General features: G+C 37.8%; 9 protein-coding genes across 20 annotated transcripts; 2 read left to right on the forward strand and 7 right to left on the reverse strand.

Moving 5' to 3' along the window:
• Positions 1 to 7,425: 7,425 nt before the first annotated feature.
• Positions 7,426 to 18,555, reverse strand: dhodh (dihydroorotate dehydrogenase). Its single transcript, XM_041985739.1, has 9 exons — positions 18,369 to 18,555; positions 16,359 to 16,571; positions 16,064 to 16,263; positions 14,657 to 14,739; positions 14,044 to 14,231; positions 12,158 to 12,271; positions 9,061 to 9,214; positions 8,799 to 8,958; positions 7,426 to 7,894 (listed from the first exon to the last, which is right to left on the reverse strand). The coding sequence occupies exons 1-9, from the start codon at positions 18,384 to 18,386 to the stop codon at positions 7,825 to 7,827; spliced, it is 1,200 nt and encodes a 399-aa protein (XP_041841673.1). The 5' UTR covers positions 18,387 to 18,555; the 3' UTR covers positions 7,426 to 7,824.
• Positions 14,383 to 33,388, forward strand: pkd1l3 (polycystic kidney disease 1-like 3). 2 transcript variants are annotated; one of them, XM_041985727.1, is made up of 24 exons: positions 14,391 to 14,441; positions 18,808 to 19,239; positions 19,813 to 19,908; positions 20,078 to 20,103; positions 20,192 to 20,225; positions 20,343 to 20,404; positions 20,520 to 20,582; positions 20,691 to 20,843; positions 20,935 to 21,047; positions 21,146 to 21,269; positions 21,349 to 21,471; positions 22,397 to 22,616; positions 22,720 to 22,901; positions 23,016 to 23,246; positions 23,487 to 23,588; positions 26,832 to 27,010; positions 27,506 to 27,652; positions 27,747 to 27,949; positions 29,010 to 29,197; positions 29,306 to 29,438; positions 29,963 to 30,158; positions 30,282 to 30,501; positions 30,676 to 30,760; positions 32,292 to 33,388. In XM_041985727.1, the coding sequence occupies exons 2-24, from the start codon at positions 18,912 to 18,914 to the stop codon at positions 32,336 to 32,338; spliced, it is 3,255 nt and encodes a 1,084-aa protein (XP_041841661.1). In that variant the 5' UTR covers positions 14,391 to 14,441; positions 18,808 to 18,911; the 3' UTR covers positions 32,339 to 33,388. The 2 variants fall into 2 exon arrangements, with proteins under 2 accessions (XP_041841653.1, XP_041841661.1); XM_041985719.1 differs by having other exon boundaries at positions 14,383 to 14,441; positions 29,963 to 30,501.
• A 2,329-nt stretch (positions 33,389 to 35,717) lies between these two features.
• Positions 35,718 to 41,893, reverse strand: ist1 (IST1 factor associated with ESCRT-III). Of its 3 annotated transcripts, none has more exons than XM_041983373.1 (10): positions 41,780 to 41,893; positions 41,133 to 41,240; positions 40,816 to 40,996; positions 40,635 to 40,722; positions 40,434 to 40,517; positions 40,217 to 40,327; positions 39,920 to 40,120; positions 39,563 to 39,664; positions 37,987 to 38,032; positions 35,718 to 37,701 (listed from the first exon to the last, which is right to left on the reverse strand). In XM_041983373.1, exons 2-10 carry the CDS (start codon positions 41,218 to 41,220, stop codon positions 37,535 to 37,537), a joined length of 1,068 nt encoding a protein of 355 aa, XP_041839307.1. In that variant the 5' UTR covers positions 41,221 to 41,240; positions 41,780 to 41,893; the 3' UTR covers positions 35,718 to 37,534. The 3 variants fall into 3 exon arrangements, with proteins under 3 accessions (XP_041839307.1, XP_041839314.1, XP_041839300.1); XM_041983380.1 differs by having other exon boundaries at positions 37,987 to 37,993; positions 41,133 to 41,233; positions 41,780 to 41,883; XM_041983366.1 differs by having other exon boundaries at positions 41,133 to 41,233; positions 41,780 to 41,883.
• A 947-nt stretch (positions 41,894 to 42,840) lies between these two features.
• mphosph10 (M-phase phosphoprotein 10 (U3 small nucleolar ribonucleoprotein)) lies at positions 42,841 to 49,497 on the reverse strand. Of its 2 annotated transcripts, none has more exons than XM_041983337.1 (11): positions 49,346 to 49,497; positions 47,604 to 48,264; positions 47,346 to 47,512; positions 47,073 to 47,238; positions 45,642 to 45,783; positions 45,416 to 45,483; positions 45,181 to 45,318; positions 44,994 to 45,104; positions 44,769 to 44,876; positions 44,458 to 44,688; positions 42,841 to 43,123 (listed from the first exon to the last, which is right to left on the reverse strand). In XM_041983337.1, exons 1-11 carry the CDS (start codon positions 49,429 to 49,431, stop codon positions 42,974 to 42,976), a joined length of 2,028 nt encoding a protein of 675 aa, XP_041839271.1. In that variant the 5' UTR covers positions 49,432 to 49,497; the 3' UTR covers positions 42,841 to 42,973. The 2 variants fall into 2 exon arrangements, with proteins under 2 accessions (XP_041839271.1, XP_041839263.1); XM_041983329.1 differs by having other exon boundaries at positions 47,331 to 47,512; positions 49,346 to 49,496.
• mcee (methylmalonyl CoA epimerase) lies at positions 49,447 to 52,131 on the forward strand. Its single transcript, XM_041983482.1, has 3 exons — positions 49,447 to 49,551; positions 50,235 to 50,575; positions 51,797 to 52,131. The coding sequence occupies exons 1-3, from the start codon at positions 49,524 to 49,526 to the stop codon at positions 51,947 to 51,949; spliced, it is 522 nt and encodes a 173-aa protein (XP_041839416.1). The 5' UTR covers positions 49,447 to 49,523; the 3' UTR covers positions 51,950 to 52,131.
• A 2,621-nt stretch (positions 52,132 to 54,752) lies between these two features.
• On the reverse strand, positions 54,753 to 57,556 carry LOC121638599 (ferritin, heavy subunit). The gene is made up of 5 exons (XM_041983471.1): positions 57,267 to 57,556; positions 56,641 to 56,746; positions 55,893 to 56,039; positions 55,491 to 55,616; positions 54,753 to 55,196 (listed from the first exon to the last, which is right to left on the reverse strand). Exons 2-5 carry the CDS (start codon positions 56,740 to 56,742, stop codon positions 55,038 to 55,040), a joined length of 534 nt encoding a protein of 177 aa, XP_041839405.1. The 5' UTR covers positions 56,743 to 56,746; positions 57,267 to 57,556; the 3' UTR covers positions 54,753 to 55,037.
• Positions 57,557 to 59,258: 1,702 nt separating this feature from the next.
• Positions 59,259 to 61,717, reverse strand: LOC121638615 (60S acidic ribosomal protein P2-like). Its single transcript, XM_041983490.1, has 5 exons — positions 61,637 to 61,717; positions 60,492 to 60,615; positions 60,325 to 60,373; positions 59,712 to 59,807; positions 59,259 to 59,378 (listed from the first exon to the last, which is right to left on the reverse strand). Exons 2-5 carry the CDS (start codon positions 60,612 to 60,614, stop codon positions 59,299 to 59,301), a joined length of 348 nt encoding a protein of 115 aa, XP_041839424.1. The 5' UTR covers position 60,615; positions 61,637 to 61,717; the 3' UTR covers positions 59,259 to 59,298.
• A 3,581-nt stretch (positions 61,718 to 65,298) lies between these two features.
• On the reverse strand, positions 65,299 to 73,230 carry lin7c (lin-7 homolog C (C. elegans)). The gene is made up of 5 exons (XM_041983459.1): positions 73,029 to 73,230; positions 71,460 to 71,578; positions 71,291 to 71,362; positions 70,845 to 71,054; positions 65,299 to 69,789 (listed from the first exon to the last, which is right to left on the reverse strand). Exons 1-5 carry the CDS (start codon positions 73,063 to 73,065, stop codon positions 69,622 to 69,624), a joined length of 606 nt encoding a protein of 201 aa, XP_041839393.1. The 5' UTR covers positions 73,066 to 73,230; the 3' UTR covers positions 65,299 to 69,621.
• A 2,707-nt stretch (positions 73,231 to 75,937) lies between these two features.
• Positions 75,938 to 90,797, reverse strand: bdnf (brain-derived neurotrophic factor). 8 transcript variants are annotated; one of them, XM_041983419.1, is made up of 3 exons: positions 90,553 to 90,797; positions 88,974 to 89,092; positions 75,938 to 77,368 (listed from the first exon to the last, which is right to left on the reverse strand). In XM_041983419.1, the coding sequence occupies exon 3, from the start codon at positions 77,345 to 77,347 to the stop codon at positions 76,538 to 76,540; it is 810 nt and encodes a 269-aa protein (XP_041839353.1). In that variant the 5' UTR covers positions 77,348 to 77,368; positions 88,974 to 89,092; positions 90,553 to 90,797; the 3' UTR covers positions 75,938 to 76,537. The 8 variants fall into 8 exon arrangements, with proteins under 8 accessions (XP_041839353.1, XP_041839345.1, XP_041839362.1 ...); XM_041983411.1 differs by lacking the exon at positions 90,553 to 90,797 and adding an exon at positions 89,832 to 90,199; XM_041983428.1 differs by lacking the exon at positions 90,553 to 90,797 and adding an exon at positions 89,610 to 89,676.
• Positions 90,798 to 104,282: the final 13,485 nt, after the last annotated feature.

The raw sequence follows: 104,282 nt of genomic DNA on the forward strand, positions 1-104,282 counted from the left end.
GAATAGAATCATGCAATGATAATTCCTCAAACAATTATTTGAAACAAAATATAAAAAGTTGGTGGGTACACAGCAACATAAAAACATGTCATCTGTCTTGGTCTGATGATAGTAAATGGTCTGTATTTATATAGCGCATTTTCTGTACCTGGAATTATACCCAAAACGCTTTACATTACACATCACATTCACCCATTCACACACACATTCACACACTGATGGCGGAAGCTGCCATGCAAGGTGCTAACCACGACCCATCAGGAGCAATTTACGGTTTGGTGTCTTGCTCAGGGACACCTCGACATGAGCTCGACAGGCCAAGAATCGTACCAGCAACCCTCAGGCTACAAGACGACCGCTCTACCCACTGAGACACGCTGACCCATGAAGATGTCAAAATGTGAACAGTATGATGATGATGGAAATGTTTAAATACAAGATGCCATTAAGCCAGAGCATTTAGTGATTCATTCATGGTTTAGACACTTCTTTTGCTTTATTGTATTGTACGTTTCTTTTTCTGTTTTATTTTCTGATTAATCATCTTGTTAGAGAACAACATGTTATTAAATAAATACCTTTACACTGAAAAATGGTTCTTGTGTTTAGAGGAAGTCAAATAAAATTGACATATTTTACAAATAAACCATTTCCAAAATTTTGTTCTCTTTCTTTAGATTTTTGTTTTTTTTACACCTTTTTCTGGAAATAGAGTATCCTCTGTGTGGTATTTATTAACAAGTACAATCAGATCGTAAATTGCAACACAGTGAATACTAACAAAATATGTGTACTGAAAAATGAATACACAAAATGTCTTTTTTCTCTTCTCAATAGAGTTACATCTTTTAGTCAATGTTTGTGCATTGTTTATCAATGCAAAAACATGTAACTTTTTAAAAGATAAACATATGTGGTTTGAAACAAAACTGATAAAATCATTTAAAAATGTATTTTGTTCATTTTTTTCATTAATAGTATTGATTTACTTACCTATTCTTTGCTTCTTGGCTTATTTAATTGAAATAGGGTCATTCTTAGACATATCTTTGTGAAATATTGCTCAGATTCTGGTTTAAATTTAAACATTAAGTTTTTTTTTTCTTTTTACTGATATGTTATGGCTGTCATAACTGAAGTACTAACCCAACCCTAATTAATTAAAGTGAAAACTTGCCTCAAGATGCTTATTTTTTTAACTGAGAGAAAAGTGTAACAAACTGATGAAAATGATTTATTTTATTATTATTATTATTATTATTATTATTATTATTATTATTATTATTATTATTATTATTATTATTATTATTATGCCTCTCTTTAGCTTAGTTCTGTAGGTGTGCAGGCCCACCCATCAGCAATAATAGATTCGGGCAGGGTGGTGTGCTGTTTATGACTCTGCGTGCCTCCATCACACCTGTGACTTCCTGTAGCCAGAGGCATCGGCAGCTTTCAGACCAGCCAACTGCAGATGGACACGAGTCTGCACACGTCAGTCACACTGCACTGGATACACGTGGCTCTTGGCCAAGTTCAGGCCTGGACCTTTACCCTCACATGCTTTTATCTTCTTGCAGAAACACAGAAAATTTCCTGGTTTATGCATCCAAAAACTTTTAAACTCATGCAATTTTATCCCTCAAGTCTGATGCTCTCAATTGCAAAACCACAAAAAGAGGAAGAACAAACAAACAAAAAACTTTTGTCAGTGCTTTAAATTTTGCTTCCACGTGCAATCATGTATAACAGATTACGAGGGTGTGGTGGCACCGATGTCTACTGTGCACTGATTTGGTATCGTCAGTGTGTTGATATTAATCAATAAATAAATCCAATTATCTTTGATCCAATCACAGAGTCATCTGATCTCTGTCAAAAACTGAAGAAGAATTATGTTCAAATTTGTGTTTTTCTTTATTGAACTTGAATTACGTTTTTATTTGGCAGAGAAAATAGAACAAGAATCAACAAATGACTTTTGCATCTGTATAAAAAAGTAAATAAGACAAAAGAGTTTGGTAAAAGCGCCTAATTTATTTTTAATTCACATTTTAGCTAACATTTCAGACACTAATCAAGTAGAAAATCTTTTGGAAAATCCTTGAAAAATTGAACACAAAGAAATAATAAAATTGTGTTCTAAAGTACAGAATATTTTATCTCTGTATAGAAAAGCTGATTTAAACATCATTTCTTAAAAAATGGCTATTGAAAAGTTAAGCTGTCTGTCACTCAAACTCACACACTTTCCTTCCTGTCAAGTATACATGATTGATAATAAATGAGTGGACATACAGTTACATCTAAATGTTTTGGGCACTTGTGGCCAAATTTCAGTCACTTTGAGTATTAAAGTGGTAAAAAATTACCCTTTTTGTTTTTTGTTTTGTTAAGATTTTTTTTAGGAAAAATTCAAAAATTCATTCATTTTTGGCTTTTTGAGTTTCAAAATACTAACAACTAGAAGACCTTTGCCAAACCATTGTATTATTCTTATTCTTATTAGGACGATGTTTGTAGGCATTAGTTGTTGTAGACAAAGATAGAGCGTCTCCACCTTAAAGACATAGAGCATCTTTTAGGTGGAGCGTTTTACTCTCCAGAGAGCAAGGCAAAAGAAATGATCATACCTGTAGATACAATGTCTACAACTTTTGAACATGCAGTTGAAAGTGTGAAGGATGTCATTTATTCAAATATATCTTAAGGGCAATTTGCCATATAAATTAATCTTTAACTTTTGTTAACTTTAGGCATTTAACAATTAAAATTAATAACAACAAAAAAGATTAAAAATTTTATTAAGACAATTAAAACTGTTTCTCTTAAATAGATGCATTTTCAAACTGAATAAATTATAGTCGTGAAAAACTTAAATATTAACTCTTGCGATTTAAGAGCTTATAAGGTTTGTTTCTCCTGAAAAACAGGCAACATCCAAACAGGAACATTTTTAATGTTATTTAAATTCCTAATGTAGCTCTTCTTCCAGTTTAATTTTATCATGTTTACTTCTGGCTAAAGAGAGCTTAACATTAACATTCAGACCTTATGCCACATTTATGCCTCTTTGGTTGACCTGAGCTGACAGGCTCACAGCTGCCATTCCTCCTCCTTCAGGCAAATAAACACCTCAGACTGCACCTGCAGCTCTGAGTTACATAATCCTGTCTGCTCAACATCCGCTTTACTGTCCATTTTATATGTTTTTTCTTCTATTTTAATTTACTTTAATGTGATTTATTTAGGGCCTTAAAGTCAGACACCTCAACAGTGTAAATCTAATCTAAAGTGTTATGTGCGATGTTAAAATCAGTCTCAAAATATTTACATTTTTAATTAAATTAATGGAAAATAGTCTAATTAGAAGTTTGATGATATGGTTTCATCTTCATCCTGTAGCTTGCACGGAGACATCTCTGTGTGTGTTTTACTTCTCAGTATGCAATATAACTACAGACATCTCGTTTAAAGTGGTGCAAATTATACATGAATAGCAGAAATTAGAAGGGTAGAGATTTATTCAGGACCATTTCTAAACTAAATTTATTGGTTCCCAAATGTACAAACCAAAACAAAACTGTATTATATATATATATATATATATATATCTTCCATGAGGGTTGGTATGAATATAATTTGTGTCACTTTTGAAGGTTAGAAAAACAATTGCAGACTTCTTCTTCTTTATAAAATTAAATTGGGCAGAAAGAAAAAAATATTTTGATTTGATGAACTCTACTTGGAGTCCAGTGGTCAAGACGTTTAGGATAAAATTTAAGATAATAAACATACTACCAATGTGAAGGAGTGTTTTCAGCAGAGTTGAAGGTGGATACTACAGTCAGGCGTGCAGCAGAGATGGACTCGCAGCTCTTTTGTATTGTCACAGATCTGTGCATTTTTAATAATGCAAAAGTGTAGAGTTGCATCCAGGTCATTTCATGACATGCAAGTCTGTTTTCATAGAAAGAATTCTAAATATTTCATTTCAAAGAACAGAGATAAGTTTGTAAGTGTTTAATAAATGTCTGGGGAAGAAGTTAAGTGCGAGCTTCAGAATGGGACTCTGAAGATATTTAAAGTGTTGATATCTTTCTTTGTGTTTGAGTTTGTCTAATCTTGACTTTGTCTTGAGATTTACTCTACTGGGTATTTGTTGTTTTAGATGTTTCCATTTTTCTTGATTCTTGATGATGATTCTGCCATTGATATGAATGAAATCTGAGCTTTTCCAATAATCTTTCTGTTCATAAATTCTAGGCTTTCATAGGCCTTTTTGCTTCTTTTCATTTTACTGATTGACAAAACTGACAAATAAATAAGATTTGCAGATATTTTCAGTTATCAAAACATTGTGATTTCAGACATTGAAGTCTAAATTGGTAAATTATTCCTTTTCAGAAAACAAAAAACATTTTGGTACATAATTTCTTCAAAAATTCTAATTTGGTTTTATCATTAATGTAAACAGTAAACAGCAGAAGCCAAAGCAGAATAATAAAGTCTATTTAAAGCAAACCTGTACAGATTATTGCTCTCATTCTTCTGTAAGATTTTCAACATGTATGTTGTCTTAACACTCATCTATTAGTACATTTATCTATGCTGTGTTCCACTTTATAAGTTTAAGTTGCACTACTGTGCTGAACATAAAGCACAATGTTTGAATTTACTATTAACGCTCATCTGACACGATGCAGCAGACCTTTTAGATTTAAAACCAAGCAAACCTCTTAGGAACAAAGTGCAGCTGAATTGCAACTGCTGCTTCCAAGCTAAGATAGAAATTATTTGAGGAAAGCGTAAATCTAAGTGGCCATCAGTTCAGAAGGTTTAGCTTGTCTTGGAGCCTTTCCTCCCCCGTGACATCACATATGGGATACGAGTCAGTCTGGACTTAGCCTCAGGAAACAGAGAAGGAAGCAGTTGGCAGCTCACAGCTGATCCGCACAGAAATGCCGCCTTCACTGGCAGGGACTAATGACCATTGTCTATCCTTGGCATTTTTGATGAGCTAGAAAGGCATTTCAGTGTGTGAGTGAGTGACAAAAAGCCAAGAATATCTCTATAAGCAGTCATTCACTCCAGTGGGAAGCCATGATACCATCCAGCTATGACTGGAAGGACTTTCTGTGCTGTGCTAAGAACACAGCAAAGTCATCTCAGTTTGTTCAAATATAGAAATCTCTTAAATTATCAGTGTGTACTGCTACAGATTCACAATAATCCCAGACTAAACTGTATTAGGACTGTGGGAAAATTGTCCTTGTAAATAAATAAATAGCTGTGTTCCCCAAATGTAACCTTGTTTTCTTTATTATTATTAATGCTTAGGAGTTTAAGTACATTTAATTTCTGTGTAAATGATTTCAAGTGCATACATCTGTTATGACTGTAGAGATCTTCTGTCCAGTAAAAAGAATAAGCTCTGTGACAAAGTTTAATGGTGTATTTATTTGTTTTATTTATTGTAAAGTTTTGAGAGAATGATAAACAGATGACTTAATATTTTATTCACAAATCTGTCAACACATCTCAGGGACCACATATGGTTTGTGCAAGGAAACTGAAAAAAGCTTGAAAAGAATTGACATTTAATGTGTTCAAAACATATAATAAAAAATAAATAAAAGCAATAGTAGATGATTTCTGTTCTGACTTTTCAGAGCACCTACAGTCTCCATGTCACAAAGAACCAAACTTAATTTCCTGTGTGGGGTTTTGCTGTGATGAACTGATGAAATGTGAAGCTAGCACAAGCTAGAAAAGATTAGCATTAGCCATTTATTGAATAGTGGATTCCAACTAGGGGCCAAGACCCACAAGAGGATCCCCCCCAAATAGCACAGGGGGTTCCCCAAGACTTTGACCGTTGTGTTTAAAAATTAAGATCATGTTCACACAGAGACACGTGTGTCAAACCCACGAGAGCCACAGTTCATTGGGCATGCTGTCAGGCCAACCTATCCCGTTTGACAGTAACTTCTGCATTTCTAATTTTTCTGAAAACAAAACAAACAAAAAGTGAATATGTTGTGATTCTTAAACCTCCATTTGCCTTCAACCTTGTATAATTTTGCTTCCTCTTCATGAGAACCACTTTGTGGTTCAGTCACTTACGGCTGAATTGTCCTAAACTTAGAGGTGCTTAGCAGATTGTAAATGGTAAATGGTCCGTATTTATATAGATACCCAAAGCGCTTTACATCATATATCACATTCACCCATTCACACACACATTCACACACTGATGGCGGAAGCTGCCATGCAAGGCTCTCAACCATGACCCATCAGGAGCAATCAGGGGTTCAGTGTCTTGCCCAAGAACACCTCGACATGAACTCGACTTGGCCGAGGATCGAACCGGCAACCCTCAGGTTACAAGACGACCGCTGTACCTTGCTGAGCCGCGCCTCCCCTGGGGTGTAGGTCAAAATGCTCATAATGCCCCCTACAGGGTAAAACCAGGTTTTGTTTTCGTGATTTAGAGCTGTACTTGGTGATTTTCTACTTCACAGAAAATTTTAAAAACCTCACAGCCCCTTCCTCCAGATGCAAACAGGAGGGTCCTCGCCGTTCAGGAATAAAAACCACACCCACCAACGCACATGAATGCATGTAAATTTATATGGTGAAGATTTGTTAGTTTCAGACTATTCTTTCACAGAGTTTCTGATGAAATAGTCCTACAGTGGGACGTTGTGCTTTGAGGGTTTAAAAGTAGCACCGGGCTTTATTCTTTACCTGCTGATCAGGTGACAGACAGCTGACGTAGCAGCTGAAATGTGGCAGTGGGCGTTGTTATGCAAGAAGTAGGAGGTGTAGTTACACTTTAAAGGGATGAGGCTTTTTTGAGTAACCAGTCATTCCTTATCACATGGTTGATGTTCTTGAATATGCAAATGACCCCTGACTTTCTCTTTGTCCACTGAAGTACTAAACCTGTCAGCAAAACAAACAAAAAAAAAATCATGTTCCTACAATGCCAAATGTACGCTAGGAACCTGAGGCTGCTCACACTGACGCAAGGTAACAAGCTGTAATTTTAACTTGAATGCAGTCGTAAAGAAGAGAATGAACACAAGGTCAGTGAGGAACACAATGGCAGATAGTTTTGAAGAGCGCCTCTCGTACCTTGTTTGCAACTACAGGCATCTTTGTTTTTTCCTCTTCTTTGCACAGAGACAAACACTCTTGCTTTAACAGCTGGCAACAGACCTGTAAACTGTTGTTTACAGAAATGCCCCAAAAATACAATGTGAGTGGCCGACAGGTGCCCAGTGTAACATGAATGACTTCTCCTATTGGTGTTTTTTCCCTGGTATTTATATGTGTAAACATCTTAAATGTACCTATTAATTTCTAAAAGTTTTTACAAATAATTTATATTCTTAGTGAGCCATAAACGAGACAATATCAATATCTGAGTTCATGTTTTAGCTGTATTTGACAATTAATTTAAGCATTTTAAACACATCATCTTGTCGGATTAAGATCACAAAAAAACAAAATAAAAAACAAAAAAATAGAAGGGTTGTATACATTTGTAAAAATGTGTAAAGGCACAGTGGCGTAAGTGAGCACTGGAGAAACATTAACCATTGTTATACTATAAAAAAAATAAAAAGCTGAAATCAAGTTGCAGCTTCAGCTTCTTAACACTGTAGTTGAAGTAAAGAGTTATCCACTTAATTTTCCGTGATTTATTGACCCTAACTGCCATACATCCACCATCCTGGTAATTAGGATGAACAAATGGGCAACAAAATAGTCAGAATTAATCAATTACAGCTTAGAAAACGACACCCCCGAGTGCCTGTGTTAACACTTCCCATCAGATTCCCTGTGATCTGCTCCAACGGCCTCAGATACACAGCTGAAACCTTGATCTCTGTACAGACACATACACAAGTAAATTATCAACACATGTTTAATGGTTTAATAAATATGCAGTTGGAAATGATTTGTAGGTTTTTGAAAACAGTATAATGTAAGATTATCTCTATGTTTGTACTGAAAACTAAAAGTGAGAAACATGTGTCCATAATAGCTGCCATTATTAAATATAGTATTTACAGTAACAGTTTAGTCTAATTCACCCTAACACTAAGTTTTTATGGATAATGGCTTGGCTAGCATTTTTCTCATCCATCTTTCTTCTTATTAAAAGACAAACTATTTGTGTTTTCAGTTCTTGGAGAAGTGGTTTGGTTGGCAGATATCAGCAATTAACCAAGGAATGAAATTTAATTTCCTGTAAAATAACAACCAACTTTCTTAAGTTTAGCTTAAGTTTACAGGAGCCAAAAGAGCTAAACGTGCTCCAAGTTACAAAAATATGCAAGCGGAAGCGTGCTGCAAATTCAGAATCCATCTTAATCAACTTGACAAAATAATACAACTAGCACGCAGAACAACACAAACTCTTGTGTTAACACAAAAAATAAAACAGACCAGAGTTAAAAATTAACCGAAAATATGTATTTTAGCTCTCAGATGTAAGTCGCTTTGGATAAAAGCATCTGCCAAATGACTGTAAAATTGCTTATTTTCCCTTCTAAACTCAACAAATATAGTAAACAAACATGTCCCATCTCCGTTACTTTGTCTCCCCAACACCTTTCTGTTTTTTTAATTAGCACAAAATGCGTTTAAGTTGCAAGGCAATGAGTTCAGTTAGCATTTTACTGTCATTTTATGTAAAACCAGACCTTTCCTTTATTTTCAAAGGTGACCAGTACCTAAAGACCTACATGCTATTTTCTTGTTAGAACATAGTAATCACTCATACTTACTTAAGAAGTTGTTCCAGTTCTCGTTTTATTTTGGTGACTACAGGTGGACCCTGATAGGTTAAAGCAGTGTAGAGTTGAACCAGTGATGCACCAGCACGGATCTTATCCATCGCATCTTGCCCACTGGCCACACCTCCAATTCCAACAATTGGCACTTTACCTTCAATGAAACAAGCATATAGCATGTTACTTTCATATGCCCTGTCCTGGCTCCTTAGAGAAAAAGAAATGGACAGAAATATGTTATATAAATAAAAAATACCTCTTGTGAGATTGTACATTTCTCTGACAGTGCTAGTGGAGAGGTCTTTGAGAGGCTGGCCACTTAGCCCACCAGCCTCAGACTTTTGTGGGTCCTGGAGTGTCTCAGGCCTGGACACAGTTGTGTTGGACACCATTAAACCATCCACTCCCAGCTGCAAACACACAGTGCACAGAGAAGGAAGGACGGAAAGTAAGCGGCGTGTGTCACTGCATCAACTGCTGCTTGTGTGAGACTGAGAAAAGGCCACCTGACGATCCCAGTCCTCTAAAGTGAAGTGCACTGTGACAAACAAGAAGATGGAGTGTTATTCAAATATTTGCTTCCTTAACGTCTCTTCCATTAAAGTGCGTCTACCCCGTTCGACATGAGCTAAGGTTACCTCCTTATCTTAACTAAAAGAGGAGAAGGCAAATTTTTAAATTATGTTTAGTTTTATTCATAGAACATTTTTCATTGAAAAGTGTTTTGGTACTGATAATTGGTCAGTTATAAATAATGGAAAATGGGCTATCGTTTTATATTTGGCTGCAAAACTCCAACTCACAATTTACAAAGGATTTATTTTTTATTTTACCTGCGACTGCTACACAAAAGTCAGATGGAATTTAACCATTAAACTCAAGCTACTTTTTGTTTACTCAGGAGCTGCTTTCATTTTATGTGTGGAAGCCAATGACAACTTTGAATGAAGATCTGAGGCTTACAGAACATTTTAAACCTCTATGAAAACACTCTTCTTAAAAACCTTAATTAATGTTACCAAAAAGATTGCACTTTTAATCATATCTGCTTTGTTTACCTTTAAAAAATTTTCATTTAGCATATTTTATTTAACTTCCCCTCTCTGATATTTTTTTTTTTTTGCCTACGCTGGTGACATGTTTAAATATTCTTTTGGCTTTTGAAGACACCCTATAACTTGGATTTGAAAGAAGATGTAAAAAGATCAATCTTGTTATTACGGATACTAGAGTTGATTTTTAGAGTTGCATTTGTTATTCATTATTTCAAATGTAGAGCTGACAGACTTCTAATTTGGCCTTTGCCTTCACCAATATCTTCTAAATAAAATCTTCTTAACTTAATGCTAAAACCTTCTGTCAGATTCACACAAGTCTTCTTAGACCACAAAATTGTTAGTATCTTTCCTCTCGGATTGGTGAACACCAATCTCCTTGTAAGTTTAAAAGACATGCCAGCAGGCCCTACTTTGCATATGTAAATGCTCAAAGACGGCTGTAAATGGTCGTGAGACTTATAAACCGAGACAGAGACAAGGAAAAATAAACAGAATGCCAAAAGAATGAATAAATGTAAATTATAATAAAGATGTGCACTGAAACTTGTCTGTCCTCATTTTTAAAGTAATATACACTTGGTTATAAATAACCATACTATAAGATTTAAATCATATAAAGTAAAAAAAACAGACAAATAATTACTCCCAAACTTGGACAGCGAGCCTGCGACACACACACACATATACATATATATATATATATATATATATATATATATATATATATATATATATATATACAGTGAGGAAAATAAGTATTTGAACACCCTGCTATTTTGCAAGTACTCCCACTTAGAAATCATGGAGGGGTCTGAAATTTTCATCGTAGGTGCATGTCCACTGTGAGAGACATAATCTAAAAAAAAATTCCTGAAATCAAAATGTATGATTTTTTTAAACAATTTATTTGTATGATACAGCTGTAAATAAGTATTTGAACACCTGAGAAAATCAATGTTAATATTTGGTACAGTAGCCTTTGTTTGCAATTACAGAGGTCAAACGTTTCCTGTAGTTTTTCACCAGGTTTGCACACACTGCAGGAGGGATTTTGGCCCACTCCTCCACACAGATCTTCTAGATCAGTCAGGAGTCAGTCAGAGTTTAAGCTCCCTCCAAAGATTTTCTATTGGGTTTAGGTCTGGAGACTGACTAGGCCATTTCAGAACCTTGATATGCTTCTTACGGAGCCACTCCATGGTTATCTTGGCTGTGTGCTTCGGGTCATTGTCATGTTGGAAGACCCAGCCACAACCCATCTTCAGTGCTCTAACTGAGGGAAGGAGGTTGTTCCCCAAAATCTCGCAATACATGGCCCCGGTCATCCTCTCCTCAATACAGTGAAGTCGCCCTGTCCCATGTGCAAAAAAACACCCCCAAAGCATGATGCTACCACCCCCGTGCTTTCACAGTAAGGGTGGAGTTCTTGGGATGGTACTCATCATTCTTCTTCATCCAAACACGGTGAGTGGAATTAAGACCAAAAAGTTCTATTTTGGTCTCATCCGACCACATAACTTTCTCCCATGACTCCTCTGGATCATCCAAATGGTCACTGGCAAACTGAAGACGGGCCTTGACATGTGCTGGTTTAAGCAGGGGAACCTTCCGTGCCATGCATGATTTGAAACCATGACATCTTAGTGTTTTACCAACAGTAACCTTGGAAACGGTGGTCCCAGGTCTTTTCAGGTCATTGACCAGCTCCTCCCGTGTAGTTCTGGGTTGATTCCTCACCTTTCTTAGGATCATTGAGACCCCACGAGGTGAGATCTTGCATGGAGCTCCAGTCCGAGGGAGATTGACAGTCATGTTTAGCTTCTTCCATTTTCTAATGATTGCTCCAACAGTGGATCTTTTTTCACCAAGCTGCTTGGCAATTGCCCCGTAGCCCTTTCCAGCCTTGTGGAGGTCTACAATTTTGTCTCTGGTGTCTTTGAACTGCTCTTTGGTCTTGGCCATGTTAGTAGTTGGAGTCTTACTGATTGTATGGGGTGGACAGGTGTTAAGGTTGACTTTTTAAAAGGGGGACTAACAGGTCTTTGAGGGTCAGAATCCTAGCTGATAGGTGTTCAAATACTTATTTGCAGTTGTATCATACAAATAAATTGTGGACATGCACCTACAATGAAAATTTCAGACCCCTCCATGATTTCTAAGTGGGAGTACTTGCGAAATAGCAGGGTGTTCAAATACGTATTTTCCTCACTGTATGTATGTATGTATATATATATATATATATATATATATATATATATATAAAATGGACATTATATAAAAGTTGAATTCCAAAACCTCAGTGATGACATCTGCAACATCTTGTTTGTCCTGGGCACTGAGGTCAGGCGCAATCTTTACCAGAACTGGAGGTTTGTGTTCTTCCTTCAGGGCATCCCGCTCCTTCAACACCTGAGCAGATTGTATGAGTATTAGGTGAGGAGGCAGGGAGAGTTCAGCTCAACAGAAAGGGAGTGCACCGTGCAAAAAAAAATCTAAGGCATTGAGAACATGAGAGATCAAAACGTCAGCTTCTGAATTGATTCAACAACAAAAATACATACACAGCTACAGAGTCTATGTGGGGGGTAAACAACTAATAAATTAGCTAACAAATATTTAGTGTTAACTGACCCTCACTTGGATAAATGTCCAAGAGTGTCCAAGAGTCAGTAAATGTAATGTATTTCTATTTGTTCTGCATCATCTCTATTTTCTAAATAAGTGGTTCCCAAAAGGGTATCCCCTAAAGAGAACATGGTGTCCCCGAGGCTTTGACTATTCAGAGCCACTCTGAGTTAAATTACGAGTAGAGGTGTATTCATTTTAGTTTTTTAATCATCACTTATGGTGAGAAGCTAGCTAATGAAAGCATAAAGCATGTCATGGTTTCAACACTGGGGTCGGCAGGGGGCAGGGAATCCACAGCTTTTTGGTAGATGCATGAAGGGGGTCATCAGGGAAAACAGCTTGGGTACCACTGTCCTAGATCATAATGCAGAATTCATAGAGCACAATGTCACCAGCCATCTACATGTTGACACATAACGGTCATAAAACCACCAAAATGTGATGGCTGAAGTAAAACAGACAATATTGTTGAAGAAACTCTAAAACTGATGATGTGGCTACAAACAAATTTTTCTTTTTAGCATTTAAATGTAAATCTTTGTGCTGCAAAGATGAAAGTTGTACAAAGCAGGATCACTCGAAGTAAACAACTGTTGATTAAAAAAATATCCTTTTTTTTTTTTTAAAGTTTCTCTTGACTTTTTGTTTTACAGTAATACAACTAAAGTGATCATCTGATCAGTTCATTATTTCATAAAATCTATGTTTTTGTTTTCTTTTAAAAGAAAAGGTCTAATTTGTACCCCTCTTTTCCTGGTCAGTGCCCCTGCCTAGCCCCCATCTACACCTTTCTAGACACACCCCTGCATAGCTAAAGTATAAATCCTTTCTACCACATGTCAGCTACTTTGCTAGAGAAGGGTCCTGCTCTGATTTATATTCAGAACTTTCACCACATTCACGGCCCCTAAATAATCAGCCCTGTGTTAACAACATTAGATTTAGAGAAGACATCCCCTTGCTTCTTTTTGCCGTGTCACTCTCACTAGGTACCTGAACCTGATCTATTTTCATGGATGTGCACATAGCTATCTTTACAGCTATTTCAATAGCAAACTTTAAGTAACATGAAAGAAATGCAAATAATATCTAATTGAAACAGGCTGCTGTAATCAACATTTTTCATTCTTCAGCTTCACTTGATACAGACGTGGGTCTGATTGTCATGAGGCTGCTAAATTTTGCTTACTTTTGCTAGTTTTCTCCTTCTCAGCTGAACGATAAACAAACACAACAAGAAAGACAGTACTAGCGACAGAAAAGTCGACCAGTTGATCACAAATAGCCAGTTTCATAATTCATGGAACAGCAGGACAGAGAAATTAAATATTTGGGTATTTTAAGAACAGTTGTGAGGAATATCTTAAAGGACTGCTTAATTTAGAATTAATATGTGTAATATGTATATTTGTACATAGTATACACCTAACTTCTAATTTAAAAGACAGTATAAATATTAGTAAAAGGCATTAGCAAAGTATGATGCAGAATTTTCATTGTGTTCACTTTTTTATCAAACACCGAGTAAAATCATGACATTCAGACAGTTCTACCGAGCATAAGAGCTGGCGGAGTTCAGCCTTCCCCTGTAGATCTCGGAGACCAGGAGTGTTTGGACTGCTGACGTTGACTACTAGGTAGTCAGCCAGCGGGCCCAGCGCTCTCACCCCCTCCATGTAATCTGCCCCAGCATCCTGAGAAAGCTTGTTCTTCCCCAGGTTGATGCCCAGGGGAAGGCCAGCTATAAACACAGACACACACACATAGATATAAACACACAAACACACACACAAATGATAGGGTTCAGGTAAACACAAACACAGGTTGCATCATCAGACCCATGACTGAACTGGGGCAGAGGGCGGTGATGTGCTAAATGAGCTGTAAGCAATAGAACGTGAGACAAGGACAGGTCAGGATTATTTAAACAACACAGTAAAATAAAAGGAAAGTAGAAAATGTTTTCTATCTGATTAAGTTCACTGCGTGGCTTTCCACATAAACTAACTGCTCAAGAGAGGAAAACAAACATTTGTATCAGAAATCTTCGAACAATGAAAAGATGTTCTAATATTAACCTGTTTTCCTAAGTTTATTTTTTCTTTTTAACCTAATGCAGTCTGCACATTTACGCTAAATTATAAAACACAGGGAAAACCAACTTACCTTTACTGTGCTTTTGCTGTGTTTTTTCTCTGGCCTTCAGCCTCTCCTGTACTTCTGCCAAACCACAGCTGTTAAAACCGTACCTGTACAAACCACACACACAAAGTACAAACTGTTAAAATATCAAGCCATCACTAAAAATAATTCTATGTGCTTCTGAAACACAACACTGACAAATTATCTTTAAAACAAATAAAGTTTACTATTTGATGATTTCTTTTGAGAGACACCCTGCTGCAGAGATAGCAACACAAACACGCAATCAGCTCGTAAGACATACTGTAGATAAGAAACAGACATAGCTATGTCACATAACCAATTATCATACTGGTTGAAGACTTTATTTAAAATTGGGTACAGAGGCTATCAGATGTATTCCTCTTAAAGCAACTTTCACACGTGTCCATCTTTACATACAACAAATAAACTAAAAATAAGATTTCATGTTTTTTTTTTTTTATGCTGACTTTCATAGTTAATTCTTACAGATGAATTAAAATAAAAAGTAAAAGATATTTTAGAAAAGCAACAGCTAACTGGTAAATTCACTATCAACAGACACCAAGATAAATAAGTGGGGAGTGATCTGCACTAGCGGCCTGTCCAGGATGCACCCTTGTTGCACAAAAACTAGAGACACTGGTCTAAACAGATCTGGAAAGTATGGTAAAATAAGTAATTCTTCAAAATATTCCCATATCTTAATGTCTGTATTTATATTAATTCCTTGCTGTTATTTTAATTCTTTGTTTGTTTTACTTTTAATGTAGCGTCCTTGAGTGACCTGAATGGTGCTTCTAAATAAAAATGATTATTATTATTATTATTATTATTAAATGCATTAGTGAATGCATAAGCCTGATGTAGTAAGCAGATTTTTGGTTCTGTTATGATTTTAGAAGAATTTCCATCCCTCCCTTCCATAAAGAGGGATTAGTTACTACAAATCAATATAATTCTGACAATCTTTAGCCTATGCTGAAATCATTCTATCATGATAGGTACAAAATAATGTTAAACATATGCTGTTGCCTTATATATTCCACTAAGCAATGACCCAATGTAAATACCAACTATTATGGGTGTAACTTTGTTCAACACATTGTAGCATTTTTACATAAAAAATATTTCAATAAATGTGATTATTTATCCCCAAAGAGCATCCAAAGAGCATTAAACAGAAAAAAGTATCTAGTTCAATTTGTATTCTTACTCATCTATTAAACAACTCAGTATCCGATTTTATATCATGTTATATTAATTGTACAAATGTTTACAATTCATAGCCAAATATTTCCATCCATGAGGTTGTCCTAAAGGCTGTCTTTGTGATTTTTGTGTAGGAAATAAACCAGAGAACATAAGTGTTTTCTTTTCAATTTGGGTGCACAAACCTTCCTAACATACCTGTTAATAACTGCATGATCTGCAGTGAGTCGAAACACACGTGGTTTAGGGTTCCCCACCTGAGGCTTTGGAGTGATTGTCCCCACCTCAACAAAGCCAAAACCCACTTTGTATAAGCCATCTACTGCCTCTCCATGCTTGTCAAATCCTGCTGCAATCCCAATGGGGTTTTTGAACTTTAATCCAAGTACATTCACTTCCTGTGGCGACATATCAGCAGAACAAGTATTACATTTTTTTACTGTTACTTGAAAGTGTCAAGTCCACTAAGGAGACAGTGCTGTGACATGCTTACCAATGACGCAGGGTCCTGGTAGCGGTTAAGAGGAACCAGACCCAGTCCTATCATCTTCACTGCCAACACATGTGCAGTTTCTGGCCCCACAATCCTCTGCAGCAGAGGCATCAGCTGGTTGGTATAGAAATGCTCATCTCCAACAGCAGTGAGGTAGGAGGCAAACAAAAGGCTACCTGAGGTGATGACCTTCACTGCCTCTTTAAGTTGCTTCTGTTGATGAAAAGCAGATATTTATTACTCTAAATACTGCTAATATTAATAAAGTAAATATTTACTATGTTTGCAGTGGCTGAATTCCCATATTGATTCCCTTTGTGCTTTCTGGCCAATGAAAAGTCAAAATATCTGTTGTGGAAAAGTTCATAAGAAGCATCTGCTGGACTCTACAGTGATGTGTAAACGGATAAATTGAAACCTGTGCTAACTGACCTGACTGTTTTCAGACTTTGTCTTTGCTACTTTGGCTATGTTTTCCACTGAATATTTGGCATTACATGAATTTTTAAAGCATATTATTGTTTTTTTTAACACGCAAATTTTACAATGTCTACATAAAAAAAAACAGACATAAGTAGGGCATATGTTTAACTAATAGTCATATTTCAGATAGTTGTAAATACCTGTACAATATAAAGCTGTTATTCATAATGGAGTACTTTGTCGTTAAGAATAGGGCATAAGTGAACCTCTGCTGACAGAAGACTCACAAAAAAGCTGAAAAAATACATCCGATCACAATAAATGGCAACTTTATCCCCGTGATACATTCCTGAGTTGGAAGGAATGTAATGAAAATAACAACAATCCCCCACCTACATGCTTCAATGCTCCACATTTAGTTTGGCTATGTCACATTAAAGCATCAGCTCTGGGAAGCAGAAACATGCTCTGATCAGCTCAAACATTCAGGCCAAGGCCTCTTAAAAGATGCTGAGTTTTACTGCTGCCCTCTTGTTGCTTTGGAAACTATAGCTGCATAAGATTAGTGGCAAGCAAGAGGATATTTTCTGATTTATAGATCCTGCATGTCTGGAGGATGCTTTTTACAGCATACATGTTTCCCACAAATCTCTACACTGAGAATACACGCATGTGGAAACCCTGCGGCTTGAAAGTTACATCAGGTAAACAGTCTTTCAATGCAGCCCAGCATATATTAACACTGTTAGTAGAATGCCTCTTAAACCTCAGTGATTGGATCTAAGAACGTTTTTGATGCGTGGTCTGTGTGTTTCCATCGGTATGTAGCACTTGTAGGTGCTTGTGACATAAACAAGAAGCATGTTAGCACCACCAGGTCAGAACAGGGACTCTGATTAACAGTAGACATTTTTGCAAGTCATTTTGGAGATAACACAGTAGCTATGGTAGATTTCCAGGCAGATTGCTCTCCAGTTTAATGTGCAAAACATCTCAGCAAAGCAAAATTACATACTAATTTAAAAAGAGTGGTGTTAATAGTGTACCATTTATGTACTCCTCCAGGGCATATAAGTTCTTTCTTGTTACAACAGATGATGTAATTAAGCACTAAAGTAGATAAGACAGATAAAAGGCATTGTTTTTTTTAGATTTTATATGGAGACTGCCAAAAGAGGCCGGTTAAAGAATAAATTAGAGCGTAAAATCGGTTTGCTGGCTTATGCAGAATGTAAACAGTTTACAAACTACGTTTTGTTGCCATTTCGGGGGAGACTTACATCACTGACAGTAGCAGCTAATGACTTAGCATATTGCTAAGCATGTTAACCCTTTTCATGTACTTTCCTAAGAATAAAACCCTGTTTTCAAAGCCCGGTAAGGTCTGGTTTATACACATTCATTGCCTTCACGTGTGTGTGACTGTAAAAAATATGCAAAATACACCGGCAGTAAAATAAGCTGCGTGCTTCCTGGTGTAACATAACTTTCGTGCATAGCAACCGAGCAAACAAACAGAAGCACGAGTTTAATGTTAAAGCCCCTCGGTCGGTAAAACACACATTGTATTATAATGTTCGAAATTACCTTCAATTGTCCCGCCATGGACGCAGTCTGTCATTGCATGAAAGGACATTGAATGCATTTCCTACACGTTACACAAACTCACGTGCGACCAGCTTCCTCCATGTCTTCTCGCGATATTTCCGTCGTGACTCTTCATTGTGGAAGAATAGATGGTGGAAGGAATGCTTTTGGTGTCTCAGCCTCCTTAATGAGCTTTTTAGTTGGAAGAAGTAATTAAGAAAAAAATAACTAAAATAAATAAAAACAAACTACTTTAAATGTTGAGTGCAGTTTAAAAAAATGGTATTGGCCAATGTATATAGAAGGGAAGCCTGAAATTTAGTAACATCAAGTGAGTTCTTCACTTTGCATCTTGTTTGATTGGCTGCAGTGATTTTCCTAAATTATTTAGAACATATGCAGAGTTAGTTAGTTTTTTTTTTTTTTTTCCTCAAGGAAGCTCTCTAATTTCCATGTGACGGACTGAAGAGACCTTGCTCAGTTGTCGTTCCAGTCACGGTTCCAGCAACATTATGAGCTTTAGCTCTGCACATTATATTAACAATGAATATGCTACTGCAAAACCCATTCTTTTTGTGGATTTCAGTTGGATGTCTATTTCTACCTGAGAAGTCTGAGGCCTGTCCAAACAATGGCCTGCCAGCACAGTGTGATTTTGTTTCAGGAAATGTCTGTTTGGAGCTTGCTGGGGAATCAAAAACCTGGTCTGAAGCCAGGAGCAGCTGTGGCAAGAAGGGAGGGAAGCTCCTGAAGATGCCGAACAGTTCGATCAAGATCTTCCTGAGTGGCATCACCAAAGAGGGAAACACCAGCAATTTGACTTGGTGGATGGGAGAAAGAATCCAAGTTGATCACCGGCAGCCCACTTTAAGTAAGTTAAATATAAAATTCACTTTTGTTTTCCTTGCTATAGTTTATTTTGTCTATTTCTTCCCTTGTTGTGGGATTGTCATGTAAAGTGGTGAAAAAAGAAAACTAAATTGTTTGATTTAATTAATCATCAAACAAACTTTATGTGAAAGTTATAGCATTATTTGGAAATATGACGCAGAAAAAATACTATTCCAAGAAGACTAGGAAATTGTCTCATAAGCCTCAAGGAGGTTGCTGTTTTTCTTTCTCGTGCACAGGGGTTGGGTTTCATTTGAATTTTGGGCATGTAGAATCTAGATTTAAATATTTTTGAATACTTTCTGTTGAGGGAAATAGATGTTTTCCTTAACCCATTTTCATTTAATGAAATTTATTAAGTAAAATAGCACAGATTGGAGTAGGCTCAAAAAGAATAAAGAGTTTAGATGTGGTATTCTCTTGTGTTAGATTATTATCATTTTGATGACTGGTTCAAAAGGCAAGTAACAGGGTGTAACATGACCACTGTCCAAAGTATAAGCATCCTAATGCCACATATGTGTTTGTGCACACACATTTTCTTTAATAACAGATTTTTCAAGGACCCTTTGCACATACATGAAGCTGAATCCTGTTCAGTACCTAACATCTGACTGCAGCAAGAAACGAGGATTTCTCTGCATCCACAGTATGTGAAGTTTCCCAATCACTGCTTTAACTCTGTATAATTTTTTTTTTATCTTCCTTTATGTACTCCTTTTCCATTTTTTTACAAATAGGTTTGTTATATTTATAGTATTAACTGTTACTTTCTCTTGAACATGTTGTTAGTTAAAAGTGTTATTTTTGTTTTATAGCATTGCTCTCACCATCAAGCACAAAGGTAAGAGATACACCTCACATATTACTTTTAAGAAGCTAAGACTGAATTTTCACATGTTCATGTTCATCATGTTCATGTTTCACTACAGACAACAACCATGTCCAATAATCCATCCAAATCTCGTAAGTTAGACTGAAACATTACACAGTATAATTAAATTGCTTCTTTTAGTATTTATCAGTGTATCAGGCTGAAAACTGGGTTTTTGTGTCTGACTTTCTCTTCATCTGTAACTCCAGGATTCAAAAGGTCTGTAGATGACATGTTATTAGTAGTTGGAAACATTAACAAACTTCTCGGGGTGAGGGAAGCCTCTTTAATTTCACTCAAGCTTTCAGAGATTCAGAAGTTATGTACAGAAAAAGGCCAGTTGCCAGTTATAAGTCAATGTTTCTATGTGCTGTTTTCTGCTGTAGGTTGCAACCACAGCATTGCTGGACATGGAAAAGACTGCAGGCGAGCCGACAAATGAACACAGAGTGGGTTTCTTTATTTTACTACAACATTGTAATTGCACCACTGAAGTCATTTTAAAACATTGCCGTTTCAAACTTTATGAAATTTATATCTTTTGTCTCTTCTTACAGGACAATTTTGTTCAATCTTTGCTGACTGGCACAAAACTACTGACCAGAAGTTCTGTTAACCTTAACATAGTCAACACCATCTTAAATTTAAGTACTGGCATTATGATTTTCTCAATGAAAAAATGTGATATTGATACCAATCCAAACCCTAACGTAAGTTCACTGGCTTTACTATCAAACACGTAAGTGCTATATTCCTGCAATGGTTCTGCACACTCACATAATGCTGCTTTTTCCTCCACAGAATTTCTTTGAAAACGTCTTTCAGATTATTCAGACAATTTCTCTGCTAACTAGTCCACCACTCAATCAGGACACTGTAACCAGGTATTCAACGGGTGTCGTCTATCAGAGCACGTAGGTATTTTTTTTGTTTGTGTATTTATTTTCTCAGAATAACACTCAATTTTACTTTTTTAAACTGTTACATATAAAATTTATTTCTGTCCCGACAGCCGCAAACCTGCTGACCTCGGTAACATGGTGATTGGTTCAGAGAGTAATGGGGGGTTCATTAAGCTCCCTCCATATTCAGCACTAAATCCATTCCTTGCAAAGTACGACACCATCGTTGCACAGGTTTGTTAGTTATCCGTATGCATATTTGTGTCTGTTCTGTGACCTGTAACCATTTTAACAGAACTTGTTTTGTTCTTAGATGGCCACATTCACAAGTAACCCTCACCCTTCGTATGACAACATATCAGGAACTGTTTGCAACGTTTTACTCAGCGATGGAACGTCGGACATTATGCTGAAAAACCTGTCCACCATGATAGAGGTGCAGCTGGTGTAAATGTTAAATATTGGGTGTCTTTTAAACTATAGTACTGTGCATAGGTGGCACATTTGTAGTCAAGGGCAGAGTTAATTTTTTTTATTATTATTTTACAAAGATAATACAATGTTTCACTGCCTTCTAGGTTTAAAAGTATTTAAAAGCTCCTCTTAAGTAGAAGCTGTAGTAGGTTCAGTAGTACAGCAATGAACAAACTCTGTTAGGCGTGGAAATCTCTCTTAAAATGCAACCCTTGGTGAAAGAATGTGGAATCATTGCTTTAAAAGAAAATAACAAAAAGTAAAGATATAGCAAAGGACAATTTATTTAATATTTCTTTTTAAAACAGAGTAAATACAATTGTATTTAACGGCATTTTTTTTTATCAAGCCAGTTTAAAACTTGTGGAATTGGTCAATCATTGCAGGCAACATATAAAGCAAAACAGACAACAGTGAAAGAATAAACATCACATGTTGCATGTCATTAGATCTTTTTTTTTTTTTTTCTTTTTTTTTTTCCGCCTACCTGGCTGAATACCCAGATGAGATACTCAGTTTGACTCACCAGTCCAATTTATCTAACCACCGACTGATCCCATGTCTGCAACAGAACTTTATTAGTCAGTACTTCTTGTACTTGCTTTCACATGTTTAATTATGATGATACAAGTTACAAACCATGTTTCTAGCTTAACTCCAATAATGTATGCCAAGCATACAACACAGTAAAAACCCTAGTTTAAGTGTGTTTAAATAACAAATGCATTTGGTTAATTAATTATATATATTCTTTATTGACACTATCAGCCCATATTATTGCTTTCTTTCACATTTTAATTTTAAATATTGTTGTTGAACTAACATAGAAGGAAACTTCCAGTGCTTTTGGTTCATTTCATGACACCTGCTGTCCCTGGTCTCCTCAGATCTTTCTGCATCGTCCAAATAGTTCAGCGCTGATGAACTCTACTTTTGTGTTGGAGGAAGGCCATAAATCCCTGACTACATTTAATGTATCAGACCCGCAGATGACCATCATCTTTGATGTGGAGCCCAGTGTCAATGTGTCACTGAATCTTACCTTGTCTTATGGTTCACCCTCCAACTCTACATACTTCAGCAACACGACCATCTTGAACTCTACAAGTAACTGTCACCATACTGTTTAACTTGAGCTCTGATTATTGCTGTCTCCCTTTGCCGTTCAGTTTAAAGTATAGATTCATATTTTAGCTATTTTTTGCTTTAGGGGGCTATCGCTGGATGATAACCCCAGATATGCTCCAGCAGACTCCTGGGGTCTGGTATGTTGATGCCAGATTCTTGAACTCCATGCAAGGCAGAGGCGTACAAATGACAATCTCTTCTTTTGTGAGTAAGTGCCTGTACTGGCACACTGAGAATAATACTTGGAGCACTGATGGCTGCAGGGTGAGTATATTTGAGCTAATAACTTGGTTGTACTACTTCGTATTTGCATTCCATTAATATTTCTGTGGTAGTGGTAGGAAGTTACCACACAGTGATGTACTGTATTTATCCCAGGTGGGAGAAAAAAGCACTCCAGAGCTTACACAGTGTCTGTGTAACCACCTAACTCTCTTTGGGAGCTCCTTCTTCGTGATGCCAAACTATGTTGACGTATCTCGCACAGCAGAGCTGTTTTCCACCGTGACTCAGAACTATGTGGTGCTGTCCCTGCTTTGCGCTTTCTTTGGCCTCTACCTGATTACGCTTATGTGGGCCTGCTATGCTGATCGCAGGGCCAGCTCTAAGGTCAGAGAGGTCTCATATAACAAGTCTTTGTGGATGTGTTTTACCATATTGTGTTTTTAAAAATTTGCTGCGAATTAAAACATGTTGTAATGCTTCAACACCCCATGCACTGTTAGGAATTCACAGAGGTGCTTAAAGAAAGTTAGTTTAAAAAAAAAACAAAAAAAAAAACACCCTGCTTAATATTACTTTAAGAAGCAATTTCTTGAAACACATTTCCGTTTTATGCTTAATTAACAGAGGAAAATTACTCTGCTGATGGACAACCACCCTGCAGCTCAGTACAACTACCTGATCGGTGTCCAAACTGGCCATCGTAAGAAGGCTGGGACTTCTGCTAAAGTAAGAGTTTCCACTCACTAACACAAATATGTGTGATTTATTTTTAGTTGTGTTGGTGAAACATATTAAAGAATAAGTCTTTACAGAATCCACCACTGACCACTCTTAAATTTCCATTTCCAAAAAGTGTTAGACAACATCGTGGGAAATATAGATAAAAAGATATTGCAAAGATTTGCAAATCATTTTAATTCTGTATTTCATCAAAATAGTCATCAATTCAGTCATCTGTTCATACCCTTAGAGACAACTTTAATACTTTAAAGTACTACCCCCAAAAGCAGCATGATCAAAATACACCTTGCTTTGGTCAAGGTTAGAAAAGGGTCAGGGTTTGGGCTAAAATATATTCGTTTTTACAATGCGAACACAGCTGTGGATACCATTTCTACCCCTCACATGCATTTGTTTAAACAACATATACAACAAGACAACAACAAAATGAGGAAACACTTTAGAAATACTTTACATACAAAATCTAAGAAACTTCTGTTTTGTTGTTGTTTTTAAGGGAAACTGATACCAGCAGTTTAACAGTTCTGAGCTTGTTCTCTCATTTTTTTATTTGAGATGCACCAAATGTTTTAAATGGCTGACAGGTGTAGACTGCAGCCAGTTCAGCCGCTGGACTCGTACTGCCAACCTGTACAGTTGTAGTAAGTGCCAAATGTGCTGTGGCACAGGGCTTTCCTTAAAAAAATTATGCTGCCCAGGAGCCTGTTTATGTTGTTTGTTATTATTCTGTCTCCCCATTGTTTCACAGATACGCTGAGAGATGACATTTGTGAGAAACTGGCATCAATTTGAAAAATTAGCACATTTCAAAACTAATAACAGAAAACAATTGTGTCTCTCAAAAAGGTGTTTTTGGTCTGTTTTCATATAAGTTTTTGAATTTTTTTGTAGCTGTTACTTTCAGATTTTAATTGCAAGGTTTTGCAAGCCTCTCAAATAGTTAATTTATTTCAGTTCAAATTTCATATATTCATATATTTCATATATGTGAAGAATTTGCTCTAAAAGAATGGACTTGAGGTTGTTTTAGCATCTCAAAAGCAAAAGACCTCATTACGAACAGAGTATTGTCACACTTTTGGCTTAGTTTTAGTTAAACAGAAAGAAAAACCATATCTCTGTTTGAGACAGTAATAATTATATACACTGCTCAAAAAAATAAAGGGAACACTTAAACAACACAATGCAACTCCAAGTCAATCACACTTCTATGAAATCAAACTGTCCACTTAGGAAGTAACACTGACTGACAATCAATTTCAAATGCTGTTCTGCAAATGGAATAGACAACAGGTGGAAATTATAGGCAATTAGCAAGACACACCCAATGAAGGAGTGGTTATGTAGGTGGTGACCACAGACCACTTCTCAGTTTCTATGCTTTCTGGCTGATGTTTTGGTCTCTTTTGAATGCTGGCAGCGCTTTTACTCTAGTGCAGGGGTAGCCAACGTTGGTCCTTGAGGGCACCAATCCGGCAGGTTTTCCAGATTTCCGTGCCCCAACACACCTGACTTAAACTAACGAGTCATTGTGGAGATCCTTATAGGCTGTTGGATCCATTTAATTTGAGTCAGGTGTGCTGGAGCAGGGAAATCTGGAAAACCTGCCGGATTGGTGCCCTCGAGGACCAACGTTGGCTACCCCTGCTCTAGTGGTAGCATGAGACGGAGTCTACAGCCCACACAAGTGGCTCAGGTCATGCAGCTCATCCAGGATGGCACATCAGTGCGAGCTGTGGCAAGAAGGTTTGCTGTGTCTGTCAGCGTAGTGTCCAGAGCATGGAGGCGCTACCAAGAGACAGGCCAGTACATCAGGAGATGTGGAGGAGGGCAACAACCCAGCAGCAGGACCACTACCTCTGCCTTTGTGCAAGGAGGAACAGGTGTAGCACTGCCAGAGCCCTGCAAAATTACCTCCACCAGGCCACAAATGTGCATGCGTCTGCTCAAACGGTCAGAAACAGACTCCATGAGGGTGGTATGAGGGCCTGACATCCTCAGGTGGGGGTTGTGCTTACAGCCCAATGCCATGCAGGACGTTTGGCATTTGCCAGAGAACACCAAGATTGGCAACTTCGCCACTGGTGCCCTGTGCTCTTCACAGATGAAAGCAGGTTCACACTGAGCACATGTTACAGACGTGACAGAGTCTGGAGACGCCATGGAGAATGTTCTGCTGCCTACAACATCCTCCAGCATGACCGGTTTGGCAGTGGGTCAGTAATGGTGTGGGGTGGAATTTCTTTGGGGGGCCGCACAGCCCTCCATGTGCTCGCCAGAAGTAGCCTGGCTGCCATTAGGTACCGAGATGAGATCCTCAGACCCCTTGTAAGACCATGCTGGTGCAGTTGACCCTGGGTTCCTCCTAATGCAAAACAATGCTAAACCTCATGTGGCTGGATTGTGTCAGCAGTTCCTGCAAGACGAAGGCACTGATACTATGGACTGGCCCGCCTGTTCCCCAGACCTGAATCCAATTGAGCACATCTGAGACATCATGTCTCGCTCCATCCACCAACGCCACGTTGCACCACAGACTGTCCAGATGTTGGCAGATGCTTTAGTCCAGGTCTGGGAGGAGATCCCTCAGAAGACCGTCCGCCACCTCTTCAGGAGCATGCCCAGGCATTGTAAGGAGGTCATACAGGCACGTGGAGGCCACACACACTACTCAGCCTCATTTTGACTTGTTTTAAGGACATTACTTCAAAGTTGGATCAGCCTGTAGTGTGTTTTTCCACTTTAATTTTGAGTGTGACTCCCAATCCAGACCTCCAATGGTTAATACATTTGATTTCCATTGATAATTTTTGTGTGATTTTGTTGTCAGCACATTCAACTATGTAAAGAACAAAGTGTTTAATAAGAATATTTCATTCATTCTTTCAGATCTAGGATGTGTTATTTTGGTATTCCCTTTATTTTTTGAGCAGTATATATATATATATGAGGCATCTGACTAATATTCCATACTACCATCATGTACTTTACGGATCATTTTTTATCTTATTCAGCTATTCAAATTCCAGGGACATAGACAGCAAATTAGACATTGCTACAAGACCTACACGCATCAACTTGAAACAAATAAATATTTTTAAATCCCACCCCCATTTAAACACATCACAAGGTGGATACAGTCACTAACTGCATTTATATATTTTCTATAGCACCATGTGGGTCAGTGATGCCACTGCTGGTTTATCTGTGACCTGTGCTCTGCTGCAGGTCTCAATGAAGTTGATTGGATCAGAAGGAGAGAGTTGCACACACGAACTCACAGACCCTGACAAGAAAGTGTTTGAAAGAGGATCCACCGATATGTTCGTTCTGGCTGCACCTTTCCCACTGGGAGAAGTGCGAAACATCCGTCTGCAGCATGACTGTTCTGGAGGCCATCCGTCATGGTACTGAATGCCTTAAATTCATTTTAAACTACATCAAGCACCTCCCATAAAATAGGAAATATTTCCCCATCATATATATAGAAAGACAAATTCCTGCAACTGTTAATGGCAGCTATTTAAAGTGGGCATACTCATAGTCTTGGGCTATTTGTTAAAGTTAATTTACATACTGTTTTCATGTGATTTTTACACTCAAAATGTGACTAGTTGGTAGGGGTTAGATTTGGCATGTGAAGAGGGTCGTTTGACTCGTGAACAAGTCATTTAATGCGAGTTCTTACCACATGTAACTTTCTTTATAACCATGATCATTCTGTGCACGGACTTAAATAGAAATTGCTGTAGATCTAAGCTCAACTATGATAAAGAATTAGGACTTTAATCATAAAAAACACTTCCAATAAGATACTTCCACTAATACAGCATTTAAAGTTAAGGGAAATAAATCTAAGTGGGGCCATCTCTGTTTGTTTTATAAATTTCTTTTATAAAAAGGTATATTAGCAAGGTGACCATACAAGACCTTCAAACTCGACACGTGTGGCACTTCTTCTGTAACTGCTGGCTGAGTGATGACCGAGGAGACGGTATGACCAAAAAAACCTTCAATGCTGCCAAGAGCAATGAGATCACCTGCTTCAGGTTAGATTTTGGTCACACAGATCATACAAACCATCACTTCTCTGTGCAAAAACATGTTCAGTAATTAGTGTCACTACTTCTGTTTTCCTACCAGGAATATTTTTCAAAGTAGAACATCAACTGGTTTTAGAGATGAACACATCTGGGTGTCCATTGTGGACCCTCCCTCTCGTAGCCCCTTCACACGTGCACAGAGGGTCTCCTGCTGCATGAGCCTGCTACTCTGCACCATGGCCATCAACATTGCTTTCTGGAACATCCCTGTGGATGCGAACTCACCAGTGATCTTCTCATTAGGTGACTGCAGACTCTTTATTTAAATAGTTCAATGACCTGGTGATGATGGAGCTAAGACTGAGTCAAAGAAACTGCTCTTCACATCAGTTTTTACGGCACTGGAGGTGTTTTAAACTAACTAGTTATCATTTTACTACTCTGCTTAGAGATAGGCTTTCTAAGACATGCGGTCACTTGTAAGTAGGTATAATGTTAATCTCAATACACTGTGAAAGGGATACACACACACACACACACACACACACACACACACACACACACACACACACACATATATATATATATATATATATATATATATATATTGCCTCCTGCTGGTTACAACGGCATGCAGTTCGTTTTCAGTGGTCCTCTTATTGCTGATTTTACAAACAATCCATGAAATATAAATATGACTAGCAGAAATAGCAAACTGTTCCTCTTCCCAAATTTCACCAATCCTATTTTCAGAGGAACTCATGCGTTATTAAGAGAAGTCAAGCTTCCTGTTGAACTCACAGTGCCTTCAGGGTGAAAAGCTGACATGTTGCACCATTTCTGTACCATCTGTAGTCTTTATTATGACACTATTCTGCCGTAATAATGAAGTAAGTCTTAAGGACTGATATTGAAATATGATAAGCATGTGATTTATACCAAATTTAATATGACTGGAACAATTAAGTAATTGAGATTCAATGGATCTGTCATCTTTTATATCCATAAGCATGAACATGATATTCTATCACTATATCTCATTTTGAGGACGTCATCTCATTGTATAAGTGGCTTCAGCAAAAACTTTAATTATAGGCTTCACTAATTAACTTGAAACTTAACTACATGTAATTCATTTTGGATCATAGAAAGATTTTATTCGTGGAAATAAAATCTAGATATTTTATATTAATAACCAGGGATTAGTTTTTAGGGATTTAATTAATGCTCATTGGTAGACTTTAATAAGTGGCAGGTGTTAGACTAAAATTTCAGGAGTGGTTTGACCTTCCTGGTCCTGGAGCTATTTTTTAAAGTTGCTTTACATTAACTGCACGGTGTCCTTGCTCCTCCATGTGTGCAGGATCGATGCAAATCAGTTGGCAGGAGTTCATGGTGGGAGTGCAGAGTGGTCTCCTTATGTTCCCAATCAACATCCTCATCATCACCATCTTCCGAAGCATCAAACCTCGCATGAGTTCCTCAAAATCTAAAGGAGACACTGAGATGAACTTGAGATCCCCTGCATTTACGATTCCAGCGCTTCTCAGGGTATGTTTTTTTTTTTTTGGCTTTGACTTTGGCTTACTTTTTCTGACAGCAGCTGATCAAATACTCTGTATCTTTAACTTTTTGTTTGCTATTCCTTCTTTCATGTAGAATACAGAGGAGATCATTTCTCTCTTGAAAGGGAGTCCGAGAAACAAGATGTCAGATTCACAGAAGCTGCAGTCCACAGATGACCTCTTGCCTGCCTTGGACAGTGTGCATGGCTTGATACAGAATATGCAAGGTTGTTCATTTAATTAGTTTAACAAAAATGACTAAACATAAAGTATAAAACACACACAAAGAAGTCAACAACATTATTAAATAAGATGAACAACCACAACAACTTTTTTAAATTTTGTGCATTTAGTTCAAACAGGTTAAAATGATTAATAAGGTTCTAAAAATAAGTATAAAATGCACTTTTTATGTTAATCTTTAAACATAAAAATAAAGCATTTTCACAGGACAACATGTGATGGTTTGTAATTGACAATTAGTTAAAAACAAAGCAGTGCTGATGTTAAGTTTATTAAAGAAAACAGCAACACTGTGGCTAATTGATCATGCTGAAATCCAAGTGAAAATGGAATATATTGTCACCAGACTTTTCCTTTAAAGACAATGTTTCCTGTTATAGGACACTACCGAAACCTTTCACCTGCTGCATTGTTCTGCATCATGTAGCAAAGAAACTTTACACCTTAGAATGAGCGTCCTCACAGAGAAATATAACTAAATTCTGGCATGTATATCGTTGCATCACAGGTGAGACTGAAAGCGACAACCACTTGGTGTTCTGCAGCAAATTCCTCCTGGCTGGTCTTTGTCACATCCTGGTGTGCCTGAAGAAACTAGACGGAAGCAGCTTCTCAGATCCACAATCCTACCAGCAGGTTCTCAGCCTCACAGACCTGATGGTTCGCAAGGCTGAGATGGTGTTCAGCAGCCACCTGGCCAACTGGTTGTCCAACTCACACACACACACACGCATATATCTGTTTAAAGCAAAGCTAATGTTTTACTCCAGTTCTATCACCTTGAGTGTTTTTGCATTTCTTCTTGGTCTCCCTCTTTTTTTGTGCAGCCCACCTCCTGTGAGGAAGCAGAAGAAGAAGTCGGCAGGTTGTCAGCTGCCCTGGTGGTATGTGTTCCTGGGTTGGTTCCTGTTACTTTCCATCAGTGGAATATCCACTTACTTCACCCTGCTGTATGGTTTTGCGTATGGCAAAGAGAAGTCCATCAAGTGGGTCATGTCTTTGGGCCTCTCCCTCTTCGAGAGCATCTTCATACTACAGCCTCTCAAGGTGGATACAGACAGGAAAATCAGTCTTATTCAATGGCAGTTTTCTTTTCAGCATATCTCAGTGATTGCAGATATTTTACTTTCTATAGTATAAATCAGTTGGTTTAAAAGATTTCTATCTTTCTGGTATACAATATTTATGTGAGATTTTACTGCAGCTTGTTTTTGTACACAGGTGATCGGTGTCGCTGTGTTTTTTGCTATTCTGCTGAAACCTGTAGCTGTGGAGGACACCGAGGAAGTGGAGCAAGTGCTGTTAGGTAAGAAGAACATCATGCAGGCCATGTCTAACCAGCATGTGTCAGGTTTTACAGGTGTCTGGCTGTCAGTAACAGATACTGAGCTCAGGAAAAAAAGATACTGTCAGTAAAAATTGTTCCTGTGCATTGCAGGCACCTGCAGTTTTATTTAATGTTGGTGTTCATCTGCTACCAGTGAGATTTTTTTGCAATATAAAGCTATAAATAACTTTTGTGACTATATTTTTTGTTGTTCTTCATAAGCCTAACAGATGGTTTTAAAAAGCAAAAATTTTGATGTTAATGATAGTGGTTGGATGCTTACTACATTACAGCTTTTGTTTTAAAACAAAGGTCCGTTAAGCCCAGTGTACAGCAGATGCACAGCACCAAGTGGCAGGCAGACATTAGTGGAGCATTTAGTACCATAAGGAGCCAGATTGGTGGAGACCCAAGACTGAGCTCAAACAACAAGAAAACCAAACTACAAATGAATGTCACTCTGAAATGACTTGTATGAAAAAGTGTTTGCAAGCAAACTTTCCACATCAACACAGTGACGTGGGCAAAAACTTTTTTTTTTTTTTTTAGAAAAAGCATCACTGTAAGTCTAATTTCTACGGAAGCGTGGAGCTGTCGCCCAAATAAAAAAAAAATCGGACCTTATCACATGATAAGGTCCGATTTTTTTTTTATTTGGGTGACAGCTCCACGCTTCCGTAAATTTCTCTCTGTTTTAATGCATTACTTTAATTTGTTAATATCAGTATGGGTATTTGAGATTATTTGCAATCGAGGCAAAACCCTGTGTAGAAACTAAAATTACTTGTTGGCCCCTGATGGTTCAACCAACAACTTACCTCAGTCTACATATTGAAGTGCACTTGGGAAAAATATTGAATCCTATATTGTGCGTCCTTACATTATCTCAGTGGTCCCCAAACTTTTTCTGCAGGGGCCCCTTTTCATCGACAACAATACTGTCAAGCCAAACCCCCTCCCCCCCGAGTTGGGAACTGCACCATTAGCTGATCATCTCTAGTAAAGAAGATGGCGAATAAAATATTAATTTAAAAAAAGGAGTACAGTGATTCGTGACTGAGAAGCATGTAGGACAGTGGAGTAAAAAAGGTGGGCCATAGGCCCCTTTGCAACCCCCCCTTCCAGCATTCTTGCTTTAAACTTCACAGAGAAAGTTGTCATAAAATATGCAATATTTTACATAACAAGAACTTAAATAGAAATCTAAGGATGAAAGAGTTGACTTTCAACCAACTTAAGATAGACTCAAATTTTAATTTCACACATTCATGTTTTATAAAGCAGCCAGAGGTTGCCTTGACATTTTATTTCAGGTTGACTGCTGAGAGCTCTTATGTAATCCCCCTTATCACACAGCACAAATTTTGTTGACTGCTACAGTTGAGCAACCCTTTTAGTTTCTATTCATCCAGGTGACTTCTCTTCATCTAAAGTGTATCATTAAACATGCTCCTTTAAGTTTGAGTAAACCAAAGTGTTGTTTTACTGAAGTGTCTTCTCCATTTTATAGCACAAGAAGACAAGTGCAGACGGTACACTGGCAGAGCTACACTGTGAGGATGCAACATTTAGCAGGATATGCTGTCTTCACCTCAGCATCCTCTTGCTTCTTTCACTCTCATTTGCACTTACTAGAAAATTTACTTTACAGATATCAAATTACATTAAACCTTCTGGTATTTCCATATGAACTGAATCTCTAGATGTCTCTGTAATAGTGAGTCAGAATAAATGGGTAATTAATTAACTCCTATTGTATGTAAATGTGTCAATGAATATATACATATATAGCTGCTAGCTTTGAACAGTTTTTATTTATTTGTTGACATGTTGCTTATATAATGTTAACTTGCAAAATCAACCAAATCCATTTACAGATGCTGTTGAAACTTTTAGATTAGGTTGCTAAATTTATTGAAAATTTTAGATTGGAGTAGTTTTGAGAAGTAATAGTTACTGTTAATCCAGTTTTATTGAGAAATACTACATTAACTTAACTGTTTCTTAACTGTTCTAATCTGGGTTTAGTTGTTGCGTTATCATTGTGAATGGCATTTAATGGCTCCTCAATCAAACAATAAAAACACAGGATTCTTCATGTTTCTGCATGAAAAATGGTTGAATCTCTCAATTTCTGTCATATGTGCAGAACTGTTTGCCACTTTAAACATGTTATGGTCAGGATCCAAACAGCCCAGCTGCTGCCAGCTTACATCACAGTGAGCAACACACAACCACTGACTGTCAATGAAGACACACTTAGAAGGACAACTGGGAAGGTTCACTTATGTAATTCCACATATAGGGTCTAATGGTTAATTGATTTTGTTTTAACCTGCCTCACTGTAATACATGCTGAGAGGGCATCTTCTGCTTTTTCATCATTCATGGCTGCTGCTGTGAGATTCAGTCTGTCCTCCTTCTGAATGATTTATGCAAAAGATCCAGCCACATTCATGTTTCTGCTTTGGGTTTGGGGATACATGTAATCCCATTGACATTTAACAGTGCTTTATTAGATATTTTGGCCGAAATTGTAATCATAAATGACTTATTTATTTACTAGGAGTGTGTGAATTGGAATAAAATTATCTCTGTTGAATTCTTGATGTTTTTAAATCATTTACAAAATTCAGAAGAAGTTGAAAAAAGTATTTCAATGTGACTATGAATGTTTTTGAGGCACATCATGACTTATTTTAACAAAAAAAAAAGAAGATTCCACATAATTGAAATTAATAAATACATTTATTTTACTTGCAGCCTCTTAACTCAAAGTAACTGCACTAACATGGTTGACACGCTGGTTCGGACAAAAATAAACAAATAAATAAATAAAATCACTTTTTAATAACTTCTAATCACTCCTAAGAAAAGAAGCTCTTCATTTACCTTCTGATGTGGTTTAAGCTTCACCAGTACAAATTATCCAGTTTCAAGACACAGAAAAGCACCTGCAGTATCACTTATTCATTCATTACTGTTGTCATGACAGCAAGTGTTCATTTCCTTAACAAATAATGTCCTCTCTGAGGAATAATCTGAAGTGCCTGAGAGACATTTGGTTTCTCCTAATTTGGCTTTTACTATCAGCTCATATTGACTCCGCCAGGTTCATTTTCTGCACAGCAACAGATTAGACCCACATTTCTACCACAATAATTGACTAATTCACCCTCCACACAATAAGATTGGGGAATTACTTTTTTCTTATACCACAGCTGACAACAACAGCTATTTTTCAAAAGGCTGAATTGTTTCTAGGCCTTGCTTAAAGAAAAAAAAACATATAAAGATGCTAGCCATAAACTTTATTCTGTAACAGAATTAATAGTTACAAATCCAAATACTTTATATTAGCGTATTTGATTGTGCCTTGCTGTTTTTTCAAAGAGGACTTCTCCATTTTAATATAAAACAATAATTATTTTATGCCTCAATTCTACAGTGAAAACAGAAAAATGGATCTTTTAGTTGATGCTTGCAACTGAAGACCCTCCATGTCTTTAATATACCTTACATTACACCCTGACAACTCTGATTAACTCAAAAAGCTCAAAAGGCTTTTATTGACCACTCATCAATTTATACATGATTTGATTGGAAAGCCTTTATTGGTCTGCATATTCACAGGCAGCAAAAGTTTTATTAAAATAAAACTGTAAGTAAAAGATAAAACGGTAACTAAGTATTTTTAATTTTTTTGTCTTTTTTTTTTATTAACATTTTAAATAAACACAACAACAATGAACATGAAGACCTTTTGGAGAGTATTTAACATCAGGGTAATCAAATTAAAAATGTGCTTTAGGAGACTGACAGAAACTTCCAATAGCGAAAAGAGCAAGAGAAAAAAACAGTGAAAAACATAATGATGACAGAGTTATGCAGTCCACTTATGTCAATTTTCAACAAGCATTCTCAAGTTAAAAGACATTCTTTCCATCGCAAAGACACTGTGCACAACATTAATCCAATAATCTACACTCAGTATTTCCTAGTTATGGACTTCTTACAGGACACCAGTATTATTCTTAACAAGTATTTAGCTTTGTTTCTTCATTCAAGTTCCACCAGATCAACTAGATAGAAAAGATTGATGCTTAAAGCAATTTTAGATAAAGAAACCGCCTCTAGGATTTGGTGTATTTTTAACCAAACTGGGAGGGTAAGCATCAGGGTAACCCCAGAATATATGGAAGTGATTAGCCTCTTTGCTTCCACAGCATCTCCAACAGCCCGTCTGATTTGTATACATTCTCTCTTGATATGGAGACGAAGCAAGGGATGGTGTTTTTCCACGCAAATTCCCTCCAAAGTGGAGAATTTGTTGTTTATTGCTGTTGTTTGAGGATTTTTGTCCATTTCGCCTACGTAATTGTGACATTACCCTCTGATTCCCATCTTCATTTGACATCAAGTGTAATGTTTTTTTTAAGTGATTGAAGATTCAGATTCATTTTTTTTTTTTTTTCTTCTTTTCCCAAGTCTCTTATTTACAGGTATCTAAAGTGGTCAAATTTCCATTTAAATAATGGATAGCCTACCTCTTAGTTTTTAAATTCCAAACATCATTTCAAAATATTTTCTCCAGCCTCAAATTTCCAGATTAGTTACCTGATTTTCTTTTATTTTTTTTTTTAGCTGTAAAAATATCTTGAGCATGATATTTTTTTAAAAATGTGTACCATCTGCTTCATGTTTAAAAAAAGAAAAAAAGGAACACTGTTAACAACATTGTTAATTCAATTTCATTTGATTATTTTCATCACCATAAATGTTCGGCCTGGATAATAGAAAACGTAGGTCCCATGTTGCCTATACAAAATGTCAGCGTTTGCGTAGATCACCACCGCCCCCTGCTGGTTTATAGTATACATTACAGTACTTTCAAAATTCCAGAAGTTTGGTACAAATAGTGCAGAGACATTAAATGTTCCAGTTCCAAACAGTCTTTTATTAGATTATTTTATCATATATTGTGTAAAACGTTTTTTTTTTTTCAACAAGACACAACTTTGTGTCTGAAGATACAGAGTGACAGAACAGTCCAACATAGAAAAGATAATAAGCAAATCACAACTCTGTAGTGTTATTTCTCTCTTTGTATCCTCTAACACAAGTTAAATCTAGTCATTGTAGAAACCTCTCCTCATGCCTCCAGAAACTGCTGAATCATTGTACCCAAGGCTGCCATCCATTTGCCATGCAAGCAGAGCTGGGTGTGGTTAGGTTACAGCAACGCAAGAAAACAAAAACCTCTCGCTCCCTGTTTCCTCAGGAAACAAACATCTACTCTTACTGACAGAACAGACTTTTCTTTGCATTCAATGCACAAATTATTTAAAAAATTTTTTTTTTTTTATGGAAAAGACTGAAACAGGTAACATGACTCCAGTCTTGATGAAGAACAAATGCTTAATCCCATCAGACTGTCAAGGCCTCAGATGAGAGATGATAGATAAGGCAAATGCAGTGGTGCACATACAGTAGAAGACTCATGGGCATGATCACAGAGGACAATGTAAAACTATCACCTCTGGGGTCAAAAAGTTACATCTAATAACAACAAGTTGATGTTTGGTTACTTATGTCTAAAAGAGATATTAAGTGTAAATTAAGTATTTTATTTTAAAAAGTGCTGTTGTTTTGGTAAAACTGACATTCAAAGAAGCAAAAAAAAATTATCTTTATTCTTATACGGAGTGTGTATATAAAACAGATTGGTCAAATACTGGACAACCACATAGTGTCTGCAACACTCTTTTTGCTGTACAGTTAACTTGTGTAAATAAATCAATCTATATTGCCATGAATGTGTTATTTCACAGATTTCCAAACACTTGTTTGTCTCTCTTTACATCTGTCTCACCATCTGTTAACAAATGAACAATTTTGATGTGCGTCACCATAACCTCTTCCTGGAGGATTCACACGTACATGTTTTCTATTGTAACACTTCAACTCTGTTTACTAAACTCTACAAAGCAGAGGTGAGTAAACCTTGATGTTTAAAAGTTTAGCGAGTTAAGAGTGTTTCTTAAAATGTCCATTCCACAGTGAGAAAACTGCATGACTGCAAAACACAAAGGAAATATGGCTTCTGCTTGTGCCGATACCTTAATGAAAAACAGAGTTGCATGTCGGAGCGTGTGGAAGAACATGGTGACTGAAGTGTGAATGCCCATTCCCTGCTGAAAGCGGGGCAGCCTGCCAGGCTGGTTTGACTGGTCTGAGATAGGATTGGGTGACACAGCGGCAACGATGACAGTGACATCAGCACATGCAAAGTAGGATAAAGGCATGTCCAGTAAATAAGTCAAAACCCAAACCCGAGGAAAAATAAGGTTAAAATCTAAATTTAATTATACAGTTTATCACACACAGATGGGAACTGTTAAAAGCCAGTGTGACTTTAAATGAAAAGGAGTGAACAAGGCTCAGCGAGAACTTGATTGTATACAATTTGACATTTAGAAAGAAAACCATATGACACTCATTGCAAATTAAATTATATTCTTGCTAACAGAGTGAGTGTCCACACCCTCAGTAAGTTGGTCTTATATGAGGTAAGAATATATATATGTTTAATATCTATGTAAAATGACTTCACTACTGAAATCTGATTCAAAGACTTAAATATTTCCCATTTCTCTTTCTAAACTGTGTATGTGACGACACAAGCCTCTCTGTGTGTGTGTGTGTGTGTGTGTGTTTGTGTGTGTGAGTGAGATTCGGCCGAGCATAAAACAATTAGGTCTTCTTCTTCAGCTCCTCAAACCGCCGTGTCAAATCATCAAAGTCGATGTCATCGGAGGTGGTGGTGTTGCCACCGAAGGAGGACGTGGGGAGCGTGTCGGGAACTGAGGGAAGCTCTGGTAGAGCGTTGCTGTCAAACGGGGGAGACGAAGGACCAGGACCTGAAGAGAAACACAAAATTCATGCAGCAGTATATTTAGCAGTCAAAAGAACAGCTGAAAATGATCATCTGTGAGCCTCCAGCTGGCAGAGAGGGTTTTATCTGCCATGAGCAAATTTAAAAGGTACATAATGGAGAACTACCACAGAAAAAAAATGCTGTTATGTGAAAGAAAATGGATAATATTTCATCAATATTCAATAGACGCATCCTGTTGACTGTTACTTTTCAGCTGGATTTGTTTATGATAAAACAAACTTATGAGCCAACATGTCCTTTTACTCACCTACAACCTGGGAAGGAACAAAGGGTTTGTCAGAAAGGTCATCGATCTGAAACACAGAGGAAATGTGTTAAGGATCATGTCATCTTCATCCTGAGATATAATGAGATTTTGTTAGTATTGACAAAGAATGGACAATTGCGTTTAACAATGCAAATATAAAAACAGAAAAGATTCAGGTGCAGGGGGTTATTTCGGAGAAACCATCACCGTTAGACTGAGGCTTATTTTAGCAGGAAGACGTAGACCTCTGTTCAGAGGAGACGACCCTCATCTCTTTACTGTGGTCATGCTCAAGTTTAAGTACTTGACAATACCAACAGGGTATGGTTTGGAAATACTGGCACAATGACACAATTTTCATCAGTTTAGTTGTGTGTCTCACGTTAAATCAAATGGATGCTAACTGAAATGCAGACTTTGAGCTTAAATTCAAGGAGTTGGATAAAAAGAAACATTAGTAGAAACACTGAAAATAATGGCTTCCCTCTTATGATGAGTTGCCAGGCCTTTTCTGCAGCACTCTTCAAAAGTGGTTGATGGACTGAGATCAGGTGGCTGATTTGGCAACTGTAAAATGAATTACATCTTTACACTTAAAGTTGGCTGGGCTGCTTTTACATCATGTTTTGCTGAACAGTCAAGCACCAACCAGTCAGTTGTGCTGCATTTAGTTCAATGCAAGCAGACAGTTAAGTCCACTAAACAATCAACTAAACTACTTCTGTCTTTGGCGACATAATCAAAGAACACTACTGGATGTGATGTATTCCAATACCATCACAGTAGCATCATACATTTTACAGATTATTTTGTAAGCATCACAAGATGAGCTTTTTCTGAACTTTCTTTACTTTGGGTTCATTACTAGTACAGGTCATGTGATCTTTCCAAAGGCGGCAGCTCTAAGATTGATCTGGCTTTTTTCATTAGTCCTATCTGGTTTCTATTCTTTAGGCTTATGAATGGTTTTCATACGGCATAATGTCCTATCTTTATGGAAAACTTGGTTAAATATACAATTACTCATGTAGAGTTGTTCAGTTAGATGTTGCTGCTGCAGAAACAGCCAACTGCAGCCTAAGGACTGGATGTCTGCACTTGCACTGAGAGCTTTTTTATACAGCACATTACTGCATCTGCTTCAAAAATCTAATGCCACTCAGCTGGAATCACCACCACATCTTTAACCTTCTGCACTGATGAAGAAACGAAAAGAGTGAGTTTTTTGTGTAAGGGCTGTATATTCTAAAAACTTTGGATGTAAATACTCTCAAACTATGGCTGAGAGTCTGCATTTCAACACCCCTATTACACTCATAACTGTTATCAACAATTATTACAACAACAACAACTAAAAATAACAAAATTGTGCCAAAGTCCAATTAAATATGACCTAACTGTACATCCATGTGGATGAAGCAGGTCCACGCTGAGAAAATGTATAAGTGTGGAAGGCAGGCAAAACTACAAGCAAGCCGAATAAACTGTCCTTCCCTGAGCGGTGCCCTGCCTTGTCCGTCTGTCCATCTGTGGGAACAGGAGTGGGGGCATGGATGTGAAGGGCTCAGTCACTTACAGTCTCGTATGTGGGGGGAGAAGTGGGAAGCTGAGGAGGCTGCCCTCCTCCCATGGGGTGCTGGAAGCTGTTGTAGGTTCCGACTGGATTGTTAAAAGGTTCCTAGAGAAAAATAAAAGTCAGGTTTGATTCTAAGGAAAGTTGTTGAAAACTAAATTCTCATCCATTCTGTCACTCCATACAGCATTAGATTTTAGAAAGTAGTCATTTTCAGACTAAAAATAATGCTTATGTGCTATAACACATATGAGCAGAAGTCTGAATAGCTGATATAAAAATCTACAAATATACATAAAACTATCTCCATGTCTATCAGTATAAAAATAATCCCTGGATATAGAGTTGAAAATTACTCACTGCTCCTTTAGGAGGTGGATAGTTGAAAGCTGCCGGCATAGGCATGTGCATGGGCATGGGCATAGGCATGGGCATGGGCATGGGCATGGGCATGGCTGCAGCAGGAGCAGTGAAACCTCCACCACCTCCTCCCCCTCCTCCAGACTTCCTGTCAGTGTCCACATCAATCAAGTCTGCCTCCTCTCCAGTACACACCTCAGGCTGTCCAGAGACAAAAATGGGGGGTGAGTAAGTAAATAAACAGAACACATAACTTTGTTCTTGATATTGCACGACAAAGAAACCTTTAAAACATACCCGGACCATGGCGTCAGGTTCATACGGCACATTATAGTTCTTGGCGATCTCTATCAGGTAGCGCTCTACCAGAATCTTGGGAGGGGCCTCCACATTCAGTTTGTGCATCAGCTATAAATATATCAGATATTTGAATAGATGACATTATGAGTTACTAAGGGAAGGGTTCATGCAATATTAAACTACCTGTGGGCAGTGACTGGAAATAATGGCCTACCCTGTCGTTAACTGTGCCAATCTGGTTTGTCCTGCATAGCTTGCCGTACTCCTTGCTATATTTTGCACATAGCTGTTCAGATACCTGAAAGAAACAGAAGAGATATGAATGTCAAGATCATTCTGATAGGAATAAATGATCTGAACTTGTTTAATATTGTTGACAGAGCTCCTAGCGCTGTTATATTCAGACAGAACTTACAATTTTTAGTTCAGACACCTCTGACTGGAGACGAGGTGCTGCCCAGATAAGAGTAGAAACTGCCTCTTGCAAGCCTGGATCTAGTTCCCTAAGAGATAAGGGAATATGGACAAGGAACAAAAATAAACTCTAAAACTCTCATACTGATGTACTCTGTGTGCCAGTTTGTTTCTGTACTCACTTCATGGACTGTATGAGGCCAAAGCGAGCCAACAGCAGATCACAGTAAAGCTCCAGGATTTCCATGGCTTCTACCAGATAGTCCTCTCTGATAATGTGCTCCACGCGGATACGGGCTCGTTCATCTTTACCCGATGACAGGTAATCAGCAATCTCTTTCCTTGCTTTTTGGGCAAGCTCGGCTTTATATTAAGTTTGCAGACCAGAAATGAAAAAAGGCATCTTTTAAATTACTGTCGCCCATTAAAAGTCAAAACAAACAACTGCTTTGGCAATACAATCCATGAAAGGTTTGACAGGATAAGAAGCAGGACTCACATTTCTTTTTCTCAAGGAGTTTGAGTCGGTTTATAACCAGCCGCAGATTGACTCTTAGCCTCTCAGCTTTAAATCCTCCTCCCAGCATGATTGCAAACTATCTGTGAGCTGAGAGTATGAAAAGAGGTAACTTCACACGGAAACATAAACCAACTCATAGAAACCATTTACCCTCATCCCCACCCCCGATCCAGTGAGTCACTTCATCATGTGAGCATGACCAAGCCATCGCAAAAATATTTACTTCACAGATTTGACTCCAAATAAACAAAACACAAAAAGGACATTAAACGTTACATTAGCTAACTTCCTGAAATTATAAACCTTTACTGGCAACTGAAAACAGTTAGCTTTAGCTTGACACCAGCTAATAGGCCGGTAATGCTACTTGAAACGTGCATTTGTTATTTGCTTACATTCTATTCACCAACTTCACCATAATGCCACCGTTATAAGCATTTAAGAACACTGATTACCAAACTCAACGGTTAGCTAGCTTCGCTTTGTAAGCACTCTTTTGCTCTGTAATGGTTAGCCTCCTAGCTGTAGTTCAACGCTAGCAAAACAAAAACTAATCGATCCAAGACACTCAAATTCTTTTAAGAGCTGTGTCGTTTTAAATCGATCGGCGGCAGAAAAAAACGTACCTGTAAATATTAGTCAAGCCTAAGCACCAACTTATTTGTGTTTCTGTCCGTTCCGTCGCCCGGTTCACTTCCGTGATTATCTGCAGTGACGACATGGGGATTTTACCACAGGGGCGTGGCCTTAGTATCAAAGAGGAATGTAGCAGGTGTGACTCCAAAGCTTAAAGTAGTACTTCTCATGAATTATAAGTAGGTGAGACTTATTTTAAAAAAATATCTAATTAACTAGAATCCTTGTAATTAGTTAATCTCAATGAATCGTCTTTTATTTGCATAACAATATTTGCACCAAAAAGCTAAATTTTTAAAATAGATTTTAGTGGACGACTCTTCAAATAACAGACAGACATTAATATTGAAAACTCAAGCTGTAGTAATGTCTAGAAAAACGCATTTAAATTTTAAACAGTAGAAAAAAAGAGAAAAAAGTTGCTAAGTTGTTAACCGTGCTCTGACATGTACACAAGGGCATTTGATTTACAAGGAACTTGTGCAGACTGACAAATGTTTCAAGTTTTTTTTAAAACCTGTTAAATATTTTGTAATTAATCAACATGTTAAGGTCCCACCCCTAATTATATGTAGTACTTTTAACATTTGCGGCCTACAACTACCTAAAACTACTGCCAGTGCTCTTACATAGTTAAATATGTAAATAAACAGCTTATAAACCATCTTAAAAAGATATTAGTAGCTGCAGTAAAATAAAGATTTTGTTGTAGTCAGAAACACCACTGGAAGCACTACATTAATTTCTGACAGTTATGCAACATGCTAACAGTATCCATCAAGTTTATTTGACTTACGTTAAAGCCAAATTTACTCCATCATTCATTTCAGCCATTTAACTAAAAGAAAAGGCACACATGTGTTTGAGATTGTTTTTGAATGACTCATTTGTTTTCTTATGTCAATCTTGCTTACAAATGGACGCTTGATTTTTGTGTTGGGGTGGGGGGGCTTAATATCAGCATTAACCTATGCACTGCATATTATCCACACAAAAGAAAGAGCATTTGTATTTTCATGTAATTTTCACACAAACACTGACACATGTGTACTTGATTCATTTTAATGAAAATCTTTACACAGACTTTCAGGTTTAATATATGGCATACGATTAAAAAAAACAAAATGAACAAAAAAAAAAAAAAAACATCTGTACATTAACAAACAAACTAATTATCACAGTCATTACAACTTGAGTTTGCTGACAGAAATTTCTTTGTGTTTCTTTTTCTTTGAAGACTGGTCCTTCGCACTTTTGATTTGACTTTTCACCTGATCCTGCAGCTGAGAGAAGAAGGCTTGAGAGGACCGTAGAGCTTTGTCCTTTCCCTCATCCTAAAAACAAGGAACACAGTTAGACAAATCGCTACAGGAAAATGTTGTGTACTACAGTTATTTTGGTTTATAAAAGTGTGGCATATATATGTGGCTGGATAGTGCAAGGAATTCATATGGATTCATATGCAGCTCAGTCATGCTTCAGAGAGCCCACTCTCATCTGGACCAATCAGACAGCACTTTGAGGATCATGTTCTTTGATTTCTCAAGTGCTTTTAATACAGTCTAGCCTGCCTTGTTAAGTAAGCAGCTTCATAAATTCTAGGTGGATACCTCCACAACCACCTGGATTTATGACTACCTAACAAACAGACAGTTTTTGAGACTGAAAGGTTGTGTATCTGAGATGGTGGTCAGTCAGGGACTGTACTCACCATTTCTCGTCACACTGTTGGTTAATGCGGAACAACTTCAGTTTCTGGTACATAACTAATAAATATGGAGATGCATTGGATCCTAACTGTCCTGAGTGGATCAGAATTCTATCAGAACTTGTACCAAATTCTGACCGTGGGCCAATTCTCCTGTCTGATTCGAATCAGAATTCGTTTGTGCATTCACGACACCCCAAATAAAGCGAACTTTCCGAGCAAATGGACTAGGTTTCAAATAAAAAAAAGCTGGTGTGAATGCACCTGCAGACCGAACAAAGTGATCCAAGACAGATGGTTCTGTGCTGGGGATAACTTTGTAGCCGCTGCAGCTGATTGTCCAAGTAGAAAGCTGCACAAACTGCTGAAAATCATGGAGGATTTTTCACATCCTCTACTCAATACAATGAAGAAACAACAAAGTATGTTCAGTAAGAGACTTCTTCAACTCCACTGCAAGACAGAATGGTACCGGAGACCATTTTTGCCAGCAGTTATCAACCTCTGGGAGAAGTCACTATCTTCCTCATCTTCTAAATAATTAGTATGTTTTTTTATTTAAACAAGAAAAAAAGCTGCTACAACACTGAAATCTACCTCTGGAATAAAGTATTTTCCTTTCACCATTTCATTTAATCTTGTAGAAAGCTTTTTAAGGACACGGTTGTTGCTAGCCTCTCCCTACTTGAGCTCATTTTGAACCAAGAGCCCTCTCTGGGCTGTCAGCCATTTTGAAGGACTGCACACGAGTGTGTGTTGGTTGAATACCAGAAATACGCCGGATGGAGTGAGAGCATAAACAGCAATTTGGCTCAAGTCAGTGTTCCAATAATCCCAGTTTCATTCTCTTCTAACTCCAGATGTTCACAACTAAACACTACGACCAGGTTAGTACTGACTTCCCATGGAGACCTAAATGCAGACATTTCTGAGCAAAGTGGACTAAGATTAAACCCTCACCTTGAGTATCGTGGCTTTGCCTCCTTTTGTGAGTTTCTTCAGGTTTTCTGTGACCTCAGCCTTTGATGCTTTTTTGTTCTCACCGGTGGTGCTGGCCTCTTTAAGTTTCAGCCTCTTTTCTTTTTCTTTGATTTTCAAACGCTTCACCTTCTTTTTGTGGCGTCTCTCACGCTTTTTGTCTGTTGTCGTCTTCTCAGCATCACCCAGTATATCTCCTGCTTTGTTCTTCTCCTTTAATAAGAATAAACTGTTTTTAGAGAGGCTGTGTAACCACATATCCATATCAAAATAACTATGAACAGATGGTAAACCTTGATTTCTTCTGGTGCGAGCAGCGTAGCAGCACTAGTGCTGACTGGTGCCACCTCCTCCATGGTAATGGATGGTAAGTTAGAGACCACTTTGACTTCAGGAACAGGCTGTGCAGAAAAAGGAAACATGACAGTGTTGATCAGTAAATGAACTGGCCTGGATTTCCATTCAGTATTTTGACTTTATCAAAAAACTTTTAGTCATTCATATCAAGCAGAACTCACTGGTTTTGGTGTGAAGTGGAAGTTGGAGAGAGCATCCAATTTCAAAAAGAGTGTGTCCATAAGTTTTTGAATTTCTACATGAGCTGGGTTCTCCTCCTCCTCTGTCTTTTGCTGAAGAAGAAAAATCAAAACTAAATGGACGCTGTACATGTCAATAACAAAAATGTAAAGGAGTCACAAGTCAAACCTGAATCTGCTTGATGTATTCTTGTTCGTAAATTTCTGCTAGACTCTTCTTGCTCTTCTCATGGTCCAAAGTTAGCCTCTTCTTGTACTCAAAAACCTCCTCTTTAGGCTTCTCTTTGCGAACCACATCATCAAATGCCTTACATTTAAAAGGAAGTAAAGGACAATGAGTTATAAATTGGGAAAATCTTCTATTTTCCAAACCGTACAACAGAAAAAATGTTATGTTGACTAACCTGGTCTTTAATTCTCTGTTTGATGATGTCTTCCAGCTGTAACGTGGTTTCCTCTGTGATGGTGGGAGCTAGAAAAAAGAAAAAAACCCACAAAGTTTCATACAGTTTCAAAGAAATTCTAACAATTTCACCAGCAACCATAAATCAGGAAAACATCATGCTTGTCTGAACAACTGTACAAATGTAAAAGAAATTGTGCTTATCCAACATTTAAATGCTCACTTACCCATTCTTGACGCCTGCTCAAACTCAACGTCTTCCTCCAGCATACTGTTCTCCGGACGGGTTTGTGCCGTCACCTCTCCCAGCAGCTGCCACGGCTTCTCTGCAAGAGCAGCTTTCTCCAGCTCCTCGATCTTCTGGGACATCTGCAAGGTGGAAAAACAATTGTTGCTACTCCTGAAATAAAATCTGCCCTGTTAAGACACTGGGTTAGTTGGAATATAAAAAGTCAATCTCAAACTGATTTGGACAAAGTTTTAAAGAACTTGAGTCAGATCTACTTTAAATCATAACATTTTTACTGTTGGGCTCCCATGCGCATGTCTTTTTCTCTCTCCATCCACCTCTTTCCTGACATCATCACACTTCAGATAAAAGTGGCCCACTTTTTTTGCTTATATGTGACCCACATCTAATTTTTCCCTGATTTTCCATATGTAGCCCTAAATCAGAGACACATCCAATGTTTTTCAAAATGACAAAATCCCATCTCATTCAACTTTTACGTCATTAAAATGAGACAGGATGTGTAAACACAGCATGCTCCATATGCCGTGGGGCACTTCAGGGCCGCAGGCTGTTAACACATGAGTCTGAAGGTAGTCACATTCACATTATAATGTGACCCATGCAAAATATAAAATAATAATAAAAACAAACAGATCTCAGCAATAAAATTGGAATTAAGCATTAAGACTTACAGTGTGAATGTAGCCATTGTGAGCCAAACATACTACAGTAAATAAAGTAATCCCCCCCCCCATGCTTCTATAAGCATGGGTACAGCTTGACTAACGATGACTATTAATCAAAGACAAAAAACCATTACCTAATTTTCTGTAAATATTGCTAATGTCGGAATGACAAAAAGCCATCCGTTCAACTGATTTTATGTCTGAAAATGTGACAGTTAAAACATTATCCTGGCATATAATAGATTTAGTATAAAGTCAGGGTTCCTCTGTATGTTTCAATAATCAATGTAGCAAGGGCTGCTACATTTTTTCCCTTTTCCAGAGGTTTCTTCTACATATGGAGTGGAAGAATAAATGATGAGAGAAAATGTTCCAGAGAAGCATATGAAAGTGCAATTAATCATCCAAAGCATTTACTGCAGGAAAGTTTAGGTGTTCAATCACTCTACAATATTGTAGAAAAATAAGACAACAGGACAAACTGGGGGTCCCACTTTGGGAACTGTTGTCATAGATCCATTCAAATGCACTCAGTACTTATATATCAGCTCATCAGAGATTCCTAATGTGCTGTAAACAAAAACAAAACTTGGCAATGAAGCATTCATGGTGCGGATGAGTAAATAGGAGCGTTATAAAGTTGCTTAATTGTAAAATTCAATTAATTAAAAATATTTATTTTGTTAAAAAAAGGAGGGGGGGGTGTCAAATCAAATCAACAACATCTTAAACCTGGTTACCTTTTCTTGCCGTTTTTCAAATGAAGACTTTGATTCTGACTTTTTTGAGCTCGAGGTTTTTCCTCCAAAAATGTCCTTAAGGTCCTCCCCCTCACTGTCTTCATCACCAGAGAGATTAAAGGTCACTTTCTTATGAGATGCTGTAGAGTGGCGTATCTGCTTGTCCCTGGCAAAAACAGACACAAACAAGTTGGAATCAACCAAAGAAACTTCTCCCACACATGATTACAGACATTACATAACTTTCATAGCACTTACTCATCATCACCATCCTCTTCACCATCAAAATCATCTTCTTCATCATCGATTTCTTCTTCATCTTCTTCCTGGCTCTCATCCATGTCATCTTCCTCTCCATCTGAGCGCTGATCTGTTTCAGGTGGCTCACTATCCACTGCATCAAAGAAGTCCTTGTACTTGAAATCTCTGGAGCTCTTTACCTGTTGAAATAAACAACAATCCACATTTTTCCTGTTTTCTGTACTGTTGGGACCCAAAATAATAAGTGGAAATGTGTAATAAAATACATACTGTCTTTTTCTTTTGTTTTTTGGAAAACATTTGATCCAAGTCCAGATCATCATCCTCATCAGAGGGCAGATCCTGAAAATAATCTACATCATCTTCATCTCCGTCTTCCTTTTCCTCTTGCTTATCCATATCATCAAGAAATGACTCCATCTCTGAAAGTTTGAAGAACTTATCGTCAACTTCAGAGGGAACCACCTTTGTTTTGGAACTTGTCTTTCTACTCTCTTTCTTCTGTTTCTCTCGTTTCTCCAGAGCATCCACATCAAAATCAATATCAGAGTCAGCCTCTGAGCAACCCTCTGAACCATCTTCAGCCTCCACAGGCTTTTTCTTAGACAGTTTGAGTGGTTCCTCCTCTTTTTCTTCAAAGTCATTTTCATCATCTGTTGTTTCTTCTTCCCCTCTGTCATGCACTTCCTCTTTTTCGGACAGCAAAGTTAATGTCTTGTCAGACAAGGCCTCCTTGATGGCATGATTGAAGTGTTTTAGTGCGCCATCATTCTGCAGCTCAAGCTCTTGCCAAATTTGCTCCTCGTCAAAGTTTTGCACCACCAGCTGAGCCAAGGGGCTGCCTCTAAAATGTGCAGGTTCCTGAGATTTGTGGAGGTCATATAGGGTCTTAGTGAGGGAGGTAAAGTCTGCTGCCACGCCATCCTGAAGGCTGAAAGGTGAAAATAAACAGTTACAGTTGCTGGTCTGACATACTGTTGAAAGGTTTTTTATTTTTTGCTTGTTTGTATTTTCAGAATTTGTTCAAATGACACCCATGAAGCTGACTGCAGATTTTAAGTTTGCGATCTTCAACATAAAATTGGTGCAAGAACCTAGAGTGCTAGCGCAATGTAGTACTTTAATGAATAACTTTACTTTGTAAATCAACAATATGAATACAAAAAAACTGTTCGCACACATTTATTTTTTTTTAAAAAACTGTCATCAAATAATTAGTTATCCATATATTAAGACACATCCTTCATGCATCTCTGCACACTGTTCTGATTATTTTTTATGTATTTGTTCAGTACAGCAACTGGGATCCCATAGTTTAAAATAATCTCAGTACAGTCTGAACCACACGTAGCAGAATGAAGAGTACACATCACAGTTTAGCAGATGGATGCACAAAATTAAAATCAATTAGTACTTTACTTATTCTGTTAAAGAATTATTGATTGATTCATTAATTCATTCACTCATTCATTCATAGAAAAACTGACATAAGTCGGCTATAAAATCCAACAATAAGTCTGCTTATACTCTATTTCTTCGGGTGAAAGACCTCTGTAGTCGCTGTTAAATTTGCAATACATCAAGCAGTACTACTATTACATTATTTTCACGCGCTACACCATTTAATAACACTACACTTTCTTCTACTTTTATAATCGCACCTTTCATGAAAACAGTTGAATCAGCTGTTTTCTTTAGTCATAAACTACAATCAATGAAAACACGTTTAAAAAAAACTACAAGTTAAAATATTGTGCGCAACAATTGGGTTTCTGTGGTTGTTGCTGTAACTCACTACACTTCGTTAAATGGAATACGTTGAGTTAATCCACACATAAAAAATTGCCCACAAATAATATGGCTGATAGTTATGACAATTTACTAGACGGTACGCTAATCTGTGCTATCGCTACAGCTCTTGCTGTTATCATCTGCCGACGTTTATCAAGATACTCTCGACAAATACGCAACAATATTGAACACTTTTCACAACCAAGAAAATCAACACTTGCCTCAGAAAGTTCTCTGGCTGTGCTGTGTTGGTATTTAATATTTTTACACACTCCTCCAGCATACTCCACATATCTCCACTAGCCATGTTTCCTTCACATGGGTGAGCCTCTGTGTTCCAAGTAAACAGGCTCAACGAGAAACACGTCCGCTGTTGTACATTGGTTCCGCGGCACAAACATGGCTTCCACAGTGCTGAAGGTTGCAGGTTGGTTTATGTCGATAATTTTCGAACTACCTTCCTTCTCTTTTCTGCTCATACAGACGTGTTTGTTATTCCAGTCACTGTTGAACTCCAAACAAAATATTTTCATCGTCGTTGACCAAAACTGTCCTCGCGTTACGTCACCAGTACTCAGCGTTTGCATACTCTCCACTTTTAGACCATTTGTGGTTTGAAAAGTGACTGTTTTCATTTAAAATAGACACAATAAAGTATAACTATCATTGAATTGTAGACACGTTTAAACAACACGTTAACCTTAATTTATCTATATAATAAAAATGATAGCTTAAAATGTACATTTATCCATTTACAGACACATAACCATTAACACACGAGATTACCGTTAAACTAATGACATGAAGCCATAGATATATTAAAACCAACATATCGTTATTTTATAATCTAGTGGCCAAATCATCAGAGCTGTCAGCAATGTTGTGTAAAATCATCAGTGAAATTACATCCTCCATATAAAAACACATGTAGGGTTCATTCTGTAACCATGAATGTGTTTGTCTGAAGATTTGAAACAAGATTGAGCAATACATCCATGAAACCTCTTAAAAGAAAAAATATGTAAATCACACATAAAATGATAGTTTTCAGAGTAATGTCTAAAACAGTACCTACATGTCTTCTCACTGTTTTCTTCTTTCTTTTCTCAGTTGCAGGCATTTCCAGGTGTTCTCGTGTTGCGCTCCTCAGGGCACATTCAACAACAGCATCTCTCCATCAGGGCATTCCCGGATCCCTGTGGAACCTGGGGAAGCTGAACCACATTGCCATTGCTGTGCCTGACATGGAGAAGGCCACAGCTCTGTATCGGGATGTGCTCGGGGCCACAGTGAGTGAGAAAGTCCCCCTGCCAGAGCACGGCGTCTACACAGTATTTGTGGAGCTTGGCAACACTAAACTGGAGCTGCTCTATCCTCTCGGGGAGAAGAGCCCCATCTCCGGCTTCTTACAGAAGAACAAGTCTGGAGGGATGCACCACATTTGTATTGAGGTGAGACAAGGTTGATGGCTTTTACTTCACACTATCAAACTTTTTTGTATTGAATAACATACACTTTTGCACTCAGACAACCTATTATAAAAGCAATAATGCAGAACACTATGACTTGTCAAAGGGAGTGAATTATCCAACTATAATGATGGTTATGCCCAAAATATGTGCACGTGAGCCAGCATGCATAGCAGACATCTTTACATGTAATGTCAGGAAATACAGGTGTCACCAGATGCCACTAACGTGACTGAATGGAATAATCCATCATACATTAAAAGGTTTTTATTTTATGATTATTAATTATTTTTATATTTAAAAATGTGTTAAAAGTATATTTGGAGTGTTTAACCATTTCAAATATCCAGCCTTTCCTTCCAAGACAAACTCATAAAACCTGCTACAAAATGGTTCTGAATGATTTAAGATTGGACTTTTCTAAATCATAAAAAATAGAAAACATTTTTTTCTAAAAGGATCTTTGACTACATTTTTGTATACAAGACTGTTTTCTAAGGAAGATAAAATTTTAACGTAATATTTTTATTTTACATTTAAAATGTTTCCTGGGATGTTGCATTAAATCATGTGACTCACAAACAAGTGAGCACATTGGAGGGATTCAGTGTATTGCTCTAGGACACATCAACATGCTAGGGATTAAACTCCTTATTTTATAACTGATGGATTGCTGCTCCACCTCCTAAGCCACAGCCACCCCCGCAATTCAGTTTTAATTTAAATCCCAGTTTTTCCCCTTTTAAGCAGAAAATTTTCTTTTTACTGGATAACTACTGTGCTCATGAAGCTGTTGTCAGAAACAGTTTCAGATATATTTCAGTTTCTTAGTTCAGTATTTTCGTTATGTGCTGCTATCAATGTGTGGAACAAACTGTTGATATAGCACTGGTTTTGTGAAGTTGCTTACATTAACTGCATATATAAAAATCACTAAAACCCAAAATTTAAAAAAATACTAGATACAAAAATCCACTAACAGCATTTCCCTTACTTTAATATAAGCAAAGCAACAATAAAACATGTTGCTGGGCACAGGAGTTGTGCGTATTTTTCTCAGTGTTACTGAGATATTATGTATTCTTGTCCTTTTTTATTCTGATAAGGCCGGTTTATTTTCCCAATTTTACGAGTATTGTGATGTTTGCAACAGTCTGAGTGGAGTTAGATGAATAGTTGACAGAGTTCTCCTCTTGGTTGCAGGTAGATGACATTAACGCTGCGGTTGCTGACCTCAAAGCAAAGAACATCAGAACTCTGTCGGCAGAGCCTCGGATAGGTGCTCACGGGAAGCCAGTCATGTTTCTTCATCCTAAAGACTGTGACGGTGTGCTGGTGGAGCTCGAAGAAGCATGAACGTCTTTGTTAGAGCCGTTATATATTCTACAGCCTCCTTGATAATTATTGTGATAACTTTACTGGTTATTCCTCATCGCACTTCTCATTTCAGAAAGCTTGTTTTTGACTTCCCTTTTTTGTTGGGAATGAATTACAGTTTGGTGTGTTTGACAGTTTCTATAAAGTATAAATCAAAGTGACTCATCGTAATGTCTGCTTCCATTCGAGGTTAAAAAAAAAAATCTACTTGTTGCTGTCCTACAGCACTCCACTACAAAGATGATGGAAAAAGGCAGGAAATTTATGCTGCAGTGAAATACAGATTTAAGCTCGTTGGCGAAATTTGGAGACAGTTTCAGGTGGTGGGTTTATACTGAGAATAACTCTTTGTGTTGATAGTGATAATGAAGTATAAACCACAGATACATTAATAATACTTATAATAATGAGGAGAATCACTATTTTACCCTTATTAGTTATTAAATTAATTTTTTGTTCTATTTATTTGTAGTTAATGAATGAAATGGTCCAGAATTTAACACCAAAATAAAGAAAAAAGACAAAAATGCAAAATTGGTTTCTTTTAGGTGAATCATTAATAAGAAACACACTTTCATAGTGTGTCAACTGTTACACATTTTTTATGCATTATGTATATTATTAACATGAAAGTTCTTTTCAAAATAATAATATTCGTGTTAACTAATTATACATTAGTGGTGTGTACCCATGCCAAGGCGGTTCAGTGACATCAGTGTTGATGGTTGTCTTACTTCCAGACAACCACTAGAGGGAGTAACAGGCACTGAGCACAGTTCCCAATGATTGAATGTTTGGGGAAGTTTGGTGACGCGCTTTTACCCTCAAGCTTCCTGTCATAAGTTTTATTTTGTCAACTGGAAAATCCCAGATTATGTTCATCCTTTTGGTATCATTATATCTGTTATGTTAAAAAGCAATGTTTTAATTGAAGGTATGCAGAGATGGTTTTTAAGTCAGTGTAGGTTCATTTGATAACTTTTCAGTTTTTACTCATTCAACTGAGATTTGAAAAAAAAAAAACTTCCTAAGAAATGTACAAGAAAATTTCGATGCTGTTGTCCTTTCACAAAAGCATAACTGACGGACTAACCTTTAAGCCTCATGAGGGAATACTGACAGCAAAACTCCAGTCTAAGACTAATATTCCTGTTATTACAACCTCATTTTCTAGTGTTTACAGATTGTTACCTGGTATGTAAACAACTAGGAGTCAGGAGCTTTAATTTGACAGTCTTTTTAATCAACCTAGAGAAAAATTCTGAAAATTTTGTTGTGGCTTTCAAAGATCAGAAGGTGTTTCTTTTCTTCTTTCATGTCACTATTTAAATCCTGCTTTGCTTGACATCATGTGAGGTCAAAAGAAATCCCCGATATGTGGGTGGAACGATTAGGAACAAAAGTATCTATATAGACAGTGAATTAGTCTCAGATTATACTGACAGGTGGAACAACAGCCAAAGATTTTAGTGAAATTACAGATATATTACTTTTTTAAGGAATGTCCTTTAGTTTGATGACACACAAACTGAGCTGTTAGATCTTCATTATGTAAGCTGTAGCACCCCGTTTCAACTTTAAAATGTGATTTATTTAAAGTTTACATATGACTTCTAGCAGTGGTTGATTGACAGGCATGGTATGCCTTAGGCTTTTAAGGTAAACATCCTAAAGCAAGCAGAAAGCCTTATTACACAATATTACAGCGTAAAGAGATTAAATTATGAAACTGATGAAGCAATAACACAAAACAGACATACAAATATTTTATATAACATGTAAACTGTGGTGCATCCCAACATTCAGATTGTTGCTTTAGCCTTTGTTTTGCCTGAACATTTTATTCCTGTTGGCAAAGTGTTTCAAGTATGAGAACCGTTAAATGACAAGTTTTCCCAGATGTTAATCTTACTGGTTTAAAGCCTGTTGTATAAAGACATCTGTTTTCACAGCAGACGAAACTGCTAGGGACCCAAAGTAAAAAAAGTTATAAAGTGCAATGTACATATTTACCTTTATAGACAAATGTCATACTAGACATTAAATGAGTTTTAAGTTACCCTGATGTTGTGGGGTCACTCTGCTGCATCATGAATGAATGTACTGTACCATGCAAAATTTCAATACATTAACCAGGAAGTTAAAGCTTAGTCTTTAATATGTCTTCCAAACAGAGACACTCCCAATGTGGGAAATTTAGGACAAAGGTACTAAACAGGGAATAACCAAACCTCATGATAAATACTTTGTTGCAACGAGGCCGCCTACACACTGGGCAGCTCAGTCTGGAGCAGTGAGTCAACTCAGAAATTTGTAAATGGCTGACCAAAACACTTCACCCAGGTCAACAGTAATGGTAATAAATGGCAAAGTAAACCGAGAAATTTATTATTCTGACATTTCAGATGTTTTGTCAGGACAAGTAAAATGGCCAATTTAAACCTAGCCAAGATTTCAGCTGTACAAGCTGTAAATCAGAGCTTCTTTAAACACCGTTATTAAAGTAAAGGACAGCCAGCAAAACAGGCCTGTAGGACAGATGCTTATTAGTTCTGTAGTAAGCTGCTCATTATGGACTTATAATGTATATTCTCTAAAGGTTACAAAACTCTGAAAACTGTTATTATATCCATCACAGAATATTTTGGTGGGACTTCTTATAGAAATCCATTCATCTAGTTCCATTTTTCTCTGGTAACCGAAGTAAAACATGACAGCAATATTCAAAATTCCCAACACAGGACATCTAAAAACTGAAAAAAATAAAACTCCACACATCAAGTCAGAATCCAGAGGGTTTGATTTATTTGGTCTGATTAACAATTCCTGGCATAAAACAGCAAATATATGGTGATGGCATGAGCAAAACTGAGAAGCGGAAAGAGTTTTAGATGTAACGACTCACAAGAATCTATAGAAGCGTAATGTGAAGTAAATACTAAATAACATTAATACCATAAAGCTTAGATGACTAGCCAGTATCATACACAAGACTTGATATTGTCAAAACAAAGCAGGATACAAATACACAAATAAGGAAGCTTTTGCAAGAAGGATCTGGACGGATTTAGCTGCTTTCTTTGCCCAGAGTGTGTTTGTCGAACAGGTATTCGGCCATCCCGTTCTGAGGAGCACCCATCCGGCGCAGGTTGGTCACCCAGTCTGCCAGCTCTTTGATGGACTTGACCTGCTCGTCAAGGTAGTGGGTCTCAATGAAATCACACATCTGAAAGCAAAATGGAAATATTAAATTAGTGAGCAGCCTGCTGTACAGAACATTTGCCTTAAAACTCATCAGTTGAGAATCTAAATGTCCAAAAGACCACATTGAATCCTAAAGATGCTTCCATAACTAGCAAAAACGAAAAGGGGGGGAAAAAAAAAAAAAAAAAAAAAAAAATCGCTGAATTTGTATTTGCAAACAAATCGTTAAATATGTCAAAAAGTACAAAACGATTCATAGTTCCCAGATATGGTTATTTGATTATGTGCAACCATCAGACAGTAGTTTAATACTCACATGTGGGTCATTGTGATCAGAGCAGAGCTTGTGCAAGTCCAGCAGTGACTGGTTCACACTCTTCTCAAGTTGCAGGGCACATTCGAGAGCCTCGATACCACTCCCCCACTCATCCCTATCTGGCTTCTGCAAGCAAAACAAGTTAGAACTGTTTTTTGATGCATCAAGTTTCAGACAAGGTGTCAGATCCCCTTAAACTGAGTCTGAGTTCAACGTTTTACTAAAGCGAAGAGGGTTGTGTTTAAGATAGATAAGCAGCACATCCCACTCACACCCTCTGTATCTGTACAGCCCAACCCATACAGGTTTTATGATACTCCCGCAAGATATATATATATAAAAAAAAAAAAAAAAAAAAAAAAAAAAACGCATTCATTTTTACTGATTTTAGAAAACTCATACCCTGATATCTTGTAGGAAGATCCTCCCCCCCCTCTGGTTCTGCAGTTTCATTAGCTTCTCTGCGTGCTCACGCTCCTCGTGCGACTGGCCACGGAAGAACTTGGCAAAGTTGTGCAATGCCTGGTCATCCCGGTCAAAGTAATAAGCCTGTAAAGAGAAAATGGGGTTATGTTGGCCTTTCTAACACTAACACATCCATCAGCTGACACAAACAAGTATCAGTGTGCATAAACCATGAATTCAACCCAACTTTTAAGAAGCTAGTCATGTTGGCAGAAGTGTGCAGCAAGAAGGCCCACAAGCTGTACAACTCAGGCCAGAGGAACAAGTCAAAACTCAGAAACGTGTAAATTTCTGACAAACACTTTACATTGAGAAAAACAGAGTGGATACATTGTCTATGCTGGTTAGAGAGACACAGAGCACTCTTTCACGGAAAATAAATCGTGCACACAAAACCGGACCAGCCATTTAACTGGCATCCAAAATCCTTCCTCATTCTACAATTACAGTTTTTAAAAATGAATGCCAACTTCCCTAGTGCTTTAAAGCTGACACACTAAAGTACTTATAACCAAAATTAAAATAACTTTTTTTCATAACCTGAAACTGGTGTACTGTTCCCTTTTCACTCACCACTTCCAGGTCTTGTTAACACCTGTTCCATACAGTTTTTCACATGTCTGCTCACTATGCTGCTGCTGTTTTTTTGTTTTAAGACTTATTCACTAATCACCAATTGACTCACCATTGACAAGTAGACGTAAGAGGCATACAGCTCAAGGTTGATCTGCCTGTTGATTGCAGCCTCGCAGTCTTGGTGGAAGTTTTGTCTTATCTGGGAACTCATGGTTCTGGAGGAAAAAATAAATTTAAACAGGATCACTCAGCACATAAAACAAGCATGAAGGGTTAAATTTTGTTATCAAATTACTATGCCTTCAAATTTTGTTATAATTAAACGAAAACTTGTCTATATCAAGTCTAATTGAAACCATTGTTTCATCAAAAGGTGGCCAGGGCTGTATGGCAAGTAACGTTATGTAACCATAAATCTCAGAAGTTAAAAGCTAACGATTTACAAAAAAAAGCTAATGTTCCTAAAATAATTAAGCTTGCAACTACATTAACATAAAATTGGGGAAGCATTATGGATTTGCTGTCAGGTTTATGCTCGCCATGCTAATGCTAAAGAAAGAACTGCGCAGAGGTTGGCGAACGCCAAGCGCGCCATGGCCACAACAGCGACGGCAAGGTGAAAAACAGAATCAGGACAAATACAAGCCTCCGTTTACATAACGGACACAAATCCATGAGCTACACGCAAACATTCATACACGTGGTTAAACGCAAAGCTCAAAGATTTATTCTTACCTTATCTCAGTGGCAGGTGGTCTTTTGAAGAAGTCGCAGCTGTCGTAGTGTTTGCGTTGTTAGCCAAACAAACGGTTAGCTTCTGAGCTACGCGTGGTTTAGGACAACTCACTTAGCTAATGTCTTGATTGAGTTTAAAATATATTGACGTTATCGGTGGAAATCTAAGTTAATCTTGCCGTCTTGTGATGTTGAAAGACAGTTAAAAGGTTGCCGTTCAAGCACTGTTGAAGCAGGTAACCTTCACCGTCCGCTGTCCAAAGAATCAATCAACTAAGCGTTTCTGCTTGAACGTCGACACTTAAGAGCAGTTGGTACGAACCGTAACGTCACTACTCAAAGTGGGCGGAGCGTAACTGTAACCTAGTAACTAAATAAGCACTGCTATGTTGAGACGTGCAACATTATAACATGCAACACAATGTCAGCATTATGAGGTAATTTTGATATATTAACTGAAACGTGTAATGTTTTAGGGACACATATAAATGCAGGGATTTTACGTAGTTGAATAATTAGAAACATTTCAAGGTGAGAAAAGGATCAAAATAGGGTATATAACCTCAAAAGAAAAGACCCATACATTATGTCAGAGCCAATGAGGACTCAAATTTCACAGAAGACAAGCCTGTTGACTCAGCTTGAGCACATGTGATGACTCAGGTCTGTGGTTGTTCAACAGTGACATTGGCAAATTCCTAAAATCTGGAATTAAGTAACAGCGATATGGTCATGCTCCAGAAGGTGACTAATTGGCTTTAAGAAATATACTGCGTTATCTTGATAAAAGTTCAGTAGTTAAACAATTATTCTATTGGCATAAATTCAGATTACCAACTAGACAAATGCAGCCTACCAGAAGCAACATGTTCAACAATTTGATTTGTAGTGATTAAATGAAGTAATTAAGTCTTTCCGTGTGAATATGTCACCTTTAGTGCCATCTATTAGCCATCTATTAGCTGTACTCATACTCCCACTATATTGAACATAGTTTTGACAAGTTAACATGTACTAAGTGTTTTCACTGTAATTCCACTACAAACAGCCTTTTGGAAGTTCATTCATCCATCAGTACTGAACTGGGTGTTAGCTTACCATCTTCAGTCATCAATGGTTTCAGCACTCAGGTAAAAGGTCTGTTGTTGCTATGGCAGTAAAAGCAGCACATGGACCTGAAGTAAAAAGATGTGAAGGAAACCCACAAATACCTACTGGAACTGTTTGTTTGTGGAAAAAGAAAAGGGGGAGGGGGGGGCAACAAAACCAATCATTCCATATAATTATATTACACTGGGCTCAAGGGTCAACACCCAAAAAATCAATTATTTACTACAGCTTCACAGTAAATCACACAACCAATTTCTGCCGACATTGTGAAATATGATACACACTGACCTGGTTACAACTTACTGTAAAAATGCTGCTTGCAGCATTAAAACTTCCTGTTGATCATAAGATGTTCTGCAACATTATCAGAATTTGTCTCAAACTACTAAGTATTTAATTGTAATAATATTTTACACATTTCATAACTTCTTTGTAGTGAAAAAATATTCCATCTAAAACCATAAAATGTATACATAGTATATACTTTTGGAACTGACTTTCTAATGGCGTTTTCACTGTTTTTATTTAATGTCCTATTCATTAATCTTTTAGGATAAAGACATGCTACAATTTGATCATTTCCCCCCCGTTTTAATCCATTGTTCTGAATCAGCGTGACTTTGCACATTTAAATGGTTAGATGTAGACAAGCTGTAAATACAGGTGTTGGTGCTGCAGGTGTGTGATGTAGTGATCAGCGTCTACTGATTACAAGTTGAAAATCCTGTTCTACCGAAAGCCAAGGTGAAGTCTATAATCAAGATCATATATACTGTGTGCGTTCAAATGACTTGAGCTTTCACAAAGGCTTTAAAATTGAGGCCCTCAATATGTCATGGATCTATACAAATTTTGAAACACACAAAATTTCTTTGGGGTTTGTTTTTTTTTTTTACAAACTTTATTCAGCATCTGAAAAAGTTTAGTCAAAAAGGCCGAATCCCATGTCGTCGTCAGACTCTTCAGACTCTTCTTTCTTCTCTTCCTTCTTCTCCTCAGCAGCTGTAGAACAAGCACGAGGTCATTTTCTGCATATTAACTTACAATTATTTAAGCTCTTTGCTTTATATAACCTGAGGTAACCCTTAGAAATTTGCAAATTATGAAATTTCTACATTACCCTCTTAAAAATCCTAGCATAAAATACATGGCATATATTAACTTGTACCCACCAGGTATTGAGAGGTTAAAAACATGTCCATCTGAGTCCTTAAATTCTATGAGGAATTAACTAATTTGGAGCATGCCATCTTAATAACATATCACACACAGGGACAGGCACTGTGCCAAATGTCAACGATGGTGAAAAACAAGGCGCTAAGCTAAAATGCTCACCTGCAGCAGGAGCCGCAGCTCCGCCTGAGCCAGCAGCTGCAGAGCTGGCAACAGCTACGGCGCCACCTGCTGGCATACTGGCCAGCTTACCATAACCTGAGAAGACATGTTGGCAGACATTAAAGCAAATGGAACGCATGATAGCAAAGTAACAAGATAGGTCAAAAATACTTAATACAACTTATTGAGGGCAATGTAAGGTTGAGTATTTTGGCCAAGGATACTTTGACATAGCAAGTAGGTAAGTCAGAGGACTGATGAGCAAATGTTCCCAAAATGTTCATGTTCTAGTACTGAAATGTATTTAGTCTTAACCATCACACCTACAGTCAATTTAGAATAAGCTCTAAAAACATGCATGGTTTGGAGTAAAGGATGAAGCTGCAGCACAAAAGTAAATGCATGTAGGAAAAAAGATCCAGACAGAAAAGTCAGGCTGTTCAGTAAAATTAAGTTGCATGAATCAAGGGAAAAAATAAATTGAGAAAAAATATTAACCAGTTTAAATCCAAAGACATTAAACTATAAGACTTTAGCCAAATCAAATCTTAAAAAAAAAAGACCACCACACCTAACCCATGGACAAACACCCACACAACAAAAACAGACTCACCGCTGGCAATCACTTCTTCTACATTCTTGCCTTTGAGCTCAGAGATGACCTGTACAAAAATAAACAAATAAATAAAATACATGGACATCGCAAAAGGCTCCACCCAGATCCAATCATAAGTGGGGTCAGAATATGAGGAACAGAAAAATGAGCACTCATCTCCATACCTTTTCCAAGCGCCCAGCATCGGACTCAATCCCAACGCTCTCCAGGATCTTCTTGATGTCCTTGGCCTCAGGGTTTGCATTGCCACCCAGGGCAGCGAGGAGGTAAGCAGCAACGTAACGCATTCTAAAACATTTATACCGGGAAAGAGTGAACAAGTGCACGGGTAACATTTATATGAATGTAAAAACACAAAAATAGCTTAAAATGTATTTTAGCCTGTTCTCAACTTTTCTGGTTACCCCTAACAAAAGCAACCAACATGTTTGTTTTCCCCCCCACAGAGGATAAGCCTTTTCAAGCCGTTAGAAATCCTAGACCATAATGTATGATAGGGTATAAATTATGAAAAAGTTAGGAATGATCAATTATAAGTATACCGTTGTAAAAAGAGGGGAAAAGTTTCAAGTATGCCATATCTCCAAATCCATAACTCGTTATTAAATGCCAGTTGTTCAAGTAGTATAATGTGCAGACATATATTTTATAACCCCAGCAAGAGGTGCTGAATGAGTTTCTTGCATTATAACACTTGACCCCAAAAAAATAATTGAGACAACTCTGTGCAAATCTCCTACAAGTAAGGATGACCTAGCATCCAAAGCTGAGCATCATTTAGGAGAATAGCATCCCATGGAGCTGGGATGTCCAAGTCTGGAACTTGAAATCTACCACCCTCAAACCTCTAGACACGTCCCTTCCCCAACACACATGAATCAAATTAATGGCTCGTGGCCAGGCCGCTGCAAAACTGAATGCCATGTGGATAAGGGATTACAGCCATTTGAGTAAGGTGTATTGGAAAAGGGCTACATATAAAAGTTGCAGAACAGTAGATCTCGAGGACCGGATTTGGGCAACCCTGCTATACAACATTCGGTACGTTTCTATCCAATCAAACAAATAGTTGGAAAATGACTATAGAAGAAATACTTTGCGGAATAGCACCCATGAGCCTCGCTTTTTTCGCACACCCTACCATCAGCTAACAGAGCCACGGCTAAGCTAACAGTAAAAGGCATATATACCACCAAAATGCTGCTCTTTAAAAATTTGGGTGGACAATGTTGGGCGTTTACTTTTTTCTTTGATTGGTGTGATTATTTCCCTGCTTGTTACGGTTTTAATTTCGTTAATTAAAACTCACTTGAGCTAAGACAGGCGAACGCGTGTTCACTTCGAGGTTGGCACCGACAGAAAGGAAGTTACGTCATTGGATGGAAGCGGAAGAAACCTATTCTTCTTCGTGAAGTATAAAAAGTTATTTGAAAACCATAGCGACACCTGCTGTACAGGAATATGTTTGCATCACAGTGCAAACACATGCCAGTAAGATGAAGAGCTCTAAAGGGGCTTTTGTCCCTTTTCAAGACAAAACGGTTTACATGGTGGCAGAACATAATTTGTTAATAAAAAATACAGAATTCTACATCCTGCTTGATGAAAATTGTTTAGAAAATCATTACTCTGCAATATCTTTTAAATTCCTTTGCAGTTTCTTCTTACAGGTCAGAGCTGAAATGATTTCAAGTTGAAATTGTTATTGTTATATGCTTTTTATATTAGCTACAAATACAATTGTATAACGAGTTTGGATGTTTGTATTCCTAAAGTGTTTATAAGTAAAAAGTGGTTATTAAAAAAATAAATAAAATAAAAATGATCCAATACAGATGACAGGCAACTTTTTTGGAGACCCTTCCATATTTACTCTCAGTATTTCTATTCTTTAACAGGTCATACCTCATCATTGGGTCAGTGTGACATGCTAGTTATCCCAGACTGAACAGAAAAAATCCCTTAACAACTTTTTTCCATATAAACTTGGTGCTTTTGTGACACTACAGTAGCTTACTCACCTCTCAGCAGTTCCAGCATTTTCTTGTCTGGCTCAGATAGTCACATTGGTCAGTCATTTCTCTGAAAACTCTCTAAATATTCTTCCCCAAATCATACCTATATGAGTTATAATGTATATTAATCTAAACTAATTTCTTCTTCCTTGTTTGTAGCTACTGCTGTCGATTTGGCTCCCGGTCCAGTTTGCCCTCCTGCTCCTTCCTCAGCCTCTGCTGCTGCTGTTGCTGAGTTTGCTGTGATTGATTTTGGCTGCCAGAAAAGACGAAGCAAACCATCCACACACTGCGAGTCTGCAACGGATGGCATCAACGTCATGAGAAACCAGCAGATGCGCAGAGATCTCAAGCTGTAGTGTGAACAACCAGCTCTAATAAATCTCTGTCACATGCACTGCTTGGTTCCAGGCAAATAGCCTTGATCTGCCCCTGAGCTCCCGTTAAGAGTTCCCCTCAGACGTTCAGTGCATGTAGATTGCCTGGATAGAGCAACTTTTTAAAGTATACTTATAGTGTGAAAACCTTAGGATGACTTCAAGGAAGAAAGCAGCAGGTTTACCCAAATTTTGAGTCTGTTTGTTAAAGTACTGCCTGAACAAGGATAAAATCCAACTCATTTGTCTGATAAAGAATAAATATTATATACTACGGGACAGATTTGCAACCTTTGACTCCTGACTCCACAACATGCGCTTGTTTTCATAAAACGCTTGTAAAAGTAATTTCCCTCTTTTTAATTGTCTTTTGTGTGTTTTAACTGGATACCTTATGTAACTGTGTTTTTGTACTGGCTGCTGCCTTCTTGGACCAGGACTTCCTTGTCAAAGAGGTTTTTAATTTCAATGGGATTTCTTTTCCTGGTTAAAGGTTAAATAAAATAAAATTGGTTGTAGGGAATTTGACATTTGTTTTTTCTTTTTTGCCCACATATCTGCTCATCAGGCTGGTGCGATGGGCTCCAGGCATTGGAATAAATGGTTATAGAAAGTGGATGAATGGATGGATCAGCTAGTCAGATGCATCTCAGTTGATTAAAAAATCACCAAAAGAGAGAGAAAAAAATTTAATTTGTCTTAAGATTCTAATTTTCTGGCATACTAAACTTTTAATTAGCTGTAAGTTATATTCATCAACATGAAAAGTAATAAACAACTGGAATATCTGTGTGATAATGCTGCACTTCACTTTTTGGATTGACTCACTGCAAAAAATAAACTTTTTGCTAATATTCTTATTTATTTAGAGGCACCTGTACAGGTGTCTTCCATGACATTAACCACACCTACCACTGGGATCATTTGAATTGAACCAGTATTACTGGCAACAACTGCTCTTTCCCATTTATTTAAGTTAAAATGGCTGCTATGAAAATGACTTATGAATCTAATAAAGGAAGAGCGAGAAAGCTTTTTTGTGTGTTTTCTCCTTTTCTTACAGTAAAGGACATGTGTTGAAAGAGGAACACTGAGGTGCAAAAGATCACTGGTCGACCTGTCGACAGAAATCGACTGTATTGTGTATAATGTGCATAGTTTGATGCTGATGTTTCAGAATAAGAGACAAAGGCTTATCTTCTGATAATGAAGTGAGATCCCAGTTGTCTACTTAGAAATAAGAAAAGCAATTTAGTTTAAAAGATGTTCCAACAAGGTGTTTCAAATTCGTAAATGTAAGCACGATTTATTGAGCTTCTAGTCCAACTATTGTTATATTCTACATCACAGCATTTTACATTCTACATCAACAAATACAGTAATTTAGATAACAAATCAGGCAACAGAAAATAACATCACATCAGCTACAGGCATTAATATTAAATAATCACTGACTGAAACATCTCAAAATATTATAAAAATGTAACAAATGTTCCAAGTTTGGTATTGGTCCTATAAAGAAAAGAACAATCATTTCAGAGCTCAGAGAAGCAGAACTGATCTCGGACAGTTGATGCGTCCTGCGTCATCGCTGCTTTCCAGACAGGCTGAGCTGAAACGTATCTGGTACACAGTCAAAATGGAAGTACCAACCATTCCTGGTATCTCTTTTGTAGGAAAATCACTTATAAAAATTGAGAAAAATATCAAAAGAAAACATTATAAAAATTATTCTGTCGACTATTCTGATTCATAGACAAGGAAAGCGGCTAAAAAGTTGAAGGGTGTTACACTGCAGTGACATTGAGTGGCAACTGCAATATTTTATTACATCTTCTTACTGTTTTACTATACAATTTTGTTTGTGGGGAGTGAAACTGAGCAAGCTACTGTTTAACATATTATACATTATTTTAAGACTTTTTGTACACCACTCTCTGCCTCCATGTAGCCTATGGATTGGTCTCTTACTGTACTAATCACAAAAATTTGGATCAGCATTTTGACTCATATGAGTCAAAAATAACAAAAAAACAAACAAAAAAAAACAATTAAATATACTTGTTCTGAAATATGAGAATATTTAAGTGTCAATTAATGTAAAATATTTTTAAGTTTGCACAATTATTTCACTTTTCAGCCAAATTATTTGATTACAGGATAAAAAGACAAATACTTTAATAGTTGATTATATTATCAATGCTCTGTAGAGAGTTTCAATGCAAAGTGTTGCTTCCTGTTCTTTTACAATCATCCTCACTATTATTAGATTAAAAAGTTACCTCCTTGTTATCAGTATGAACATGTTATGGTAAAAAGCTTTGCAAATGTCATGTGACCTACATCTGTCCAAGTGCAGCAGTCCCAAAAAAATGTTGTTCATCCAGGATTAATATAGTCATTTTCAATAAGATTCTGTAAATGAAAGTATTTGCACCTATACGGATCAATTCCAAAGTTTGTAAAAGACTTTGCATAGATTATCAATTTGCATTGTGTTTCATTTTACATTCCATTCCACCATTCAACAATTTTTCCTTAGGATACACATTGATAATAGCATGTGTAATAAACAGAACTGGGCCATGTACTCATCTTTTTTTTTTTTTTTTGCAGTATTTTAAGTCACAGGTAATTCAGTAACAGATAAAACTTTCCACAGACTTGGATGAAGACAATCCTGCTGGTGAACCTGACATTCAAAGTGTCAACAGACTCTGAGGTGAATAGTCCACCGACAAAAACTTCTCACTTTACTTCGGTGAGCAGACACTTCACTTCCAGTTATTGGGGGAATATTATAATAGCATTAGAGTAAACATACACAGGGGTGCTCGATGCTGTGATGCTGTGGACTGAGTAAAAAGCTTTTGATTTTCTCTGTAGATCATCATGCATCTAACTGCAGCCAAATTAACCACACAGACGCTGAGTTACCTGAAAGGTGATTTTGTCAGATGATGCTGCCTTTATAAAAAAAAAACAAAAACAAAACAGATTTTATTAGAATACAGTGGTCATGTTGAAATGCTTTAAGTGACCTTAATGTCACTCAGTTGTTATGAGCTGCTTCTCATCATTATCAGGGTTTTGTAGGGTGGTTAAAAGAGCTTTAATTTCATAAGCTTTGTTCAAAATTTAATAGATTTTAAACATTTTAAAAGTCCGGTTGTTACAGATTGATGTCTGATACCCCGCTTTAACTTTGCTATGACATTATTTTTGACCGATGTACCCAAAGCTGTGACAGGCATACGGACGTACTACTTAGTGACACATTTTAATGTAGATTGCTGAAAGCAAATAAATACACTTCCATATATTCCCCAATACAGCTCTGGTGTATATGATTAAAAAAACACCAAACTGTGCCAAATTTAAGATTCCTTGGGTTCCAAACTATGCAAGTAGGCTTAATGTCATGTCTATTACAGCACTACATGAAAATTTAATAAAAATTAAGAATATACCAAAGATTTAGTGGCACATTTAATAGTTTAATCATTTGTTATGATGCTGTGACAAAACTTAAAAGTACTTTTTTCATTCAAAAGGATTCATTTCTGAAGAAAGCACCAAGATCAGAGGACACGAATAGAAACCATAATTATAAAGTTACTTTATCCACCATCTCATTTCTATTTAATTTACATTAATAACAGTTATCTGCATTATTATTATTATCTGCTTAGTACCTCAATGATGCAAAATGATCCTGAGACCAGACTATAGTATGGCTTTATCGGCCTATACATTGTTTATAACATGAAACGCACATAACTTAACCTAACCGCAGAAAATAAATAAAGACAAAATTGTGACTAAATTTCCATTAATAAATTTATTTAAGAGATAGTTTAATATAGTCAAACACTGGAAAGGTTTCTAAAAAACATGTTTAATAATTAAAACATTTCTCTTCACTGGACGAGCATGAAAAGTCTCTAAATGCTCATTTATGTAGATGATTTAAAAGTAAAGACTAGCAGACTTGTCTGATGCATGTCCAAGAGCTGGATTTAAGCTTCTCAATAGGGGAAAGTTTATCTAAGACTAATAACTGACAACATAAGACATTTTCTTATCATATGAGGACTAATATGTTATCCAAACATGCATCATGTGTAGGGATATAAAAGTGTGTGTTCACCATAGTGGAAATTATTGTAAGCGTTTTGAGATTATTCTGCTCAGAAACAGACACAAGAGCAGACGTGGCTGTTTGGCAGTAGTCAAGAAGAAAATACCACCATTTTAACATGATCGGTTATTTGTAAATTACATACAAGTACCACGTGTTTGACTAAAATTAGGATTTTAATGGTGTAATGACATTTGTTAATCATGAAGAGGGGAAATAGCGATGGTACAGATCAGGAGATTTAAATTATTGCTCAAAATTATTTATGTATGCTTTAATTAATCATTTTAGAAATAAATGAATATTTAAATTTATAAACATCTTATGCTAGCACCTGTGTAGTCTTGTCTTTAATCCAAGTCCTTTACAATATAACTGATCTTCAAGATGATTAAAAAAACAAATGAAGTGAATGTTTTCAGACATTTGTGTTGAAAAAAATATGTAAAAAATACACATAAATGAAACAACGCAAAGGATTTACAGCATAACTCCATAAACTCTACTCGGTAAATTCGGTATCAGTATGTAGAAGCTTAACACAGTATTCGTAGTAATATCTGTAAATTCGTTCTTTTTGAGAGTGATTAAAGTTGACTTTGGGCAATACTGTGGCCTATTTACTTTTTTTGACATAATCATGGCTCTAATATTACCAGATTTAACTTAATTGTTAATGACTGAATTTTCAAAGCATTGTACTTTACACCGTCAGATGGAAGTTTACATGCAGTGATTCAATGTCCTTTAGGTTTTTATGAATTCAGGTCAGGGTCAAAAATGCTCAGAAACCCACCTAAATTATCCATTTTGTAGTTTTCAGATCATCAAAGTGTCTCAATGTTAACTTAGTAAAGCCTTTTAACTTCCTGTTAATGATAGTGATGGATTGGAGCTGAAAGCTTCTGTTTTAGCCTCAAGATGTTGTTTCATTCTTTTCCTCGTCAACAAAAGTCTGCAGATCCCAACATCTTAAGACCAAAAGAACATTATGTGCATACAAGTTATTGGGAGGTGTGACCAGTCTGCCAAGGTCAGGGAGACCCAAAATGTCAAACCATCTCTAAGTTACATCAAATAAATTGAGAGACAACTATCCATGAAGAAGTCTTCACCCCCAAATAACCCCTTCAAGCTTGACTAAGGTTTGTAGCTGACTCTCAACAAGTGTCAGGGTCAGATGAAAATGGAGTTGTCCGTCCACGACGACAGGTACATTTAGAGAATCAGCACACTACACTAATTGCCAAATATAGTTGTGGCAGCATTATTCTCTGGGGGTGTTTTTGCACCAACAGCACCAAAAAGAAAAAGGTTTAGTTTAGAATTCTTCAGCTTTAAACTCATACCATCACCTACACAGCTAAAACTAAAACACGGTCTGGTTTTCAGACAGAAATATGGAGCCAAACACACATCAAATGGTGTCTATCCCTTGATATTAGACAACGCAGCATAACATTAGCATCTGGAAATTACCAAAGCAATTCTCTCAACCCTGTGGACAATATGTGGGCTGTGCTTAAAGGTTAGGTCCATCTCAGGAGACCAACAAGTTTTACTGAACTCTACCAATTCTGCCAAAAAGAGCGGTGAAATATCCAACCAGACTTGTTCATAGATGGCTAACAAAAGCACCTGGTTAAGGTGCAAATTCCTGACAGAAATTTAACTAAAGCGTAAGTGTAATGGATTTGTTTTCTTAAGCCTGCATTGATTTTAGAAAAACAAAAACTTCATAAAAACTTAGTCAAGTTGTTGATGATGATATAAACTGCCCAATTAAAAAAAAAAGAATAAAAAAACAAACTGTATTTCAGCTAATTTAAATGAGATCCTTACTCTAAAGATCTGAGTCTCTCTGGTGGCACTGATTTAATTCTTGAGTTGCTGAGACCCCATTACATCACTTACACTCACTGTTGGGCTTTTTATAGCACTGCATGATTTTGGAAAACACAAAAGCTAAACCCAGAGAAGAACCTAAAAATTAGCATAATTTTTTAAGTTAGTTTACAGACGTTACACTTGTAACTGAACATCTAGTCTGTTACTAATTCATATAAACTGTCATCGACTCCTCGAAAGCCTCCTTTTTCTGGACATGCTTTTTGAGAGGCAAAAAAAAGAAAAAAAAATTCAATAAAACAGCATTTTTTTAAAGTTTGCACAATTAAATGGTTTTATATTTCACTACCATGCATTTATAACAAATCAAAAGAACTTTTTGACGGACATATGCAAAGTATGAATAGTTCTTGTCACAAGCATTTAATCATCAGTACTAGACCTTAAACCATTAAAAGAAAACAAGGTTAGTTGACACAGTACATAAGATCAGTGTGTTTGCCCTGAGGCACTTGGTAGTGGCTGTGATAAAACAATTAAAAACACTACCGTTCTTGTCAAAGGAGTCATACATTTAAGTCTCAAAAGTACTCAAAGTTGCATTCAAATAGTCAACTCAAAAGTAAAGCACAATGTGTGACTCGCTGACAATCATGATCATTCTAGTGTTCATCTAGAGTTTAGTGTCTGGTACAGTAACGATGGCAAATATTAAAAATGCTACAGAGGAGGTTAGAAGCACAATATACAATATGTTAGAGTAGGAACCACAACTAAAATTTTTTTTTTTTTTTTTTTGTGCAAGGAGATAAGAAAGAGACCAGAACAGATGGCCAGAGAAGGCTAGAGAGGAGAAGGGACATGGGAGCTGGGCATCAACATGGAAAAAAAAAGAAAGAAAAAAAAAAAAATCCTACTGGGGATAGCTGTTCTGTTGCCGGCGCTTCGCTGACCTCATTTTCTCAAAGCGTGACTCCATTTCCTCGAGGACTTTGGGGGTGTACCTTACTACCAGCTTCACTGTGCCCTGAGCAGCTTTGAGGAGCTCCACAGCTTTCTCATGGTGCTCACCTTCCACACTCTGGGGAAAAACAAAAAAAAAAAAAAACTGTTTTGTTTCGAGACATTACAAAGTGACTTTTAGGGTGTCAATAGTTTTTATGCACTAACCCACAGCATTTCCTTCAGTAGTTGTTCACATCAGTAACACTGCTGAGCCAAAGGTTGACAGAAAGTATTTATCAAAAGTTTCAGCATTTCTGAAGTTTCCTGTAAAATCTGAGTTCTGCACAGATTCCCCAGCATCTTCATTTCTAAAATAAAGCCATTGCCATGGTTTTTGATGTTTTTACACTACTTATTGTTGATGTGGATACAGATCTCACAACAGCCTGTTCATGCCCAAGTGAGAAATCCTAACAAAAGCTCTTGAAGGTAATAGAATAAATAGAAAAAAATATTCTTTTAAAAAAAAAAAAAAAAAAAATTATATACACTGCCATTATGACGTCCCATCTTGTTTGAATTCGTGCTTGTGTTGTTCTTACTCTCAAATGTAAGTCACTTTGGATAACAGCGTCTGCTAAATGACTGTAGAATAGAATAGAATAATAACAGTATCTGGGATGATCTGGTCAAGCCAAGTTCGAGTCGAAGTGAACATATAGGCACCTTCTACAATCTTCCCCACCTGGCACACAGCAAATCCATTTTATTCTGATGGGAAAGTGCATTTGAGTCTGTTTCATGCACCTCCTTGCTTTGCTATTTCCCTCTGCAGGACCTCTACTAGAGACATTATTGTTGGCTTATGTTACAAATGGCAAATGGCCTCACTTGTAGATTGATTTTGATGTCTACTGAGCAGTAGATGCTAACTTCCACTTTTTTTTCCTGAGCTTTCATTGATTATCATAGAATCATAAACACAAACCTATGTATATGCCATTAAAAAAATAAACAAAAGAAATAAGAGGAAATTATCATAATTCGGTTGTTCTGGGTACTCTGCATGCAGCTGTATATAAACATGCATGTACTGTCTGCAAAAAATGGGTACATACCATCAAACTTGGGTGTATTTCAGACTAAATTTACCATCCTGGACTAAGTCATGATTCACTGAACTGAACGTACCACCCCGTTAACAGAGAGAAGCTGGTCGCCTCTTTTCAGGCCTCCATGTCGGTCAGCGATGCCTCCAGGGATGATCCGTGAGATGTAAATAGGTGAGTTTTGTTCCTTTCCACCCATTATATTGAAGCCCAGTCCCTCTTCCGTCTTAGGCAGCTCCACAACGCGTGGATGTGAGTGTCCTTCACTTGCTGCAAAAGCAGCCACTGTAGCCTACAGAGAAGCAAGATGTTTCATTTAGTCTTTAATTTAGTTTTTTTTTTCCATTTAGGTCTAGTCTATACTGCGTTTGCTACAAAAAAAATGTACTGTTCAAGTAGCATGACCTTAAGAAATGAATCTCTGAAGTTTATCTTGAAAAAGCCAGCTCAACTTGAATTGTATAAGAGAGTAAGTTTATGTTCACACTGCAGGCCTTGATACCATTTAAGTTAGTTAGTCGGACCTACCTTAGCTGTGGCATTGGCCCTCACTTCAGGACTGCTGTTGATGTCCACTGTTTCATAAACATGTTCATAAACCTTAAGGGACATTGACAAGACAAAAATAAACAAACCAAACAAGGTGGGACACCAGAATAGAAAAGAAACCTCAGAGGGTTTAAATAAGGAGTCTCACTTCTCTGACAGCATTACAGAATTCACTCTGTAAGACTCTCTGCAGAGCCTGCAGCTTCTGAGGAGGCACTTCTCCTGTCCTCTGCAGCTTATCAAGCAGTTCAATTGCACGGTTAATATCTAATAAGAGAAACATAGAGAACACCATTAATGTTTTACATTCACATCTTCATTACACCACTTGTCATTTTCAGTCTCAACACAAAAAAAAAACAAAAACAACAAAAAAATAACAAAAAACAAAAATGAAGGAATCTATATGTGTTTACAAATCATTGAAATGAGTATAGAAATATCTGAGGGAATTATAAATAAGCTTTATAAAGTATTCTAATAAATAGCTTGGTTTTTGTGACAAGCTCTTGTCCAAAGTAACATAATTATGAACCACCCAAGTACTGAAGTTAGCTTTCCAATTCACTATGGAAACATAACATCCAGAACGGCAAATACTAATTAAACTAGTTTGAATCTCTGTTGCAAGTTTAAAGGTTTATGTCTGGGAATCGTTAAATGTGTTGATGTTTTCTGAAACAACACATTTTAAAGTCACTCAACTTCCATTTTAAACAAAGTTGCTTAACTGCTGCTGGCAATGAAAATAATATAGCATCTTGCAGATGACTAATACCAGTATGTTTTGTAAGACAGTAAGTTTTTAATCCACTTTAATTGTAATTTAAAAAAGAAAAATGTCTTTTTCTTTATTTGTAATGGCCGATGGAAGACATTAATTTAAATGTAAACCAGCTAAGCAAACAGAGCGATTTCTACTGTCCCTTAGAAAGATAAGCATCAAGCTAAAATATACACCAAAACATCCAACAAGTCCAATCCCTAATTTCTTATACAGTTATACATGCACGTGATGGGATGGGTCAAACATGTACTGTATTTTGCTTTAATTTTCATCCTTATATTATTTTTGTCAGCTAATCAGCAAGCCTCTGCTAGCTGCTACTGTAGCCATGTTTGATATTACGTAATTAGCAACAGCCTCCATCGTCTTCATCCTTCAGAATATTAGAAATCAAAGCGGTGGTTTCACACGAAGCGCATTTTCTTTCGTGTATTCGTGTGTGAGTGGGGTAAGGGTGACAGTACAAGTCTGGCAGGCAAATTAGAGGATTTTTGTTTTGGTTTTTTTGTGCCGAGGCTAATTTATTCAGATACAACATTAAGGTTACAACCATCTGTAAAACAAAACAATCACATTTCACTGATGCAAATAGTAACGAAGGATAAGTGATCACTGTGATACCTCATATTTACAAATAAGTTGCATTAACAAACCAGCCGGACTGGCAAATAACTACTCATCTATATCAGCTAGTTAGCTAGTGCGCGAATTAAACAGTTAAGTCATGAAAGCTATGGCTTTTTAAGCTTTGTGCTACATATATACGCAACCAGTCATTGACGATCTGCGAGAAAACATCAACACTAGGTTATTCAAACTATAAAAGTGTGTAGTAAAAAAGAATCTCCCGTTTTATGCAAGGAATACAAAGCTAAGTTAATGTATCTCTCTTATCACAACAAATAAAGCTAGCTAGCTAATTAACATTACCTCTTTCCAGTCGCACAGGCTCCCCAAGTGATGCCATTTTCTAAATGAAAGTCTATTCGAGCTTAGATAGATTTCCCCCTACAAGAAATATACAGAGAACTAAATGTGGTAATCCTGACTAACGTTCGGTGCGCTTAACTGAGACGATAAATCAGATTAGCTAAGTTAGCCCGGCTAGGCTAGCTGCCAGTGTCATGGTGCGTTCAGGTACACCTCGTAAAGTTGACAGCTGTATATATATATATATATATATATATATATATATAGTTATATTTAGAGTTTTCGTTATTACTAACTAACGTTATAACTAAACTAATTTCAAAATATTAATTATAATATACTGAAATACATTATTTACGTGTGGCAATTCAAACTCATGGCTCAGTGCAGTGAGCAGTTATTTCCTCTTTCCTTTTATTAAACTCTCTTACATTTAATCCTTTGATATTGTCTTTCAAGTTTTTTTCCAACTCTAGATTGAATCAGTTCTAAGTCAGGATTTACTCTAAAAATGTGTTTGATATCTTTCTACTGAAAATAAATATTTAGAGGCTTTAGAGTCATCTTCAAGATAGAGAAATATCGATGCAACAGCTCCATCCAACTTGCCTAATATACGACAGAATGGTCTGATAGTCAAATTTTCCAGCTTTAGTCGAACTGATAAAGTGGATGGATTCAAAGGTCTTGACCCTAACAACCTCTACGGGAAGTTGGAAGGAATGTCCTGTGTCAACAGGGGCTGAGCCAGGAGACTTTCTGAGAAGAGTAGTCTCTACTGCCCTCCACTGATTTGCTGCAACACTACATCAGACTTCATGGTACATAAATCAGCAAAAGACTGCTGCTGCACTGCTCTCTGTAGGCAGAAACTTTGGAGCATGATTCATTTCTGACCACACCCCGCTGGTGATGAAACACAGTTTGCCTTCGACAGCTGATGAAAAATACCTGCAGTGACATCTCTGATTGGTGTATAGCAAGATACGCCATGCAGCTGAACACTAGTGCAGCAGCAGTTTATCTGTTTTAGAGACAAAAGCTTAGTTTGTTTCCGTAATTATGTTAATCTACTACTCTGGCTCAAAGAAATCTCACTTAATACTATAAAATATATTCAGATAAATAATGTACAGCCACAGAGGACAGTTTCAACTGTCTCTCTGCAAACTTGGTCTACACCCTGGCTCATAAAAAAAAAGAGGTGATCCCACTACTTTAATATAAGTGTAATTAGCAGATGACAGTTTCCTCAAAATAGCATGAAAGCCCTACTCATGAGGAAAGAGGCCTCAAAATACCTTATCTAATAAGAATCCCTGTATGTTTGATTCATTGTCGTCTATGTAGTGGATTTGTTAGTGCTTGAATTTGATTTTAAAAAAACAAAAGAAAATCCAGCTCCATCTTAAGGTGGAATTTGTTTAAAGATCAGACCAACTGCTTTCTTTCCTGCATCACAATAGCATTACTTGCGATATTGTTTATATTTACATGTGTTTTGTGGCCATAGCAAGAAGCCTTTTGTTGGATATTCATGACAGCAGTACATTTGAGAATCTATTGATTGAATATATCCTCCCACCACCTTTGTGGTTTTTTTTTTTTTTTTTTTTTTTTTTTTTTACCTTTTTCCCAAAAATGTAACTCACAGTGTCTTCATTGGGTCTGTCTGGAAGATCCTCCATGATGAATAGCAGGGCAACTTCTCCTGTCTTCATCCAGCAAATCGCAGAAAATCCAAATGGTTGCTTCTTTAAAGGTCACACTTACCTTCATGTTGGTTACGAAGCAGCAAAATGAAGAGTTTTTGAATTTATATGGCACAAAGATGGCATACTTCTATAGCGTTTAAGAAAGTATATGTTGTTTTTGAAGAGCGTCTTTTCTTTCTGAAATATGTCTTATTAGAGGAGAATTAGGCTTATCCCACTACAACCTTAAACTATGCCGTCTAGACTCGGCAAGCAAGGCATTGTGACATGAAATGCTCTGAGTTATTGTTTGCTGGAGGGAATATTGATATAAAGCCACAGTAGTGTCTTAACCCAGATTCAGAGAATTGCTTTTCCTTGTGATCATAGTGACTGTGCAGCTGCATAAAATCTGTGATGATTGTTCTTTTGAAGAGGATTTAAAGATGGGATTACCACTCACTCACAACGAAATGTTGGGTGTATGTCTTTAATGTACACAAATGTATGGGTGGCTGAATCCATCACTGTCAAACTCAGGCATGCCTCATGTGTAGCCAAGCCTACTTGCACTAGTCTGTACTTGACTGTGTAGGCACGTTTCTTGTGATGTTAAGTTCTTGTAATTGTGAAAGATGACATGCGCAGCTGGAGTGATCATCAAGTAAATCTCTGAACACCTGGGTTTGAAATGAAAAAAAATCAAAGCACACAAAGTTGGGTTTTAGTAAAGTGCCAGTGGAGAGCAGGAAGTGGTTTGGGAACATTTTTCCCACTTTTTTCTCTTCTCAAAAACTCAAGCATCCACACCCACAGCACTGTTGTGTTTTTCTTTTCTCCCGTGTATAACCCCAGGATTTGGCGGCAGCCTGAAAAGCTATTAAACAATTTGTTTTTGCTGATGATAATTTTGATAATTATCCGTGCGCATGCTTGTGTGAATAATGTGCCTCACCTGCATGTTTGCTAAGTGAAGTTAACCTGCCTGAAAATGCATTGTTGAAACTTTATCGACATTGATTTTGTTTTTCAGTTGCCTATAGTCATTTTTATTTCTTCAAATATTTCAGTTTAATATTGCAAACAACTTCACAACATACAAAATGGATATTAACCCAGAAACATGTCAATGAATATATATATATATATATATATATATATATATATATATATATATATATATATATATATATATATACTTTTAAAATATGTCTTGTCTTCTGGTTGGGATAAAAAAATAAACAGCAAAGCTTTGACAACAGCACCTTGACATAGTATGTAATTCCAACATTACCTTGAGAAGTTTAGAACAGTAAACAGATAAATTACTGGAGAGGAATTTCTTCTGCTGAATATGTAAACTGATTTTTTTTTCTTTTTTTATGGTCAGCATCATATCCTTTTTTTTTTTTTCTTTTTTTTTCTTTAGTGGAGAATTTCTCAATTCACAATTGAAGCAGCATGCAAGCTTTAGAAGATGGAACTGTCCTCTCATTCCTTGCCTGTTTTTTCCCTTCATTTTCTAATTCTTGGCAACGTAAACAATTCACAATGTCTTGAGTAATGTGATATAGTAATTTAAACTGGGCGCAAATGACTGATCAGATTTTTTTTAATTGTTTACAAGGTCATGAATATGTTCAATAAATAGACTGTAGTATCACTTTTACTGTATAAACTTCATCTTTTTTTACATGCAGTCCATAAAATTTTCATTTGACGGAATAATTTACCCTGTTATGTATATATACAAATAGATATTTTCTCTTTATTCTCTTTTTTAAACTCTTCAATAAAATCTATACATTTTATACACTATCTCCCTCTTTTAATGGTCAATGTGCATACACATGAAGTGTCTATCCTTATAAACCGCCAGCCAATCTTCCTTTTGCTATCCATGGTGAGCGCTCGCACGTAGGACTGGGTTGTCCTGCATTGGGAGTTATAATGCCGCTTGTCTATTCCTCTGCAGCCCTCCTTTGTGTACCCCATGGGGTTGCATTTGGTCTCATAAAAGTATTGCTTCAGTTGGCCATTGGGGACCGGGACCTTTTCCATGACGGTAACTGTCTGCCCAGACATGTCTATTGCCGTCTTTTTATCCACAGCTGTCACCCACTGGCTAATACTGTCACACACGCTGAGCTCGCCACGCCGCGAGGGATCTGAGTGTCGCCGCACCCTCATGGACATATTAGCGGCATCCAGATAGTTTTTATATTCCTCCAGAAGAAAGAGCAACGGCGGCTCCAAAGGCACTTGGTTGCTGATCATCACCCGCGAGTTGTACAGGTCGACATCCTTGTTCACCGTGGCGACCACAGATGACGGGCCCCCACCTCCCTGGCTCTTATCAGCCCCCTGTCCCAGCTGCGCCGCCTCTCCCTCCACCTCCAGCAGCTCCTCTATCACCTGCTCGAACGTGTCCGTGAGCGAGGGCAGTTCCCCGCGCTGGCCTGGCCCACCGCCACTCTGTGGAGTCCCGTGGCCTCGAGCAGCCGTCGCAGCAGCGCCCAAGTACCCTTCCGTCCGATGGCCCCGCATGCCCGGGGCATCTCTCAGGGGCGCAGCTCTCATGCAACTAAAGTATGAAATAACCATAGTAAGGAACAGGATGGTCATCACTCTTCTAACCTGGTGGAACTGGAAGGGGGAGAGAAAGAGAGAAGAGGGGAAGGAGGGAGGGGGGGGACAAGGCAAAACTTTAAGTCAAAGAGCATTTTTAACAAAGTTAGCCTATTCTTGATCCATAATGCATCGTGTAAGCCTCCCTTCTTATTCACACCCACTACTCTTTGTTTGCATGCCAAGAAGAGAGCCCGTAGCTTTGGAAAACCCACAACATGTTTTTATCAAACTGATATTGGCACTGTGTCATCAGTGTTTTCAAACTGTTTGCAAACTGTAATCTATGTGAGGTCTGGCTTAGATTTCTATTTGTTGGCAGTGATGCACAAAAGCTGTGCTGAGCATCAGAGAAACTGCTTATTACTAAAGATAAAATGACACAAATAGAAGCTAAGACACTCTGACAGGCTTGTTATTATTCACAAAATTGTGTGGTATAATTTATAGGGTCTACAGACACGTGCGGCTTTACTGGTCCAAATGATCCTGTTCTGAAATCTCTTGTGCATCGTTCTGTATTAAGAAAGGAAATAGTGGATTTCCATGTTTTCAGATTTCATAGTTACATTCATTTTAAGTTGTTGTACTAAATTAGTAATCAAACTGGCACCTGGGTGAATTTATAGCTTGGACCATGTCAGAGTCAACTGTAAACCGACAGACTGATTAACTCATCATCACTGGTCTGTGCTGCTAGACAGGTCTGACACTAAACCTTGTGGTCGTGAATGTGAACCTGGGGTTTGTTTGTGAGGGAGATTGTTTGTTTTCGGCAGGTGGATGGCGAGAGCGCTGCAGGATGAATGAACAGGATGTCACGAGGAGGCTGTATGACAGAAAGATGTGTCATCCTCCCTGCACTGTACCAACCCTGAGGCTCTGGAGAGAAGCTCACAAATAAGCAAAACGCTGCCAGGGTTTAAACAAATAAATAAAAAATCACCACAGGGAGCCAGGTGTTGCTGAAATGTTGAACATACATCCTTAATCATTGAATTTTCCTGAGCACATGTGCATGCCTTACCTCTGAGAAGCTCTAAGATTCACAGCAAATCAATAAATTGGTGAATATCCAGCAGCCCGAGACATAAAAGCAACCATAGTGGAAAAAAAAAAAGAAAAAAAAAAAAAGAAAACTCTAGATCTTGCTTTCCAGAGGAGCCCATTTAAAAATAGCCTGGCTGAGGCTTTGACTGCACTCCGCATGTCCCATCCTGACACAGGAAAACTTGGCGCGCAAACACACTCTTGGCTCCCCTCAGAATGGACACGAGGACCTTTCCTGTATGGAGGAGCAAAACTCCACCTTAAAAACATTTGTTTCATTCTTAATTGGTATCTGGGGCTGTGGCTGCAATTAACCGACACCACGGTGAGTGCCATAGAGATATCTCGTCTAAAAATAGACGTGCTGGGAGACTCACAGTCTCTATTCAGAATATCACATCCTTCTTCTTAATGAGCCACTTATTCCCCAAGCTCAGTGACGTGCTCCTCCAGAGTGTGTGAGTGTGTGTGTTAGAGGGAGGGTATGAGGAGGGGCTGCCTTGTGCGTGTTTGCAGGGAGATGGGGGAATTTTTCCTCTCACCAATTACAACAACAATGAGGGCAGAAGCCAAAAATGAAAAGCTGATTATCAAACTATCAGAGAGTATTGTTAATAAATCCAATTTCTCCTCTTGAATAATGTTTCAGTTCCAAGAACAAGAATTTTCTGTGAGGCTTCCCAGCACAGAAAAGCCATGTAGGTTTACGGGATTGAGACCAGTCACGAGCTTTATGTGTAGGATGCATTTAGGCTGATATTATTATCAGCATCACGCTCAAATGGTTCCACTTCCACATGAGGGAAATGACGGCAGAGGGCTGATTACTGTTAGGCGTCAAACTTCATGCTGGAAATGGTGCAGACGAAGAGTGCTGCATCTTCCGTAACAGACCACAGGGGTAATATTGCAGTAGCAGGGGGTGGGGAGAGTGCCAGCGTCATTTCGCAGCATAACAACCACAGATGACGTCTCTTCCAGGTCTCCGCAGGGGAGAGGATGGAGGGGAGGAGGTTGCTGGGGGTAATGCCACTCAACGGTGCGCAATTGCATGCTGTTCCCCTGGGTATCCTCTCACCGGGAACGACAGATGATTTTATTTCTATCTCTGTGATTTCCTGTTTCCATCAGGACAATCAATATGGCTTATGCTCTCAATCAACATCCTGTTCAAATGTGATAAAGCCAATGAATCATTTAATTGCTGTGGGACTGGCGAAGAATCTCTGGCTTACATCTTAGAGAGGCTAAATGTGACAAATGTTAGGTTTGGTCTTGTTTCATACATCCAGTGAAGAAACATTTTATTTGAATTCCACATAAAAAAAAGGCTTGATTGCTAACATTATGAGGATGAATAATATAGCAAGAGAGGAGCCTCTAGATGAGCTGTGTGACAACTGGTTGAGTAAAATGAAGCCTCCTCCACCCAGACTGATTAAAACTTTTAAATGAAATCCAGGTATGTACATAAAAAAAAGGTCAGGTTTCATCTAATGCATCTAAATGTGAAGCGCTGAGCACTGAGCTATTAAAATGGAGTAGAGGGAAATAAAGCCTGCAATAACTATGGTTCAAACATGCCTTTATCCTTGAGTTTGAAACGCCCTGAACAATGGGAGCAGGTGAGTGTGTGGACTCCAGCTACTGTTTGGCTTTGACATCTCTAGATGACCACCTGTTCACCTGCTCGGAGAGCTCTGCTGTATGGCAGGGATGTGTAACTTACCCTTGCATTTATTCAGCCAGGTGGGGATTAAAGTGATAAATGCCTCCTTTGACAGTTGCTGAAAAGTTTCTCTAAAGCATGAAAGGACTAGCAAAGACTAGTATTATTACACATTCAGTAATGTTTCCCAGCCTCCCTGCACATGTCAGCACACTTTATGGCTTCCCCTTCACCAACTGCATGCATGATATCTTAAAAGCCATTACAAAGGAATATAAACAGCAGCAGAGATGGAAGAGTTAAGCGTGCCTGCTATATAATAGGAATGAGTGCAACATTTACTTTCTGCCTCCACCGCTGCTCCCTTGTGGGCATCCGTCTTTTTTTAATTCCTCAAGAACAGTGGAGGCCAGAACTATTTACCTAGCAGCATGTTTTGTCATGCTCAATGTGTAAAGCCAACAATTCCATCTGTTCACTTTGGGGGAAACTAAAAAAAAAAAAAAAAAAAAAAAAAAAAGAGAGAGAGAGAGAGAGAGAGAGAGAGAGAGAGAGAGAGAGAGAGAGAGAGAGAGAGAAATAAGAAGAAAATATTATCAAAATGTATACCCCTCCTGTGTCACAATGGAGCTCTTAAGAAAGCCATTTAGACTTAATTGAGTTGTCTGCAGTAATGGCTGACACATGTGGAAGCTTGCTCCCCTGAGATCTGTTTTCAATCTGAAACAGCTTTAGAGCGCGTTTAGTAATAGATGAGCATCACTGTGGATTATACCTGGCCTCCAGGCCAACCCCAGCTCCTGCCACAGAAAGCCCAGAATTCAAATATCCGTTGAGTGATTAATGCTACCCAAATGAGTTGTTGCCTTGCTTTCTTCTACTCTGTGTGCAGCAGTGGACAATTTGAAGGCTACAATAGCTGCTGTCAAAGCTGACCCTAGTAGGAGGCTCCATAATCGATCCAGTTTTAAGTGTTAATGCACACAGCTTCCTGGTGGAAGCTTTATGAAGAAATCCATAATTCATTTTAACCCTTGAACAGTGAAACCCAACCACTGAAAAGACACCAACAGGCCTCTGACTCCAAATGGACAGCGCTGCAGTTCACAAATCTGTACGCTAGATGGCGCATGAGACCGTGAAATAATGAGTTTTCCACCCTTTCTTTACCTCCCCCTGTGAAACACTAGATAGATAGATAGATAGATAGATAGATAGATAGATAGATAGATAGATAGATAGATAGATAGATAGATAGATAGATAGATAGATAGTTAGATAGATAGATAGATTTGGGGGTAAAGTTGGACGCAATTTAGTCTCAACTCTTAGTCCAAAGGGGCTCTTTTTCCCAGAAAGTACACCATTAATTTAACACGAATCATTATTGTGTATTATTGTGATCCTTGAAACTGTCTTAAACGCGCCAGTTTTCCACTAATTTATATGTTTTAATCAGTTGTTTGTGCTGTGAAGTTATTCAGTGCAAGCACAAAACCCAACAGCGCTAAGTTGGCCGCAGTTGAGCGTTTTGGTCTCGGGTGTCCTATAAAGTCTTAATGAGTTCATCAAAGTGTTTTTCCTCTCTAGAAACAATGATATAAAACAGCATGGAGTTTTTTTTTCCACTTTGGAGGAGGGCCTTAAGTTAGATGAGCAAATACAGACAAATACCGCGAGAAAGGACTTTATTTGGCTATTTAAGATGTTAAGTCGCAGTTGAAATGTTCAAATTCGATCGATTTCATACACAGACACTTTGTTGGCAACTTATAAGCAAAAAAAAAAAAAAAAAAAAAAAAAAAAAAAAAAAACACTAATAATTGCTCAATCTGCTCCAGTAGCTAATGAAACAACAGTCGTTTTTCACGAGATTACATCTCCTGAGCTCGTGCTCTCCACTGGAAACCCAATCAACATAATAACTGCGTTTTTTATTAATGAACGGGTGGATAAGGTTACACATATCCCCTCTCGGGCTGCGGCGCTGTCTGCTCGCAAGATAACTGGACTTGATCTAGCTACTTTTAGACCCCCCTTCCCCCACCACCACCACCACTACCACCACCTTACACACACACACACACACACACACACACACACACACACACACACACACACACACACACACACACACACACACACACCAGCTGTCTTTTTTCTCGAGAAGCATCAAATAAAACCAAAGTGTTTAAGCAAGTTATGTCAAAATAAAACAGACACATACCTTTTACTGCCCAGTCGTTAAAACAGACCATTCAACAGGACAGTGGTGTCATCTGGGATGTTTTGGACAACTCCCCGAGTAATTTACTTAAGCGGTATTTTCCTCTCTGCACTCTCCCGACAAAAGCTTCAGGATATCTCTTCAGCTTTGGAGCAAATAGATTAAATTATTGATGCTGGAAATTGCATGGCTGAGGTAATGCACTCCCATGGCTGCGCGGCTCCTTTGGAGATCGTCTGAAAGTGAAGTTGTCGCATGCCGAAACGCCGCCACATGCAGCAGCAGCACGGGATGAGAGACCTCTGGAGCTGAAATGAGAAGCCTCTTTGCAACTACAGTAACTTTACTACACAATGACGCTGCAACATGTGACCTGCCGCTGGCTGACTGGTCGCCACCAAACTCCTGTTTAAACAGCCCCGAGGCGAAACTATTAATGCGCTTCCAGTGTGCATTACGCGCTTTTGTTTGCCCGCGTACCGTTCAGCCTGCGTCCAAACCATAATGTCTGGCAATATACAAAGCACAACTGAAGACTCCGCTCTTCCGTATTTGTTGCTCAGCCTACAGAGGAGACATATTTTTTTAAGGTTTTGCGTAACAGCGCGTCTCCACCATAGTCATGATACATCCTGCCATTCAGAGATGGTCAATTTAAGGCAAATTAGATATTAAAAGTCAGTATAACCCTTTGTTGTGGAGATCTGTACAAAGTGAGGAAATCAGGATATAAACAAACAACAACAAAAAAGTAAAAAAATAAAACAAAACGTAAAAAAAAAAAAACAAAAAACAAAAAACAAAAAAAACAAAAAACCAAAACAATGATACATATGTGATTTGTGGAGGTTTTGACATTGTTAAATCCATCTCATAACAGTTTTTATCCTAATAAAACCCAACAATCTATCATATGCTGTCACTCTGAGTCATCATTATAACTTATAATCATGCTGCATTGATAGATCATAAAGTTTCTTCTTTCTTTTGATTCTGACGGCCATCACCAGAACAGATCCATCACCCCCCCCCCCCCCGGAAACACACACACACACACACCTGCAGATGCCCTAGAGCGCACTGACCAGCTTTCACAGGTTATTATCACCAAATGTCAGCCAAGCAAACCTGGTTAATTACATACAATGAACTGCCTCAGACAATGGAGCAGCTCTGCTTCTTTATGCTTCCCTCACCTGAAGCAAACTGGGAACAATTCAGTCCCTTTTTAAAGTAGGATTCAAATAGAGATGTCAGTGGAGGCCCCATCTTTCAATGGGTGATGAACGTTTGGAAATTCCACCTCTGATGAATACAAGAGTGTGCATAATGGAGGAATAGCAGCTCATTATCCCTCTGACTTGGCCCTGGTCCAGTGCAAAGATTTATTGTGATGCGTTTGCTATATTGCCATCATGATTCTTTCTCTGCATGTGCTTATGAGCCAGAGAGCTCTTGTTTGGCATGCAGCAGTATGGGAGTGGATGCTCACACCTGCTTAATGAGTCACTCCCACCTCCAACACACCCGGGGACATGCCAAGATAGATATAGCCCTCCCCAAAGGCTCACAGGAGGTAAGGGCAAACTCTGGATGACAAAGAGTTGCATCAGCAATCACTGAGCGACATGACTCCAAAGAGGATAAAAAAAAAATATCCACACTGCACATGGGGGCTGTTCCAAACAAGTAATTCATAAATAAATCACTTGGCATCTCATTAGAGGAGTAAAAACAACAACATGGTGTCTCATTTCTGCAAATGCAGCACAACTAAAGGTGGCACATCAAGAGAAGTCTTCTGGCTTGCATGTGAGAGGCTGAATTTCTGAATGAAAGTAATGAAATGTCTAATACCTGGGAGTAAAAGGAGTTGTGAGCATCTTTTGACTCACCCAGTTGAGGATCAAACAGAGGCTTGACAGCCTCAACCTGTTATAAGGCAACCAGGAGTCATTCTGAAACATACAAACCCACTATTTAATCTGAACTGAGGTTTAAGACTTCTTAAGGTGTAAGCTTTCTCAGCTCTGACTTTGTGGAGTGAAATCTTCTGTCTTTGCATGTTCCATAGCAAATTTGTACAGGTTTCACCAGCTGGGTAGTCCTCTCCTCACATCTCCCAACCTTGTTCGTGCAGCAGAAAGAAGAAACAAACCCAAGAACTGAAAACCCAGCAAACTTGTATAACCTTTCAAGGCTTCTCTCACCAAAATGCAGCACGACGCTGACAGGTCCACACTGCTGAAAGCTTCATTTAACAGGTAGAATTATGTCTCCTTGCACAAGAGAAGGGCCATGTAACTTGGACGAAATGACATTTTGTGAAATGTCATTTTCACAGGGGATAAAGGGAGGCGACAAGGGTATTTTGATCAAAGTGGAATTGCATTCCTGCTCAAGGAGCAAACAAGTCAACTGAGAAAACATTTTGTATGAGGTTGGATGACGTCAAAGGAGTTGAGAGAGTGAGCTAGAGAACAGCTGAAATAACTCTCAAACTGGTAAACTCAGTGTAGGTCTGTCTTTAATCAGAGTGAGGAGTTAATGTCATCCCTCCTGTGATGACAATAACCTTTAATGTAATCATGAGGCACCCATAACAGACTAGTCTTCTACGCCTCATATATACTTCTATAGGCATAAACAGCAAACCACTCCAGCATGCTGAGTCCCTGTCTGGCTGTCCCTCTTCCTGTCCAATCAATATGGTTTGCATGAATGAAAATACTACAGTCTTGCCAATTCAATCTGAAATGTTTGCCATGAATTCATATAACTAAGAGAAAGAGAAAGGGAGGGAGGGTGGGAGTGATTTGCTAGTCAAAGGAGGCTGTAGAGAACCAAAACAGTGGCTTATACCCTTAGCTTGATATGACACATCCTGCCACCATTTGCAACTACAGGTTCAGAGTTCAGTATTTTATAGATTTAAGTAAATCTTTAGATTTAGATTCAGGTAGTCTCAAGCACTTTAATGTTTCTGACACTCAGGAAGCACAAAGATATTATTTAATGCTTGCAGGAGTTGCTTCAATCCAGTGGACGTGCTGCATTTTCACATGCTGAGAAATCCTCCTGAATGATGAACGCCACCTTCTCTCACACACGCGCGCGCGCACACTCTCTCTCTCTCTCACACACACACACACAGCATCGTGAATTCTCGTCCCGCAGTGGTCCGACATAAGATATCTCAACTACATCCACGGTGTATTAATAACTTATCGTGGGTTTATAACAGCAATCACGCCACTGAATGACGAATAACTAAAGGTTCGGAATAAGGTTCAAAGCGTCGCCTCCTGCCAGAACTTGTTTGAACAAGCTTGTTAATTGGATGAAGGTGATAGTGATGAAGATGATGGCGTGGTGACTAAAGCAGTGGCGGCACCGACCGCGACTGCGGCGCCGATATAGCCTACATTTCCATAATGATCAAGATGATTAATTTTCGCTCTAAATATATCGTGACGTCCGCTCAGCTCTGAGCCGAGATTTCCGCCCAAAAATAATCAATAGCCTATTTATTATTGGTATCAAACTTTATCTTGGATTAAATGCAGGATTTCATGAATGAAAAGGTTTGTGGCAAAGTGGGAAAACACATTCCGCCTTTTTTTCAACAAATAATCTAAATAGATTCTTCCGATATTAAAAAATAAAGAAAAAGAAACCCACATTTAGGCCACAGAGAGCATAAATTGATCGCAATAAAAAAACAAAGGAAAAAAATCCTGAAGAAACAACAGATAAAGGCCAAAATTTGCATCATGAATACACGCAACCCCCCCCCCCCCCCCCCAAAAAAAAGCTACATAAAACAACTCATTATTAATGCTGTTTATATTAATGCGCAACGCATTTCACTTATTTATTTACATATTTTCGTTGTCAGGCCGAAAGAATTTAATTTGATTTCTTTGCAGTGAAACCTACCATCAGGTTTGTTATTGACGCCCACCCCAACTCTGCAGAGCTGAGAGTGCACAGAGAGATGGAGGGAGGCAGAGAGAGAGAGAGAGAGAGAGAGAGAGAGAGAGAGAGAGAGAGAGGGGAGATTCTCGGTAAAGATAACACACGCGGAGAAGCACGCACGCAGGCGCGAGCGCACGCGGCCGCACGCCCGCACACAGGCGCACGCAACCCCATTTATGGACTGATCCGCTGACGTACATTGCAGAAAAGTGCTATAAAAAAAACCTTCATACATACAAAGTGTGTCGTGCCACCCCACAGACCCCTCCTAACCCGCCTCCACTCATCCCTCCTCCTCCACCCAACACGCCCACGCCCACACCATAATCCCACGTCTCAGTGAAAAAAACAATAAATAAATAAAATAAAAATTCTGCTACATAGCCAGAAAATAGACATTCTGTTGAGAAAATGTTAAATTTATAAATAAGTATAGCCGATGAAGATGATGCAATAAAAAGGAATTAAACATCTCATTCAGCAGGCTAAATTTTTTTTAAAGTGTAACAATTTCCTTGATCATATGCAAACTAAAACCTTTACCGATTCATTAGATAAATTATTCATTGCCCATAATTTGTTCAGTGAACGGCTTCTTGGTAAATTGAAGCCTGATACATAGCTATCACAGTTGCGTCGCAGCCTTCAATAAATAAGCGTTTTTATGAATGTCGAGCAGCCTTATAATATGATCTATTTTGGTTTCAGTGTCTCATAAAATGAGGAGTAATAGGCTGTAATATGTAGAAGCCGATTTACGCACATTACATTGCTGGGCAAAAATTACCGAAAACGCCAGTGGAAAAGTCCCATAATTCAAATGCAATTAGGAATTTACTGGATACATTCACATTTATTTGAAGAAGCACCATGCATGAGAAATCTAGATTAAAACAGGACTACCAGTGGGCGTTAGGGGGCTTTTCTCTTCTGTTGCTGTGATTTTTATACAATTGCTTCGTCTTGGATCAGAAATTTAAAAAAAATCTTTGACCAAAGAAGAAGAAGAAAAAAAGATGAGTGAGAAAGCGGGGGAGAGGGAGGGATGTGGAGGGGAAAGAAGGGGAGAAATAAACAATATCCACAGCTTATGCATCCGTGCGAGACGATTTTTTTTAAAGCTATAATTCCTTTCAATAGAGCAGAGGAACAAAATCTCTAATCAGTTTTGAGTGATGGTTCGTCTGTATTTTAATTGGCTCGATGAGTGATTTTACACGTGTCCCGTTTTAAAGGTAACAAAAGAAAAAAAAAAGAAATAGAAGTGTTGCTTCCTGAACAATTGCATATCATGCCATCTCATCTCTCAGCATAACATTTAGCCATAACATCTGTCAGTGGATGCACTTTGACCACGCCCATCTTTATTGTAATTTTTTACGCAGGAATAATGTGGCAATTTGTATACTGTAAAAGGAGACTCGCGAGTCAAAGAGATTGCGAATTAATTAATTTTTCTTTTCTACTCCCTCCGTTTTTTTCTTTCTTTTTTTTTTTAATTCACTGGTAGGCTGTGTTTGACAGGTCGACACAGAGCCGTGTACGGACAAAAGAGGGGGGTAGGGTAGCAGGTGAAGTGAAAAGCACCTTATGAATGAAACGGTGGAGCGGTCGTAGTAAAAACACAAGTGATTTGGTGGCGATGACGGGAGGGGATGGGGGGCGGGGGGGGGGGGATGCGGGGGGGGGGGGGGGGGGGGGGGGGGGGGGGGGGGGGGGGGGGGGGGGGGGGGGGGGTAAAAGAGTAGGGCTATTTTTGGTCGATAACAAAATCCAGAGGGTTTGACATCAAGTCAAAACATGAATGCAGCAGACCAAACAAAATAGACGTGAAAAAAAGCAAAAATAGATAGATAGATAGATAGATAGATAGATAGATAGATAGATAGATAGATAGATAGATAGATAGATGTGTTACCAGACTATTTTATGATATGCACCTGCATTCTACTCCAGTTCGTGCTAGAAGGATCACTGCAGCGTCTTAAGTCCCATATTGAGAGCATGATTAGGCACAACGCAACGATTACGCAAATTATGTTGCAGCAGGCAGTGTTCGGGAACTCCAAAAACGCTTCAAAAAGCTCTTTTTCGGTACGACAACGGGTTCCAGTTAAAACACGAGACAAAGCCTTTTATGAATGTGCACTCGTCAATCATTTTAAAACATAAGCCTAATTTTACTGAGTAAAAATATATAAATGGTTTAGGAGGTATATTGGTCACCTGGATCGGATCTCATTTCGGAGTTCTCTCGGTTAGTGATGTCCACAATTAACACACTGTCAAGGCGAAAGGCTGCATGTTGTAGTTTAAAACCGAAGTTGATTTGAGAAAAGCCAGAAGCCCGTTAGAACGGCAGGAAAAAAAAGACTGACATGAAAACAATGGATTGTGCTCTTACCTTAACAAGGGGCTGACAACCACTATGTGCGTGGTTAGATCTCCGCGACCAAGACTTGCATGTCCCAAAGTTTAACGCAGTGTGGGGGGGCTTATAGGTACCGAGAATGTGCTGTGCAAAGACCAGACGCCCTAACATTTCAACTTTCACAGTGCTCTAGAAAAAAACCCTACATTTTAAAGCACAAGCTCTTTTAATGGCAACCTTTCCCCATTTTTTTTATTTTCTTTTTCCCTCTTTAGAATCCCGTTTATTTTCCGTTTACAGACCACAGGCTCCTTGAGAATAAGCTTACCAAAAGTTGAAAAAACAATCCCAGGTTTGGCAAAGGGGGACTGGGAAAAGAGAGAAAGAGAGTTGGCGTCCACTCGGCGTTTTAGTCCATGCACGACTCCGGTGCCTCTGTCCAACGTGCTGAAAGCATAACACAGCCAGGGTAACTATATGAGGGGGCAAGAAAATATCTATACTTTTGTTTGAGTGCCCACTTTAAACTGCTTTTCTCTTTTTTTCCTCATTTTATTTAACTATGTTACTTCCCCTTGTCACGTGTATTTTCCCACCCCTTGCCAAACCAGTCCTGTAAATATTTGATCACATATCGGTCGGACATTTCCTTTCAGATAACTGCACCTATATGACAAACGCCGGTTCAATTCAGTGTACGGTCGCCTTAAAAGGCAACACTCTCACGCCAAATTACTGCCGACGGCTCATACTGATCCCTATCGTTCCACATGCTTATGACAAATGTCTCAGGTAAGTGGCACATGTTGCTTATTTTTTAAAACAGGAGCAGCGCACTCAAAAAGAACATACATACATGCATAAAACATAAAGCCCTCACTGCCAACAAACAGCCCTCCAAAGCAGTGTATAGCCTACATCACATCCACACATTGCGCGCAGATACAATGTAATATTTCCTTACCCCTTTTACTGAACCGGCATATCCTGAGCAGATAAATGCCACACAATCTTTTTCACACAAGCTTTGTCAACATCAGCCTCACCAGACATGGGTCTCGATACTGAGTTTGTCAAGTAACCTCTGAGTCCAACCCTTCCAGCAATGCGTTGCCAGACTAAACAACAAGCACGACTATACTTGTAATCATCCCTTATCTGCTGTGTGTTTTCCATTGCTACTTACCATTTTCCCCTACGCTGTCCTGGAGATAGAAGTGTCTTAATATCCACTCACTCCAACAGATGCTGGTAGGTAATGTGTCTTGTTTGAAGTCATCATATGAGAACTTCTGCTGTGCTCAGTAGATCGCCCACCACTTCGCTGACTTATGAATCTAATAACCCTTTGCAATATCGGCGTGCTTAAACTCTCTTAGGCAACACCTTGGTGGCTCTACAGTTAAGACAAATAACAACAATCCTGGCTTGTCAGTAAAGCTTGTACAGATATACGTAACACCCTCTCCCGGACAACGCCATTAAGGGTCTTACGTGATTGAAATGAGCGACGGCGGTACAAGTTTGTGGGGATACGAGTTCCTGGCTGATGGCTCTTTCCCTACTTCAAATCTTTAAATCCGCATCGAGGAACAATGACGGACATGCAACTTCTGACATATTCACGTGTTTGTTTGTTATAGACCGTAAACTCCTTATTTGGCGAAGGGCCAAAGGCCTATTACGCACACGCACAACCAGTCATTTAGATTTGTCCAACACGGACAATACACAGCAGGTTGGCTTTACAAAACAAACATTTATAGCGCCCCTATGTCTGCTTGTCAAGTTCTCCAGGAACTTGTTGCTGCGCAAAAACACCACCCCCTTTCTCTTTGTTTTTTTCTTTTCTTTTCTCTAATTTTTTCCTCTCTTGCTGGACCCGACTCTTTCATATATATACTTACACTGTCAAATTTTGCTGGGAGTGCTGCGTATTTTTTCCTTCTCCGGACTGATGTAAAACAAATCAAAAAGTTATTCCACGTCCTCCACGAGCACAATTTCACCGAGAGAAGTGTCCAAAGCGTTTAAAGTCAGGTATGATACTTTTCGATCAGTAATATGAAGATCAAAGGCGAAATCTGTTTTCAGTAAAATTCCATCAGTTGCACTGCCAACACTCAGCCATCTGATTGTTATGCAGTGACGAAGCGCCGTGCTTGCAAGTGAAGCCCCAAATGTACTAAGTAACATGAGTAATAGGTGATATTTTGCCTGAATCTTTGCCAGCATCCCAAACTTTGTGTGTAAGGAAAGTGTCATTCTTGTGGTATAAATTACTTTTTTTTTCGGAATAGTTTATGGAAATTACGCAGCATGGGTGGCGTGTTTTTGGAACCTGTGGGTGTGCACCTGGAAAAACGCAATGGCATAAATATGACAAGTCTTCGGACTTGGCTTACAGATCATCATAGTTGTTTAGGTAGTTGAAAGTCACTCAGACCTGTCACTTTGGTTCGTCTGGTTCCTCACAAGGAAGCAAAAGATCCAGAGGACTGAAGGTGGGGCAACACTTACCATTTTTTCATCATATAAGATTGATTGAAGTTTTTTGCCCCCTAATGGAAAAAATTATGCAAGTTTCTGTGTGGTCAGTGACACTTGTCAATATTGTTCCAAACTTTTGACACATTCAAAAATCTTTTCTTGGCAAATACTGTATTGATTCTTATCTAGCATGACTGTGCATGTACTGTCATCACACTTGTAGAGGTACTTGCCAAAAAACTTACTTTCATTGGAGTGTGTATTAATACATTTCTGCCTCAAAGACACAAGATGGCATAATCAGCTAAAATGAGTGTCCTTTTGTTGAATTTTAAACATTGCTTGCCAAGAAAGATGCAGCTTTTTGTGAGCCTGCAACAAGTGCTGGACATGAGAGTCACATAGCTTATTATCCTTGAGCTCACTCTGAAAGCTTTTCACACAGCCAGCTACTCATTATAGGCTACTAATAAAAGGCAGCAACATAAAGACAGAGGTAACGCATTCCAGCTGAGTGTGGACAGCTTTAAGAAGAACTTCCTTCATTTGCCTTGCATGATGAAGTGATCAGAATGTATGTGTCCAGTCACATCTTGGGCTCCTACCATCATCCTACTCTCATGCCTTTTTGTTTCCTGACGTGGTAACTTGACTTGCTCCTACTTGTGATGTTGTTAACACTTCCTCTGCTCCCACAGCTTTTCGCAGACTCTGTTACTGACTCATGCTCGTCCTTTTTCCACTATCCATGCCCTCCCCCGCACTCTTCGCCATAATATCTTATGGCTGAGTCCGAGGTCACAGATCAATCACTCCATCCCCTGAGCTGCATATGACTGCATGGCATTTTGCTCCATGGTCTGCCAGCGTACTTCACCTCTTTTGAGCTTACTCTTGGAACTTTTAAGCGTTTGAGTGCAAGATATTTTGGCAAAGGGGGTGTTTTTGAAATGTATGGCCAACAGGGTGCATCTTGAGATAAATATGGATGTGGTCTGAAACACTGAGACTGGTATAGATACTACTGGACACACAACGTAAAAGTGTGCTCTACAGCACTTGCTTTAGTGGCTGCTTTATTAAAACTTGTGTTGTACACAACACAAAGTGTCTTTGAGATGTGATTCCTGCCAACAGTCTATCAATGAAAGCGTGAAAATGAACTCCACCTCCACCAGTGACAAGTGCACAAATGAATCATGAAAAAAGAAAACCAAAAAACAAGTATTGTTTAAGTCATTTTAACACTGCAGTCATCATACTTCCCTGTTTACATCTGCTAATCATATTTGGGCCCCGTCTGGTCTCTAGAATCATTACAAAAAAGCAGAGGGCCCAGCCTTAAACTTTAAGTCTATAAACACTTTCCTCCTCTACGATGTAATGACAACTATTAAGCCAGGATGGATCCAGTCAGGGCTGTGTGTATCATTATTCTGTCTTAATCTTTGTTCCATAAATATTGATAACAAGAGTCCTACGTCATGAGTTACTAGTACCTGCTGTTATAAATAGAAGCAAGTTATCTCTTACTGTCAGATCCCAGTATATCTCCCCCACTCTACCTCTTGTATCTACAGGAAGTTGAGCTCTGGGACAAACAAAGACAAGGCAGAAAACAACAAACAGCCTGATTACACACCAGTAAATCAAACCACTGCTCCTCTTTTCTCTGCCACTCACCATTTAATGGTCAAACAAACTGGCATTAAGAGAAAATAAACTGCTGAGCATAAAACGTTGCGATTTATTTACATAAAGATGTCATTTCTTTTGAAAATAATGAACCATAATTTCCTAATGACCCCATCAAAAGAGTTGACAATGTGCTTCATGCTGTACATCTGTCATTTAGTAGTGCAGCTTAATAATATTTCTGTGGAGTGTGGAATTAATTATCAGGCTTGGTTGGTGACTCAGAGCTCAGGTCCTCAGAAAGTAACGCAGCCCGTAAATAATCACCCCTCTGTCACCATACCTCACACTGAAAGTAAGCGCTGCATTTGTGCTAATTTCCTTGTTCTATGTGTAGTGTCACAGACAGGGTTAGGGTTAGGATGGATGAGATTTGGGTTGCCCCACTAGCTTAACAGGCTAAAATTGAACTGAATGTGCTTATGTGGCTCTAAGTGGTTTCTATATAACTTTGCAGCTCACATACTTATCTGTTTTCTCATCTTACCAGGTAAACACCAGTTAACTATGTAAACTCTGTAGCTTTAGGTGTGACATATCAATGCATAGATCTGCTAACTCTCACTAACCTTCGTCTGCACAACAGCCTGGAATGGAGGCTGCTGCCTGTCTGCCCTTATCTTTATGACTGCGTGGGTGAAAGGGGTAATCTTGGGCCTGTCACTGGACTGAGAAGCTGCCAAACAACAGCAAGGGTAAGCACGAAAGTTTGTTTTTTAAACAATCAAAAACATGCTGGATAAAACTCCTTTCTTAGTCAACAAGAGAAGCAACAAGAAAAATATAGATCCAAACTGGTTTAAGATCAAATATTGCCCCAGGACTGTGATTTATTTACAAACTAAATGAATGCAATGCATTTTAATTCTTCAGCTTGGTGTTTCTAAGATGAGACTGCGTGTGAGTGTTTGTGTAAGTTTGGATGGGTATGGAGTGGTGTGAATTTGAATGGATATATTTGCATCTTGTTGTTTAGCCAAAGGCATTATTGGTTCCCCGTGGTAGTGACCTGAAATTTTGCATGCACTGCAACCCTGCAAATGGTAGCCCCTTTATGCTCAGCAAAATATAGCACACAAGAAGCATAAAGCACTGACCTTCAATACAACGTATATATGGAACACATGTCGGCACAGATGTTCACATTTCATGATTGTCCCTCACTTCCAGATTTTCTTCTGATATCTACAAAGAAAGGAGAAACAACACAGTTTCTTTTTCTTGTTCATTTAGACTGTAAAGATTTCATGATGCAGAGAAGGCTGTTGATTTCTGAACTGGACAATCAGGCTACAAACTTCTACTGTTGCAAGAAAAAGAAAAATTACCCTTCCTCCTTTTAATTTATTTTATTTTATTTTCCAGTTTGCCAGGCTATTCTGTCAGTGTTTAGGCTTCCACTGTAACCACCCACCACTGTAAATACCTTGCTGTAAAACCCAGTGTAAGCCAACTTAAAATACACAGTCAGTCAAGGTCATCATCCCTGGAAAACTCATATCAGCAGGCTTTAAAACAAAATAGTTTTTCCAATTTTTTTATGTAAAAGCCCTTTCCTGACCCCATACTAAAATGTTGATGTGATGAATATAATCTTTATCTGCTTAAGTACTTGTGGGCACCCAGAAACGGAGGGGTCAAGAGTTTTAGCTCTATTACTGACCCTCTGATATAAAAGACTGCAGCAGTCTGCAGAGGAAGTGGAGGCTCGTAACTTGGAAGCTTTCAGTTCAAATCTCTGATTTACAGCACTGTGATCAGCCTGCACGACAGCTGCAAAAGTGCTGTTGCATAGAGTCCCTGAAGTCCCAAATGGTCAGTAAATACAGTGTGAGATGGTGGCAGATGACTAGGCAGCCTTAGGCATGACTGTGTGAGCTTTCTCGTCACACTGTCTGGACATGAACACAGATTTTAAATTTAATATGGATTTAAGTGTAAATCTGAAGTTTGCAGATCAACCACAGAGCAACTCATGACCCTTTATATAAACTCAAATAACAGAATCAGACAATAATTATGTAATAACAGGCTGTAAATTTAAAAGCAGAACTCCACATTTGAGGTTCATAATAGATAATTTACCCTGATGTAATAGGTTTTCCCACAAAAGTAAAAAACAAACAAACAAACAAACAAACAAAAAAAAACTTTACCCAGGACACTAGGGTATGTGTCCAGTCTAATGCCAGTTTTCTTCAATCATTTATTTTTATTAATCTATTTTTAAGTTGCTGTCTCACTTGTGTTTGAGGCTAGGGCAGACTCACTTATCAATCTACTAATTACAGGTTCAAATAGATCTTTTTTTGCCCCCAATTATCATTCTTTCTTCCACATTGACAAGGTGAACTTTTTAACCTAAAATCAAATTAGTCAAACTAAAGTTGTTGCTCTTGCCCCATTGCTTTTTCTTTTTTTTAGCAAATTAAGATTGTTGATAAGGATCATGTGATGCAAACGAAATGAAAAATAAACCTCAAAAATTAAAATGTCCCGACAGTCAGAAGGCAAGAAAAACCTCTTCAATTAAAATTAATTCAATAACAGTTATAAAAATATGCAACTTGATCAGAAAAAGAGCCTAAAGGAGCTGTTTTCTCAGTAGTCATGTTAAAACATTGATTTGTTTTAACTTAAATTACTAATGTAGTTGATTCTTAACTTTTTCAGAGAGAATTACGTACTGAATGTGAACGACATTAAATTGGTGTGAAAATCTGTCACCAACAAACACGACACCAAAGTGCTGAACTGGCCTGGTAGACACATTGTCAGATATTAGTTTTTTGTAGATATATTGCATTTGGGTTACTGGCTGATTACTGAAAAGAAATTGCAGTACAGGGTGGTCACATATTTATTTTAGTTCATTTAGAAAAATTCAAAGTAATTTTCTTCTGTAAAATGAGCCTCTTGGTAATACTGAGGCCAATGTGTTATTAACAGTGTTTGTTAAATGGGTTTCTCTGTAGTAAGAGCGTAACCATAGCGTATTTGCATGTTTATGAAAAACATTAATAATCACATGATCAAAACAGAAAAGTTTATTCTTAACCATAGAAGCAAATACCGAGGAGAATAACCTCGAAAAAAAAAAAAAAAAAAAAAAATCAGGCACAGCTGTGGTGGCTGTTTGTGCTTGCAGAGACGCAGTCCTGTCAGATGTAAATGAAAACAGAATACAATGATAATTAAACTGCAAGCAGCAACATTTCGCTCTTGCACTTGTGTGTATGTTAAGGACATTCACAGTAGAGATGTGATGTGAGATGATGGACATATTTGAGACTAAACCGTTCTCAGATGCAACTCAAATGAAATACTAATTATTTCCTGATGTGAGACAATAACAAATGGACGTTTCTATATTTGATGTTTTCTATATCTTTTAATTAGTATATTTGTCACATTGTGCACACTTCCTGTCATCATAGGGTGGCGCTTTGACTGTAAGTGAACGTTATTGTAGAAGTCTTATGCCTGGGGTGCTCGTCAAAGTTTAAGAAGGATGAGATCACATAAAAACTTCTTCTTTCATAAGCTGTTTTTACCAGAGAAACTCTGAACCATTTGGCCCATTCTTTGTCTGCAGCAGCACATGCACTCATTATTGGAAACTGGCATGGTGTGTTTTGGAGAGTCTTAACATCAGTTAATCAATTGTAATTTTTAGTCTTGTCCCTCTAAAAAAGGACAAAATTGTGCACAGATTATATGAATCATTCAATGATTTATGTGGGATAGTTTAAATGATTGAAACTACTAGAAATTGTCGCTGAGAAGAACAATCCCTAGTTGTGTAAATAATTGTCTTCTCCTCAATTTAATCAAAAATTTTCTTTGTGTGTGTTTGTGCTTAATTTAATTTTTGATCCTTAACATAATTTCTTTGTACTATTTCATTGTCATTTAAAATTAGGATTTTAAAATGATTAATTTCATTTGCTCATCTCAACTTTTTGGAAACGGGATAACTAAGATTCGACAAGAGAAGCAAATGAGCATCCGTAGATGCACCCCATCCCCCAAAGCCAGATAATATACCCGATTACAAGTGACAGACAGACAGTAGGCAGAAAGTTTAAAATAAAGGTCTTAAAGGGAATAAAAGCTTTGCAATGAATGGTGAGGGAATTGTTAAGGATAATACAATGGAGTGGGATTTCTTGTGTATTTGTCTGTGAGGGATATCCCAGCCAAAGTTTCTCTATACATCAAAGGGCCGCTGCAAATAAAAGCACACTTGTCAGGGGCGAACAAACTGCCTCCTTTATGTCTTCTACCAACTTTGGATGTACAACACTGCAAAGAAGACATACTATTCAGATGACATGCTTTGCTCTCTGGTGGTTTGCTGTGCGCTTTTGTCTGTCCTGACCAGGACAGATATATAATATCACTGGATCAAAATCCTTTCAGTCCTTTTCACTCCCTGTTAAAGACTCCCGTTACACTCCCTCCCCCATACACTCCACTATTCTTTCTTTTCTTAAACAAAGTAAACTTGATGCAGCCAGATAACACTTGCAGCCCTCAGGCCTAATGTCCAAAAATGAGTCTCAGGTTTGTTCAAGTTGCTTTTTTTTTTTTTAAGTGGGCAGCCTTAAACAAACTGTGGTCAGACAGATGGAAAATGTTGACAGTAAATCTTTATTTTGGTTTGCCATTTCATACCTTTCATCTGCATTTTTCATGTTTCTCTGAAATAAATCATCACCACTTAAAAAAGTTGTTTCATTCAAATAAGAATAGAAGAAAAGCAGTGTTTTCTGCCTGCACACGCTTTAACATGACTCACGCTGCTTTACACGGCTCCTCTTCATGCTCCATAGACGTTATTACACTGCAGCAAAACTTATTTTTCCTCATTATACTTCCTATTAAATTTAACATGAAAAAAAAATCTTTATTTACATCCTGTTTTAAAAAAGCATTGGCAGTCGTTGCCATGGTGGAGACGCCTTGGAGGAGACACAAAATGAATCAGAGATGTCTCCAGATGACTAAGATGACAGAAAAACACTGCTGTTTTACGAAACAATGCTACTTTTCTTGAAATTTTTCCTTCTAATATATTATTTTAAAATTCTCATTTAAAAAAAAAATATGAATTTTTAAGTGTCTGTAAATGATTAAAAATGAACTCTCTGCCATAGGAAGGATCTGTCTTTGGTGGAAATCTTTACAAACCATCCACAACCTGACCGAGTGCAAAATCGTGCTTTCTTTTATGCCACTTGGTTGTTTACTGAAAGATTTATGATTATTATTGTACATGTAATATAAATTCTAATAAGTCTGGTTAAAAGTAAATAAAAAAGGGCTATGAATCATTTGTTAATTTAATCTCAATGAAAATGTAATGAAATGCTCAAATCACACATAATTCTTGATTCTTTTTATTATAGAGACATTATTATTAGACAAGATACTAATATCAGAGGAACACATAAATGTTAATTTACTAAAAAATATATTCCTCAAAGCCCAGTATGATCACAAGGAAGAAAATCCTCTTTAATTATGAGTTGTGTGTGTGCCTGATATATATATATATATATATATATATATATATATATATATATATATATATATATATATAGGAAAAGCAGGGTGTCAATCTGCCTTGTGAGATTTTGGCATTGAATAGACAAAAGAGAAAAAAAATCTCAGTCTTTAAGTGAATGCAGTGACTCATCACCAGGGTCATTCGCCTTTCACTGCAAATGAGTGTGGGTGTCTGCCTAACTTGCAGTTATAAGCTGGATATTGTTTTTTAATCAAGCAAGAGAGAAAGAAAAGGTGAAAAAGAGAGACCTCGTGTTTCTACGTACAGTATGCATGAAGGAGGGTAGAGGCATGTGTGTGTGTGTGTCTCTGTGTGTGGCTGTGTACAGTATGTGTGCCAGAGAAACAAAAGCTAAGTACCATATTTTGAGTCACTGAGATTCGTTTTGTGTCTCGAGACATTATTATTATTCAAATGGGCGCTTTGGCCTGGAAGTACAGTTTCCTGTCACTTGACAGAGAAGCCCTCTGTGTGTCGGCAGTAAAGTAAAACTATCTTTCATGCACACTTGGGGGAGGATGAGTGAAAAAAATAGGTGGAAATATATTAATTGTAGTTGGTTGTGCGCTTTGTGAAGGGTAGTTTTAGGTAGAATTTTGATTGTCATTACAAAGCAGGAGAAATATTTATATATTTATTTATTAATTCCATTTATTTATTTATTGAAAGTTTTTAAACCAAAGCCTAAGGTAGGCAAGAGAAAATTCAATTAACCTCTACCTGCTGAAATCCAGCCCACATACAGTTTGAGTTATATCCATGGTAACACTTCATTTGAAAATGTGTGCATGAGTCTGGCTTTACACTATCATCACTACTCTCATAAAACCAAGCATGATCAAGAAATAAACTGTAAGTTGACAGTAAGATGTCAAATAATTATATAACTTTATATTAACTTTACTTTGATAACCTCTCTCTTCACAACGTGGAAGCTCTTCTCTGGCATCGTAGCAGCAACGGGGTGCAAACACGAATAAGCACATGAGCATAGCTCAGAAACACAATGGATTCAAATGCATAGAGTTACAGTACCAGGTGCTGGTCAATAGAGTGTTCACCTAAATCTCAAAAACTACACAGAATAACCAGGATTGACTTCCAGAAAGTCTTCAACTCAATGCTGCACACATGATACTGAAATGCTCTGCTGCATATAAGGCCATTAAGGCTCAGCAGCTTATATCAAGAATGCCACTAAGCTTTGGAAAAACAACACTGGAAGCCGACTTCAAAGCAGTAAAGTCACCATCAAGTGGGGCATATACTAAGGGGATAGACTGATTCTTGACATTCCCTCACAAAGAGGGGATGTAGATACCGAAATGGAAAGACAAGTCACCCCCAATTCATGGATGACATCAAGTATGCCAAGGGTGAGCAAGACTTTGACTCTGTTCCCCCTCACCTCGGTCTACAGCAGCATCAGGATGTCATTCAGTCTGGATAAATGGCCAAGACTGAGGGAGTGGATCTGTCAGAGGGCAGAATCCCAAACACACTGAACAACTACAAATACCTGGGCATCACACAGCCCAATGCTAACCAAGATTATGCAAGGAGGCCAGTCATAACTAAAAATCTCCAGAGTAAGACATATGCTAAAACATTTGCTCAGTGGTAGAAGGAGGAAAGCCCAATGCAAAATAATGGCTGCAGAGATCAGTGAGTGTCCAAGCTACTATCCAGAATAAAACAAGGAATATCACAATGAACTGCTGGGAAAGACCCCAGGCAGTGGAACACAAAGAGTGATGAGAAGGAAACAGGAAAATGAAGTGTAATGTAAGACTAAGCCCCTCTATGAGATTTATAATCCACAGATAGAGGAAATGGTTGATATTAAGAAATTCTTCCAGTGTCTAGTAAAGGGCAGCTCAGAGGGTCTGATCATAACGGCACAAGAACAGGCCTTAAGCACCAGATCTAAAAAGGCAGGGTTTATCACAGCAGAGAGAACCCATGGCACAGACTGAGGAAACATGTACAGCACAGTAGATTGGTACAGGATTATAGTGGGATAAGCATTTACTGAGAGGCATAACCAACTGGCTGGAATAGCAAACAGGAACATCTGCTAACAGTATGGGTTAGAGGTCCCCCAAAATCCACTGAGACACACCACTGAAAATAGTCAAGGACAACAATGTTAAGATCGTGTGGGACTTCATGTTCCATGCAGGCAGACAGCTGCTGACCAACCAACTAGACACAACAGCGGTAGACAAACAGTAGAAGACAGTCTTGATGCCAATAGCATCAGTTTTTAATGGTGATAACATCTTGCATTGAAGGATGGTGTAGCCTAACATGCTAAAAACCAATGAAGGATGTTCATATAATTAAGCACCTTAATAACCCAATGTAGAACGTGTTGAAAAAAAAAGATTTTTGAGTATTAAATGACAATAAAAAGTCAAAACATAAAATGAGTCTCAGATGGAAGTTACACTTAATCAGGGTTGAAAGACCATGCAGAGAAGAAAAGGTGCAAATTTACCACAAAAGATGTAAGAAATTTAAAGTGTTGGACCAGTACTGCAGAGAGGGCGTCGCTTTGAGTCGGGTGTCAGCAGCAAGAACTAACTCTGTGTACTAACTAAAAGACTTGGACTGTTTATCTATAAAATAAGTCCTGATGAATGTGATTATCCCAATAATTGTACAAACTCTGTAGTTAATATATTCCTTTATGTACATTTTTGGAAACAAGTTTTACTTTTTTCTATAGTCATGAACAAGAAAAATATCACGTTCTTTGTTTTAAGGAGCAACAACGTTTGTATCACAGGGGCAGTGGAGAAGAAATAACTGTCACTATGCTTTATTTAGTTTTAATTGTGCTTTACTTGACATTTCTTTCACTGTTGGAGTCTTGATTTCATCCAGTTTTATCCTCCTTTAGGACAAAAGATAGGTTTTTGCTTTAGACAACTTGGCTAGGGTTATGAAAGTAAGAATTTATTAAGACAGGCCTTTTGACAACATTAACCGCATGTTAAAAAACTCTATTTGACATGATAAAAATAGAGTATTGTGTCAATCTACAAAAGCAGCATTAATTTCTTTCCATAAAAATGTGCCCTGAGGTCAAGCTGAAAAGATATATTATGGTTGTTGAAATGAAGTCAACAAGCTAAAGGTGTATAAGCCAAACGTAAGAATCATAAGAATATATTAAACAATAGTTTTTAAGTTCTAAGGCTAGACTGTAAATCTATCGCTTCTCAGATTTAAACCCAAATTTATTCAGGAATATATAAGTAAACATGCGGTACCAAAGATTACAGCAAGAAATGTATAATAGATGGTTTGCTTGCTGTAGAATATAAGTACTTGTTTAAACTCAAGGCACACACATGCTAAAAAGTTTACTGGCGTGGACAATGTCCCGTCATTAAATCCCAAAAGTAGAGTAACCAGAGTTGTGTTCTGCTCTTAATGACTGTATAATATCGCTGTACACTATTGTGAATTTTTTATTTTTTTGCTTGAATACACCACATTTCTGCAATTTAGATGTTTGTTTACAAAGAAGTATATGATTTAAGATCATAAGCATGGTATCTCAGGAGCAGGTGGCTGTGCAAAGACATCAGTCACAATCAGAAAAAAGATTCATTTTTATTAATAAAAATTTGACAAAATAATTTTCACCAGATTTCTTCATTATTTGAATTTTGACCATGTCAAACCAGATGCAAAATGAAAGAAAAGAAAAACCATAATGTGTCTCCTTTAAACAGCTGCGCACAGTGGAGGAAATAAGAAATAAACATAAATAGGTTTTTATGAAAAAACACAACTTGTAATAAAGCAAACCCAAATAACACATGTTGATACTAATTCATCTGTAACCAGATAATGAAGATGTCAAAAATGTTATAATTTTCTATTTTCTAATATTGCTTTTTGAGCCACAGGTTGAAAGCGAGTTTGAATGACGACTTCACATCGAACTCTGTTATTGGATAGATGAGTCAACAACGACGTCAGATTTTAACACGGGCGGTCAAATATATCAACTTTTTAAATTCATGATCATTCGTAACCATGACAACAAGAATTCTCTAACTGTAACATGAGGATAGTTTTAATCTTACCACCCTTTTTCACCATCACCACCCACATAGTGTCCTCATTCTTGATCACCACAATCTTTCTCTGAACTTTTTTTTTTTTTGTGCTTAAAATTAAAAAGAAAAAAAGAAAATACAAACTTGCTTTTCCATTTCTGTTACAAATGCCAGTGATCTGTAACAGATGTAACCCTTCGTTTAAGAACAACAGAATGGAAAACACTTATTTGTGGGATCTAAAGTGTATGGATAAAGGACATATTTTGTGGTTTAAGTTGAAGAAATTGTAGTGTTTTTACCACTATGATTGATTAGGAGACTGTTGCTACCATGCTACGAACGAAACCAAAGGTTATTTCATTTCACTTCATAGTCCCAGAAGAACATTTTCAGGGCTCTTTCAAAATTCTCAAAACTGAATAATCAACAGAAAATACCTGAATATTTAATCAAAATGTCAAGGTATCGGCATGGGTACACAACAGTGTTGTTATGGAGCATTTATTGGAATTCAATCAAAATTGTTAATATCAAGCTGAAGCCAAACAAAACCTTTTATCAGATGTAGGACGGACTCAACAACAGATGTCAAATATTGGTCCCAGTAGCGATAAGGTAGTATCTTAACTTTACTACAGCTTCTAGTGCACTTTACACTGAATAGACAGAAAAAATAGGGATATAAAAAATAAAATAAGATGAAATGTAATAAAAACGGATCTATTAATGTCCATGAACAGTTAAACAAGTGTAATCACAAAAAGAAATTGACAAAAGTAGAATACATTTTTTTAGATTCTACTGTTTAATATTAGCTGAGGTCAAAGGTTTAACTTGTTCTTGCAAAACTGGTGCAGCTAAACTGAACAGGGAGAATAATGCAGATGCGAATTAACTCTTTAAAGTCCACATTCAGAAAAAAGCAAGATTAAAATTGTCAAAATTTGAAAAAGTAAGGGAATAACAAACACTTACTTTTGGCAGTACATACCCAAACCATTTGGTAGAGATGGCTCAGACAGGTTTATTTCCACTTATTCTCAATAAAATGCATTGTAGACACTGAGAAATTCGCTCTACTAAACGGTATAGTTGTTAAAGGGTTAAGCACAGTCTACACGACTGCACACTCCTGAGAGGCGGTCTAATCGAGTGAGGCAAGTAAAAACACCTGTGTAGGTGTAACATGGATGTGGCTCTAACTTTATCTGAAACAAATCCAATTAGGCTTGAATAAAAAGTTTGGTTATAGAACAAACGCCTGGATAGATGAGGTGTCTGTGGTGTTGTGTTGAGATTACACTGCCTTTTCCTTACAGGAAGTTCACCTTCCTACACAGCGTGGTATCTGGGTGATGAGTGCTGTTACATTACAGAAACACAATTCTCAGAAAAGAAAACTGTAGCAGTGTGCTACATGCTCTAATACAGTCAGCAAGTTTACTTGAAACTAGGGATGCACCGATACCACATTTTTACAAACAGAGTACAAGTACTTACATTTAAGTACTTGCCGATACAAATACAAGTACTAATAAATGCCATTATAGTTCACTGGTAAGGAGTGTGGACCAGATGCAAGGACTGAGTGGTTAATTGTGGGTTATATCAAGGTCATCCTGCAGCATCCTCTAAATGTAAGGCTGGAAAACTTCATAAAAAAAGGAAAAGATGAAGTGTTTTTTGGTGGATTCTCTGCACTGCTGTGACAAAGCACGTACATGCCGAAAATAAGGTTCCTTCGCCGAGATAATGCCAAATTCAGATTTTTAATATGGCATTAGTTAAAAATAAAAAAATA

This window comes from Melanotaenia boesemani, chromosome 1 (assembly GCF_017639745.1).
Source record: "Melanotaenia boesemani isolate fMelBoe1 chromosome 1, fMelBoe1.pri, whole genome shotgun sequence".
Classification (NCBI taxonomy): domain Eukaryota; kingdom Metazoa; phylum Chordata; class Actinopteri; order Atheriniformes; family Melanotaeniidae; genus Melanotaenia; species Melanotaenia boesemani.

Coding starts and splice junctions, on each gene's coding strand:
- dhodh (XM_041985739.1), bottom strand. Junction 16,264..16,358: donor ACCAGGACCCTGCGTCATTG/GTAAGCATGTCA, acceptor ATGTCGCCACAG/GAAGTGAATGTACTTGGATT. Junction 14,740..16,063: donor GATCATGCAGTTATTAACAG/GTATGTTAGGAA, acceptor TGGTTTGTACAG/GTACGGTTTTAACAGCTGTG.
- pkd1l3 (XM_041985719.1), top strand. CDS start 18,912: ATGAATATGCTACTGCAAAACCCATTCTTTTTGTGGATTTCAGTTGGA. Junction 20,104..20,191: donor TCTCACCATCAAGCACAAAG/GTAAGAGATACA, acceptor GTTTCACTACAG/ACAACAACCATGTCCAATAA. Junction 21,270..21,348: donor ACGACACCATCGTTGCACAG/GTTTGTTAGTTA, acceptor TTTTGTTCTTAG/ATGGCCACATTCACAAGTAA.
- ist1 (XM_041983373.1), bottom strand. CDS start 41,220: ATGCTGGGAGGAGGATTTAAAGCTGAGAGGCTAAGAGTCAATCTGCGG. Junction 40,518..40,634: donor AGGTGTCTGAACTAAAAATT/GTAAGTTCTGTC, acceptor TGTTTCTTTCAG/GTATCTGAACAGCTATGTGC. Junction 38,033..39,562: donor CTCCCCCCACATACGAGACT/GTAAGTGACTGA, acceptor TCTGTGTTTCAG/ATCGATGACCTTTCTGACAA.
- mphosph10 (XM_041983329.1), bottom strand. CDS start 49,431: ATGGCTAGTGGAGATATGTGGAGTATGCTGGAGGAGTGTGTAAAAATA. Junction 47,239..47,330: donor GAAGAGGATGGTGATGATGA/GTAAGTGCTATG, acceptor TGTTTTTGCCAG/GGACAAGCAGATACGCCACT. Junction 45,319..45,415: donor AACAGAGAATTAAAGACCAG/GTTAGTCAACAT, acceptor TTTAAATGTAAG/GCATTTGATGATGTGGTTCG.
- mcee (XM_041983482.1), top strand. CDS start 49,524: ATGGCTTCCACAGTGCTGAAGGTTGCAG. Junction 49,552..50,234: donor CACAGTGCTGAAGGTTGCAG/GTTGGTTTATGT, acceptor TTCTTTTCTCAG/TTGCAGGCATTTCCAGGTGT. Junction 50,576..51,796: donor TGCACCACATTTGTATTGAG/GTGAGACAAGGT, acceptor TCTTGGTTGCAG/GTAGATGACATTAACGCTGC.
- LOC121638599 (XM_041983471.1), bottom strand. CDS start 56,742: ATGAGTTCCCAGATAAGACAAAACTTCCACCAAGACTGCGAGGCTGCA. Junction 55,617..55,892: donor TCTTCCTACAAGATATCAGG/GTATGAGTTTTC, acceptor TTTTGCTTGCAG/AAGCCAGATAGGGATGAGTG. Junction 55,197..55,490: donor CTGATCACAATGACCCACAT/GTGAGTATTAAA, acceptor TTTTGCTTTCAG/ATGTGTGATTTCATTGAGAC.
- LOC121638615 (XM_041983490.1), bottom strand. CDS start 60,614: ATGCGTTACGTTGCTGCTTACCTCCTCGCTGCCCTGGGTGGCAATGCA. Junction 60,374..60,491: donor ATGCTGGGCGCTTGGAAAAG/GTATGGAGATGA, acceptor ATTTTTGTACAG/GTCATCTCTGAGCTCAAAGG. Junction 59,808..60,324: donor AGAAGAAGTGATTGCCAGCG/GTGAGTCTGTTT, acceptor ATGTCTTCTCAG/GTTATGGTAAGCTGGCCAGT.
- lin7c (XM_041983459.1), bottom strand. CDS start 73,065: ATGGCATCACTTGGGGAGCCTGTGCGACTGGAAAGAG. Junction 71,579..73,028: donor GCCTGTGCGACTGGAAAGAG/GTAATGTTAATT, acceptor TTCTCTTATTAG/ATATTAACCGTGCAATTGAA. Junction 69,790..70,844: donor TTCTCTCTGTTAACGGGGTG/GTACGTTCAGTT, acceptor GTTTTTCCCCAG/AGTGTGGAAGGTGAGCACCA.
- bdnf (XM_041983392.1), bottom strand. CDS start 88,816: ATGTTAGGGCGTCTGGTCTTTGCACAGCACATTCTCGGTACCTATAAG. Junction 77,369..88,678: donor GTTGTCAGCCCCTTGTTAAG/GTAAGAGCACAA, acceptor TCCCCCTTCCAG/TTCCACCAGGTTAGAAGAGT.